This window comes from Trematomus bernacchii, unplaced genomic scaffold, assembly GCF_902827165.1.
Source record: "Trematomus bernacchii unplaced genomic scaffold, fTreBer1.1, whole genome shotgun sequence".
Taxonomy (NCBI): domain Eukaryota; kingdom Metazoa; phylum Chordata; class Actinopteri; order Perciformes; family Nototheniidae; genus Trematomus; species Trematomus bernacchii.
Genome location: NW_022987689.1, coordinates 13884300 through 14019460, shown reverse-complemented (window position 1 = coordinate 14019460; position 135161 = coordinate 13884300). Strand labels below are relative to the sequence as shown.

Below are 135161 nucleotides of genomic sequence, written 5' to 3'. Positions count from 1 at the left end.
TCTCTCCGACCAATCAGCAGCCGAGAGTGTTGACGTCACAACTCAGCCCGGTTGTCTCTGGCCCTAGACCCACGATTTTATGAGGCCAGAAAAACTGTGAATTAGGACCCGCCGGCCGGTACTAGGCCAAGTGGAAACGCAACCAAAAACGGGCCGCTGACGTCACAGCCCTCTTAAACCGTGCTCCGCGCTGTAGTGGAAACGCGCCATTACTGTACCTTTAGCTAGTGCATCAGGCTGCAGACAATAAAAAACCATTGAAAGAAAAAATCCTGAAACTGAAAAAGACATGCGTATTCCATATTTAATGACGACTTGTTTTCAAGGTTTATCTGTATTTTCATTGGTGCTCGCTGCGCTTTGGTTCATTACAAAGGCCCCTTTGACAGATTTGGCCTTTAAACAACAAGCGTTTCATACCACTCTGTTATCTTATCGTAAGACTATTAATCTCAGCACCCAGCTGGCTTCAGATCTCCCCTGACAAATCACTGCATTCTTTTCACCACCAAATAACAGAACAGCACTCTCTTTAATTTCACACTCCCCAATAACCCTCTTGTGTTCATTAAAAGGCAGAGCGGCTCCCTCAGGTAAAAGGATGAACAATTCCATCACTTTGACGCCTCGCAGATTTGTGCTTGGGAAGCTTGTCACTTTAATAACTGCTGTTGATCTTTGATGTTTTGCAGATACAAACTGTAACAGATTAATGACTGTCAAATGAAAAGATGATGCTTCAGTCGGGGCGTCGCTCCCGTGAGAATGGAACTGAAACATGTGTCGCCGCGTGCCAGAAGGCGCACACACACACACACACACACACACACACACACACACCACACACACCACACACACACACACACACACACACACCACACACACACACAAACAAACAGCAATCCCTGATGAGAAATTGAGAGCTGTGCAGCATTTTCATCGTTTCACTGGTTCCATAATGGTGCCATTTCATGTGATTGTCTCGTGAAATTGTGGTTCATGTAGTGCTGACTTAGCAGAGGCGTGCACCCCCTCCTGCTGCCAGGTTATTGACAGGGAGTAAAAGCATATCCTGTGATCATATTACTCCAGTTTTAACTCGGCTGTGTCAGCAGAGGGTTTATTTGAAAATTGACTGTAAACTGAAACATTTTCTTTTGTGGTCTTTTGCAGAGATTTCTATCTTAAAGGTGCCCCATTATGCTCTTTGGGGTACGCCAAACAAAACATCTTCCTCTTCTAATTTTGACTCTTTATTCCTTTCACTAATACTCCTTTCTCTAAGAAAGTGCTAACAGCATGAACAACAAATATTCTTTAAGAGTATGATTCTGAATATTATTCTTTAAAGAAAGAAAGGCCTTAAAGACATTCAGTCAACATGAATTGTCTTCCTGTAAAATCGCAAATTGTATGAGGACGATGCAAAACAATAATTTATTCTCAAACTCCTTCTTTATTTAAGTCAGTGAACAATTTCAATCTGACAGTTGGCGTAATAAATGATCACATAATATATATTATAAGATATAACCTTGTGTAAAATAACACACGTGACTAAAATGTGATAAGATGGGGGAATGGCTAATATGGTTATAGCTAGCTCTGGTGTTAGCAAGGTCAGCATGTAGATTTACTACTGCTGCAGAGAGAGATGCAGGACCCCCAGTGTGGAGTCATTGACACCATCAAGGCTGACACTGGACTTCTTATTTTACCCAGAGAGAATATCCACTCTTTCTAAAAAGTGTAAAGACCTTTACAAGTTGGACCGATGAGACTGCAAAGAATGCAACGATGCTCATTAAACACTGAATAGACAAACACAGAAATAATTCTGGACCCTTTTTTTATTTGCATACAGAAGCAAATGTTCTCTTACACTTTATCTCTCTTTTTCTTTCCCTTGGTTTTATTAATATATGTAAATAGGAGAATTCCACACAATAGCCTGTGTTTTAGCCAATAAACTATAAGGATTGTAAAGCGGGCATATGTAAATTCTGTGAGAAGAAGTTACACATTCTTCCTCTTACAAATGACAAGTTGAATTTGAATAAAATATTAAGGGCTTTTACTTTTATCCCCAAAACCGAGAGCATTGGCTGCTGTTATCCCTGGTAATCTATGTACAATGACGCAGCTGAAATTGAATTTAGACGACAAAATGAGATCCGACTCAGGGCTTTCCTGATTGATGATTTTAATCATCGAGGGAGCATCCTTACTTTGGAAACCCATAACAATTATGGATTTAGATGAAATGCTAAACTGTTATTTAGCATAAAACATTATACCATGACTGTCAATTGGAGCTGCAGTGAGCATTAATGCAAGGTCCCAGAGCTGAGCAACACGTGAGTGAATGTGTTGACCCAGAAGAATATTTGTTGCCTTCCATAAGCTAGCAGTTTAGTCCAGTTTTGGTTGACTTAAAGTCTGGGCATTTATATCTTATCTTAGTCAAATACAACTTCACAGTAACTATTTTAGTCCAGGTTTATTTTAGTATAGGATTACAACATTTTAGGTGGATATTTTGTCTTTCTTAAGATATCAGAATATATTGAACATTTCAGTAAAGGCAAAATATATGTTACTTTCTCCAGAGCCTGGTTGTTCTTATTATTACCTTTATCTTCAGTAAGTTAGTCACAGTCACCCTAAGACATTGTGTTCTGACAGTGTAGTATAACAAATGATGTATTCCTTCACCAACAAAAAACTGTTAATATTTCTTCCTTTTTTTTTTTGGTTCAAGAAAAAACAAAACATATATTTTCTTTTTATTCAATTGTAGTCTTCATTAATATTAAGTTAGGGTTAGGGTTCATTTACACTGGTGCCGTCTCGTTATCGTCTCGTCATGACCTCGAAATGGAAAAATAAATAAAAATATCAACATTTGTAATCATAGTTTTCGTTAAGGAAATGAACACAGCAATAATCTTTCTAAACTAAAACGTGTTATGAAAATGTGTCATTAAATGGATTTAAACAAGTCACCCATTTTTTGAAAGGATTAGAACTAAATTGTTGTAGATACTGAAAAGCTGTTTATTTGCTCACACTTAAACAACATAAAGTTAGGAACTCTGTCTTAAAGAGGACATATTGTGCTAATTTTCAGGTTCATATTTGTGTTTTTTGGCTGCTAATTATGGTATGAGAAGGGCAGAGTGTGTCCCTGCCTTTTCTCTGCAGTGTAAATGTAAATGTTCTATCATTGTTTTCTAATGGCTACAATCATTCCATAAACATCATAGTGTATGTTTAGTGTTCTAACGTTTGACGTTTGATGCCAACAGATTAAAAAGTGCTGTTGTAAAAAAGGTCCTGCAGAAGTTTAAATATGCCCTTGATAATTAAAGAACTTTTTGGTTTGACATGGTGCCATATTGTAACATGATGGCAGCTCTTGGAAACTGACTGAGAAAACGTGTTATGCTGTAGCATGAAAACCTACAATTACAACTCCATGAGGCAGATCTCAGTGCTTAGTGCTTTGAGCATCTCAGACTGTCAATCAAGAAGACTTATTTATTTGTTGTTGCTGACCTGAAAGAGCGGTTCAGCTGACAAAGATGTATCCGACGCTTATAAGGGTTATCTCTTAAAAGCTTTTAATAACAGAAAAGATAAAAGGTGTGGTAAATGGTGAGAGGACTATAACTACGACACCTGAAAGCACAGATATCTGGAAGTGAAAGAAGCAAAAAGGGTGCACTTTTACGTTTTGTATCATCAAACTTGCTTTGATTACTTAAAAGCATAATGTGTTCTGTTTGAAAGCTCAAGCCCACTTTCACATAATGCATGTGAGTGGATTGAAAGTGGTGTTTTCCTAGTGCTTCAGAGGTAGTTTAGAATAATAATGGATTTCCTTTCGCCAAAAACATTTCCTTAAAGTCATTTGAGCTTCACTTTTGACTTGTTTTTCACTCACATAGTCACTCGAGCCTGTCTAAACAGTGCCTGAGGTGCATGTCCCTGAAAGACCTCCAACCATAACATGACATATTACAGCAGTGATACTGAAATAAATCTCAGCGAGACAATCTCTCCAGACCACCTTTAAGGCTTCTACACACTCTGACCTCTATGATGGGACAGGCAAACACAATAGGTCAATCAATAGCCATGAATGTTATTTATAAACTGTAGAGCTCTTTATGGCCTATGACATGCCCCTCATCAGTATACCTTCAATCATCAGGTCCTTTTTTTATTTTTTATATCTTTAAAGAGGACCTATTATTTCCCTTTCCTGTAGTGTGTTATATAGGTTGTTTTGCATGTGAATGGTCTGCAAAGGATACAATCCCACAGTTCCTTCCTTGTGTTTGTGTCCTTACATTTGTAGAAATAATTATCAAAGTGACTGTTTTTGAATACTGAAGAGGTTTTTGTGAAGGTTTTAATAACCATTTGTTACATAAAGCACTGCCTGCCCTATAGTATGGTTTGCTTTGCTAAGAGCCTTTTACGCTTGCTACAGTCTTACAACCACGGCAAATAAGACATTTCATTTTTCTAAATGTAATAAAGTGTAATTGAATTATTGGGAAATTAACTTAGGAATGTAAGGATTAATGGTACACATTATTACATTGACATGAGGTAATCAGGATGGCTCTGTGGTCACATCACAACAATGTTATCATGAATATAAATGTGGGCATATTCAGGGTATTTTCTATACTAAGAATAAGAAGGTATAAACAAATAAAAAATGAATGGCATAATCAGATCAGGTTATTGAGTAAATAGGAACTTAACACCACTAACTCTGAAGTGTTTTTTCTTTTTGATACAGTGCTTGCTGATTTTCCAGAAATAACAACTTGCAGTCATCTTTCAAAGAGTCAATGCACAAAAGCTATCAGTTAGTCTGATTATGATAGGATGAAAAACTCTAAGAATGAAAGGAACCGATTCACAATGAGTAGAAAAGACAGTTCAAATAAATCAAATAGATACTTTGGTTTTGCCTGCCAGGATTTAAAAAAAGGAACAGCACCATGACAGCAAAACAAATTGACAAGAATAAGAAAATAGTCCCTAAAGCTAAGGGAGCAGCTGCACCGGGTCATTAAAACATGACACCATTCCTGTGATGAACTCGCCCAAAGGATTCATCTATCAAAGAGTCAAGGCAGACTCAGTCAAAGTTACCCTGTGCCGTACCATCAAAACAGTAAAAAAATGTATTCACAGTTAATTCGCCTGTTGGTTTGAACACTGAGGTTTGGAAGTCTTTCGTTTGGCATTTGGGCAGATGGCGTCTCTTTTTTGGAACCAGAAGTGAGAGGACAAATGTTTTCTTATAGGAGACCAATATGTTACAATACACTTTAATGAGCTTAAAACGAACTATGAAACCGTTAAGTGTAGTAAAATAAACACATATTTCCCCTTAATTAACACCATAGTAGCAAGCGATTCATGACTAAAATCATTAGAAATATTTGTATTGAGTTCATAAATTAAGTGTCAAGTAGGGTCATTTTGTCATAGACTTCTAAATCAGATCTGTTTGGCAACCTGAAGAGTCGTCCCCTGCTGGATATTAGAAATAATTTCGGTTTAAGAAGGATCACATTGTAAAAATGTTTATATTAAAAATATTAGGGCAGTAAACACTACTGTATCAGCAATGTAAAATCAGTTATATAATGGTATCTTCACTTGCCAATTGCTAATGTTCATGAATATTTAAAGCCATCTTCTATTCAGTTATATGCAGAGGTTGTTTTAGGTCTCCCTAGCAGAATTCTCCAGGCTGATCAGATTCTGTGAAAGCAGAGCACCCAATTGAACTGTGTAACCATTTGCAATAACTTTTCAATTCATTAACAACAGTGTCTGACTGCATTAGCTCAAGTTTAGACTGTGTTTATTTTCTCCCACTCACACAGCAAGGCTCTATCCGCATTTGAGGTCAATGTCTGACTGAAGCCCTGGCCATATTTCGAGGAATCATACCGGCTTTTGAAGTGAGTGTTGATATACAAAATTGGGATGTTTTTGCTCCTCTTGTGCCCGCAGGCTGCACCTCTGGGGTTTATCCCTCTGGCAGGTGTGACCGGCATGTCTAGACACTTCTCACTCCAGGGAGCGAGATGCACTTTAACGGTGAGAGGACAGGGTCAACATCATGTTTAACTTTTATTTCTTTTGTATTATATGTCACACACTCGGGATTATCTCTTTCAGCTCTCTGTGGAGTGGGTTGACTAACCCTGTTGAAAAATCAATGAACCAACAAAGAAATCCAATAGAGTGGAAACTGATACGCTTCATGTCCTTGTGTGTCCAAAGTGATACACTGCCGAGAGCCATGTGAGGTTGTCATGATAGGAAGGGTTTTAATAGCCTTTGAAATTAACAAAATAGGAGAGACGCAAAGAGTTTTCTTAAAAACAAATGAACTATAAATCACACTTGAAGCTGCACTAACTAACCTTTGCAAAATAGATCATGTTTACGTTTAGAGCTGCACTGATATGTGGATTTATTTCCAACACTTTGTGGTCCAAGAACATTGCATTAAATGCTGTTTACAGCATTTCAAATCTTCGGTTTAGGACTAACAAAGCACTACATTTAAGATGATATAACCTTGGACTTTAAGAAATTGTGATGGACATGTTTCACAATTGGGTACAACTTTACAATAAGACAACCCTTATAAAGGATTCATAAAGGGTTTATAATTAGGTTATTAATTTGGTTGTAATCACTTTATTAATCATTAAGAACCATTTATAAACCAGTTCTAACATAGTTTTCATACATCAACACAGGCTCACTATTTGGCAAGATGACTAAGCCTTATATTGGCTACCTAGATTACTTCGTCTTCTTCATCAGCCAGCATCCTTGGTATCTGTTGTTCACTGAGTTGATTCCCCCCCCCTTCCATCTTGATGTTTCTTGGCATCTCTTTATGACCATTTATTTATGAGTTACTAACATTTATAATTTGTTTAAGTTATATTAAGCTTTAAAGTTATGCATGAATTAGGGCGTGGTCACATTGAGTGACAGGTCTGTCCAGTGACTGCTGTTGTTAGCTTCCTGTCTCTCTGCTAGCAGCTCTGTGATGCTACAGGGGCTCTGCCTGCTCAGCTCATCCGGGGAACATAACTTGAACTCGGCCATGTTTGTTGTGCTGGTGCCTTGTGGACTATTCTTCATGCTTATATTGGAACTATTGTGACTCGCTCTGCGTTTAAAACAGACGGTGCATGAATGCGGTTTTACGGTAAGTGAATCTTGAGTACTTTATTTATGTGTTGCTTATGTTTTTAGTCAGCTAACGTTAATGAATGTTAAAGGTCCCCTATTATACTGTTTTTCATCAATATATTATAGGTCTCAGATACAAAACATGTCTCTGAAGTGTTTGGCTCGAAATACCAAACAGATTGTGCATTGTAGCATCCCAGAATCCCCTCTGTTTCAGCCCTGTTTCAAAAGTGCTGATTCTCTGTCTGTTACTTTAGATGAAAATAAGGAGCCCCTCCCCACGCCCCTCTGAGAGATATTTGGTTAAAAAGAACACAATGGTGCTCTAGGAGGAGATTCAGGTGATAAGGTGGGGGGGGGGGGTTACCTTGGTTGGTTATTGGCTAATGGTTACACAAGCCAAAAAATCGTTATGACATCATAAAATGGCCAAAATCTGATCAGCTCATTTTCAGACAAGTTTTTATTTAACACTAGAACCGCCAACGGGTCAATTTTACCCGCAGCTGTTTTTTGATTGTATGTCAATTTTTTTCAATAAAATATTAAAGTCTCCCAGTCCGAGACTTTTCCTGAAAGTGTGTTATAGCACCCTCTGTTGTTAAAAATGGTCAATATGAGAAAATGGAGGAAAACAAAAACCACTATCTGCTGTGATATCTACAAAGATGCTTTAACTGCCTATAACAGAACCATCCGACTAGCAAGGAAAGATTATTTTTCCAATATTATCACAGAAAATGCCGTAAATTCCAGAGTCCTATTCTCCACTATCGATCAGCTGCTAAACACTGTCTCTGCCCCCCCACCCTCCTCAACAGCTAAATGTGAGGAATTTGCTCTTTTTCTGAGAACAAGATAACTTCAATCAGAGCTAGTATCATTACTAGTGGAGGTGGAGATGAAACCGATCTCAGTAGAGTATGTAATGTAACCATGAGTAACTTTACATGCATCACACTAAGCGAACTGTGTAAAACTGTCTCAGAAGCAAACTCCACAACCTCAGACATTGATCCTATCCCCACAAAATTCTTTAAGCGAGTGTTTGATAGCGTCTCCAGTCCGGTCCTGGACATTATAAACACATTCCTTAAAACTGGCGTCTTCCCTGATGCCTTTAAAACAGCTGTTGTAAAGCCTCTATTAAAGAAACCTAAATTGGATAACAACACAGTAGCAAACCACAGACCAATATCAAATCTACCATTTATCAGTAAAATATTGGAAAGAATTGTCTCAGTCCAAATACATTCCTATCTTAAAGAAAACAACATCTTAGAAGTATTTCAGTCAGGTTTCAGAAGATACCACAGTACGGAAACTGCACTCACAAAGGTAATTAGTAATCTCAGACTCAACTCTGATGCAAATACAATCTCCATCCTTATCCTATTAGATCTCAGTGCAGCTTTTGATACTATTGATCACAACATCCTAATAAATCGACTTGAAAAACGTATTGGTTTCTCTGGATGCGTGTTGAACAGGATCAAAACATATATCAGAGGAAGGATGTTCTATATTAGTCTAGGAGGCCATACATCAGAGAAACATGAAAGCCGCTACGGGGTTGCACAAGGGAGCTGTTTAGGTCCATTACTCTTTTCTCTCTATATGTTACCGCTCGGCAACATCATCAGAGAGTATGGTATAGATTTCCACAGCTATGCGGATGATACACAATTGTACATATCCGCTGAACCAAATGATGCAACAGCCATAAACTCCATTACCAACTGCCTGACAGCAATAAACAAATGGATGAACGATAACTTTCTTAAATTGAATGAGGACAAAACTGAAGTCCTACTTGTTGGCCCCAAATCAAAAGAGAGATGCTAACAAATAATCTAAGCTTAACCACTTGGATTAAACCGGAAGTGACAAGTCTCGGTGTCATCCTGGACTCAGATTTGAACTTCAACACCCATTTAAAAAAGTGACCAAAATAGCTTTCTTTCATCTCAGAAACATAGCGAAGGTATGACCATTCATAAATCAAAATGATGCAGAGAAGCTAATTCATGCTTTTATATCTAGCCGACTAGACTACTGCAATGCACTATTCACTGGTCTCCCCAAGAAAACTATTGAAAGACTCCAGCTCATTCAAAACTCTGCAGCTAATCTACTAACTAAAACCAAAAGGAGGGAACACATTAGTCCTGTCTTAGCTACTCTACACTGGCTTCCTGTAACTTTTAGAATTTATTTTAAGGTGCTTCTCCTCACATACAAAGCTCTAAATGGACAAGGACCCAGCTACATTGCTGACTCTCTAATAAACTACACACCCGCCAGAACACTGCGATCATCAGATGCAGGTCTATTAGAGGTCACCAGAAAGAGTCATAAGAAGATCGGTGATGCAGCCTTTGTAAACTACGCCCCAAAACTGTGGAACACATTACCCAACAATATTAGGGAAGCCAATACGTTAGGTTTTAAAGGAGAGGTGTCATGCTTTTCCGGTTATTACCCGTCCCCTTGTGTGTTATGAAGGTTTTTATGCATGTAAACGGTGTGCAGAGTCAAAACCCTCAAAATACACCCTGTAGCGAGTAAAACTCTAACACAGAAAATACCTCCCCAAAACGCCTCGTTGGAGATACGTCACTGTCCATTTGATTCTTCCGGGTACCGCATGATGTCATGCGGTACCCGGAACAAAATGGACCAATCCGAAAGAGCTATGGCCACACCCAGCGGCGCTGGCCGCACCCTCTGCCAGCCTAACATTTACTGTTGGAAGCTCTGGTTCAGTTCACAATCGATCCAGTCATGCCAATGCCAAGGACCTGTTTCCTGAAATGTGAGGAGAAATCTGAGCTGTTTGTCCTACCGACGGAAGAACCACGACGAAGTCAGTGGTTGAAATGTCTGTTTAACACTGTTCCGTCAGAGGTTCGAAGAATGTTACTGTGTGCGCGGCATTTCACAGACGAAAGCTTCCAAAACATTGCCCAGTTTGAGGCCGGATATGCACAGCATTTGAAACTGAAGGACGATGCTATTCCTAGTTTGTTTGGACCGTTTGGAGCAGGGGAAGATTCGGGTACACAACCTGTAAGTTTGCATTGTTATTTGTGTATTTATCAAACAAGGTATCTACCACGACTGTTTAAATGTGTAAACGTGTGTCGGACTGCTAGCGTTTCCATATATCAACTCTAATATCAGCAGATGGCCTTACATACATGTATCTCATAGCAGGAGAATGTCTGCATTCACACACGAAATACTCATAGACAGTATACTCCGGGTGATTTACCGTACGGTCAGTCGCGAAACGTAATTACATTATAGCTGGCGTTCCGAGCGTGTATGCTACCGAGCTAAACAACGGAGCTAGACATGAGTTTGCTCGGGAAAACATTGTTGTTATGCCAGCTACAATGAATGTAGCAGACTACCCGTATAAGATTGCAATTATAAACATGTTCTTGATAGCCTAATATGAACCACTATCTGTTGTTCATAGTATAGTAGCCTATAGCATATTACACTGAACAACTAGCAAATGTAGGTTAGCATTGTAATCCAGCTGGCAAGCTGACGAACATAAAACGACTAAGTTTCAATAATATTTTGTGATTGGCACTTCATTTCGTTAGGAATGTCTCCCAAACAAGGTATCTACCACGACTGTTTAAATGTGTAAACGTGTGTCGGACTGCTAAGCCATTGACACAGTGCTAACTAAGTTGCTAGCATTTCCATATATCAACTCTAATATCAGCAGATGGCCTTACATACATGTGTCTCATAGCAGGAGAATGTCTGCATTCACACACAAAATACTCATAGACAGTATACTCCGGGTGATTTACCGTACGGTCAGTACATTATAGTTGGCGTTCCTGGCGTGTATGCTACCAAGCTACCGTTCATAGCGTGTATGCTACATAGCTAAACAACTGGGCTACCTAGAGCTAGACATGCTAGGAAAACATTGTTTTCATGCCAGCTACAATGAATGACCGAATGTAGCAGACTACCCGTATAAGATTGCAATTGTAAACATGTTCTTGCTAGCCTAGACCAGCGCCATATAGAGAGATCTATCTATATGGCGCTGGCCTAGACTAGCTGTTGTTCATAGTAGATTGGCATATTACACTGAACAACTAGCAAACGTAGGTTAGCATATTAGCTGGCAAGCTAACTGTGTTGATTAGTATAGATTAGATAGATACACACTCCTACTACAACTACTACTAACGAATCTAAACAACTAAGTTTCTCTAATATTTTGTGATTTGCATTTGATTTCGTCCAGCCAGATCAGGAAACTCCTGGCGTATCTGGCGGACAACACACACGGGATGACCCACTCTGATGCCTCGTCCTAAAAAGCCCCGGCAGCCGCTTACAAAGCTGCGATAGGCAAGATGCCGAAAACGCCTATAAGGGGAGGAATGGATGATATACAGTGTTATATGTATATTTACGCATGTTCATTTTGTACATTTCTAAAAATAAAGTTTGATGGAAATACTTAGTAGGCCTATCCTTTCTTCCCTGAATTATTTGCTCCTATAACATATCATTCATATATAGCAAACCATGATTTGATTTCTCATCAAACAGTAGTAGTTTATTACAGGTAAAAATAACTTACTCTTCTATAACAACAGTTGCAGGTACAGTTCGGTTAGTTAGCGTATAAAATATACGGCTGGACCGAGGCCATTATAAGACTGTTGTTCTGCTGAGAGCGAGACGAAAAAAGCACTGTTAGACATGGGCGGAGCCTCTCTGGTGGTTGACTAATCAGAACAGAGTGGCCGAGCTGACCATCGGAGCACACTAGGCTCACAGGGAGGGGGGGGCAAGAGCTCCAACGAGCCGTTTAGTGAGAGAGTGAATACTGCTGAATACATACTTTACAGAGATGCTGTATGCGAAACCAATGTGAGTTTGGAAAATTGCACAGTATAAATCTATTTTAGTTTACCTCAACAATGGAATTATGATCAGTGGAAATGGCCATGACACCTCTCCTTTAAGCTGCCTCTTAAAATTGTCTATCTCTTTACCAAAGCATTTTACTGACTTTACACTATTATACTGCACTATTTCTCTGTGATTGACATCGCACTATTTCTCTATGTTTTATTCCCCATGTTTTTATGTTTCATTATTTATCCCACTTTATGCTTTGCTCTTGCTGCTTGTTTTACACTGATTTTATGTCTTATTTCTTACTGATGTAAAGCACTTAGAACTGCAATCCCCTGTATGAAAGGTGCTATACAATAAAGTTATTATTATTATTATTATCATTAATAATATGAAGTCAGATTGATAAAATTGCCATTTAGACCTATCGACGAGAGTAACACCTACGTCACTTCCGGGCGAAAATTACGGCCCGCCACTTTGGGGGGAAAACAACGCTGTCATTTGAATGGCGGTCATACAAATTCAGAAGTTTATGCCAATCCGATTAGACATTTTTGAAAACCGTGGATTTTTGGATCTTCAAGAGCTCGATTACGATGGCCAGTCAGGCAAACAATTACATTCAATCATTTGAAATCGACAATCGGGCTCGATATATGGTTAAATTAAAATCATAGGCGAGGCTGTAATTTCTCCAGCTGTTACTCTCATGAGCGAGGCGGAAAATAAAGTTTTTTATGCCAATCCGATTAGACATTTTTGTGTCATTTATTGCACCTCAAACATTAAACAAATCCAGAGTTCAGTGTTTCTGTACTTCCTCTAAGAACAAAGGACAGTAAAAGAAGAGCTCTCTGGCTTCAGGCTCGATCACCATTCAAATGACAGCGTTGTTTCCCCCAAAAGTGGGCGGGGCCATAAAGTGACGTAGATGTTACTCTCATCTATGAAAAATCGATAGCCGTACTGCTATATTTAACCAGATATCGAGCCCGATCGTCGATTTCCAATGGCTTATGTAATTGTTTGCCTGTCTGGCCATCGTAATCGGGCTCTTAGAAGATCCAAAAATCCACGGTTTTTCTTAAATTTCTGATCGGATTGGCAAAAACTTCAGAATTTGAATTGACCGCCATTCAAATGACAGCGTTGTTTTCCCCCCAAAGTGGGCGGAGCCGTATTCATGTATATCCGCCAGCGGGTAATATTTACCTCATAGAAAATGCAAGCGTAAACATACGTTTGCTATAAGCAACGCCTTTTGTCTACTTGCGGTTCCTTATAGATTGAGAGAGAGAGAGAAGAAGAGAGAGAGAGAGAGAGAGAGAGAGAGAGAGAGAGGAGAGAGAGAGAGAGAAGAGCGAGATCTAGATGAGCTATCTAGTCGTACAGCTATACTCGCTATACTAGCGCTCCGCTCCTCTCGCTATCGCTCTCGTCCTCGATCGCTCTCTCTCTCTCAGGCTCGCTCCGTACTCTCGCTAGCTCGCTAGATATAGCTAGTAGATCCTTATCCTCTCATATCTTTGATTCAGTAATTAAAAAGAAACACAAAAAACTTTAACAGACAAGGAAACGTTTTTTTTTAAAACAGAATATTTACTGTAACGTTCAGAAATTGCATGTTTTTCCTAGTGCTACTGAACTTGGAGCAGGAGGCTCGACCAGAGAAGGCTCCCCGTCAGACAACATTTCTAACACAGCATTTTCTGTATTTGCAGTTGCATCAGTATTACCTGGAGTTTCTTTCGGCTCCTTGTCCGGCGACAACCGCTTTCTTTTCGCACTATTAAGCTACGCTAACATTTTTGAAATGGTAGCTAACGTACGTTATGTCTTTTCTGCTTTCCTTTCTCTCCCGTGCCTGCTCTAGTCTATCGCAGTCTACAGAGCCACCTACTGGGTGGGAGTTGCAACTAAGCATTAACACAACAAATATGCGCAGCGTACCTAGATCAAGCCCCCAGGAAGTGCGCTGGACTCTGAGGAAAATATTCGTTGTGGCCAAACGGTGGGTACTATACACTTCCGTATGGGTTGCTGGGCCCGGAAACACGTTTTCCCATTGACTTACATTGGGAAAGAGTGGTCTGTAAATCGTTGGATAATTTTTTTTAAACCTCTTAAGCCCTGACCTGTTTTTCAGGTCTCAGGCTCGAAAATGACATTCCCAGAACAAATGACCATATCTTCCCTTCTAAAAGGGTTAAATTAATAATCTTTATTCTCAAAGTAATGATAAACCTGTGAGTTGGATGTAGAAAAGTCAGAATCAATATAGATGTTTTTTATTTTAAGAAAATTCAGATTTTACATAGTAAAAAACTGTAAATTATAGTGTCCGTCCAAAAATTATTTTTACTTATAGTGAAAACTACCCTTGGATGATGGGTTAGTAGACTAAAAGCTTTAGGAATCCAAAGTACAACATATAATAAGTACCCTGTATCAAGATTGATGCAAAAACAAGTGAAATTTGACCTTTTTAGAGAGATTTAGCCAAAACACCCCCACTTCTGGGGTCATTTGGGTGGATTGACCTATCTCTGCTGGCCCCCCTTGGTCGATTTTGATGAATGAAATCTCTTTATAACCGCTAGAAGCCAATGGAATCGAGAGAAAGTTATATACACACAACCAAAACGTTAACAAATAAGGAGTGAGAGTGACGCGTTACCAAAACCGGAAGCTGCATACACTCTGGTGGCTACCATTAGCAGCTAACTTTCCGCTCCGATTTTTACATAAAAAATGGAATTATGGATTATAAATAATTTTTTAAAAGGTACAGGTACATTATCACCTATGGATCAACAGTGTGTAGATATTTTTTTTTTCGTTTTAATGCCATTGAACACGTCTTTTGACCTAATTGACAGCTACGGTGAGACGATCTGCCGTAAAAGCTCCGTAAAGGTACGTGTTGTGATGTCTGTGTTTGCTTCCCCTGTCGCAAGTTCGGATCGCTCAGTGATGATACTATACCTAAATAATCAGTGGAGTCTCAGCTTTAATAGGCTATATTGTATGTGCAGCTAACGATAAGTAATAAGGGTATCTTTATCTTCAATTGTGTGCCGCAGTGCGTTAGAATTTTTTCGCTCAGGGTCATTTAGACCCTTCTTATGAGACTTGTGTTTGTTTTGGTAAAAATGGTTCATATCTTCAGTTACCTGAGATTCTTTCCCGTTAATCGGTGCTACAACATTAATAGTTTCATAAATGTTAAGAAGCCCTGAGACATTATCTCGAAAACAAAAAGGTGGGAGGGGTCCAATGGGGGGGACCCGCCGTGCTTAAGAGGTTAAACTAAATAAACTACCCAGTATAAACATTTGTGTAGCCCTTAAAAACATTCGGTCCTCAAGTTGTAAAATGGGCTAATAACGTCATTCTGAGAGTTATTTTCCTTGCATTATGGACGCGCATCTGAGAGTGGGAGCTCGGGGGGCGGGGCTTAAGGGGCGCAATGCTCTGTGAGCGCACATACGGGTACTTCTGCTCTGAAAGCCAGGCATGATGGGTAATCTGTGACGTTCCGCTCTCTCAAAAGTTAGGAGGCCATTTTGTCCTCATGCCCAATGAGCAGCTCTCATAGGAAAGAACGAGACCCTTCTGTCTTCCCACGCTGTATCCAGTTCTTATTATACATACATGGACCTAGATGCATCATGAGGTGCCGGTACAACAGTAAGAAGTAACGGTACACAGATGGGTAAAAATCAGAAGTCCCGGTACTGCGTACCAGTGAGTACCCGGCCCAATTCAAGCACTGGGGGATAATACTGTAGAACAAACGGCTTCTGTTTGAGGTTGGTATAATAAGGTCATCCTTGTAAGTTAGAGAGATATGTTATTAGGTAGGTAACTTTATGCATTGATAAGGTTAATAGAAATGTGCTATGATCGATTATGTAGCCCAAGCTAACGTCAAAGTAGTGTGTGAAGAGCGGCCTAGTGTATGTGAATTAACCTCACAATAAGATGTGTGTATATTACAAATATTAATGTCATATATCAAGATGATTACTTAGATATTACAATGTGGTTGTGTTGAGCTGGAGTTCATTATTGAGCTTACACGTTAACGTCACAGTCATGTCTGAAGAACAAACCCAAACCTTGTTCTTTTTATTAATTGTATTACCAAATTGGGTATCAAATAAATAGTAAGCATTGGTACTGTAACACCAATGCTGATAAAGTAAACTATTTTATTTGAGTATTTGTGTCTGGGAGAAGGTACTGTACCCACTATGTTCAGCAGTTATAGACTGGGCTTTCTTTACAAGAGAATACAAAATAAATTTAAAAAATCAATGGACCATTACTGTATAATTATCCTTAAATGTATGTTATACAATGCACATAATAAACAAGTATGGCATTTGGAAACATGATGTGCAACAATTTTTACTGTAATTTGTGTGCATTTTGTTGTTAACTAAGATGATGTTATGATTTATTTTTCGTTAGTATGCACGTGGACGCTTTGGACATAGCTGGAGAAGGAAGAAATGGGTCTTCGGAATGATGGGAGTTAAAGACAAAAGGCGGAGACTAGTGTTGAAACTAGTGGAGAAACGATCAAGATGCCACCTTGTCCCTCTGATTAGACGGCATGTTAAGTCAGGAAGTAGCATTATTAGTGATGAGTGGAGGGCATACAGGAGAGTGCTGAGTAAATGGGCTACAACCAATACACCATAAACCGCAGCAGGTGGTTTGTGAACCCCCAGACTGGCAGTCATATCCAACATAATGAAAGAGCTAGGTCGACCGTCAAAGGACATGTCCGTAGACTGAGAGGAAACCGTACAGAGAGTTTGTTGGAGGAAACACCTCAAGGTTCTTGAATGCTCATCTTGGCTTGGCTCTGCTCACCCTGATGGACTGCTTGGACGCTTGTTCAAGGATATAGACAAAGCCTTTCCAGTCTGAGTACCATTATGTCTTACCAAGTCTTTCATTTATGTCTGATAAAAGCTTTTATGTTTAAATATGTGTCATACTAAACAGTCATTATTTGAGTCCTGATTTTCTTCATGTGTGAATAAAATGTTTGCTTGGTTCTGTTGCATCTTTACTTTGCACTTCATGTGAAAAATGTGTATTACTGTAGGTCAGCGTGAATGTTATAACTCTTTCATAAATGGACATGTGTATTAAACGATTTACAAACTATTCGTAAACCCTTTATAAGGGTAGTCTTATTGTAAGGTGGTACCCACGAGGGTATGTGAAAAACTGATTATTAAGAAAATAATCTGCCAATTAATCAATAATGAGAATCATATTTTGTTGCTGCCTTAATATGTGAAGGGTGTGCCAGTGACAGTGTTTGTAGTAAGTAGTTCAAGGGTCATGAAAATATGTTTATTATTACATTGAGTAAAGAAAGACATTTTAACTAAAGAGTCCTATTACACTTCTTGATGTTTTCTCTTTCCTGTAGTGTGTTATATAGGTTTCTGTGCATGTCAATGGTCTGCAAAGACTCAAATCCAAAAGTTCCTCCAGAGGGTTTCTCTCACACTCTTTTGCTTCTATTGTGCTAGCGCGCCAACACATTATACGTGATAGGCTAAGGGGCGGGACATCTCTAAGCGGTTGACCAATCACAACAGAGCCTGCCAGCTAACCAATCAGAGCAGACTGGGCTCTGGTTTCAGACAGAGGGTGGAAAGAGGTGCTGCAGCACAGGCAGTATGAGAAAAATGAAGAGCTTTTTGAACATGAAGCATGGAAACATGTCACAGTAGAGACACTAAGTACAATTATGAAACCTTAATTAGCATAGGGCCCCTTTAAGGTCCACAAATGCACAGTCTCATCCCACAGTCTTCCTCTAGTGGACTTTAGTTGCTCAGTTGTGATAGAAGTTTAAAGATTGTTTTTAAAAAACTCCACTATAAAGTCCATATGATAGACACATTTCTCTTCCCTGGGACATTCACTGGAGTTGACACCTGTCAGTTTGCCAAAAGATGTCGAGCTGAATCATGAGTTGCCACTCACCGGCCTCTCAAAATGTATTCTCAGAAAAAATGTCTTCACCAACGCAAGATATATTCTCTCCTTCTGCTACATGTCATGACAGGCTGTGTGTGCGGACCATTTTAAGCTCAGGGTTCTAGTGACACGGGTGTCCGGATAAACTAGGGGCTGTGGCGGACCTGCATATCAGATCTGCGGACAATAAATCCATATGAAGCATGGCACCGCAATTCATTTGATCTCTTCTCAAAGCCTCGAGCATATTAAGTGGCCGAGCAGCAGTGGACACTATCCTAGGTCATTCTAAGAGGGAAGGGCACATTAAGGTAGAACAAAATGTCATGGGGAGTTTTTTTGTTGTTGTATATTCTCAATGTTGAGTACCATAAACATGCTGAAGCAAAGCCTTCAACACAGCAGGAAATGTGTGTTGACCTTCCTCTGCTACTTCGCCGCTACTTTTGTTCTCGATCCATTTCCTCTCCTTGACAGCATTGTCGTCATGTTTTCTGTTTCTGACAATATGGCAGTGGTTGCAGCACTTGCATACAAACATATTTTGTACATGGCGTCCTTGTGGGTGATTTGAATGCACGACGGCGGTACCTGGTGACACTTTATCCTTGAGTTGGGAACCTTCAGGGCCGGCATAATGTGGACACAAACAAAGCACCGAGGGCTCCGTAATCTTTCTGCAAGGCGGGATAAACAATTCAAAGTGCACTGATGTCCAGGCCTGATACTAAAAACAGTGAAGTCAGGATGAGGAAGTACACAATATTTATATAATTATATGGAGATATTAAACAAAATTAAGCCAGTCTCCACCGAACAATATCATTCAAGTGCTCCTATTATAATTCCATCTCAAGAGTTGGGAAGTCTTTCTTCTGGTGTAAGTATGTTCCTGAGATCTAAGCCGTAATATGTAAGCAACATAAACATTTTTTTAAATGTTATTGCTAAGAACGTTAATATCTTTTTCTGAGTTGACCAGCACCAGAATCTGGATTAATAGGATTTCACACACGAGGAATCTGCTTTGTTGTGTAATGATCATACAGAAATATGGTTAGAGAAACTAAGAAGTAATGAGAAAATATGGAATGGACACATTAATATACAACAAAAGAAAACCAATCATTTTTGACAAATAACTGTGAAGAAATATGTAATGTAATTCTGAATATTAAAAGTGGATGATTAAAACATTAAAGTATGTAAACATGTCACAGTAGAGCCACCAAATACAGATATGAACCTGAATATGAACATTATGTCCTCTTAAAGGTGGGGTGGGTAAGTTTGAGAAACCGGCTCGAGATACACTTTTTGTTATATTCCATGGAATGCTCTTAACATCCCGATAGCAATGAATATCTTAAGTGCTTTGACAAAAAATCCATAAAAAAATGTCATCTGTGGAAGCCGTAATACTGTAAAAAGCACGACCAATCATTTTAGCCGGCCCGGCTAAAATAACTGGATGGCCTACCTGCCTGTCAGCCTTCCATCTGTGCACAAACTTATCTCGTGCCCTCATTGGTCATGTGCGCGTTCGTGTGTGTTGGAGGAGGGGCTCTATAAGGAAGTGGCAGATTTTCTCCGGTTGTGTATTTTCAAATTCTAGCGATCTCGAGCCGGTTTCTCAAACGTACCTACCCTACCTTTAAAGTCCCTTTTCTGTGCAACACTAACCTTCCTGGTCTTCATTCTGGATGGAACTTTTCTCTGATTTACACAAAACATAGATTCTCTGTGTTGCCCTTCTAACCCCATGTGTTCCTCAACATCTCCCCAGAGCGTCACTACGAGTTGAGCCAGAAATCCAACTTAATACCAAGTGCCCGGTCACACTGAGAGGATTAGATGGGGTTGGTATTCACAATAGAACCCATGTGTCTTAATTCAGCCCAATTATAGGTAGGACTGTATACGGGGAAGATGTCAGAGTAAATGTCATCGTACGGTTTTCACGGGTAATTACATTGTTTCAGTGTGACAATGGGGCTATGTAGTGGGGAGGGATTAGAACGGACCATGATGTGAAAGAGTAAGTCTCCCATCTGATAGTGTAACTTTCAGACCATGAGTTGTATTTAATTGCCGTCTTATTGCTGACATTTTGAACCCGTACTTGACTTTTTCAACGGATCCTATTGTGGACTGCCTGTGCTGTATTGTACGAGGATGGAGAAACAAACGCAGAAGCCAACAGAGACCTCTGTGTAACCTGCTGCCAGATGCAAACTGTTCTTAATACTAGAGTGGCCAATTAAAACTAGGACTTGCTGTTCTTCTCCATAGTATAACAAGTATGTAAATTTGGTAGCAGTTTATCTGTAAGATATGTAAAGTAGGGTTGTGGACTTGGAATCTTGTGTTTTCGGAACCAAAAGTCAGAAGGTGAAGATTAAAACAATCAAACTTTGAACAAGGCATTTTTAAGAGACTAAAATGTAACCGTTAGCTTTCTTTAAACTGTTAAAGTTTTAGGACAAAAAACCCATGAACAACAAGTTAATCAAACGACACTGCAGTTTGTCACTAACCGGTAACACCGCCCTCAAGCATACCTGTAATGGTAAATTGGTTCCAACATTTTCAGAATGAACAATACATCACATTTCATTTAGGTGATGCTTTTATCCAAAGTCACTTACAATAAGTGCATGCAACCATAACATAACGGAAACTCAAATCACAACAAAATGCAGATATACCCGCTTCAAAAAAGTGATTAGGGATCGCTTCACTGAGGTAAAGATTCTATTTAGAAGTGGGGTTCATTTCTATAGACTTCTATACAATCAGATCTCTTTTGCAACCGGAGGAGTCGCCCCCTGCGGGATATGAGAAATAATGTACATAAATAAGTTAAATAAGCACTTGTGCACATAAAAATAATATTTTAATTGTATTTGTCTACATGTGAATTAGACAACATTAAGTCCATGCAATACATTACGGGTGTAACTGTTGTAAGGGCTGGTGAATTAGTTTCAAATGAGGCTAAACCATTTAAGGCAAGGCAAGGCAAGTTTATTTATATAGCACCTTTCAGCACACGGCAACCCAAAGTGCTTTACAAAATGAAATAAAAGACATTTAAGAACAAATACAGTGGAAGCACATTATAAAAAGGCATTTAAAAAGCAAAGATAATAAAATCAACACAACAGGTATAAAATACATGGATAAAAAGCCATACTGCAGTTTGAATTTGAACAACTCAGCCAATGCAGCGTCAAAAAGATACGTTTTTAATCTCGATTTAAAAGTATCAACAGTTGCAGCTGACCTGCAGGATTCAGGGAGTTTGTTCCAGATGGTCGGGGCATAAAAACGAAATGCTGCTTCTCCATGTTTAGTTCTGACTCTTGTAGCAGAGAGCAGACCCGTCCCAGAAGACCTGAGACTCCTGGATGGTTCATACTTTTGCAGGAGATCGTTAATATAATTTGGTCCTTTTATATTATATGATTATATAGAGTCGTTATTCATTTGTTTTAAAGCTCAATAATACGGTGGCCCGGAAGTGCAAGACACCACAGCATTTCAGAAAACACAACAGCATTCAGAAAACACAACAGCATTTCAGAAAACACAACAGCATTTCAGAAAACGCCGCAGCATTTCACAAAACACCACAGCATTTCACAAACACAACAGCATTTCACAAACACTACAGCATTTCAGAAAACACCACAGCATTTCACAAAACACAACAGCATTTCAGAAAACGCTGTGGTGTTTTCTGAAATGCTGTAGTGTTTTCTGAAATGCTGTGGTGTTTTCTGAAATGCTGTAGTGTTTTGTGAAATGCTGTTGTGTTTTGTGAAATGCTGTGGTGTTTTGTGAAATGCTGTGGTGTCTTGCACTTCCGGGCCACCGTACAATAAATAACAAAGAAGACCTTTGAGCGGCACTTTTCTAATTTTGTCCGGAAGATTTAAACTTTAACGGACATGTTGACCGGTGAAATCTAACTGAAACTCTGCCGCACGGTCCCCTCGTTCCTTGGAAGAGGCCGGAGAGGTGGGTGTTTGTCATCTGCTGGTGGACTAACCGGAGAGAATTACAGCGCTTGCCTCGGGGAGGATTGCATTGAATTACAGCAGCAGGAGCAAACGCTTGCCTCGGGCAGGGAGAAAAAGAGCCAGAGCGTCCACAGCGGAGAATAAACAGAAGGGCAACCATGGCAACCATGCGCGGGAAGTCTTCTTCGCTGCTTTTGTGGCAGACTACAGCGCCACTTACAGGCTGGCATATGTACTACAGCGTCTCCAGTGCTTTCGAGCGGCAATGGCCGTGGCCCAACCCCCTATTCCCCTGATAGGTGGAGAGTTGCCCATATAGGCGGAGCACCCCTTTTCTGACGTCACAGAATTCAAATCTGTATCAGATCCGTTGCATTCCCGTTTTTAGAGATTTGGGTATGGAGGAAAGAGAGAGGGTTGTGTTTTCTGACACTTGGTGAGTTCACTGGAACACCGGGGACACATATTCATGTATAAAAGACGTACAAAAGTGCATTTTGCATGATAGGTCCCCTTTAAGTAGGAACCAAACCAATTTAGAACTGTTGCCGAAGCTCCCACCGAGTTTTCTAGTCGGTCTAGCAATATGTTGTGATCAACAGTATCAAATGCAGCACTAAGATCTGTAGCGATTAAAACTCTAACACAGAAAATACGTGTCTATGCTGCCCCAGAACGCCTCGTTGGAGATTTTTTTTCTTCCGGGGCCTATTGACGTCACTAAGTCTGGACCAATTGGCACACAGCTATAGAAACAATAAGCACACACCCTCTGCCAGGGTGGACTCCCCGAGCAGCTCAGGAGTCCGCCCCGCGAGGCTCCCGGAGCGGACAGTGTGAGGTGGATTTCCCGCTGTGTTTCCCTGGATGCTGGATATAGACCAAGTGCCGTGCCAGAGGGACACCGCAGCAACCAGGAAACGACACCAGTAATCCAGCTCACACTGTCCGCTCCTCGAGCCTCAAAGGGCGGAGCAGTGAGCCCTGCAACATCCCACCAACACGGCACCCAGACCCCCACGCAGCATTCTCATCTGTTTGTCATTACTGGTGTCATTTCCTGGTTGCTAACAAATGCCATTGTAACACATAAACACTGATGTTCAGCTGGTGGTTGGCTAATCAGAACAGAGTGGGCGAGCTGACCAATCAGAGCACAGTAGGCTCATAGGGAGGGGGGGGGGCAGGAGCTCCAACAAGGCGTGTAGGACAGAGAGTGAATACACATACTATACAGAGATGCTGTATGAGAAACCAATGTGATTTTGGAACATTGAACAATATACATCTATTCTAGTAGAACTCAACAATGGAATTATGATCAGTAGAAATGGCCATGTCATGGGACCTTTAAGTGATCACATTTATTTTTCAGAAATACTTCAAACTATCAATTTAGAACAAACAATCAATAGGAACATGTTTACAGAGTTTACAATCCAATTCACAATGGTAAATGGCTCATAGACTTCTATGCAATCAGATCTCTTTTGCAATAGAGGAGTCATCCCTTGCTGGATATTATAAATAATGTAAGTTTAAGCACTTGGTAAACTTGCTTATTTTTTTATCTTTTTAATATGATCTACATGTTACCAAGACAATATAAAGTCCATGCGGGTAAACACTATTGTAAAGAATGTAATGAAGAGAAAAGAGGTCAGTTAAAATCTGCAGATGACCATGGTTTGTCCCAAAAATGCTTGTTGGACTTGGAAGAGAGCAAAAGTTCAGTAACAAAACAAGTGCAGCTTCTCTCAGCCTGTGCTACACTACAGTATATAGACAGCATGAGGGTAAAGCCTGACACTCGTCATATTTTAGCATTTCCCTGCTCCTCATTATTCCCGTCAGAAAACTGCCATACCTGTGGTATATTTTTTCACTTCTGGCAGATGGCAGGAATTATAAATCTATTTCACAGATAGCATCAACCAAAACAGAAAATAGGAAAAGTCATTGGACAGCAGAAATCTACTATAATGGATTTCTGTGGAGGAAAGAATCAGCTTAAATGTCAAATTTTCCAACTTCCAGATTTGTGTGAAAACTAAGAGGCATGCTGAATGTATTCCACCGTGCTCCTTAGTGACCCCCTCACCACCTCACGGTCTGAAACAACACCCATTCAGTTTTCCTGGAAATGTCATCTTTGACAAGGAGGGTGATTCAGCTTGAGTGTGGGGCTAAATCTGTACAATGAGTCAGTGCATCATTTCCTTGTGTCTAATTTAGGAGAACAGCAATAAGACCCTCTGTGCCAAATAATAAATAATATATTTCATCTAAAATAACAGGTGTGGAGGCTATGACTCAAACATTTCTCATTCTAGTCGTCCTGTGAAAATCATTAACAAAATTATTAACATTCATGTAACTATTCATTTATGACATCCCATAATCAATCGCAAACTCAAATTATAATGCTACAATTACGACCAGTTACATTAATTAAACGGTTAATGACTTTGTTATTTTATTTTATTTTAGTAATTAGGTGTTTACAAGACATGACAGTAAAGACTTACAAATGTTCACCGAAACAATATACACACAAATGACAAAATAGTTATACAGGTGTTGAGTAGGTGTGTGTGTGTGTGTGTGTGTGTGTGTGTGTGTGTGTGTGTGTGTGTGTGTGTGTGGTGTGGTGTGTGTGTGTGTGTGTGTGTGGTAGTAGTAGTAGTAGTAGTAGTAGTAGTAGTAGTAGTAGTAGTAGTAGTAATAGTAGTAGTAGTAGTAGTAGTAGTAGTAGTAGTAGTAGTAGTAGTACAGTAGTAGTGGTCCCTGTGTGTAGGCAGTCTTGTTATATGTACTGTAAGGAAAGGAAATCCATATATTCGATCCCTCTCACACTTTTCTCATCCCATGTTTCCTCCTCTCCTCCTCCTTCTAATTTTCTTCTTTGTCCTGGGTTTCGGTGGCAACTGGTAAAAGGGCCTTTTGGCACATCACATCATGACCCAGTGGACCATACTGTAAGTTCACTCCCAACACAAGTCAGACGGAGTGAAACGAGGCTTGAAGCATTTCCAATCTACTCTACGAGTCCTTATAGCTCTATTGAATATGGATTCAATAGAGCTATGTGTGTGTGTGTGTGTGTGTGTGTGTATGTGTGTGTGTGTGTGTGTGTGTGTGTGTGTGTGTGTGTGTGTGTGTGTGTGTGTGTGTGTGTGGCTACGGGGTTTTGTTTCTCTATTTATGGGTAGAAGAAAGAGTGAGCAAGATAAAAAATAATCACGTCAATAATAAAACAAATAATAATATAAACATATTCCAAATAAATACATTGGTAAAAAAAAAGCAAGAATACTAATGATAATCTTAATATTTAAGATAACCAAACGGCTGTTTTTTTTGTTTTTAATCATTATGAGTTATTTCAGAACTTGATTTAAAATGCAGACGGACTGTAGTAAGCTGTTTGTCGGTGCAGCAGGCGTTCAGCACCATGGACAGCGCCGCGCATCATTTCGCGCTCATTGGACCGGCACCGGGAGAGAGAGAGAACAGCTCCTGGAAGTTTTAAGTTGGACTTTCTCTCTCTCCCTCGAGAGACAGAGCTGAAACACAGATCTGTCTGAGAGCCTCATGATGATCGTCTGGTTGGTCTGCTGCTCTCTTCCCCACTCCGCCCCCATTTAGCCGCTGGAGAGCGGCCAACCGTGATTTAAATCGGACAGAGAGAGGAGACAGGAGCGTCTTTGCACACAGTGGGTAACCAAAAGGTGTTTTTTCCGAACAATCCCCTGATCTGCACAAAGTTTGACACCTCCAGCGAACTCACTTTTTCTCAATTCTCCCATATTTCTGTTTGGATTTTCTTTCTCTATTTGCCATGTCTTAAAGCAACAAGTGTTGCTCGCGACAGCTTGTCTAGACAATTATTTTTCCCAAACACAGACAAATAAAAAATAAATGCCAACGACACATTAGCTTTCGTTCGGTGGCAGTGTGGCCACCCAGTGTGCCGCCGCCGGGACACCGGACCGCGATGATCGTGTCCAACGTGAGCCTGAGTGGCTGCGCGGGGGCAAACAGCGCGCTGTGTGCCGCGGTCGGGGACGGGCACCAGGGGGGAGGCTCCTACCGGTCCACCCTGAGTCCGACAGGGAACCTGGTGGTGGCTGTGTGCCTGGGCTTCATCGGCACTTTCGGACTGCTCAACAATCTGCTGGTGCTCATTCTCTTCTGCCGCTACAAGATGCTGCGGTCTCCCATCAACCTGCTCCTGATTAACATTTCCATCAGCGACCTGCTGGTTTGCGTGCTGGGGACTCCGTTCAGCTTCGCCGCCAGCACGCAGGGAAGGTGGCTCATAGGGGAAGGAGGATGCATGTGGTACGGCTTCGCAAACTCCCTGTTTGGTGAGTAGAAATGCGTAACGTTGATCGTTTGGGTTGTATTTGTACTGTACGTTGTTATAGGAGACTGATAGTACGCCGTATTTGTGGAACGCTGCGAGAGTAAAATACTTAATTTCTGGGGTCGAAATTAAAGATACAAAAATGATGCCATAGTATATCTTTCCTCGTAACTCTTTGTATTTTTGGTTGTATCAAACTTTCAAGTAAAAGCATGAAATCGGTGTAGCCAATATGAATTGAACTGAGACAATGAGTTGCTTTATACCACGCCAAATTCGAACAAATCGAACCCATTGTTTGGTCGATTTATTTGTTTTTCATTCCTCCGCATACTTGTGAAAATGGTCTCCCTTTTAAGCTTCCTTTTCTTTATTGTGGTTGTAATTATCCTGCAGATTTTAAAGGTCTTCTTTGCAGAAGCTGCAGTTTGTCTCATTGGCTGTTGTGTTTGCGGAAAAGCCGTACGAGGTAACCCAGTAGAGCGGGGTCTCGGATCTCACGCATGGACGCACCTCGCGGTCCCTGGTGATGCCTTGGTTTCTGTCCGGGTGAGGAGATCTTGTGTAATACTGGACATTATCTCCGTTTGGGGCTGCATGAGTGACTGTTGAATCTCTTCCAGCCCTCTTCCAAAGCTGCACATTTCATGGCTTCAGGGCCATTTTGGGAAGCATATGGTGTGCTGAGCTCTCAGTCACTTGTTCAAATGTCCTTAGGAACTCTGGAAACGTGTCACACAGAGCTGTCAGTGCATTTAGGCTGATGTGCTGTATAACGTTATGTACAGAGAGGTATCAAATGGCCGCTAAATGCTTGTTACTGCCTGAGGCAAGGGAAGATCGTTGCTCATCAAGGTCTCTGGGATGTAGGGAAATGCATTTGTTGCAGAAACAAATCACCATTAGGAAATGTGCAATGAGAAAAGGGGCTCTGGTTTAGTGGTGAAATGTTATCAAGTAAATGTACTCAAATATTGTACTCAAGTACAATTTGAAGGTACTTAAAGTTAAAAAAAAAATAGTATTTTCATGTTATGCTAATTAATACTTATACTCCACTACATTTTGGTAGTTACTTAACGGATTCTGATTATTAGCTCATAGAAAATATATAAACTAAAGTAATTTACATTGACATCTAATTATAGGCAGAGGTGGAAGAAGTACTTTATTGAAGTACATTTAGCAATACAGGGGGGATGGTAAACGTACTTGGTTACAAATACAAGTCCTGCATTCAAAATTGTACTTAAGTAAAAGTTCAAAAGTATTGGCATCAAAATATGCTTTAAGTACGAAAAGGAACTGAAGTCATTTAGCAGATTTGAACACCATGTATTCATAATTGTGTTATAATAATCATTCACTGTTGAACTTGGTAAAGGTGGGATTTATTTGGATTACTTTTGATAAAACTGGGTAGTTTAACCTTTAATATACTAATGTATACGTTGATTTATATTGTTTGTAATAATCTAAATCCTCAAAGAGGTTACCTCAATCTGTAAAATAAATGAAGTGGAGTGAAAAGTACAACATTTGCCTACAACATGTAGAGGAGTAAGTATAAAGTTGCATAGTGTGAAAATACATGTATTAAATTCCACCTCTGATTATAGGCTAACATTTCCAACAGCATTACACTTAAAGTAAATACATATACAGTATATAAATATAAATCAACTAAAACTAGAAAAACCTAGAAAACAAAAGCAAAAAGAGACAGTGAAAAAAAACGTCACGCCAACTTAAAGGGGACCTATCATGCAAAATGCACTTTTGTACGTCTTTTATACATGAATATGTGTCCCCGGTGTTCCAGGGAACTCACCAAGTGTCAGAAAACACAACCCTCTCTCTTTTCCTCCATACCAAAATCTCTAAAAAAGGGGCTGCAACGGATCTGATAAAAACTGATCCAGATTTGAACACTGTCCTGACGTCAGGACAGTGGCGCTACGGCTATTGGGCCAACTACACCAATCAGGAGGAGACAGCCACGGCCATTGCCTCGAAAGCGCTGGAGACGCTGTAGTACATATGCCAGGCCTGTAGATGGTGCTGTTCTCACTGAATCTGCCCCTGCACAAACAGAGCTAGAAAATTGTCAAATTGAGCAAAATGAGGCATGGCTAAAATGCATGATCTGTTTGGTATTTAAAAAAAAAAAAAGTATAAATATGCCTTATATAGGTATGGTCCTACACTATATTATTCAAATATAGCATGATAGGTCCACTTTAAGATCAATATTCAAACATACAGATTCAAAATGGTACAAGTTGAAGCGTTTGTTTGAACAGTTAGCAGGAGGCAGGTACTTGCTTTGAAGCAGAACAGGGCAAACAAACTTAGCGGGAGTGTTTACGTGTTCGGTGTAATGACGTAAAACGGCCTGGACAACTTCTGTAGTCCTATTCAGCCACTTGTTAACAACCATCATTTTTCAGACACGTAAACTCTTCAAAAATCACCATCGGGGTCACTGCTGATGTATTTAATGTCGTAGAACAAAACGTGATCTGTCTCTTCAATTTGTGTCAAACACAGACCTTATTTCCAGCTATTTTCCAAAATCCTATGGAGAAATTGCATTGCATTTTGTCGAAGGAACCGGACGTGGTAAAAATGCTGACTTACTTCCGGGTTTTAGGACGCGTCACTGCGGTTCTCTATAAAGAGCACATAGGATCATAATACATCAACTCACAATTTACATATGTGAATAATCTTGTTTTGGGTCTCATGGGATCTGTTAGAAAAATGCATGAAAGATAATGAATATTTCTACTTTTACTAGAGTATATAATCTGAGTACTTCTTCCACCACTGGGTCTACTTTTGCTCAAGAGTGCTGATAGCGATGCAAATTGGGTGCAGTGATGCACTGAGAATAAAACACTTGCTTTCTCACCTGGAACAAGACACAGGGTGGCGGGGAAAAGCTATTTCTAGAGGACATGGGGTGCTATGTAAAGGTTGCAAAAAGGGAGTTTTGTATTCAAGAAACATAAAAACAAAAATCATATTGATTTCCCTTGAGCCCAGAATCCATCAAAGCTTCAGATGCATGATTAGGAATGACATTTGTTTGATGCTACAAATCATTTGCAGGATGCTTTAAAACATAAAAGTGCTCTCCTATCACCGGGTGTCATTGGCCTGATGCTTGATTTGAGGTTATTTAATGAACAGCGCTTTCTTGTCATCAGTCCCTCTAATTGCTTTAAAAGCTTTTTCCAAGGCATCCAAAACAAGCTTTGAAGACCATGGCAGCCTGTCGGATTTTTGAAAAACACTCATTTATCCTCTCTGTGACATTCACACAATGTCAGGACATGTGCACTCATGTGTATTATAAAATATCAGAGTGCATATTTCAAAGAATGTTTGGCAGACCAACATTTGAGACGCACCACTTGTCAGTAATTGCAGAATCGTGTAAGAAAAGAAAAACATATGAGTAGAGAGTTGGTATACACAGGACAAGTTTTGGTTGGCCTTGTTCATTAGCATGCTTGAGTTTAAGTCCTTAGGAGTGGCATGTTTTAATAATCTGTCATGTTTTTCACTTTGTTTCAAGCAATACACACCATGTTAAGTGAATCAATGCCAATGGTATTCATGGTAAGCTTCTTTCTAAGATGAATTCCGAAATGGCTTTGGGAGACAAACATGTTTACTTTGTGAATGGCTTCTAACAGGATGATGAAATATCAAGAGCTTTTTGAAAGGTGTAGACCTCCGCTGCTCTTTAGTACCGTCAATGCAGGATGCCTTGCTTAAAGTAAAGCAGCGCCATGCACACTTCTAAACCACCAAACATGTTGATAAATGTGAAGCAGAAGATGGAGGCTGAATTTGGAGAAATGTGTTGCTTCTGTAACCCTGTGACACATAGGACTGTTTCTGAGCATGGACGGATTGTGAGACAAAACTGTCCAGAACACCCGGACTGAGAGAGACACAACTGTTTTGGTAGTTTTATGTCTCTTTGAGATAATACTGAGTTAGTGGTAGTTTTTCATTTAGAGATGATTGTAAAGCGATTGTTCTGAATATGTTTTTGGTAACTTGTGTGTCTTTGGCTGGTTATTTGGTGTCTATTTGTGTAAGTTCTGCAACTTTTCTCCTAGCTTTTCGCTCTTTGTATGTTTTTCATAATCATATCCTTGTGGTACTATTGTGACTTTTAATGGTAGTTTGGCCTATTTGTGGTAGTACTCTGATAGTTTTGTGTTCCTTTTGGGTAGTTTTGTGTCTCTTTGTGTATGTTCAGCACCTCTTTTGAGTAGTTTTGCATTTCACTGTGGTATATTTTTCTCCTCTTTATAATTGTTTTGCCTTTCTTAGTGCTCGCGTTGCGTCTTTGTGATCGTTTGCATCTCTTTGTGGGAGTTTTTATGTTCTTTGTGTTAGATTTGCATTTGTTTGTGGTAATTGTTTGTCTCTTTGTTGTTGTTTTGCTTATCCTTGTGGTGGTTTTTAGTTTCTTTATATGTAAGTATTGTCAATTTTAGTGGTAGTTTGGAATATTTGTGGTGATTTTGAAGTTTACTATGGTAGTTTTGCACCTTTGTGGGAGATTGGCCTTTGTTTGTATTAGTGTGGCATCTCCCTAGAGGGGGTTTTCATTACTTATTGGTATTTTACTATTTCTATGTGGAAGTTTTGCGTCTTTTTGTGATAATGTTGAATTTTTATGGTAATTTTGCAATTCTTTTTTTCTTTCTTTTTATAAATGCATTGTTTGCGGTAGTTTTGCAACTTTTCATAGTTGTTCTGCATAACCTTGTGGTCATTTTGCATCTCTGAAATAATTGTGTGTCTCTTTGTAGTAGTTTGGCATCTCCTTATAAGGGGTTTTCATTACTTATTTGTAGTTATACATTTCTTTGTGGAATCTTTTTGTTAAAATGTTTCATCTTTTTGGTAATTTTGCACTTATCTTTTCAGTTTTTTATTTATTTTTATGTATGCATTGTTTTTGGTAGTTTTGCATCTTTCCATAGTTGTTCTGAATATTCTTATGGTCATTTTGCATCTCTAAAATAATTGCGTGTCTCCTACAGTGGCATTTTGCAAGCAAAGTGCATGGAGTCACATGACCTGGTGTTAGGACAGTTAGCTCCTCCCTGCAGCAGAGGAAAGAGCTGCAGCCTTCCAGCCCTCACACTCAGTGAGAGACATTTATGCAGCACAAACGTCCCTCCATGGCTTCTTCTCAGCAGGCCACCGTGTTGCTTCCTTTTATCTAGTGCTACTATTTCCACCCAGTACATTCAACATAACTAAATTGAATTTTCTTTTGCTTAAAAGCCTCTTAGATCTGTCAAACTTTTTTAATTGAAAACGGATTCACAAGCGCTACTTCCACTTCCTCTGGGATAAGTTGGCAAGCCAATTTCCTCCACAGGATCACTTCATTTCAGTCGTATCGCAGAGAAATAAAGCGAGTCCTTGATGTTTCTCAGTATCAGGATGTACTCTGATTGTAGCTGCTGTCTCGCTAACCCCTCGTGTTATGTCGAGATTTAGAGAGATGTGTGACGCTGACATCCACAAGGAGCCAATTTATACAAATCCTTCTGACAGGACCTTGGCTTGTTTGAGCTAAAACAGAAAAGAAAGAGAGATGGCTCAAAGACATCATTAGAGCCGTTATTGTTTTAGATAAGTCATTCCTCAATAGGCTCATAAAAACAAAGTAAAAGAAAGAGTATAAGGGAGGGTCTGAAAAGGAGAAGTCAAATGGATTGTTTAGATGAATAACGCCAGGTGCAGCTTTGACAAAGTGACTGTCTGTCTTCACTAAATCTCTATGAAGCTTTTGCCGAGTGATCGATGTTGCTTCAAATAAGGGGGCATCACTGTCAATGACAAAGACATTGTTAGCGTTCTGTTGGAACATTGTATTCCTTCTCCCTCCCGACATCTACTTTTTGCCACTGCTTTGAGCCCATAACGTCTAGGATTGTTCAAAGACTGAACAACTGAAGATACAGCGCTTTGACTTTATGCCAAGAGCAACAAAACTGAAGACAATTTGTGCAGACGTGTGTGTGTGTGTGTGTGTGTGTGTGGTGTGTGTGTGTGTTGTGGTGTGTGTGTGTGTGTGTGTGTGTGTGTGTGTGTGTGTGTGTGTGTGTGTGTGTGTGTGTGTGTGTGTGTGTTGTGTGTGTGTGTGTGTGTGTGTGTGTGCTAAGACAACTCACACCCTGCTCTTTCTTCTCTTTGGCAGTCAGCCTCCTGGCAAGCATTTAGCCGCTTCACCTCTTCTACCTGCCTCTTTGCATTTTCCTCTCCATGTCGCTGAACTTTAATACAGTTGGGGGGCAGGAGAGGGTCTGTATTTGTCACCAGGTCTGCGTGAGCCTGCATACTGTTAGCCGCCTCATCCGGCCTCCAGTGGACTCTGCACACAGCCACTGCACTAACCTTGCCAGGGCTGCAAGATGCATTCTGACGTTAGATTCCCCTCCTGCATGCACGCTCATCCAGGAAGACGCCGGCACAGGAATGGATGTGCATGTAGGGGAGCAAATGAATGTGGGACAAAATTCCTGCTGGGGTCAGTGCGAGGTTCCAGTTGATTTCCAACAGGTCTTGGCTTTTTTAATATGAAACTCTTATCGCAGTGTTCAGTCGTTAAATACAGCTTTTAGACTTGCCAGAAGGAGAAGAAGTACGGTGGCTGAAAGGTGCAAACGCGCTACAACGGCCAAAACAATTCCATAAGGAGAAACGTGCTGCGGTTTAAAATAAAATGCATATATAAAAAAGACAAACACATGCAAATAATAATAATAATAATCTTTATTTGTATGGCACTTTTCATACAATAAGTGCAGTTCAAGGTGATTCATAATAAAGAAACATCTTCACGGACTTGACAAAACAACACATTCAGAAAACACATACCAACTTGACGAAATATGTCGCTTACTTGAAGCGCTACAAATAAAGAAACGCTGCAAAGGTTGACGTTTGGGGATTATAAAGTTGGCCAAAGGTCACTCTTGCTGAAAACTAACCTAAAATGTAAGTTTTAATGGCTTATTTAACCTCTTAAGCACGGCGGTCCCCCCATTGGACCCCTCCCACCGTTTTGTTTTCGAGATAATGTCTCAGGGCTTCTTAACATTTATGAAACTATTAATGTGTAGCACCAGATTAACGGGAAGAATCTCAGCTAACTGAAGATATGAACCATTTTTACCAAAACAAAACACAAGTCTCATAAGAAGGGTCTAAATGACCCCTGAGCGAAAAATTTCTAACGCACTGCGGCACACAATTCAAGATAAAGATACCCTTATTACTTATCGTAGCTGCACATACAATATAGCCTATTAAAGCTGAGACTCCACTGATTATTTAGGTATAGTATCATCACTGAGCGATCCGAACTTGCGACAGGGGAAGCAAACACAGACATCACAACACGTACATTTACGGAGCTTTTACGGCAGATCGTCTCACCGTAGCTGTCAATTAGGTCAAAAGACGTGTTCAATGGCATTAAAACGAAAAGAAAAATGTCTACAACTGTTGATCCATAGGTTGATAATGTACCTGTGCCTTTTAAAAAATTATTTATAATCCATAATTCAATTTTTTATGTAAAAATCGGAGCGGAAATGTTAGCTGCTAATGGTAGCCACCAGAGTGTATGCAGCTTCCGGTTTTGGTAACGCGTCACTCTCACTGCTCATTTGTTAACGTGTTGGTGTGTATATAACTTTCCCTCGATTCCATTGGCTCTAGCGGTTATAAAGAGATTTCATTCATCAAAATCGAGCAAGGGGGGCCAGAGATAGGTCAAATCCACCCAAATGACCCCAGAAGTGGTTTTTTTTGGCTAAATCTCTCTAAAAAGGTCAAATTTCACTTGTTTTGCATCAATCTTGATACAGGGTACTTATTATATGTTGTACTTTGGATTCCTAAAGCTTTTAGTCTACTAACCCATCATCCAAGGGTAGTTTTCACTATAAGTAAAAAATATTTTTTGGACGGACACTATAATTTACAGTTTTTTACTATGTAAAATCTGAATTTTCTTTAAAATAAAAAACATCTATATTGATTCTGACTTTTCTACATCCAACTCACAGGTTTATCATTACTTTGAGAAAAAAGATTATTAATTTAACCCTTTTAGAAGGGAAGATATGGTCATTTGTTCTGGGAATGTCATTTTCGAGCCTGAGATCTGAAAAACAGGCTCAGGGCTTAAGAGGTTAAACATTTTTTCCTGATTCCTTTCAACATTATTGCAGATCTACTGTAAGCTAGCTAACTAGCTAGTCTTGCCTGGTTTCCTTTGTTTTGAGCTTCTTGCAGCCTTTGCCTTTGAAGCGTTTAGTTTATGCAGTGCTTTTAATTAAACACTGCATGTTTCGTGAAGTTGGTGAAGATGCATGTGTTTTGGAACATCTGTGTTTTTATATTTGCATGGTTTTTGACACTGCAGCGCGTTTCTCCTTATGGAAATGTTTTTGTCGGCCACTATAAAGAAGTACTCAGATCTTACACATAAGTTAAGGTAATAATACAGTGTAGAAATACGTCCTAAGTAAACGTCCTGCATTCAAAATATGACTTAAGTAAAGGTGGAAATGCAGCAAAATATACTCAAGTTCCAAATCTAAAGGTATTTGTGATGGAAAGTTCTGAAGCAATGCAGAGAGGACTCAGAGAGACACGGGGAGAGCAGGAACTTTGATAGCAAACACTGACGGTTTTTTGGAGCTTAGGCCGGAGAATTCACAAGAAATGTGCTGTGCCTCGAGTTGACCACAGGTAGAGATGCCAAACCAATTCTGAAGATCTCTACCCCAGACCCATGTATTTAGCTGGTTCTGAGAGAATAATCAACATGCTGCATAACAAGATAAAACAGGCGAAGCACAATACCATCTCTATCAGCTGACGCCAACAGGCAGGAACAGGGAGACAAAACACTGAGAGCACAGCAGCCAATGCTACAGGTGCCTACGCTCACTGAGGGCAGTACAAACTGATAAACTGGGTCAAAGTTATGGGCCTTGGAAAATATTTCCCCAACAGTAATGATTATCCAAAATGGCAATTTTCAGAATAATAGATATTATATCCAGTGTTGGGTGTAACACGTTACAGTAATGTATTACTTTTTGCTGTAACGAAGTAATGTAACGCATTACTAATGAAATGTGGGTAATATACTACCCGTTACAATTCTCAGTAACGCAATTACAACACATTTTAACCCAAAATTAAATGGTGTTTTGTTTTTGGAGAATTTACCAACATCGCGAGACATTCCGACACCAGAGAAATATTGTGCGGGTAGATTAGTAAGCCTGGTGTTTACCCTTCAGGCTCATGAAGATCCCTCCGCTTCGCGTCGGGTTCCCTGATCAGCGTGTCGGGTGTTCTTTTCCCCATAATGACCGGCTCGCTGCACATTATCCCGCTTATTACACGGCCATATACTAAACAAACTACAGAGCTCATTCCGTGTTCCTGTTATTGTTTACTTCCTCTCTGCCTTATTCTGGTGATTTATCTGATGTCCAGTGCTCCCTCTTTTAACCTCTTTTCCTTTCTCTTTCTTGATCCTCCTTAGCAACCTTCATTATAGTCCTTGACAGTGGTCTGTAGCCTAATACTGTATTAACAACGTGTCACATGTTAAGAATTTACAATCATAATCGAGTATTCAACTAAGCCGTGTAATACAAGTTGTTAGTAGCCTTAGGCCTATAGCTGTGCCCTTCACTGGAAGTATAATGAGCTGCACTAAACTACATTTTAGCATTTAAAATACCTAGCCATTCTTTTGCGGTTATTTTGGTAAAGTAACTCAAAAATAATATAAAAGTAGTGTAACTCATTACATTTCAGAGACAGTAATATTGTAATGTAACGTATTACTTAAGAAAGACAGTAATAAGTCATATGTACTGTATTACATTTTGGAAGTAACTTGCCCAACACTGATTATATCACAAATGTTTGATTAGTGATGCTTTAGTGTGTCTATCATTTAAATCGTGTAGCTGGTAAAGGGAGAGCTAACATTAACATATTTTACACTGCCAGGTCTCTAGGTTTTAGTTGATTTAATTAAAACAAATTAAATCAAAAGAGGAGCCAGTAAAGATGTCAAATGTAGTGGAGTAACAAGTAAAATATTTGCTGCAATAATGTGCAGCAAATGTGAAGTACCTACAAAATGTACCTCAGTACAATACTTTTCACTTTTACTTTCCACCACTGCAACAACCCACAGAGCAACTTCATGGCTGGCATTAGGCGGTGTGTGTTTTGTGTGCGTTTCCTTGGAACTACACACAGCATGTGACTGGTTTTGATTAAGTAGGTCAGATATACATGTGCATCACGCAGGCACAAGCAACACCTGGCTCGTGATGTTAATTTGTTGCGACGTAAGAAAATATCTCAGCGAGGGAGCGAGAAAGCCGAACAATGCTGCTCCGCGGTAAAGGTCAGAGAGAGGGAGCCAGATAATGAGCCCATGTAATTAATAGTGTAGAAGCTCCTGCAGCAGGGACAACGATATGTAGTGGGTTGGAGTCAGGCATTAATGTGAATGATGGTCTTTGCACGAGTTGTGCATTACTTACATCCGTCAACTATAATAAGCCAACATTTCTATTCTGACCTGTTAGTGTGAGTGACAGTAGTTCTGTTTCACATAGTACGATCTGGGAAGATGTAGGTCCTATGTAAAAAAAGTTGCACACTCTAATATTTAATTGGACCGCCTTTAGCTTTGTGTACGGCACCCATTCGTCATGGCATCATGTCGATAAGCTGCTGCAATTTCACAACATGTATTTCTGTCCAGTTTCATTAATTGCGCCAAGATATTGTATTGATGATGATGGGAGAGTCGCACCGCTGTGCAAAGTCTTCACCAGCACATCCCACAGATTCTCATGGGGCCGAGGTCTGGAATCTGGGGGGCCAATCCATGTGTGAAAAAGATATCTCATGCTCCCTGAACCCCTCATTAACAAAGTGAGACCGATGAATCCTGGCATTGTCATCTTGGAATATGTCCGTGGCATCAGGGAAGAAAAACTCCATTGATGGAAAGACCTGGTCATTCAGTATATTCAGGTAGTCAGCTGACCTCATTCTCTGGGAACATAATGTTGCTGAACCTAGACATGACCAACTGCAGCAACCCCAGATCATAACACTGCCCCCACAGGCGTGTACGGTAGGCCCTAGGCAAGATGGACTGGATGGATGGATCACTCTAGAACAGGGTAAATCTGGAGTCATTGATTTGGTTTTCATAATGCGTTGGACAGTTCTAAACCCAATTTTAGTAGTTTCAGCAATCTCCTTAGTTGTTTTCTTTGCTTGATGCAGGCCAATCATTTGACCCTTCTGAAACTGATTAACATCCTCTCCATGACCACAGGATATTTCTTCCGTTTAGGAAATGGGAATTTAAACACCACATCAGCTAGGGTTAAATAACTTGTTGCCAGCTGAAACATATTCATCACTGCAGTAATTATCCAATGGAAGGCTCTTACAGATTGGCTTGGTTTAATCCAGTTGGTGACCTCTTTTTTGGAGTGGCGTGTAGCACCTTTTGTTCTGGCAGAAAGGCGGTGGTGGGGCAGAGCATCCCACCAGCATTTCATAAAAAAAAAACGTATCATTGTTTCCATGAGGTTACTATTTACTATTTTAAAACGATATCTTGACAACTTGTCAGCTGTTGACTCGAACTCAAGACGCTATGTGGACACAAACCCTTATAGAGCAAACAAATCTTTATTTAATCCTTTGTATTTGATTAAAACTGCCTACTCCTGGATTTGTAGTAAAAGACAAACTAGATGCTTTCATAAAGACAAATCAAACAGAAAGAATGAGGGAACATCAGATCTGGAATAAGCTCATTTGATTCCCTGTCTTATCAGATCATAAGATGTCTGATTGGTAAATATTAGATCCAGCTGTTCCCCTTAGTACCGGCCAGAAGACGGATGAAGGGTTGTTTTGGATGCGATGAAGTTAAATCCACATTTGTACGCTTGTCTTCACACGACATTGCCCTCGACGAAGCTGCCCTTGTCGCCCACGCTGTACACCGTGTAATGAGAAAAAGAGCCATTCGCATCAAGGGACATGTGATGTAGTATAGTAGTATTCGTTTATTTGTCCCCGAGGGGAAAATGGGTTGCAGCACATCACAAAGGCATTTCAAAAGATAAGACAATACGTCACTGACAACAACATAGACACAGATTAAAACGAACAGACATAAGGAAAACAGATTTCGGCAGACATGACAAGGGGCCTAGGCCCTCATTTGCGAAATAGGGGGGACAGGGCCAGAGCAGCTGGGTAAACAGTGCGTCCTAGCCATCATGGATTTAGGAGTTTGATGGCTTGTGGGACGTAAGACAGCCTAGATCTGTTCTTTTTTAACAGAAGGGCATGATATCTCCGCCCGGATGGCAACAGTTCAAAGTAAGAGGCAAGTGGGTGCCTCAGGTCACTCACAATATTGTGTGCCAATTTTAAAACTCTGTCCTTGTATAAGCATTCTATATTAGCAAATGAGATTCCTGTCAATTTACTGGACAATGTTATGGCCCTCCTGACTGACTTTTTCTGTGCCTCAGTGGCGTTGCCGAACCAGCATATAATGCCGAAGGTGAGCACACTTTCAATAAAAGCATGATAAAACATCTTAACCATTCTGTTGCCGACATTAAAAGACTATCATTTACGTAAAAAAAACATTCTTTGTTGAGGCTTGGTATTTATTTTCTCAGATTAAACTTCCCATCTGAGCTTGTGGTCAAGCACGACACCAAGATACTTGTACTCAGTGACACATTGTATAGGCTCGCTATTTAAAAGAGTAGGGTTGGGCGATTGTGCTATTCTAAAATCAATTTCCATCTCCTTTGTTTTTGAGGTGTTTAGAAGCAGGTTTGACTTCTCACACCAATTAATAAAGAAGTCAAGGACAGGCCCATGCTCCTCTTCCTCATCAAATAGGAGGCTGACCAGGGCCGTATCATCTGCATACTTAATAAAGTGCCTGTTGGGAAAAGTGCAAATGCAGGAGTTGGTGTATAAAATAAATAAAAGAGAGGATAAGACACATCCCTGGTGGGAGCCTATCCAGGTAGTTATTGTGTCAGAAAGTGCCATGCCTATTTTGACCTGCTGAGTTCTACAGCTGAGCAGTGGCGTTTTTATATGTACAAAAGTGGTGGGGCACAAAAAACTTAGATGTCTATATATAAGCTTCTGCAGTGATGTGCAGTGAGGTTCATGGCTGGTGAGGCACTGGCACTGACTCTTCAGGTTTACAAATATTATAATTTGACCTAAACCAAAATATAATATTATTTTCAAAAGCTTTTTTTGTCTGATGCTTCGATTAATTTTAAACAGACAGTTCAACAAAAGGATACCCAAAAAATGTAATTTTATCATTTAAATATTGAATTGTTCTCTCTTGGTAAGATCCCATTTTCAATAAAATGGCGGTCTTACCTTGACTTGAAGATGAAGTCCATTTGCCTATCCTTCTGGACAAACATTTCTATTACTTTTTTGTAAAAGTCCTCCTTATCTTCTTGTAGTTTCAAAAGTCTATCATAAATCTAATCCATAGATTTATGATAAAAAAATTATAAAAGTAGGGTAGACATGTGGATGTTATCCGGCTGATCAAAACGTGCATTTATCTAACAGGTAAGTTTCCCACAGATCTTATTTCGAGCTATTTTCTAAAATCCTCTGGAGAAATCTCATTGCTTTTTTGTGCTTACTTCCTGGTTTTAGGACGCGCCACTGCAGCTCTCTCGTCTCCTCTTCACACAGCACACTTTTCGCGGCACACGTACTTACAGCCAATCAGCTCTGAATGATTTGAGATGACGTATGGTGGGGATGGTAGCTCCGTGCCCCTCTGGTCATTATTTTTTTGCCACACACATTACATTACAAAATACTCTGAGCATGCGCAGTGTAGTTTTTACAGTCATCGTTCACTTCACAGCGAGAGGAAGGGGCATGATCAGGTTTTGTCCCACATGGCTCTAAACAGCTCAATAGGCACACACTGTGACTGTAGACACACTAATTAGAAGAACACAGACTAAAACAGCAATGTACAGACAAATCAGATGATTAAACATGATCTTAAAATATATTTTATATATTTTTTTTTTTTTTTTTTTGCATTTTTGTAATCATTATTTGTAATACTTTCTGCTGACACTAGGTGGGGCTGTGCCCCACCTGCCCCTAATGACCAGTCGCCACTGCAGCTGAGGAAGTCAACAATCCAGGAGATCAGACCAGGTTCAAGTGAGAATTCTTCAGTTAAAATATTTGCTAAAATACTTGGCTTGATGGTGTTAAAAGCCGATGAGAAGTCGGCAAATAGAATCTTTACATGGGCTTTTGGCTTCTCGAGGTGGGTGTGCAGAAGATGCAAGAGGGTTGCGATAGCATCTTCCACCCCTCTAGAGGCCTGATAAGCAAATTACACGGGATCTAAGAGGTGCTGCGTTTGTGAGATTAAATACCTATACCTACCTAACTAAACGCTCAAAACATTTCATTACCAGTGAAGTGAGTGCTATAGGCCGAAAGTCATTGGGCTCACTGGGCCTGGGGATTTTAGGCACTGGAATAATTGTGAATGTTTTCCAAAGAGAAGGGACTTTTTGCAGATGAAGGGAGGACCTAAACATTTCTGTAAATACAGGTGCAAGTTGTTCTGCACAGTGTTTTAAAACAGCTCCTTCAATATTATCGGGGCCAGGGCTTTTTCGTGTATTACACTTCCTGAAGAGATGGATGACTTCTGACTCCTCAATAGTCATATTAGAGGGGGGGGGGAGGATGGAGGGGAATGACAGTGTCAGCCTCTATGCTGTTGCTACTCTCAAACCGGCAGAAGAAGGTGTTCAAATGATTTGCCGTCTCCCTTCCCTCACCACTGATCAAGACAGTTTCCCCTGCCCTTATGTGGAGCATTCAACAAGTTACGTTTGTTATCAACGTCTCTTAAATACGGTTATTTTCTACATATCTTTGCCATTTATTGTCTTGCTTATAATAATGATAATAGTAATTTAACAAATATCATTTTAGAGCACACATTTGAAATCGACAATCGGGCTCGATATATGGTTAAATTAAAATCAGTAGACGAGGCTGTTACTCTCATGAGCGAGGCAGAAAATAATAGTTTTATCATGCCAAAAAGCTGCTGTGTCGTTTATTGCTCCTCAAACATTAAAACAAATCCAGAGTTACGTGTTTCTGTACTTCCTGAAGAAAGGACAGTAAAAGAAGAGCTCTGTGGCTTCAGGCTTGATCGCCGTTCAAATGACAGCGTTGGTTTCCCCAAAAGTGGGCGGGGCTGTAAAACCATTCTATTTATTCTAACGTAAATTACATGCCAGTGTTTTATCTTTTTATTTAGCGATTTGTTTGTGCATGTTTAACTGGGAATGTTTTCACAGGAACAATACCGGAAACAGACGTAGGAAAGATCCTCAGCTCGGTGATTGGATTGTTTAGCCGCAATGCACATTGGGATATGGTGTTTATGCAATGTGAAATCCGAAAACATTTAAAAAAATAATAATAATACTTTATTCCGAGTGTGCTTGCTTTTCTCTTTGAAAGTCATCACATAACGGCATTGTAATACACGGTTCGGCTGCATTCAATATTACATATCTGCCGTAGATATTTATTTATAGAGCCCTGATCAGAAGACCTTTTGACAAACTGTAAGAAATGACGCCAAAACTGAATACGTGACGTGGATCATAAATATATCAACAATTAAAAACATCTTCCATTTCTTTTCACACAATACACACAAGTCTCCTTGCAGTATCAACACTAATTTGGCTGAGTTTTATATTTGATCCAATTGGTAGATAGGTTATATTTACACCATAACGGTGCACAGCTGATAGAAAGGGATTTCTTTGTAGTTTTTAAAGATATTATTTACTGAACTACCTTTCCAACTCCTCATGCAGTTGACTGTTACAGGTCTATACAGGTTCATGGTACAATGCATAAGCTTCAAATCGAGAGACTGAAACTGTATTTTCCTTTACCGTTCTGTTTTAATTTCACAATAAAGTTAATAGTCATATTATGTTTGATATTATTATGTTTTATTAACTAGACCACTGTTTTTTTAACCCGCACCGCCTAGTGGTTAAAGCACGTTATTGAATTTTGTTGTTGAATACGTTTTATTTGATGAAAACATTTCAATATTAAGAGTAGCCTACACACAAAATTGGGGGAAAGTAGAAGGTCAATAATAGAAATATAGAATAGAAAATATCAAGAAGATACTGTAGTGATCTCTACAATAAAACAGCTAGTGGAGGACGTCCAAAGATATTAACAGGAGGATGTGCAAAACAGACAAACTAATAAGGCTTTATTTAAACATTAAAGAATACTTTAAGTTAAGGTCTTCTTTTGAATAAGAAAAAAACGTTGGGGTTATCTACAGATAAATATGAAGTCTGACAAAGTACTTAACGTCTAATATATTGCATAGTTTATTTTGGCACTTGACAATCACCTTCCCTGAATTTGACTCAGGTGTAACTAAAGTCTGCTTTAAGGGTTGTTTATATTTCACATCATTAATCAGAATCTGCAAAGTAACTAAAATAAATGTAGTGGAGTAAAAATACCAGGTTAACCTCTGAATTGTAGTGGAGTAGAACAAAGTAGTACATGCTGCTGTAACAAAAACATTTCCCAACTTGGGATCAATAAAGTATATCTTATCTTATCTTATCTTAAGATGATCGATGGCTACTGCCATATTTGCAAAATGTGCCTCTGAACCTTGACAAGTGCATGTTTCAGGCTTATCAATGAACAACAGGAGGGGTCACAGACATAAGACCAGCTGAAGCTCTTCTGACCTTAGGTGTCATGTGGGTATATTAATTCATCCATTTATTAATTATATGTTTTAAATTTGATAACACCACTGTGTTTCGTATCCTCTAAACCTCCAGGGTGTACACAGTTTAATACTGGCAACTTCTAATTGTGGGAAATGCGAAAACGTCTTATAAAGAGACGTGGGGGGGGGGGGGCTGGTGCCGTCCAATTCCAGTTTTGGATAGTCTGCCGTGGTTCCATTCCATTTCATAGAGCTGTTTGACGCTCAGCGTAACCTTGTCGCACTGACACTCCAACATCCAATCACTGGGCTTGATGACTAATCATGGGGTTTGTAAAGCAAGGCGGATGTTGTAGTCCCAAACGATAGCTGGGGATTCTGGGTAGTGTAGTGTCTTCGGAAACTGTAGTGTCTTCGGAAACTGTAGTGTCTAAACTCCGAAAAAACTATTTGTTTCTCTGAATCGAAGGTTAAAAACACAAAAGCATTGTACACAATTTAAACCAATCAATATTGTGTAATTAACAAGGATAAACTGATGTTTTTTAGTGGATGAGTAATACAGATATCACTGTGTAATCATTTGACAGTGAGGGGAATATATCCGGTTTTATTATGAAAACTTCGAGAACGGAAAAACTGTTTTCACCCACGCTAACTTTACATGGAAGCTGCCTCATATACACGTTATCCTGGCGAGACCTCAAATCATCTTCGTAATATCTATCAAACTATAGATCCTACACATCGACTGGACGTGGATTCTAAGAGTAATTGTAATGGCCAAACTATTCCACAATTTAGGATTTTCCAGAGAGGGTTATTTGTGAATAAACGTCCCTCCGGGAGCGTTTGCAATGAACGGGCCGGGAGCATGTTGTTTCTTACACGACCACTAGAGGTGCTCTAGTGGTCGTGTAAGAAACAACATACACTTTAAAACGTGTCTCTGGCTCGTAATAAGGGCATGAACAATCGGCCTATATGGTCGTTTTTGTAGGAGGACAGGCTGGGAGCATTCGTCATGTTTTGAATTCCCTGCCATGCTTCTCTGGGATTACCAGAGGCCAGAGCTGCCTCCAACTTCTCCTTATAGCTATACTTGTCTAACTGTATTTGTCTTTTAATATCTCTCTGTATGTCTCTCCCAGCAGACTCATCCTGGTTTTTATAAGCTTTTTTCTTCAGAATAATCAGCTTCTTTAAACTGTGAGACACCCAGGGCTTGTCATTAGAATATATTTTGAAAGACTTAGTGGGTATCACAGAATCTACACAAAAATCAATATAACTAGACTAACCCGTTCATTAATATCGGGGGTATTGAATGTTTCCCACTGTGTGCAGTCAAAGCATCCCTGCAGAGCCATAATGCTGTCCTTATTCCACATTTTGACAGTCTTAACTTGAGGTTTCTCCCTCTCAAGTAGCCTCCGATAGACAGGGCGTAGGTGGACTACACTGTGGTCAGATGTCCCAAGTGGTGGAAGCAGGGATGCAGTGTAAGCGCCCTTAACAGTTCCAAAGCACATATCCAGAGTCTTCTCCTTCCTAGTGTGGCAGTCAACGTACTGGTAGTACTGTAGGTACGCAGGGATTTTTTAACGGGACAGTTATTAAAATCTCCTAGAAAGAATTTCGGCGCATCAGGAGAAAGTGATTCAAGTCTCTGAGAGAGATTAAAAATGATTTTGGTGGCTTTGTTAAAATGTGCTTTGGGGTGTATGTACACCACAGTGAAGAATAATTGAGGAAACTCCCTGGGAAGATAGAATGGTCGTAGAGAGACACACAGCAGTTCTATGTCCGGAGTGCACAATTGCTCTCTTATCACCACTGCCCGACGCCACTCGTCCCTGATGAGAAGACAGACTCCGCCCCCGAGTACCTTCTCGGTGATGATCGGGTCTCGGTCGGTTCTAAACGCCGAGAACCCGGAAGGCTCCACTACACTGGACTCGATGTTGTTATCCAGCCATGTCTCAGTGATCGCTAAGACACATGCATCCCGATGTTCATGCAGGTAGCGGGTGTTGGCTGACAGCTCGTCCGTCTTTGCTCTCAGGGGCTGCGCATTAATGAGTAGAGCGGTAGGCAGAGGGAGTTTATTTCCTAACCTTGTCAGCCGGTGACGGGTGGCGCCTTTGCATCCGCGTTTTCGCTTTGTGCGATAGGTAGAAGGGACCTTTTTAAAACAGTTCGGTAGCGATCCAACACTGGTTAAGAACTCCTGTGACAGATCCGGGGATGTGTTGCGCAGCAGCAGCAACGTTTCTCTGCTGTAATGTATTTCTCGGGCTGTGCCACCAGCAGCATAGTCGTGGTTATATCCATGGGAGAAATAGCTGTTTAAAATCACTATAAACAGGCTGATCATGCTCCACAGAGCGAGATCCATGATTTCTTCGATTCGGGGAGGTGCTGAGATACAAGACAGTCACAAGCACTCAAACAGAACAAACTAAAACAAGCAAAATGCCAGCGTGAAACACCACAGGGCAGCCACTGAGCAGTGCCCCGGAAGTATGTTACAGAAGAGTGTGGGAGAAGAAAAGTGACGTGTTAATCAAATTTCCATATCAAAAGTTATACATCATATTGCTGTCAATTGTTGAAGTGACATGATGATTGCTATGGTATTACATTTGGATGCCTCTCCTTGGAGCAGAGCTGCTAATTAACTTTAGCAGTTTTGAGACAGTGTGATTTGATTTGCCTCTGATTATGTTATCAGTCTGTCATCTCAAATATGTGCTACACCACATGCTCGCAGAACTTACTTGAATCAATTTAATTCGTCTTAGCCCTCTTTAGGGTTGCAAAATTCCGGGAATTTTCAAAGATGGAAACTTTACATGGGAATTAACGGGAAGTAACGGGAATAAACATGAATTTAAGGGAATAAACTGGGAATTTTCAAAATTGAAGGTTGGCTCTTCATAGGGAACATATAAATATAAATATAGTTGGGGAAAGTATATTTTAGCATAATCTTGACTAAAACAAACAGATGCCATTCAAGTACACTTGAATATCCATGCCATAGCACACTGCTTACTGCATGGCTATTGAGACCACACAAAGGTTTGCTACAGGCTCACACATGTGAGAGTGGAAAAACTGGTTGGCATTCGGGCAAACCTGAGGCTCTTTGAGCCGGACACAGAGCCATCCTCAACAAGGCTGGACAGTGACACTGAAGAGGAAGACTCAGAGTTGGATGTTGATGAGGCCCAGGAAGAGCCCATTGACTGAAAGGGTTTAGCAATAATGCAGAGGATTGCTTGAAGGAAGATTTGCATGTTTAATGGGACTTTTTGGAGGGAGAAGGGCTCTTTTCATTTAACATTTTGAATGGGACTTTGTGGGGATTTTTGGATGGGGGGTGCATTTTTGTTCATTTTTTAATGAGTGGGGTTGGGGGGGATGAGTAATATTTAACTCAACATTCCTGTTTTCGTTCTTCAATGAAACAAATAATTGTTCAATAAAATAATTAAAACTTGTTCTGTTCTACAATTTTTTTTTTAAAGAAATCTGTTGAAATGTCATGTTTTTTGTTTAATTTTGCATCGAATATTTCCAAAATTCCCCAGCTTAACTTCCCATGAAAACTTTCCGGAAATTTACCGGATATATTTGTCATATTCAAATTGAAGTTTTCAATGTAAAAACATGTACATGTATACATTATGTTTATACCAACGTATTGAGGTATTTAGATTTGAAAATGTAGGTAATTAAAGGGATCAAATTGATTCTCATGACATGTATCAGTGGATTAGGTTGGCCACCAAAGATTCAAGTTTTCTAAACTGACATTTGCCATTGCCCCCAAAAATAACAGATATGTTCGAAATGTCATCTGAGACTTCATGTCAGCAGAAAGACATCCTTTGTATATATTATATATATATATATATATATATATATATATATATATATATATATAACTTCGAGAAAACTTTAACCCTAAACTTCATGTGACTATGACAAGAAAATAAGTTTCATATAACTATGCCTACGTTTGGGAGAAAAAAATGCAGGAAAACTGTTGATGTTGAAACATAAGATTATTCCGAGCACATGTTGGCTTTTGCCAGCATTGAGTTTTCCCATAACCAACTTCTTGCAGAGGAAGATTATGTGATATGGTCAAAGCTTCAGAGCGAGAGATAAAGTACCTTGAGTGCAGACTATTCTGTCGACTTACAAAGTTGTTTTTCCATTGTGAGGAAAGTCTTATATATCTTAATATGCAACGTTTGCTTGAATGTTTGCATGAAGCAGCTGTAGAACTGTGGACTCCTGCACCTTAATATACTTTACAACTATAACGCATTGTTGACTGGTTCTATATTGGAGGTGTCTGTTTGTACTGAGGATTCTAGCTAATCAGAATAAAGATGTATGTGGCCCCATATCTGATTATATTCATTAACTAAGAAGAACTAGTAAAAGATCAGAATGAAATTCTGTCTTCCACACACTGGAGTAAACAAACAGATTGTGGTTCAAGGTAACACGTGTTGTTATGAACACTAGAACAAAGATTTAGGCCTGAAACAAGATCAAACAGCCCACCTGTTGTGAGAGGCCAGTTCGTCTGTACTGATTTGAAAGCTAAAGTCAATCAATCAATCAATCAATCAATCAATCAATCAATCAATCAATCAATCAATCAATGTTTATTTATATAGCCCAATATCACAAATGTTACATTTGTCTCAGTGGACTTCACAGTTTGTACAGAATATCAGTATGACAATACGACACCCTCTGTCCTTAGACCCTCACATCGTACAAGGAAAAACTTCCGGAGAAAACCCACAGTTTAAAGGGGAAAAATGGGAGAAACCTCAGGGAGAGCAACAGAGGAGGGATCCCTCTCCCAGGACGGACAGACGTGCAATAGATGCCGTGTGTAAATCGAAGAGATAATACATTTTACAGCGTAGGTAGACCAAATGTTTGGAAATGCATGTGTCTATAATAAGAAGATGAATCCACGAGGATGTCAACAATCCTGTGGGAGCCATCAAGGAAGTAATATGATGAGAGTCAGGCAGGACCACAGTGACAGGTTCAGCCACGACTCGAAGTCCAGGACTCAAATCCAGAACTCAGGATAGAGGATCCAGGACACAGGACCGCAGCAACAGGATCAGCCACGACTCAGGATCCCGGCGTAGATAGACACCAAAAATAAATGTGGGGGAAGCTGGGTTATTCGGAACATGAGAGTACACAGGTACAGACCAAGCGGCAAACTCTGGGGAAGAGCCGGGACGCCAATGCGGAAGTGCCACAAACTGCAGTTCATATATTGGCCGATAGGCGCTGACTGCAGAAAGGAGCAATTTCCATAGACCCCCATGTTAAAATGCCCAATTTCACAGCCTAAAAAAACATGTTTCTACCTATGGATCCAATAAATATTATTATGAATATAGTTAGATTCCACCTTCATGATTATGGATCTGTGAGTGAATTGTTTTCTAACACGACCCTTTTATTTATATTAGGTCTTAAAGTTTTTGCATAAATTAGGGCGTGGTCACATTGAGTGACAGCTCTGTCAGGTGACTGCTGCTGTTAGCTTTTTGTCTCTCTGCTAGCTGCTCCGTCCGTGAAGCTACAGGGACTCTGCCTGCTCAGTTCATCCAGGGAACACAACTTGATCCCGGCCGTGTTTGTTTGTTCTTCATGCTTATATATCGGACTATTGTGACTCGCTCTGCGGTTAAAACAGACGGTGCATGAATGCCGTTTTGCGGTAAGTGAAATTCGAGTACTTTATTTATGTGTTTATGATTTTAATCAGCTACGTAATGAATGTTAAGGCTTGGGTTAGCATGTAAGCGAGTGGTAGCTACATCGGTGCTAACGATGCTAATCGTATCCTCCAAGTTAACTTAAAACCATAGACTGTATATATAAAGGTTAAAATGAAATAGACAAGTGTTAAGCGTTAAGTGAGATAGTACTGTAGAACAAAAGGCTTCTGTTTGAGGTTGATAAAATAAGGTCATCCTTGTAACTTAGAGAGATATTTTATTATGTAGGTAGGAACTGTATGCATCGCTAAGGTTAATTTAAATTGGCTATGCTCAAGTATGTAGACAAGCTAACGTCGAAGTAGTGTATGTGAAATCAACCTCACAATAAGATGTGTGTATATTACAATTATTAATGTCATATTTCAAGATGATTACTTACAATATGGTTGGTTGAGCTGGAGTTCATTATTGAGCTTACACGTTAACGTCACAGTCATCTGAAGAACAAACCCAAACCTTGTTGTTTTTATTAATTACCAAATTGGTATCAAATAAACAGTAACACAACAGCATTGGTAACACAACTTCCAAAGTTACAGTAAAATAAAAAGAACCCTGACTCGGACAATACACAATCCAACATGTTCAACAGAAGAGAATAAGTTATATTGTTTGTACACATGGTTCTTTACATATATATCTGTTTGTTTAAAGTTTCCAGGTGATGCAGACAGGATGGACCAGAGAGTGAGAGACAGAACTGGACAGGTGACAGCAGTGAACTTCAGCACAGGTACAAATACTCTTTTTTCATACTGTACAAAGAATCAAGAAAGATATTGGTTTAAATAAATGAAGTATTGACTTTAATACACTGATATACATTCCATTAAACAATACTAAATACTAGATCACCTATACATCAGTGAAGTTGAGGGTTTTTTCCATGCAAAGGGTTACATTTAGATGTTAACAAGCAATATGACTGTCAGCTTTCTAATTGAAGGTATTGAAGACAAAGCTATTAGTGACAACTGCTATTTATCTCTCAATATTGTCTGTAAAAAACGTGGTAAAAGTTATGATTTCAGTGAGAGAACAGAGCAAGCTTCTACAGTTGCACTAAGTTTTGATAACAGTTAAATATTATTTTGATAATAAAATATATTTCAATGTTGATGAATGTCATACTGTTCATTCATAATCTGATTGTCTTTGTAGCTCACTGTTGAAATAAAATAAAACATTACAATTACAAAATAATTATATCTACAGCCCCTAAACACACAAACACACCTCTTTCATAAATAACACACTTGTTCTGCAATAATATGTTTTATGTTTCCTGTAATTTTTGTTAGGAAAGGACATGCCTGAAAGACACGATTCAGCATCTCCTCTTTCTCTGAGGGTCAAGAAGAACATCCAAGAGGAAAATTAAAAGCTGATGTTATGAGATTTTAAGACCAGTACAGGACATTCACTAAGAAACTACTTTTATTGTGAAGTCAGCTGATCGAATGCACCTATTTCCACATCTACACTCCATCAGCTGATTAATTCTATTTGCCTCACTTTATGAGCTTCACAACATGTACCTTGTACCGCAGAGTTTGCAACGCAAATAAATGGGGCCAATCTTCAGTCGGATGTGAATGTGTAATCTAACATTTTCAGTAAGAATAATGGACAAAAAGGAGTGCAAATACAAATTCAATTTATTGAAATCTGTACCAAAAGTTAATCAAACATGTTTTAAATAAAAAAGCACATATGGACAGAAGGTGTAAACCTATTAAATGTATAAGTAAACACATTTAGTCAAATAAAGTGACAGACTAGGCCTGTGCAGGTGGTATTAGCTATGTCCAGCATGGGCTCCTCCATCAGGCCTGGTCCTTCTCGCAGAGGAACGACCCTCAGTCCTCTCCAAACCAACAGACTGGACGTCCATCACACGGAGGTTTCTCCCTGAAGTCTCTGCAGCTCTCTGGACACCACGCTGTCTCAATCCGTCCACACTGAATATGAGAGGGGAAAATGAAAATAATAAATGCTTTAGATCAGGGGTCTCCAACCTTTCTTCATCTGAGAGCTACTTTCAAAAAATGAAAGTGGCCAAGAGCTACTTGCATCACATCGCTTACATTTATTCACATAGCCCTCATCAGTTGAATTAAGCTATACTTTTGTACACGTGTGAAATTGCAATACCTAAAGCTTATCAAAAATAAGGTCCAAGAAAACGAAGATTTCTCACATATTATTATGGCCCACATAATAAGTACATCACTGAACATTCACATAAGTGTCCTTAATCACCACCTTACAAGCATTTCACTCTTTTGTTAGTGAGATGAATGGCACTGCATGCAGTCCACCATAGAGGTGTATGCTGGACCCACTTAGGTTCACTTAATAGAGTCATTTAAATGTTCATCAGTCGGTCTTGTTCTGTATTTAGATTTCATTCATGTCAGAAAAAGCTGCTTCACAAAGGTATGTAGAACAGAACCAAATAAAGCAGACATTTTCAGTGCTGCTTGGTGAATGTTCTATAGTTTTCTGGGTCTACAAGGCTCCAGAAATGTTGTGAGTTTTGCTGAGACTAAGCTGAACATTATTTTGGAGATCTCCACAGGATTGACACTGAACAGTTGTTCAGCCATATTTTTCTTCTTCTTCTTCGTCTTGACATTAAATTATAAACCATAATAAATTAATTGTATAGGTCTAGCCTCCCTATATCTGTGTGTGAAAATGGTTCCATCCTCAAAAACAAAAAACTAATACTTCTGCAGTCTAGCTGCAGCTTCTAGCTACGGTCTTCTGTTAAAAAAAAGATACTGAATGTCTTGAATGTGGCATCACACACATGACTTGAGTCTGAAAACAGCAGGAGTATTTACAATAGCATTATAAAAACAAAAATAGTGTATGTGGGTGCACACTTACATTCTCTGTCTTACTGTTACATAAATCCCATGAATGTATGAGATTAAGTTAGCTTCATCATATCTCAATCAGTGATTAAGTGAATAATAAAGTTTCTATCGGGTCACTATCAGCCTGTCACTCATTATTTTCAGGGAGGGGGCGGGGTTTGGAGGAACGGAGAGGAGACTGTGATCGCGGAAGCTTTCCTCCTGCCTTCACAAACTTTACACAAGTATTTATCAACTGAAAATAGCAAGAGGACATTCTTACTCTGCAATCCAAGACTTGATTAAATCCACCAAAAACCTGACATGACAATAACGAGTGTTTTTCAAAAAACACAAATCCCTCCCTGTGTGTCTCTGAGCCGCAGCGACAGGGCCTGATTCAGAGCGGGTCATGACATTCTGCTGTTGGTTCTGGACTGGTGTTGGTGGAGAAAGCAGACTGCTCCGTGTGTGTTGTCGCTGTGCTGCTGTCACGTCAGTTCCTTGATCTCTGCGTCACCGACCATTTGATATTCGTGTGACAGAAACAATTCTAAAATAAAAAAACGTTATTGTCCAGCCGCGGCCGAAAAATCAATAAGCAACCTTACTACGCTATAATCGATAATCGAGCAGCGAGCTACTGAAAAGCTGCCCGCGAGCTACCGGTAGCTCGCGATCGACGTGTTGGAGAGCCCTGCTTTAGACAATAAGAAATATAAAGTTGACTGTTGAGTTGCTCAGTTTTTTTAGATTGTCAATACTATTACTGTATAACTAATATCTCAGGTTAAGAGGCACCTTCAAATAAAGATTGGTCTTTAAATACATTTTGTCTTTTGAATTGTTTGTCTAAAGTCAAGGATCTAGAACTGGTACTTATAGTTTTAATGATACAGTCTGGTTATAATGCTGTTTGGAGGAGGCCTCACAGGTAAGAGCACTAACTAGCTACCATCACATGCACCTTAGCTTAACTTAAATGTATTAAACGTATAATTAAGTGATAGCAAAATATAAATAACTAATGTCATGCAAACATATTAATATTTGCTTGATTCCAGTGTTGCATTTAGCACATTGCATACAAATGTTAAGGGATTTTAAGATTCTGAAGTATTATGCTAAAAACTCAATAACTTAGATTATTATTTATAGTTTTGCTGAATGTCCGCTTACCTTAGAAACGTAAAATGTGATGGCAGTGTGCAGATGGGGAAGCATGTTAGCTTAGCTTCTTAGCTTGAGCTAGCTCTGTTACTTCCCAGCTGGAGGCAGAAGGTCCCGCCTCGGCTCCGCCTCTTTGCCCTTATTTGGAGCAGGCTGGAGCAGGCGGGAGTTAGACTCAGACGTCACTGTCGAGCCGTTAGTGGCCGACTCCGCCTACTAAGGGCTTCTCGGCAACTCTGCAGAATCCTATGGGTGACGTCACGGACCCTACGTCCATTTATATATACAGTCTATGGCAGTGGTTCTCAACTGGTCAGGCCTCGGGACCCACTTTTTACTTGGTCAATACATCGCGACCCAACATTTTGAAGCACTCAAATCTATTCAACAAAAAATCGTGCTGTAATATATATATATACGCTTTTGAGCATACAATATTAATAAAAGTGAAGTACAGTGCATATATCCCTTCACAGAACTAAAGTATGCTTTTAAAAAAGGTTTAATGAGATGATGGAATCAAAGCTGAACTATATAAAAAGGCACACATGCTGAAACCCAACCCCAGCAGGGGGGTCTGGGGGGATTGTCCCCCAGGAGATTTTTAGAAATACTAACATAAACTACGCATTCTGGTACACTCTGAGAAGAAAATCGGGCCTTCAAAATAAAAGTTTGACTTTTCCCCCCCCCAAAAAAAAAAAAAAAAATCTAATTTCTTTTCCAACTTTTTTTTCTTCACTCACACATCCGCGACCCATTCGAAACGGGTCCGCGACCCACTTTTGGGTCGCGACCCACCAGTTGAGAACCACTGGTCTATGGTACAGACAGACAGAAGGAAGAAGTAAGGTGTCCCCCGACAGTCTAAGCCTATAGCAGCAAAACTAACGCAGGGTTTCCCACACATATGCTTTACTTGGGCGGGCCGCCCAGGTATATTAACGGGCGCCCAAGTATATTTCACGACCCATTTAGGGTTTATTTATTTATTTTAATTTTTTAATAATTTTTAAAAAAACTTTTTTTTTTATTTGTCCACGACCACGACGCCATCTGCGATCAATTAACTTGTGGACAATGATCCCTCGCTCTACGCCTCCTGTACCCAGTCCCGGACTGGCCATCGGGAGGACTGGGGGGTTTCCCGATGGCCTGGCCTGTTAAGTGGTCTGCCTCACACAGGTTGACTTGCTGTCTACACAATGTGGCCTGCCGACATGACCACTGTCATACAGATCATAAATCAAAGCCCTTGATTGGTCTCTGTGTGTCATTCAAGCTCGGGATAACCTCAGTTCAGGTGAGGTAAAGGACTCTCTGAGTGTTTAGATAGTTAACTTAGTCTAAGTTTTCAGTGGGTCTCAAACGGTTTGGTCACCATTTATGTAAACACATATTTCCATTTGAGGGTGTCAGTGTTTTTTCATATTGGAAATGGTATGTTATTGGTTATGGCCATGATTTTATGATTATTGAAATGTATACAGTTCTGTTTCATATAGGTGTTCCCATAGATCTAGTCTCTTTATTTTCCCCCTCAAAATGCACCAGATTGATGCATTTAACTCCAAAAAAAAAATCACAAGCATGTCACCTCAACTGAAGAACAGTCACCGTAAATCACAGATTTTCGTCTTGTTTTACTGGCTATAACTCCCCTCCTACCTTCCCTTCTTACTTTTCCCTTCATTCATTTATTTATCACTCAGAAAAGCCGTTGCGTTGGCAATTCACTCAAAGGTCTGGGCCGCCTTCTTAAAAAAACGTCCAATTTAGTTTTGCTCCATTGCAGCTGAAAATCAATGGGCATGAAGGACAGCCCCATGGATCATAAGGGCTTTGAAACAAATAGTCAACAGGATAAGAGGGCTGAGGGGTCAGCGGGAACACTGAGCTGCAGGCTCCTGCTGCTGTGCCACTGCAATGAAATAAAGAAAGGGCACAGAGAGAAAGAGAGAGATAAGAGCTTTCTCATAATGTTGTGTTACCCCGCATTGCTTCTGTCCAGCAGAGACACTGCAGGTAATGCCGCTGGTTCTGATTCACAGCACTGTGTATCTGCTGCAGGAGTACGAACTGAGACATTTGATGATTGCACAACCACGTTTGCTATTGTGGTGATACACGATCTGCCATGTGTTGAAAACAGTTTGGGTTCTATGGTTACATCCCCTGCTAGCTTGCGTCGCTACATACAGCTGTCATCTGATTGGTTGCACGTCAAAAGGTCAGTGCTTACTAGGTAAAAGTTGAAATAATTCAACTTTGACTTTTAGTGCAGCGCTCGGCCACAATTTCGAGCGGTGTGCTACGTCGAGGGTAGCTCGTCCACGTAGGCGGGCCAATTTAGCGCGTATTATGTGAATGCAGCTTAACTCTGAGGTAGCAAATAGAATTGGGAAGGATGAAACCCTCTTTTAATGATCACACATGCAGAGCAAGGTTCAAGGTTCTTTATTGTCAATCTGACATAGTTACAGAGTAATTATGTAGTTGAAAATCTTATGTCACAGGCTTCTCCAACAATGCAACATAACAACATAATAACAATAAGAGCAAGAGCAATACAAAAAGAATAATAGTTATAAAATAAAATAAAGTTATGATGTGGAATAGTGCAATAGAGTATATACAAGTTATTGGAATGATATATATATATTAGGTATTAGATACATACTACTGAGTAGCAGATGAATGTTTGAAGTTGTTTCAACAGTTCAATTTTTAACAGTCTCACTGCCCGCGGGAAGAAACTGTCTCCGAATCTTCTTGTCCTTGCCAGGATGCTGCGGTAACGTCTGCCAGACGGCAACAGAAAGAACAGTTTGTGGCTGGGGTGATGGGGGTCTTTGATAATCCGTAGTGATTTCTTCCTGAGCCGCTGGGAGTAAAGGTCCTCCATGGATGGCAGCTCCTGTCCTGGTGATGTGCTGTGCAGTTTTCACCACCCTCTGTAAAGCCTTACGATCGAGGTCGGTGCAGCTGCCGTACCAGGCCGTCATGCTGCCAGTGAGGATACTCTCTATCGTGCACCTGTAGAAGTTGCAGAGTATCCTGGAGTCCATGTTGAACCTCCTCAACCTGCGGAGGAAGAAGAGCCGCTGTCGAGCTTTCTTGGTGATGGTGGTGGTGTGAAGAGACCATGTCAGGTCCTCAGTGATGTGGACCCCAAGGAACCTGAAGCTTTTGACTATCTCCACCGTAGTCCCATTGATGGCGATGGGGGCGTGTCCCTCTCCCTGCTGCTCCCTGTAATCCACAATCAGCTCCTTTGTTTAGCTGATGTTGAGAGGGAGGTTGTTATCCTGGCACCAAGATGTCAGGTTTTCGACCTCCTCTCTGTACGCCGTCTCGTCATCGTCTGTGATCTGGCCGATGACGGTCGTGTCATCAGCAAACTTCACGATGGTGTTGGAGCTGTGTGTGGCCACGCAGTCGTGGGTGAACAGGGAGTAGAGGAGAGGGCTGAGCACGCAGCCTTGAGGGGCACCGGTGTTGAGGATCAGGGTGGAGGATGTGATGTTTCCCACCCGCGCTGCCTGGGGTCTGCCCGTCAGGAAGTTCAGGATCCAGTCACAGAGGGCGCTGTTGAGCCCGAGGTCTCTGAGCTTGATGGCCAGCTTGGAGGGCACAATGGTATTGAATGCTGAACTGTAGTCAACAGCATTCTCACATATGTGTTCCTGTTCTTCGGGTCCAGGTGTGAGAGGGCAGTGTGGAGGGTGAGGGCTATGGCGTCGTCTGTGGACCTGTTTGCTCTGTAGGCAAACTGCAGGGGGTCCAGAGATTCAGGGAGGGAGGAGGTGATGAATGATTTGACTAACCGCTCAAAGCACTTCATTACGGTGGAGGTGAGTGCTACTGGGCGGTAGTCGTTGGGGTCGGTGATGATTGTCTTTTTCGGGACAGGAACGATAGTGGAATGTTTGAAGCATGTGGGGACTACAGACTGCAGCAGGGACCTGTTGAAGATGTCTGTGAACACCTCTGCCAGCTGAACTGCACACACCCTGAGAACACGGCCAGGGATGCCATCAGGTCCAGGAGCCTTGTGTGGGTTAACCCTTTTAAAAGATTTACACACATCTGTCCTATTTAAAACAAAAGGGCAGTGTAGCTCCTGGTCCATCTGTACCTCCACAGCCTGGCTGCTCTCAAAGCGTGCAAAAAAACTGTTCAGCTCATCTGGGAGAGATGCGCACGCAGACACTCCCGCAGCCCCCCCCCCGCTGCTCCTTTGTAGTCAGTCATTGTCCTTAGTCCCGCCCACATATTCCTAGTGTTACAGCCTTTGAAGTCAGATTCCACCTTCTCTTTGTACTGTCTCTTTGCATTTTTAATTGCTCTTCGGAGATCATACCTAGACTTCCTGTACTCCTCCAAATCCCCCGCTCTGTGCGCGATAGTGCGCGCTTTCAGCTTGCCGCGCACATCGGAGTTTATCCAGGGCTTTTGATTTGGGAATGTCCGTACAGAAACCTTCGGTACCACGTCATCGATGCATTTCCCAATCTAGCAGATGACAGTGTCCGTGTGTGTGTTGATGTTATTGTCCTCAAACACACTCCAATCCGTAGATGCAAAGCAATCCTGCAGTGCTGAATCTGACTCCTCGCTCCATCGATGTACTGTCTTTGTAATCGGTCTGTCCCTTTTAAGTTTCTGCTTGTACGCAGGCAACAACAGTAGTGAGATATGGTCTGATTTGCCGAAGGGAGGGCGAGGGAGAGCCTTATATCCATTCCGGAAAGGGGAATAAACATGGTCCAATATGTTTCCCCCGCGCGTCGGGCAGTTGATGTGTTGGTAATATTTTGGCAAAACCTTCTTCATGTTGGCGGTGTTGAAATCTCCGGCCACAACGAACGCCGCATCTGGCCGTGAAGTCTCGGTCTTATCAATAATCCCAAACAGCTGATCGAGTGCCGTGTTGTTGTCGGCGAGTGGCTGCGGGGGGACATACACTGCTGTTATCACAACAGATGTGAATTCCCTCGGCAGATGGAAGGCCCGACATGAGATCATGAGGTGCTCTAGATGTGCGGAACAGTCCGATGAAATAATCTTCACATCTGAGCACCAGTTGTTGTTAGTCATTACACACACACCGCCTCCCTTACTTTTCCCCGAGTTTGCAGTCCGGTCCTGACGAAAAATAGAGAATCCATCAGGGACAATAGCGGAGTCCGGGATAGCGGGGTTGAGCCAAGTCTCAGTGAGAATTAACACGTTACAGTTCTTAATGTCCCGTTGAAAAGCAATCCGGCTTCTGAGTTCATCTAGCTTATTTTCAATGGATTGAACATTTGCCAGAAGAATACTCGGAAGAGGGGGTCGATTCTCTCGTTTCCTCAGTCTGACCAGCAGCCCGGCCCGGCAGCCGCGTTTTGTTTTCTTCTTGCGTCTCTCAGGTAGAACAGCAACAGGTAGCCATGGTGAATCTCCATTGTCTGTCGGAGGGTTATTTTTGTCCACGAAGTTTCGCAATTGAAGAAGTTCCTCTCTGCTATATTGTATGGCAGAGTAGGTGCGGTCGGCTAGCATGTTGCGAACCATGTTAAAAATAAAACGGCAAAAGTAAAATAAATATGTACAAAATACGAAAATGGGCAAAGTTGGAGAGGAGCACAAAGACGATGCGGCCATCTTCACCGGCGCATCACAGGTGAACACACAGTGAAATTTGGCCTCTGCATTTAACCCATCCTAGTACCAGGAGTCTAGTACTAGGAGAAGTGGGCAGCTATTGCACAGCGCCCGGGGAGCAATGGGAGTGAGGGGGGAAGGGGGGTGTCCGGTGCCTTGCTCAAGGGCACCACGGCAGGGCCCAGGAGGTGAACTGGCACCTCTCCAAGTAGCAGTCCACACTCCACATTTTAGGTCTGGTTGGGGACTTGACCCTACAGCTCCCAGTCCAAGCCCCTACTGACTGAGCCACTGCCGGACAATCATAGAGCTTCTGCTTGTAGGTGCTCTTTTGATCTTAGAAATACATTTATATCGCAGTGTTTCCCTCATTACAGTAGATACACATTTGTACAGGCAGTGCATATTCTTCTGGCCCCATTCAATGTGAAGTACAGTAATCAGGGTATATAAAAGAAGAACATGATCCAATCCAATCCAATCAATTTTATTTCTATAGCACATTTAAAAACAACAGAGTTAAACAAAGTGCTGTACATCAACAACTATATAAAAAACATAGCATAAATACATGACAAACAGACAGGACATGAAACAAATGTAAAACACGAGACAATGAAACCAGATCAGAAGCCACAGACTGAAAAACTCTCCTACATGACGTAAAAACAATACAAAACACTAATAAGATAAAAACCCAAATTTAAAAGCACAAGTGTCATACCTGGCCTGTAAATGCCAGGGAAAAGAAGTGGGTTTTTAAACGAGATTTAAAAACAGGCAGAGTTGGAGCAAGTCTAACCTGCAGGGGCGATTCGTTCCATAACTTTGGAGCTGCAACAGCAAAGGCTCTGTCTCCTCGCTGCTTTAGCCTTGATTTTGGGACGACCAGAAGGAGTCTGTCAGCAGACCTCAGTGACCGTGTGGGTGTGTATGGTTTTAAAAGATCTGCCAGGTACGGTGGTGGGGCTAAACCGTTTAGGGCCTTGTATGCGAACAGTAAAAATTTTAATTGGATTCTAAAACTGACTGGTAGCCAATGTAAAGAGGCGAGTACAGGCGTAATATGTTCACGCCTGCCTGTCCTTGTAAGGAGGCGCGCAGCAGCATTCTGGACCAGCTGTAGGCGTGACAGGGAAGCCTTGGTTACTCCAATGTACAGATGATGTCTACAGTGTTATGTTAGCTTGAAGAGATGAGACTGATTCCTTCCAATATCGGTATCGGATATAATTGTAACCCATACACAGGCTTGGAGAGTACAGATTAGATGTAACGGGATGAAGTAATCGGGATGCAAAAATAAGTAACTGTATTCACTCATAGTTACATTAAGAAAATATTTAATCAGATTCCCCTTATGGGGGGATTACTTGCAGGATTACAATGTATCAATAAAGACCAATATATTATAGGTAGACCTTCTGCCTGCATTTTCTTTTGGGTTTTCATTGAGGCTATTTTCATTATTTTCTTTTTAATGCAGTAGGTGGACACCTGATTTATTAAAACAATAATACTGTTTGCTTTGAATTCGTATATTAACCTTAAACACTTTTTGTAAACTCTACTATTCTGTAGGCCTAGCCTAAATTTGAAAGGACACATTTTTTATCCTAAATATCTTGGTTTCTTCTTTTCTAAGTTTACATTGTTCTTTTGTATTAAGACATTTAAGTAAAAAACATCTTATTGATATTTATATTCGCTTGTATTTATTTGGATTGCTTCTTTTATTGTGATACTCATATTACAGTAGGTTACTGATTACATCTGTTTACAGGAATCAGTAACTGTAATGGATTACATTTTTAAAGTAACCATCCCCACCCTGCCTATACATATAAATATGTATTAATGGAGTTGCGGATCGAAAACTGTGTTTTCTCTCTAGGTCTACTGAACAACACATTGCACGCAACAGTCCTGCAGCCTTCTACCAGGTAAACATGGCAGGCCTGTTGTTGAATCACATTTACGGTCTTCTGGCTCTTAAAATGGGGGCTTACTCCCAGTGCTTCAAATAAATATTTTACACAGCAATTTATGAAAAAGCAGATTCATTTTAAACTTTTTGACAGGGTTTTGGATAGCGTAGATACTTCTGAACAAGTTTCTCATGCACATTTGACACAAAAAGAGCTCTGGTCACAACTCAGGTAAAGGAATGGAACAGAACAAAGTGGATTGGGGCAGCTCTATTAGCTTGTATTCTTGTATCGAACTCCTTCTGTTGAGGCAATATTCTACACGCTATGCGACTGAATCTATACCCAATGTGGTTTACCTATGTTTGTGCCCTGTCCCCCCCCCCCCCCAGGCATTGTGTCCCTGATCTCCCTGGCGGTCCTCTCCTATGAGCGCTACAGCACCATGGTGGCGCCCACTGAGGCGGACGCCTCCAACTACCGGAAGATCTCCCAGGGCATCCTCCTGTCCTGGCTCTACTCCCTCGCCTGGACTCTGCCGCCACTCTTTGGCTGGAGCAAATATGGCCCCGAGGGTCCCGGGACCACCTGCTCTGTGGACTGGACAGCCAAGACGGCCAATAGCATATCTTACATCATCTGCCTGTTTCTGTTCTGCCTCATCGCACCCTTCCTGGTGATCGTCTTCTGCTACGGGAAGCTGCTGTGCGCCATCAGACAGGTATGGATACTAAAACTGCAGTATATGCATAAATTAGCCTGGGGGCTTTTTCAACCCCTTCTGGTGTGTTTAAAGTAATCTATGGCTGTATTTTCAACACTGAAACCACATATTCCAAATCCCATATGCTTTAGTAGACAAAATGATGAGTACATGCTGGAGAATAGCTCACATTAATTCTGGCATTGTAAGCTGAAAATGTTAATTTTTTTTTTTAATGTTAATTTTTTATTCTCCCCTTTTGCTAGAAACTCAGCTGAGGTCAAACAAATAGAGTCCAAAGTGCTTTGCAATTTGCCACAAAATTGAACTACTCCCACCCACAGAGTGCGACCGAGTTCAACATAATTATTGTTCATGGTAATAACACCACCACATTAGTTTTTTTTTAGATTAAAATTACATTGTAGTACACTTTTACCCACAGAGAGTCATTACCAAACTCTATAGTTCCTTCAATTCTATGAAGCGTTTTGGCGTATTGTTCTGGTTTTACATCCAGCGTCTGTCATTTTAGATTTTTTGCTGTCATGAACCTTGTACCAACAGCAGCAGACATCTATTTTAAAAGAAAAAGCCCTCTCTCTATATCACCTATAGAGCACCGTCAGAAAGAGTTGGCAACTAGCTCAAGAAGATAAAGAAGCAGGTTTTTCTATAATGCGTCGGAACCGTCCAAAATAGACTTAAAACCCCATCCCTGTTTTTCAGGTCTCAGGCTCGAAAATGACATTTCCAGAACAAATTACCATAACTACACTTCTAAAAGGGGAAAATTAATAATCTTTTTTCTCAAAGTAATGATAAACCTGTGAGTTGGATCTAAAAAAGTCAAAATCAATATAGATGTTTTTTATTTTAAAGAAAATTCAGATTGAACATAGTAAAAAACTGTAAATGATAGTGTCCGTCCAAAAATTCTTTTTTACTTATAGTGAAAACCACCCTTGAATGATGGGATGGTAGACTAAAAGCTTTAGGAATCCAAAGTACAACATATAATAAGTACCCTGTATCAAGATCGATGCAAAACAAGTGACATTTGACCTTTTTAGAGAGGTTTAGCAAAATAAACTCCACCTCTGAGGTGATTTGGGTGGAAATGGGCGTTTTTGCCGTTTCTCTGGAACCCATTGGTCGATTTTGGTGATTGACATCTCTTATTAACCGTTAGAGCCAATAGAATTGAAGGGGAATCTCCACATACACACCAACGCTACCAAAAAAAAGTGGGGGCTTTGCGCATGCAGTTGGCCGTAAACCGAAACCTATCTCTCGCTCTGAAATCTGAAAATGGAAAAGTAGGTTTATTGCTTATGGATTATCAAAAATCATTTCAAAGTGACACACAGACACATTGGATTAACCTATGGATTAACCTTCAGCAGCGTTTTTATCGTTTTGATGCCATTGAAGACCACTTTTGATCAGACAACGACAAAGGTAAGCCGTATTGCCGTGTTTGCTACCGAGCGCCACATGTTGTGATGTCTGTTTTTGTTAATAAGTTTGCGAGTTCTTATCATGGAATGATGATATATATACCTATCGATTCTGTGTATTCTCACGATGCTATTCGATATGTTGGATGTGCAGTTACGATAAGTAATAAGGGTGTTATGAGTGAGTTTCTGTGCAAACGCCGTTTGACAAAAAAATGTGATCAAAAAAATTATCAGTTAGCTGAGTTTCTTCCCGTTACATGGATATGAAACATTCATAGTTTATTAAATATTAAGAAGCCCTCAGACGCTGTTTCCTGCAGATTATGCGTTTTTCCGCCCGGGGGCGGGTCGATGGGGTTTAACAGATGAAGAGTAGATACCCGATTTTCATCAGGGCCCAGGAGTTCAAAACTTTTAATCCCTATCTGATCGGATCAGATTTGGATTTTGGGTAGTTCAAAACCAAAAAACAGGATTAGGATCACTTTGATATCCGATCAGATCAGGAAATCCAATCCAAGCTTTAATCTGGATCAAATCTTCAAAATGGGTAGTTCAAACCGACAACACAGGATTGGGATCAGTTTGATCCCAAAAAACTGGATTATCCTGATCCCACCAGAAGGGTGGATTACCAGAGCAAAATGTACTGTACAATTTATTTTAAAATATGTTTTAATTTAAATAAGATGGCACAGTTTGTTAACTGAAATAATACACAATTTTTAGCCTTCATGGGAAATACATTTTATTTTTCCATTTTTGCTCACGTTTGTGGTGGCCTATTTTGTTTTCAACCAAATGTTGATGACATAAATGTTTATGCTCATAAAAGTATCACAACAAAGATTGTCAATCACAAATGTAATTTAGATTAAAGAAAAAATATCTTCAACAAAAAAAAAGTCCATCATCTGTCATCACCTTTCAAAAGTTATTGCGGACAGTAGATGTCTCTGCAACGTGGTCTCTTGTCTTCCTTGTATTATTTTTCATATCCACTAGATGGAGATCGGTAGGATTAAAGCACTGATATTCAGGATCTAGTAATCTTGAAAAGTCGCAATCTGGATCAGGGTGATCCTATCCTGAATTGCTTTGAACTACAGGGACAAAATCTGGCCGATTTGTCTGATCCTGGATCACAAAAAATGGGATTTCAAAATCTGATCTGATCTGATTGAGATTAAAAGTTTTGAACTCCTGGCCCCAGGTGATTAGAGATGTAATCCAAATGAATGCTAATGTTTCTGCACGTCTAGTGGAGGTGTAAATCGGCCACGGTAATCTCACTGCTTCACCATATAAACATTAAAATGTTGGGTTGTCTGTTTCTGCTGCCTTACAAAAAGGTTTAAGAAGTTCCATCACCAGAGAAAAAGTTCTTTATAACAATAATGCTTAAATAAAATGAAAAATCTCCTGAGATGCTATCATTACTTGCCAGCTGATTTCAGAAGATTCAGTGTATCTGACTCTCTGCAACGATATTAAATGCAGCCCAAGACCTATCAATTTAAGATCAGAGGCAGCAATAGTGAAAGTATAACTAAATTCAAACTTCTAGAAATGGCGTTAAATTAAATAACTGAAATAAATAGAAACTAAAACAATAGACTCTTGCAATCTAAATGTCATTGAAGACAGCGTTCTTGTTTTTAATAGGAGAGGAGTTTCATACACCTAAACTAATTTGTCTGCATGGAGTGCAAAATGTGTTCCATGGGTTGTGAAATGTTTTTATTGAATCCAAAGATAATTGTATAAAATACAGACATCAAGTTCAACAGTTGTGCTCAAGTACGCATCGAGATTACATTCTAACACTTCAATATCATGTGATAATGGTAAGTTGATTATTATCCTCAGCGATCTATAGAGATCCACCAATGCCTGTTTGGTGACTCACAGCTCCCAGATGTAACTTCTTTTGCAGAGCTAAATATAAAAATGAATAGTGCCCACTCTGAACTGAAAAACTTCAGAGTTTACCGGAATAACAAACTACTTTTCTCCTAAAATTGAAAACCTGCAGCTGCATGTCAAACGGCGATTGCAAAGCTTATGATGGTTATGAATCATAAACAGTTGGTTTTATGGCATTAAAATGATCATCAGTGTGAAGTCCATAATACCAGTCTGGTTCTTTCTCAGTGGAGTTATATTTTGATGAGTCAAACTGCACATGCTATTTGGTTCAGACATTAATCTAAATGACTGGATTGATGGGTTGTATACACTGGTTCTGAATTCAAAATGAGAAGAGCCAGAGCCAGGGCTCTCAGGATATCAGATTTTACTTTTATTGTGACCAAATTAGGGTTAGGGTTAGGGTTACACTTAGGAAGTTACACCTATTTAGTAAAGCTCCGGAAAGGAACCAGTTAGGGTTAGGGTCACCTAACTGGTCACCAAATGTTCAGGCAGAGAAATGTGCATACACAGGAGTGATGTAGTTGAAAATGTAATGGAAAGTGTAAGAGAAAATAATGTCTTCATGAGGATGTTGCCCCTGTCCGTTTGCAACAAAATTCATGATCACCATTTACAATATTTATCAATTTATTACATCAGTTTCTTTCTCTTCCTAGTCCTTCTTTTGTCCCCTCTCACATCCAATTGTTCCTCATAGGAAAAAAGCACATCTTTAGAATTGAATGAGAGGCAAGGGAACATATTTAATTATGTTTCTCTCTTTGTGTTTGTCGGCCTTTGCACATCTTTATTTTTGCTTTCCTTCCAAACTCTTATTCATCGCTTAGATGTATGGGCTCAGAACAGTCTCATAATACACACATGCACACAGAAGGATTTACACTTGTATTTCCGGATCCACACTTGTGTTTGTCAATGCACACACAAATGTGTTCCGTTTCATATACATGTAAATAAAATCCAAATACAGAAAAAAGTTTTAAATATGTATTTTTGATCCTCACATATTTGTTTTCCGTTTAAAACCTCTGAACCTGCAAACACAAACCGCTTTCTGTGCATGGATCGCTGTGCATTCGTGTGTGGGTTTTTTGAGACTCCCCTGACGGTCACCCGATTCATACTTGTAATTTGTTCTATCTATAGCCAATCAGATGTCTCCTTCATTCTAAGCCAATCACATGAGCGCTCCCCCACGAGGGTATGATTTCTTGCGTTCATGACGTAGCGCTTCATGTACGCATTTTGCGCTGTCCATGGAGCCTGCCTACAGGTGCTAATCTCAGGACACCTCCACTCTCAGTACTTTGCCACCAGGTATGTCCCGATCACCTTTTTTTGCTCCCGATCCGATTCTGATCATTTGATTTTGACAATCTGCCGATACCGATTTTTCCCGATCCGATCTTTATGCAATGCATTAAGAAAAAAAAAAGGAAAAAAGCATTTAAGTTGTCCCTTAAGGTTATTTTTTTATTTAAATGACAGTATCCAACTACCCATTCTATCCAACATGGATATAGCTTCTTTTTTTCACAGCAGCATTGGGTCAGTTCAGTTGTGCAGCATTGGATCAAAACAAAATAAAGCTTATCAGTGGTCTACCACAAAATAACCATGTAAACAAATTGAGTGCAGATAGTGCAGTAACAAAACAAAAATAACTCTACTGGAAAGAGGTAGCTTGACTAGCTTCACAAGTTCACAGATTTGAGAGAAATAAGCAACCAGGTCTATGAAAACAAGCCCAAAAGAAGCAACACACACATGATGTTGTGTAATTTTAAACCAAAACTAAGGCCTCAGGATGACTTTAAGATGTGAACATGGTCGTTTTTGTTTTGTAACATTAAATTAAAAAAATATATTTTATAAAAAAAAAAATTCCCAATCCCCGATCTTTTTCTCCCGATTCCGATCTTTTGAAAATCACGTGATCGGCTCCGATCCCCGATCACGTGATCGGATAGGGACATCTCTAATTGCTACTTTCAGAACAAGAAATGCACGCAAATACAAGCTTTTATATATATTATTAAGGTACAGCGCCACTTCCCGTGGGTGCTAGACAGTGAACTGTCAACGGGGGGAGCCTCGCTGCGGGGAAACGGTGGACCTCTGTCGCCTGTCAAAGCAACTTCAGATGGTCAGTCCGCCCCTGCCGGTACCGAGGTGGGCAGATCAGAGTGGCCCGACCGGCCCACTTCGGTACGTCCCGATGGCCAGTCCGCCACTGCTTCGGCATACAGTATATGTGTTGCACGGCCAGATACGGCTCGAGAAGCTGACTCAGATGAATGAGGCGAGTAAACAGCTGACAGACGGCAAGAAACTCGAGCGATTATTCGCATCGCGTCCGGTGTGAACGCACCATTATTACAAGTATTATATAATTACAAAATAAAATCGCCACTCTCAGTACAGCGCCACTTTCCGAACAGGTAATGCACGCAAATAAAATATTTTATATTATTATTATTATTATTATTATTATTAATAATAATATATATATATATATAAATAAAAACATCTTGTATTTTAGTTACACCCGCTATTGATTAATTTAGTCAACATTGGACCTTGACACCGTCCACATAGCTATAGTGAAATAATATAATAGAAAACATTAAGCCTCTTTGATTTAATAATCGGAGCTGAAACCTCTCTGCCATCTCATATAACACACACTTCCTTATTTATCTTTGAATAATAATACCGTAAAAATAAAGACGACTATGCTACGGTCCTTCGGTCCTGAGATTAGCGCCTGCAGGCTCCATGGACCTGTCATCTCCGGACAGCGCAAAATGCGTATATGAAGTGCTACGTCATGAATGCAAGAAATCATACCCCCGTGTGATTGGCTTAGAATGAAGGAGACATCCGATTGGCTATAGATAGAACAAATTACAATGCATGCATATGAAACGGAACACATTTGTGTGTGCATTGAAAAACTAAGTGTGGATCCGGAAATACAAGTGTGAATCCTTTTGCGGATCATGAAATACAAGTGTGAATCCTTCTGTGTGCATGTGTGAGACTGTTCTGAGCCCATATAGATGTGGCCTTCAGCCTCATTGTCCCTTTTCTCTCGTCCTTTATCCGTCCTCAGTGCAGGACTACATGTGCGTTTCTTTGTCTTTGCTAGTTTTAATAACCCGCTCTGCTCTTCAGGGTTGTTCCTATCCCACTGACAATGCAATGTAAAGTAAAGGCTATAGTTCTCCTGTCACATTGTGTTACGCATCAACAGCTGGGACACAGTAGTAGCAGAACAACTTGACCGCAGAAGAGTTGAACTCCCATATCGAACACTGAGCGGCTCGATGGAAGCAGTCCACAAGGGAAACACTGAGAGTAGGGATTGGTTCGAGTCGATTTGAGTTCACTGTACAATTCACTAACTCTCTGTACCAATTTTCAGAGGTGAGTGAGTACACAGAGAGCGGGTAGGATGTTTATTATATAGGGCTGCAGAATATATCGTTTTTTATGGGGGTGGTTTGTCTCAATGTCATTTGTTTGAACAGATCATTAAGCCGCGTGTAAATGTGTAATCTGTAAATGTAAAACACCTTCCTCAAATGCAGCAAAAGGATTTGCAAACTCACAAAACTATTTTGCAAATATGAAAAGGATCTGCAAATACACAATGAACATATCTCGAAAGATGTGATTCCGATAATGCATACAGAGATTTTGTCACGGAGGTACTAGGTGTGGACCCAAAAGCACGGAGGCAGACACAGGATTCAAGTAGAAAAGAGTCTTTACTTGAAATGTAGATCCAGTACAAAAATATGATGAATACCAGAATCACAGGATCAGCAGATCCAGAAAAATACATACAATAAATAATCTACACTAATCAATAAACTAGAAAAATACAACTACCTGATCTTACCTTACTATAACTATATATGTGGACAAAGACTATAACGGTAACTTTGATACGATCTGTAAATGCTGGAGCACTCGGCATAAGACACAAGACAATCTGGCAAAAGACAAGGGGAGACAGGACAATTTATACAAGAGGTAAGTGGGCACAGGTGGAAACAATCAGGGGCGGGGCAGACACTGACGATGGCGGGAAAACAACCAAGGCAGGAAGTAAAGGGACCTGGAACGAGAAAAGGTGAATACAAAATAAAACAGGAAGTGGAACATAAATAACTAAACTAACATAAAACATTTAACACAGTTGCGGACGCACAACAGATTTTTCTCCCAAACTGAGAGTATAGTAAGTATAAATGTCAGTGGTTCAATTCCCAGTCAAAATGGATTATCAAAAGGTATTTGTTTTGTGATGGCAAACCACAGCTGATGTTAAATTGAAAAAACTTTTATCTACGGATTGATATGACTGCACATATTCTCTGTGAGTGAACATTATCAACCGAAATGACGGAATTGACCAAAGAGAATCAAGTATTCAGCTAAGCTGTGTATTAAGTTTAATTATCTCATGTAATGTTGCTTTTATTAAATGTTATTGTCTATTTTCCTCATATCCTAAAGCTCTGTTAGTTTGGTGGGAAGTGATACCTTAGATCATGGGTCGGCAACAGGCGGCCCGCTGGCCATTGTTGGCCCGCCAGCAATAATATTTGGCCCGTCATTTTGAGAATAAAAAAATAAAAAAATATTTTGAGATCTTTTTTTTTTTTTTTTTTTTTTTACAATATCGGACTGACAGTCGCACATATAGGCTATAATGTCCGAATAGAGAATCTACCTACACCTGAAGAATGCTTATTGTACTTTTATCTATGTTGAGAATGAATGACATACAGCACAGGCACGATCAGGCAGTGGGGTGCACTGACGTCAATTAAAGTACTTATTTAAAGGACACCTATCATGCTATATTTAAATGATATATTGTAGGGCCATACCTATATAAGGTGTATTTATACGTTTCTGTTTTCAAAATACCAAACAGATCATGCATTTTAGCCATGCCTCATTTCACTCTATTTGCTGTTCTCCAGCCCTGTTTTTGCAGGGGGCTGATTCTGTGAGCTGCAGCTGACCACGCCCCCCTGCAGGAGAGGGGAGCGTGCTCTGATCAAGTCAGAAGAGGGGGAGAAAAAGAGATCTCCGTCCTCCGTGTTTTATTCTTATATTATTATATAGAGTCGTTCAATAAAGCTCAATAAATAACAAAGAAGACCTTTGACCGGCACTTTTCTAATTTTGTCCGGAAGATTTCAACTTTAATGGACATCTTGACCGGCGAAAGAAAACCTAACTGAAACTCTGCCGCACGGTCCCCTCGTTCCTTGGAAGAGGCGGAGAGGTGGGTGTTTGTCATCTGCTAACCGGAGAGAATTACAGTGCTTGCCTCGACGGGGAGGGATTGCATTGAATTAAAGCAGCGGGAGCAAACGCTTGCCTCGGGGAGGGAGAACAAAAGCCACAGCGGAGAATAAACAGAAGGGTAACCATGGCAACCATGCGCGGGAAGTCTTCTTCGCTGCTTTTGTGGCAGACTACAGCGCCACTTACAGGCCTGGCATATGTACTACAGCGTCTCCAGCGCTTTCGAGCGGCAATGGCCGGCCGTGGCCCAACCCCACATTCCCCTGATAGGTGGAGAGTTGGCCCAATAGCCGTAGCGCCACCGTCCTGACGCCAGGACAGTGTTCAGATCTGGATCAGTTTTTATCAGATCCGTTGCAGCCCCTTTTTTAGAGATTTGGGTATGGAGGAAAATAGAGAGGGTTGTGTTTTCTGACACTTGGTGAGTTCCCTGGAACACCGGGGACACATATTCATGTAGAAAAGACGTACTAAAGTGCATTTTGCATGATAGGTCCCCTTTAACTATTAAATACATTGAGTTGAGTAAAATACTTGGTTACTGATTAATTTAGGTTATAATATATTAAATAAATTGCAAAGCAAAACATGCTGTAATTTATTTATTTTGTATTTTTTAAAGGTTTTCAACCTGAAAGAATCCTAATGTGTCCTTGAAAAGTTGAAATAAAGAAAAGGAAAAAGGATTCCAGTTGTCCATGCGTCCTCTGTTGCCCCTCAAGCCTCTCAAATGTGGGCAAACACTCAAATAAATGCCAAAAACCCAGAGAACTTGACAATACTTATCAGAATAAAAGTATGTTAAATAACACTGCTACCTAGTTAATAACTCACTCAGTGAAGAAAGGGAGGACCATCCTCCCTAAAATTTCAGAATTTTTTTTACTTTGAAGAGAACAATAAATGCACCTCAATTTAAAAGATAAGTCTGTTAAAATACAGATAATAGCCCTGACTTTTAACATGGGACTGAAATGGGGCTAGAGACGACGATCCTCCCTTTGGGCGGGTCTATCCAGAGGCTCTGGATTGGGCGCCTATATCATCAGTGAACCAATCAGCGGATCTGACTGGGCATCAGAGTGTTGATGGGGAGGGTTATCAGCGATATCAGAGTTTTTTCTGAACCGGGGAACAGGGGTGCTGCGCCCTCTTACCAAAATCAATTCCTTGAATTAGGCTTTGATTATGTTCTGGCCCGCCATCTTGTGGCTCAGCAAAAAATTGGCCCACGGCCAAACTTACTTGCCTACCCCTGCCTTAGATTATACATGTTATGATTGGCAAGCGGACAGATTATTGGTTGTCTATGTTTTAAGGTTCAAGGTTCAAGGTTCTTTATTTGTTGTACGAACATAGCTACAGAGTAGTTATGTCGATGAAAATCGTAGGTCACAGGCTTCTCCAACAGAGCAACACAATAATACAGATAAACAGAAAAATATAGTGCAAGTAAATATTAAAAAGTAAATACAAAAAGAAAAATAGTTTAAAAAAAGTTAAATAGTGAAATAAGAGTCTATACTGTATGCAAGCTATTGGAATGATATATTAGATAAATAGATAAATAATTACTAAGTAGCAGATGAATGTTATGAAATTGTTTCAGCAGTTCAGGTGTTTAACAGTCTTATTGCCTGCGGGATGAAACTGTCTCTGAATCTGGTGGTTTTAGTCCGGATGCTGCGGTACCGCCTGCCAGACGGCAGCAGACAGAACAGTTTGTGGCTGGGGTGATGGGGGTCTTTTATAATCCGGAGGGATTTCTTCCTGAGCCGCTGGGAGTAAAGGTTCTGTGCAGTTTTCACCACCCTCTGTCGGTGCAGCTGCCGTACCAGGCCGTGATGCAGCCAGTCAGGATCCTCTCTATGGTGCACCTGTAGAAGTTGCAGAGTATCCTGGAGTCCATGTTGAACCTCCTCAGCCTACAGAGGTAGAAGAGCCGCTGTCGAGCTTTTTTGGTGATGGTGGTGGTGTGCTCCTTTGTAGTCTGTCGTTGTTCTTAGAAGGTAATACTTTGGCAGTAATGCTCTACCTTGACATGATGTGGAAATTGCTTGCCAGTGGGTTTTCAGTAAAATAAATAGACAGGCAGGCTTTCTGCTTGGTTGTAAGTGTGTCAGTGTTGTCATTTCTTTTTATTTCCCTGTGATGGAAATGGAGGTTTTTATCAGTGCGGCAGACAGGAGTTGTGAAAAAGGCGGGTTTGTCATTTCACAGGCTCTTCAGTCAGGGAACATCTTAAATCAGATGCAGCACTCTTCTTTCAATTACAGTGACACTTTGACGATCCCTGTCTAAAAAATGGTGATGGTTTAATGTGATGATAAAATGTTCACACAAGTGTTGACTCTGCGACTGAAAATAAGTTACTTATTATTTTGTATACAATCATATGAAATGTATTAATACTATTATAATGTTCTATCGTTATGCTATTGTTCTGATAAGTTCCATGCACTGTTGTCAGCAGGATATCGTAAATACAATACTAACGAATTAAGGAAAATGTGGCCAAAAACTGGGGCAGTGTGTGGGAGAGAAACTCCTTCTGGAGGGTATTTGTGTATTTTAGCCTTTGCAAACCATTTACATACATAAACCTATATAACACACTTCCGGGATGGGAAACCAAAAAAAGCAGAATAGGGCATCTTTAAACCAAAGCATAAAACTTGATTATTTTTTCCAATTCATAGTAGAGTAGTTCCATGGTCTATAACGTTTTAGGAAATTATGAAGAATGTCAATCGATGTTACAGAAAGCCAATATGACGTCCTTTCATTGCATGTTTTGTCCATAACACATAGATATTCAGTTTAATGTCATAAACTGGTAAAAATACAAATATATTGACTTTACATTTCCAAGGCTGTAATCCAAAATGTACTTTTTTTCTAAAAGAATGACACAGTACAAACCGGAGAGACGATAATCAAAGTAGCTGGCCATTAATTTAAAGGTGGACAAATAAACACATCTTTGCAACTCGACAATGATGCAGTGCAAGAATATCATAGGAACTGGGAAAATTACAGTTTTTCACCGAAAGGAACATCATACAAAGAGAAAGTATTGCAGAGTGATTACCTTTTACTTTCACATAATATGATGTGTCTCTTGATATTTCAGATGAAATAATAATGATAACCATCAAACTAGATTATTTGAAACCACTCATTCATTGCTTTGTTTCCAGGGGACAGAAGGCACAACTAAGTGGTTGAAGTGACGATGACCCCTGGCTTTAATAAACTGGGTTGGCATCATGAATCATCAGAGCCATTAGATTTCAAAGACCCCAAATCTTTCCTTCAATTAGCATCAAAGTAATAGCAGAAAGCAGCATCCTTTGGATTACTGCTGTAACAGAGTGACATCGATAAACTATATCCACGAAATGTTTTGCATAATACAAAATTGGGCCAGAATACAAACTTGAGCACCAACACACACACAGCGGTTATTGGTTAGATAACCAGCGGCTCCCTCTCTTGTCTCAACATCTTTACCCTTGGTCTGAATTCATTACATGACTCATGTCCCCCTGTGGATATCCAGCGATACTTTCAAGTGCTGCCATATGTCTCCGACGTGCTTAAGGCTATGTGACACAGAGGTAAGCGCTGGATGGAGGGAGGGAGATTGAGATATCAAGAGGAAGTGAAGGAGGCGGGGGGATAAAAGGAGGGGAGGAGGGGGAGAGCTGGGTTCCTGATGTGGTGCTGGCCCACATCAGATGCTCCGACCTTGCACTGGTCATGAGCTAATTTTATCGGCCACCAGCAGACTCGTTTCACGCCTTGCCAATTTGGTAACTTTGTGACCTGGTGTCATATTTTAGACCAGGAAAAATGTTTCTTATTCTCAATCCCTTATTACCTTAGAGAAACGGTATCTGTATTGCAGTTTATTAACAACAGTGGGACAGGTATTGGTATTGGTGGGAAGCCAGTGAGGGAGGTCTTGTACAAATAGTGGTTATTTGAATGCTTATCTTCTTTACAATTCATCTTGTGGACTAATGACTGTTCGTATACTTGCCTTCTTTTAATACAACAGCATGGAAAGATTACAAAGTGTATCCATGAGGGGGGACCTCTAGGTATCAATCCAAGCCAACACCACAATAGAGTGGTGTAGTGATGTCGTATATTGTGTAGGCCAATACGGAAGTTAATTTTGGAATTCCCCATTGGATTTTGGTATATTGCAAAGTATAAGCTCTGTGGCCAACACAAGGTTATGCTTCTTAATGTGTTTTGTTCAGCAGGCAATCTCCACATATTAACACCACTTACACCACAAACGTCGGCTTGATGACGTTTAGTCGTTTATTTAGACACTTGTTTTTGTGCCACAAAGAAGCTTCGGACATTCACAATTAGGGTATTTACTGATGTATAACATGTCGTAGAACCAAACGAGAAAATATCTTCAGCTTGTGTTAACCAAAGACCTTATTTCAGGCACATAACCCCAAACAAGTCAAACAAAACCATTGACTTTAAGCCAAGGGAACCGGAAGTAGTAAGATGCTAAGCTTCTGAGTTTTACGATTATTCCTGCACCACTTTATATCTCGAGATCTTATAAATATCAACCTTGCAACACATGAGGATTTTGGTAGGCCTATATTGTCTAAGATCTGAAACAACTAGTCCATACTGTATATCAACAGACAATTCTTTAGCAATGATTATAAACATTTAATAATTTTAGTCACATTTTGAGCAAAAATGAAAGCCATTCCTTGGTACCAGTTTATCAAATATTCAGGTTTTTTTTAGTGCAGGGATGGACATTGCCTGAAGAACGACTAACTGAGATCACCCTTTTGATAAATTCTCTGGAAAGTCTTGGGTAAAACATCTGAAGTTTTTAGCATCTGATGCCCAAGCCAAATTATGCTGTGCTCCTTTTTGGTCTCCTCCACCAGTGGCAATTCTGCTCTAGCTGTACTTGTTGTTGTCATGCCTAATGTTATGACAACTTTACATCAACAAGTTGGACTATTGTGCAGGATATTCATTTTGTTTCTTTTATTAACAATTTTACTGGGATTATTGTAGCCAATTTCTCAAGGCACACTCTTGGGAGACATTTCCAAATCCCTAGAATGAAAGGGTTGTTAAAACTATAGGACCAGAAGTTCTCTTTAGAAGCAGCTCTGCATCTTTGGTCGTGTATTAGGGACAACAAAAGGTGTTGTTCATGTCCAAATATACTGCTGCTACAAATTACTGTTTGTGTTTATTTCTTTGTTCAGGAACCCTGAAGTCCCTCACCACAAAATCTGCATTACTTAAAAACTCCCCCGCCACACAAACAAACATAACAAACAAATATGTATAAAGAGGGAGACACAGCTGTGAACACACTACTTAGAAACCCTTGGAAGGAAAATTGCCATCACTTCTTCTTGATACAGGCTTGATGAGGGGGGTGAGATGCTGGAGGGCATGCTGCTGTGCTGCAGAGGAGGCTGCGCGCTTAAAGCACAAATGAGTTCTCCGTCAGAATGGCTCCACGATGAAGCACTGTATGACAAGTGCCTTGTATTTGCTTATTGTGCTACTGGGTTTTTAAGATTTGAGTCGTTTTTCTTCTTCTCTGAGCATCCATCTCCAACTATGTTTCGCTATTTTGACAAGACTATTTTCCTTATCTTACTTTTGCGTATTTATTCTTTCTTACTCACATCAATATTTTGAATCTGTGTGCACACAGTGAAATGGCCCATTTAATTTTCTACAGTGACTGCTTTAATCCCAACTTTCTCATTCACCTTTTCTAAGCTCTATTCCTCCCAGCTCTCTTTCTGCACTCTTTGGATATTCTTTCCATTTCACTGTGTCATCATCATCCATCTGTTTCACATTGTTGTCTCTATTGCCATTGTCACTTACGTCCAACCTCTACGTTGCATGTCACTCTGTCTGGGGTCCGCAAGTGTGTTATAAGCCTGGCAACTGAAGTGAGGAGCATTTTCACAGTTTATTTGTCTGTGACTGAATGCTGAAATCTTTAAGACCTGAGCTCTGTGTCTTGCTGCCACCTGCTGTGAAATAGTTAGCCCTGAAGTTAGCTAAAACTGCGGCTCACTTGAGGTGGGCTGGCCTTTAAGGCAGAACTGCTTTTCTCCAGTTTAGCTCAGCTTTTCTTCTCTCTTACAATAGGGGAGTGGTAGATTCATGTAAATAAGATTGTTCTCCCTGCCCAATGGTCTATTGGGCAGGCTGCTGTGAAGTCTTAACATCTTACATAGAGGTTCATCTAGAACATTATTTCCCAGGAATAGGAGCCATGAAGGCAGCTTAACAATGTTAAAGAGGCCATATGCTCTCTGGGGTTATCCTGCAGTGTGTTCAATAGGTTTTTGTGAATGTAAATGGTCTGCAAAGTCTAAGTTCCCTCCATAGGGAGTTTCTCTCCCACACACTCCCCCCTGCCTGAAATGCCTCCATTGGACTCCTTAGTTTACTTCTGTAACATAGTGACATCGCTACGTAACACTCGCGCTTCTATTTGCTAGGGCTCAAACTGATTGTACGTGAAAGGCTAAGAGGCGGGAAATCTCCAACCAATCACAACAGAGCCGGCCGACTAACCAATCAGAGCAGACTTGGCTCTGGTTTCAGACAGAGGGTGAAAAGAGGTGCTGCAGCACAGGCAGTATGAGAAGAATAAAGAGCTTTTTGAACATTAAAGCATGGAGACATGTCACAGTAGAGACACTACATACAGATATGAACCTGAAAATGTACATTATATGTCCTCCTTAACCATCTTAGCCCTTTAGCATGCTTACGCCTGCAGTAAACATAAAAAATAGCTGTTGCTGATGTGAATGTCATACTGTAGACATGTCTACGGAATTAAAAAGTATGTATCTGTCTTGCTCAAGGAAACTTTGATCTAATGTTCACTCCCTGATTGCACTGCTGAACCTGAGATTGGTCGACATCTTTTTATCCCCTGCGCCACAGTCACCATATATCTAGTATTCAGATACTTTCAATTACTGTGGGTACAGAGCATCACATTTCAAGTAAAGACATCTGCCATATTACCTTATCATCTGCAGACATATTGAGAACACACGCTGCCTTTAAACCCAAGCTGTGAAACGCCATTAACCAGAGACCACTACTTTAATTGATAACCTCACTGAGGAGCACTTCCTCTAACTGTTGTTCAAAGTGCAACCAACGTTAAAAATCCATTAGGAAACCTTAGATAGAAAGATTGAATGAAGTTGGGAGGGAGCCGGGTTTCTTCGTCACAATCTGTGTTTTCAGCGAACGACCAAATGTCGTGTCACGTTAAATGTTGCAGCTGCAAGGTATTGTTGGACAACATTTTCTCCCAACAGGATGTGTTCTGAGCTTAAGGTGATTATAAATGAAGTTTTGAAGCTCCTTTCCAGATCTGAAGAATCCGAACAGTTCTTATCATGGCTGCCACTTAGGTACTTACTGGTAATTCCACTCCGTTAGGAACCTTCCAAAGCAAAATTGACAAACCAGATTTGAATCAGTACAAAGTTACTCCAGCTCTTACACTGAGGTCAGGTCACTCGAAAGAAAAAAACCCTGACCCTTTTAACCAGCGCCAGCCTAGAAGTGTATAATTATGTCGTTAACTCCTTTTTTCTCGACAGCTATGTTTATTTCAAATCTGAATTAAGGATATGTCTCATGCACATGAATAATTCATAGTAAACCTAGGAAATACTTTGATCTAATTACACATCATGTTTGCCATGTATTTATTCAAATGCACAAAAAAGTGTGTTTCATTTGAGTAATTTACACTAAAAGCATGTGCTGCCTTTTTGAAAATGAGCACTCAGAGCAGGGAATTCAATGAGTTGCAAGACCATTTTTGAAGCCTTGAGGAGGTATTATTAGTTGAATTCATAATTAAGATGGACCCTAAACCATTTATTTTATCTCCCTTGTTAAAACGGATTATATTAAAAAGGGATAATGTTTCTTATGACTGCCAGAATAATATCTGTAGAGCTAGTGTAAAGACAGAGTGGGTGGTATTAAAGTCATTTCTGTATCTCCCGTCCCATGTGCATGTCATCGACCTTCAACTAAGACGGCAGCAAGATTCTCAATCAGTGATAATATTTGAGAATACTATATTTATGAGAAACTGTTCCCAAGGTATACAAAGGTTATGTTTAATTCAACATGGTTTTCTACCTGCATTTTATATTGACTCTACTTAAAATATCACTGATTTAGCTTTAGTAGTTTAGAGATCTCAAATGTCAATATTATTTTAACTGAAACCATTTTTTTTTTTAACCCAGTTACCACATCCACAAGGGCAATAATTCTTAAATAATTTATTAAAACTGTGTAAATTATTGATATTTGAGTTTCGATTGGCTGTCATCCAAATGACATGTAGTGTACAGTAAATGTGCTTTCAGAGCAAACTGGGACAGATAGATCTGAAAATATCAACCCTAGTTTTTCACTTATAACTTATAGATGATGGAGGAAATCATCAAAGTTAATGACAAACCTGTTAACCATAGGGCAGGAAGTACTCACAACATAGATGGATGTCAGAGAACCAATGCAAAGTGTGGCTTGATCATACATCTGAATAACTTGTTGGAAGTCTATTAGTTTCCACAAAAAATGTTGGTTGTGTTCTGCAGCACTGTGGTGTCTGCCATCAGCTTTTCCTTTTCATGTGATGGATTTTTTATATATCAGTAATATTATAGTCATGCACACCCTGGTAAATATGTGTTGATGCTCTTACAGGTCCAGATCAAAACAGTAAACAAGTTTGTCGAAACTACTGAAGCCATGTGAAGCAATTCCAGCAAGAAAAAAGTTCTCAGAGCAATCCAATTACAGATTCTACAGAGTCCGGTGACAGGAAGGTTATTTAGCAGTTGTGTTGGCAAACTACAAATGTGACAGCCTTGCCAACCCATTAAAATGTATCAAATCGTAGCATGTGTACTTCAAAAGGAGGAAGCCCTACATTTGGGACACAGCTTAAGGCTGTCCTATTAAAGCTATGCCCCGAAATGACATGATGTGATCTGATTAAATGAAAACATGATTTAATTTCCTTGTGTGGCTCCAAATCCGAACCGGGACAGTCACACAGCTGTTTTGTATGTCTTTAAGGACCCGTCTTTGGTTGAACCCAAATAGTACAGACACTGGCATGCCGAGCACGTTTACAGACAAACTAAACTTGAATTTGTCCAACTTGAGTAATTAAGTCAATATGAGCTGATGATCAAAACCCTGAGGCGATGGTTATCATCAGAGAAAATTATTAGACGCCAATAGCATTGTGATTTAGTGGTAATTGTGAAAAATAGCAGCAGCTGCATACAGCTGTATGGACAGCAGTGTTTCTCTATTAGCTAACATCCTGGGCTCTATAAACAGTTTATTTATTGGGTCAGGACAGTGTATAAATCTATTGGAGGAATTTGAATGTGTGACAGCCTCTCATCTGGCAGCCTCTGCAGCCATCTGTCTGTAGCAGCAGCAACATTGAACTGATTCAACCAGTAACGCAGTGTTGAACAATGAGGCATTCAGGGAAATTATAGCAGTCATTCTCTGCCGCGGTTTAAAGGACACAGGTTTATTGAGGATGGCCGCCCGCTGTTAAGTGTGCTCCTTCCTGGGTTTCTCCTAAATACATAAATCTAACGCACCTCTTGAGGATTCTTAATCGGAAATGGGGCAGCAGCCTCAGATATGTTATCACTTTCATTGGGTTGCTCCTGACCTATTTTCATGGTTTCACTTGTTCCCAGTCCTCATTATAACATTTTGAATGCTTTTGGCAAAGTTCACTCCTGTTGGATATTCCTATCTGTCAAGTTAAAGTTAGATTTGTAGTTTGGAGCTGAGTAGTTTGCTTTCTGCTTTCGTTGCTTCTTGTAACTTGATTTTCTTGCGGTGCTTGACGTTTTAGTCCTTTAGGGCAACTGGTTACCTTTTAAGTTTCACATCTGAATTCTGGAGACCCAACTCCACATATGGTTTAAGAGTAACTCTAAAAACATTTCCTCCAGCCTCAGGGTTGGATTTCAGCGCAGTGACCTGCATCGGCAGGGCTCTCATTTGATTTCAGTTTGCTCCTCAAAACTTCATCCTCATTGTTAAACTGTATGTATTGTTTTAGGGACTACAATGTAATCTGTTAGCAATCAGTTCATATTGTATTTTTCGATAATGAGTCTTCCAATTTTTTTTATTGAATCTGCTTTAGTTACATTTGAGAAGAAGATTTTAACCCTAACCCTAAGAGGATATATATTTGGCTTGTATTGGGAAGTAGGTTGTAACATAGGATTTATAAAGATGCTGACTCTCTTAGTGCTGCTACTTTTCCTCCATTTATATTTGCATATGGAGAGTTATATGCAAATGTGAGCTAGATTGAACTTGGCAGCTAGCTTAGCCAATTTTGTTTCTCAGATATCGGGGGTCACAAAACATCCTAAGGCTCTGACAGAGCATGTTTTGGTAGCCTGGGGCTTTTTGTAATTGTTTCCAATAACATTAAAGCGTTTTCTCCCAGCATTTGCTTGCTGAGTGCCTTGTGCTTTTCCACTCCAAATGCCTAGTGTATAGCGCCCTAAACGTCTCAAGTGGAAAAAGTTTAACTGAGAACGGAAAAAGTGTCTCATGTCATTGCAGTTTGACAGGCAAGTCAGATGTAAATAACTCAGAGAGCTTCTAAGTCTGAAAGAAGTTCAACGTTTCTTCAGAGGACAGGTCAGTACTTTGTGTAGCTCCTGCCTTGAGTCAGCATTTTGTAAAAACCCAAAGATAAAAGCACTTCTGTGTACTGATGAATATTTCATTACACATTCACTGTCCCTGCCAGGTCACCTTTCCACCAATCATTCAAGAAAAGTAATGTTATTAAAAGCAGCAGGGTCTGCCCGGACTCCTCTCTAAGCTGTCCGGTTCTTTCAGTTCAATAAGTAAAAGTTTCTTTCAGAAGGTTTTTGAGGACGCCTTAAGACTAACTCTCAGTAACTCTTAACACTAAAGGGGGACATTCCTAAAGATTGTAAGACAAGATACTCTGTGAAGATGGCACCTTGTTGTGATTATATATATTAAAAAGGCCCTATTATGCTTATGTGTGTTTTCCCTTTCCTGTAGTGTTTTATATAGGTTTTTGTGCATGTAAATGGTCTGCAAAGGCTAATATCCAAAGGTTACCTCAAACCCTTGATCGGACTCCTTTTTCACTATAACACTCGCTCTCCAAAACATTGAACGTGATAGGCTAAGGAGCGGGACATCTTTAAGCGGTTGACCAATCACAACAGAACCAATCAGAGCGGACTGGGCTCTGGTTTCAGACAGAGGGTGAAAAGAGGTGCTGCAGCACAGGCAGTATGAGAAAAATAAAGAGCTTTTTGAACATTAAAGCATGTAAACATGTCACTGTAGAGGCACACAATACACATATAAAACCTGAAATTGAGCAAAATATGGCCCCTTTAAAAATGATTTAACTTTGAAAAATAATCTACATTTTTTTCCAATCTTTGCAAGTTGTACCACATGGTTGATCCTAACAAAGAGGTACAGAAGCAAGAGCAGAACACAACAATGGAATCCATATAGGTTTGTGTTTGCAGTAGGGAGAGGAATACATTAAAATACACCATTGGAACACTGAAAAATCTTTAGTTACCCTACAGCTGGACAAAATGTAAATCTTCACATCTGTAGGATTGCAGCTTGGCTAATTGCTTTTCCCTCCACTAAATCACATTAAATATGCATAAGGATAATTAATTTGCTGTCGGAATGCTAAACTGTGTGTGTGTGTGTGTGTGTGTGTGTGTGTGTGTGTGTGTGTGTGTGTGTGTGTGTGTGTGTGTGTGTGTGTGTGTGTGTGTGTGCGTGTGTGTGTGTGTGTGTGTGTGGGTGTGTGTGTGGGTGTGTGTGTGTGTGTGTGGGTGTGTGTGTGTGTGTGTGTGTGTGTGTGTGTGTGTGTGTGTGTGTGTGTGTGTGTGTGTGTGTGTGTGTGTGTGTGTGTGTGTGTGTGTGTGTGTGCTCTTGTTTTAGACAGATCCAGGACACACTGAGTGATGATCTGTTGGCCCCCTGCTGCTAATTAATGAAACTCAAGAGCATAACAAACAGTCTTTCTTTGCATCTTTTTCTGTATGTCCACTAGTTTATGAATGGGGGATAGAGTATAATTTTACTGCGTGCACAAGGAAGTCTAATTATGGGATATCTGCACTTTGAATGATATATTCTCTTGCTCAGAAGTATGGGCTCAGAACAGTCTCATAATACACACATGCACACAGAAGGATTCACACTTGTATTTCCGGATCCACACTTGTGTTTGTCAATGCACACACAAATGTGTTCCGTTTCATATACATGTAAATAAAATCCAAATACAGATAAAAGTTTTACATATGTATTTTTGATCCTCACATATTTGTTTTCCGTTTAAAACCTCTGAACCTGCAAACACAAACCGCTTTCTGTGCATGGATCGCTGTGCATTCGTGTGTGGGCTTTTTGAGACTCCCCTGACGGTCACCCGATTCGTACTTTTTCTATCTAAAGCCAATCAGATGTCTCCTCCATTCTAAGCCAATCACATGAGCGCGCCCCCACGAGAGTATGATTTATTGCGTTCGTGACGTAGCACTTCATATACGCATTTTGCGCTGTCCGGAGCTGACAGGTCCATGGAGCCTGCCTGCAGGCGCTAATCTCAGGACCGAAGGACAGTAGTATAGTCGTCTTTATTTTTACGTTATTATTATTCAAAGATAAATAAGGAAGTGTGTGTTATATGAGATGGCAGAGAGGTTTCAGCTCCGATTATTAAATCAAAGAGGCTTAATGTTTTCTATTATATTATTTCACTATAGCTATGTGGACGGTGTCAAGGTCCAATGTTAACTAAATTAATCAATAGCGGGTGTAACTAAAATACAAGATGTCTTTATTTATATAATAATAATAATAATAATAATAATAATAATAATAATAATAATAATAATAATATAAAAGATTGTATTTGCGTGCATTACCTGTTCGGAAAGTGGCGCTGTACTGAGAGTGGCGATTTTATTTTGTATATAATTATATAATACTTGTAATAATGGTGCGTTCACACCGGACGCGATGCGAATAATCGCTCGAGTTTACCGGCGGCTGTCAGCTGTGTTTAGCAACACGTACATTGTCACATACTGTATGCCGAAGTGTTATTTTAAACAACACATTAAGTTGACGAAACACTTGAGACTTCAAATGTCTAAAGTCAAAGATGAATCTTGATTGGGCCAAATTTGACCCCGAGTCACCCCCAACAATGCTGCTGGGTCTTCCCAGACCTGAACACCAAAGTATACACTTTTTTTTTTAGAGACCTTCAGACTTGGCTAAAATTGTCAAAATCTGTTTTGTAGTGTTTATATAGCTGTTGTGGAGGATATCATGAAGCCTTGTTCCGATAAAAAAAACTAGAGCGTAGTTATTATATAATTTTAACTTGAAACGGGTCACGGGAGACCCGAACACAACATAAGGGTTAAGTCATGGATGTTTAAAGTTCTTCATATTTGTCTAATATTATAGTTTACTTTTCATTCATGAAGTATGACGCTGTGCTGTCAGTACGCTTGTCCCTGTTTGTGATTGGTCAAATATTGCTAACCCTGTCCCTTTCGCGTGAACGCGCTCTCAGCCTGACAGAGAAACCCTGGGTTGATTTACTGAGTTGATAACCAGCGTCGTAGGACCGCTTAGCGAGATCTCGCTTGTTAGGGTTAGTTAAGCCAGATAACTCAGAGATATCCAGGGTCTGTAGAACTGGCTTCGTAGTACAGGCCACTGATCGATCAGGCTAAGCTAACCTGTAGCTGCTCCGTCCACACTCACCACAACTTCATACAGACATAAATAAAGCAGCTGTATTCACCATACAGGAAACCAGGGACGTGCACAGGTACGGGCTAATGTTGCCCAGGCAATGGCCCTTTTGCCCTTTTTGGCTGACCTTCCCCTCTGGAGAGAGCAAGAGGTTTTTTTTTTTTCTGTTGTGGCCGAATCAACATGATAAGCCCACAACTAGTGTAGCGTCTCGCTGCGATAAAACACACCTTGTCAGCGCTGTCATCTGCCCCCAGTCACGTGACTTTGTTTACAATCTGACAGCTGAAAGCAATAGACAGCCTTCCGGCCTCTTATGGCTATGCTATGGTGATTTTACCAAATGCCCGCCTGGCTTTGGTGGCAAATCCCCGGGTCAATCTGTCCCCGGAAATGTCCCCGTTTTTAAATATGCTTATATTGATTTTGAGTTTTCTCATGGCAGTTAGAGTATAGGGGACAAACCAGGGGACTTTACTTCCTCTTGACACCGTCGGTTATTTACACACAAAAAAAAAACTAAATATACTTGTTATTGTGCTTCTGTCTTTCTGTGTATTTTCATCTGTAAACTCCCTCAACGGGGCCGCTCGCTCTCTTTTCTTGATCGCCCTCTCTCAGGAGAACACTTCACTGTCCCGCTTCATTGTAGGATTTCTGCCATGTCTCTACTTCAGTTTGACCATCTCTGTTATTAAGTTATGGAATACTAAATAAATAAGTAATTAGATACCTTACCGTTACTGCGCTCATAAAGAATGATAAGAATAAGAATAATGCGTATTGAACTGGTTTAATTCATTAGTGAGTTTATTTAAGAAAATTACTTAGAAGCCCTATTTTATCAGTATGTCTGCACAGCAGTTACAATGGTCAAACTAGCCTACATTAAAACAGAATTGTCCCCATTTTTTCTTTAATAGTTAGTAACATTAGATATTTTAATGAGATATGGACCGCAAAACTAAAAATGTCCCTGGTTTTCATTTAGAAAAAAATTAAAAAGGTCTTGTGTTTTTTTTCGGGGGGGGGGGGGGGGGGGAGGCCCTTTTTCTAGTTTAGAAAATGTCCCTCCAAATGTCTGTGCACGTCCCTGCCGTTTTTGTGTACACAAGCATTCATTAATGGTTCGGAAAGTGGCGCTGTACCTTAATAATATAAAAGATTGTATTTGCGTGCATTTCCTGTTCGGAAAGTGGCAATGTACTGAGAGTGGAGGTGTCCTGAGATGGACCTGTCAGCTCCGGACAACGCAAAATGCGTATATGAAGCGCTACGTCATGAACGCAAGAAATCATACCCTCGTGGGGGCGCGCTCATGTGATTGGCTTAGAATTGAGGAGAAATCTGATTGGCTATAGATAGTGAGATACTTTTGGTATCTCATCATGATTACATTTTGATTTCTTGGGGTCACAATTCAAAAATTATTAAATGTTCAAGTCAGTGCATAGATACTAGATAGATATTCAATATACTCAGTTTGCTAAAAAGAAGAATTGGTGTGGGAAACCATTTCATGAAAGCAGAGTAAAATGCTTTAAAGACAGTGGATTTTTTGTTTGAAAGAGTCATACCAACTCATTGAGTGTAAAACACAAAATGCAAACCTAAGACAAATTGTGAGAATGATTCATGTTAAACTAAACAATTCAACAAGTTTTTTCCCCAACTGCAATTTTGACAATTGTTTGCTGTCTTTGCACATAAAGTAATACATGAGCCATTCTTAATCCAGAAAGTCCCTATATTTTGCACATTTCGGTGAAATCCTAGTATAAGTGCCCTTTTGCTAGTTCAGTTTTGCTTTCATTACACTAGAAACACAGTTAATTGGAGCTAAGAGGCATGACCATTGAAATAGACTCACTGCATCTCACTAAGTTAATTACCTCTTATTGCAAGATGCTGCCAAACTTCTCTGTATTGTGTTTCTTTGGCAGTTTGTGTCTGAATGCAGAGGGAACATATTATAAAGTGCGCCTCTGCAGTGTCAGAAAAAGTTTGAACTTTACCGGCAGCCTACCTCATTTACTCTTCACAGATGTGCATTTCAAACAGCTGTTGTTTCACAGATGCAGACATTTACTGTTGAGCAATGTCTTGTTTATCCAGGGAAGAGTGAGTGAGTGTCGCAGGATTTAAAGCCTGTCTTTGTGTCCGTGTCTATGTCAGTGAATATGATTGAGTCAGTCTAACTCTAATCAAATCAGGAATGGAGTTGAAATGAAGTACTCTTTCAACAAAGGCTTTTTTAAGAACGCCAAAAAGTCTTCAATTTAGGGAAATTTTCCAACTTGTCAGATTTCCAACTGGTATTAAATTAACATTCTTCTCGGGTTCTTTTCATGAATCTAGTGATCCATATTGAATATGTTAGGAGCTACAAGTGAGGCACTTTTATGTCAGTAAATGTCACTTAGTGTTTGCCAAAAGCAGGCATGCTTAGAAGCCGAGATGGACTGGTCTTCTTGAGACCTTGCTGACAGCCAGTGGATACAATTGATTTTATTCACTGTATCTGGTGAACTCTATAGACTTCTGGCATTGGATGAGAACATTGGTCTCTTTTTTTTTGTCCCCTTGCTTAAAATCTCCAGTCCCTTTAGAGCTCCAGCAGGCAGGACAAGAGCCAGAATCTTCCGACATTAGAAAAAGCAATCTTAACTGAGAAAAAAAAAGCTCTTTAGGTCTTAAGTTCAACAAGTGTGTTCCATATCACCTCTACAGTGCTCCGTTCTCCCTCAGGACCTCCGAGTGTTGTTATTCCTGATGAAAATGAATGTCTCGACACGACACTCTATCTCAGCTTACACAAACACATGCACCCACGCTGTACTCACAATCACTACATCCGCTCCTGAATTCCCCCAGCAGCCCGACATAGCCTCACCCTCAATTTCATTTCTGATTCCCTCCCTTACAAGTTGTTTGTCTGCAGAAAGCAGCCGCTGATGCTTATTCCCCTGGCGCCCGACAGTGTTGACTCTACCTCGTTTATCAAAATTAAAAAAAGCAGTTACAATCGAGCTCCTTTCCGCGAGGCCCTGCAGTCACCTCCGAGGGGGGTTGAGATGGAGCAGGTGGAGGGGAGGAATCCAGGGGATAGAGAGAGGTTGGGAGGTGGAGGAGGATGGGGGGGGTGTTTGTGAAGCGACTCAGCGGAGCGTTGAGGATTCTTGCTGAGAGAGAGCCTTTGATGGGCGTCAGTGTTTGGCAGGCCACGGGAGGCCCGTAGTGAACGAGACTAATGCGGCAGACACAAATCCTGTGATCAATCACGTTTAGCCGCCAACGACTGCGTTGGCAGAACACCCGGCCCGACTCAGGGGCTGGAATGCTGAGACGAAACTAAAATGCTGCGCCTGGGCTTTTTACCTTTTGGCCGACGTGATTTTGTGTGTGTACTGTCTGAGGATTTTGTCCCAGGTGTGAGTTTAAAATGCAAATGACAGAGTTATTTGTATCTGGGATTATTTTGATTTAAAAAAGTTCTACATTTGCATGCCAAGTATATTTTTGTATGAGTGTGTATGCCCCAAATTCTTGTCAGCATAAGATCGGAGTTGTTTAGCTGATTGGCTCCAAGAATCATTCCTAGCAACCCCTTCAAGGCGAGATGCTACTCGTACAATCGTTGACATGTTTAATGTGACTCTGATCATTAGCTGAACGCCTCGTCTCAGTGACTGCGCTTTCCCTCCCCCTGGCAGAGTAAGGGAGGCGAGAGATAATAGAAGGATGAGAAGTGCGATCAGATTAGCTTTGATGTTGTGGTGCAGTTTCAGCCATCACAGCTCCGGAGACTTTCTAAACGAATGCAAAACAAGTTTAATCTTTTAAACTTGTGATATTTTCCGCAATTAGTGAGATGCATAGAACAAAATGAGCCACTGTTATTACAATTCCTGTACTGTAGGTCTTTTAAAGCTCTGGCTTTCAGTTGGAAACGAGAAGAAGAAGTTGTTTTGATACCGGCTCACAATATGCTCGTCTATAATAAATGAACAGATAAATAAAACTGAGTCATTCAGAACCACAGTTTTTATGAAACTCAACAGCTGCAGAGTTTCCTAGAAAGTAAATAGACTTTAAATCAGAGACAGATCTCCTATTCTGTTCCTTTCCACATACATTTGGTCACATTCAACCGTCACAAGTGTTGCTCTAATCTTTTTAAAGTTAGATTAAGTTTTGGAAATTGGATAAAGGCTTAGATACTCTAGTCTAGAACAGGGGTGCCCAATACGTTGAAAGCTAGTGTGGGTAGATCACATGTAATTGAAAAAAAAATAGTTAGCCTATCATCCATCCTTACTATGGCATTTGCCACTTGATTGACGTACAGGTAAGCCAGTCTGAGTTGTATTGTGCCAATACGGGTTCATGCAGTTATGAGGGGGCAATTATTGTTAGGGTTAGGGTTAGGGTTAGCGTTAGGGTTAGGGTTATTAACCCTAGGGTTAATTATTGTAAGCGCGCCACAGTTTATCCGCCGTTTAGTCAACTAGCACCCCCCCCCCCCCTGCGCTCGCGACACAGATTGGGCAGGGGCGGCCCTGTAGGTAGATCATTTTGGCTTGGTCATTTTAAAAGTAGCTCCCAAGCTGAAAAAGTGTGGGCACCCCTGCTCTAGAAGGACCCTTTTTTATCTTTGCTTCCTGGTTGAGTATATGTTATATTTCACCTTTCCTAGAGTGTTTACTTATTACGCCTTCTGTAAAACTCTTGAAACATATGGCCAGAACTAGGATAAAAAGACAAAAGCAGGAGGGGGTGAACTTGAGTCTTAAGTATAAAATCAGTTATTCACTCTATGCCTTATTTTCTTTTGTTGGAGACTTTCAATCTCATACCTCTCCTCCATCCAATTTCTCTCTCAGCGCTTTCACTTTTCAAACTATAATTTCCACTATATCTGACTCTCTCCACTCCCCTTCCATCTGCCGATGTCTGTTCTCACCCCCATGTCTGGCACCCACCGACTGCTTTCTGTCACATCGCAGCCACCAACATCCTTACAGTCCAATAGACGGTGTCTGGACTGCTGTGGGGGGGGGGGGGGGATTTAGGTCAGGCAGCAGCTGGGGAGAGCGCAGGAGGCACCGACTGCCTCCAAACTCTCTCAGGGCGGAGGTGACTTACAGCAGCCGGTCCGGCAACCGCCCGCTAAATCCTTGTAATCCAGTTAGCCCACCTAAAGTGTCCAAATCAACTGACCATGTGGCTTAATTAAGAACACTTTGAGTATGCTAATGTGGTTGTGTGTGTGTGTGTGTATCTTTGTGTAACTACTCACCAACTAAGAAGCAGTTTTGTGTTGAATTTCATCATTGTCTTTGCTTCCATCTGCCTCACCATGATACAATTATAGATATCAGTTAATGAACAGAAAGAAGAGACAACATTGGGATTAGCCAGATGATCTTTTGGTAAAGTGAGATATACAGAGAGGAAAGACATCTGGACGTTGATACTTGAAATTGAATAAGACCCTAACACCTTCCCAGACTGACAAGCCGCCATGCTTTTTATTACCCAATTGTGCGTTTTATAATGGACACACACAAAAGGTGCTGGGTGGAGCTCTTTTACTCAAGGCGGATAAAAGATAGATAAAAGATGCTTACTTTTAGAAATGATGTTATGCCGACAGAAGCCCTAACTAATGCATGTGGTATTGAAACCAGGTTCAGGACATGATGACTCTAGAGTTCTTTTCTGAGCAGTTTTTGAAAGGGTAACAGTCAAGAGTTATGTGCTGATTTATTTCCACCCTGCTTGAGCGCTGCTGTCAGCATGTCTCCACCTGCACACCATGCTTTGTGTTGGGAACATGCTGGAGGTGACTTATCCTCCACAGTAGGGACTTCACACATGCCTGCTTCCTCCAAAATAAACCAAAGCTCTCAACTTTAGCTAAGAAAGTTCGAACCATGCCCCTCTCAACCAAGGTTATTAGATTATAACGAGGTAAAGTATAACATAATATTAATGCAATTAAGATTCCTCTGGAAAGACTATCTCACTGAAAGAACACTAAATCTATTTAGCCGCTTGCAGCTCCATCACTGATATTAAACGGATGAGATCTGATTACACTGATAGAACAAGCAGCTGATCCCACTGGTGTGTCATAAAGCTTATTACAGTAAAAACAATGTGTACTGAGCCTGAGGATCCACAATGCTTATTAAAGTGGACCTATCATGCTATATTTAAATGATATATTGTAGGGCCATACCTATATAAGGTATATTTATACGTTTCTGTTTTCAAAATACCAAACAGATCATGCATTTTAGCCATGCCTCATTTCGCTCTATGTGCTGTTTGCTGTCTACGGGGCTGATTCTGTGAGCTGCAGCTGACCACGCCCCCCTGCAGGAGAGGGGAGCCGTGCTCTGATCAAGTCAAGAGGGGGAGAAAAAAAGATCTCCGTCCTCCGTGTTTTATTATATTGTTATAGGCCTATAGAGTCGTTATTCATTTGTTTTAAAGCTCAATAAATAACAAAGAAGACCTTTGACCGGCACTTTTCTAATTTTGTCCGGAAGATTTAAACTTCAACGGACATCTTGACCGGCGAAAGAAACTGAAACTCTGCCGCACGGTCCCCTCGATCCTTGGAAGAGGCGGAGAGGTGGGTGTTTGTCATCTGCTGGTGGACTAACCGGAGAGAATTACAGTGCTTGCCTCGACGGAGAGGGATTGCATTGAATTAAAGCAGCGGGAGCAAACGCTTGCCTCGGGGAGGGGGAAAAAAAGCCACAGCGGAGAATAAACAGAAGGGTAACCATGGTAACTATGGGCGGGAAGTCTTCTTCGCTGCTTTTGTGGCAGACTACAGCGCCACTTACAGGCCTGGCATATGTACTACAGCATCTCCAGCGCTTTCGAGCGGCAATGGCCGGCCATGGCCCAACCCCACATTCCCCTGATAGGTGGAGAGTTAGCCCAATAGCCGTAGCGCCACTGTCCTGACGTCAGGACAGTGTTCAAATCTGGATCAGTTTTTATCAGATCCGTTGCAGCCCCTTTTTTTAGAGATTTGGGTATGGAAGACAATAGAGAGGGTTGTGTTTTCTGACACTTGGTGAGTTCCCTGGAACACCGGGGACACATATTCATGTATAAAAGACGTACAAAAGTGCATTTTGCATGATAGGTCGCCTTTAACTTAAAGCTCACGATTGAATTGTTCATGCATGCTTCAATAAAAACAGCAGTTTTTCCTTTAATACGTTTCCTTCAAATAAGGAAGTATTTCCTATTTTCATTGATTTTAGTCTGAAAATGAATGTTTGCATATGAGTGGAGCTGAAATTGTTAAAATACTAAAAGGAGTTGTTGAAGTGATAGACGAGGCACAAAGCTAAAAGTTGAAATGGCAGTTATTTTAGAAACCTATTAGAGTTTAAGTGTCCAAATAAGTGTAGTTAAGAGTTGAATATGTGTAATTAAGGGTTTCGTGTCATCAAAGTGTAGTTGATCAATTGTTTTGAAGGTGAAATCTTCAAAAGAAACAAATGCAGGTTTGTGGATTGCAAAAAAGATATCAGTTGAATGTCAGCTGAAGTATAAGCACTTAAATAATTTTTGAAAGTTTTGTGGCACAAAGGATACGAGTACGTTTTTGATCAATATGTGACTTGGCAGTAGAGGAACTCACAGTTAAAGGATAGGACATCTAAGCAGTAAAACGGGTTAAATCAGTGGAAGCCAGTAAAGCTGAACCAACGTTTTTAATGATCCCTTTTCACCCAAAATTACATGTGTGAAACCAACCTCCCACCATAGTTCAGACTAAATTGATAACTATTTCTTCAGAGTCAGCTTGTCCTCATTAACCAAATGTACATGGTTTACCCCAACCAGTTGAGCCCCGAGCCTGTTTTTCAGGCCTCAGGCTCGAAAATGACATTCCCAGAACAAATGACCATATCTTCCCTTCTAAAAGGGATAAATTAATAATCTTTATTCTCAAAGTAATGATAAACCTGTGAGTTGGATGTAGAAAAGTCAGAATCAATATAGAATGTTTTTAATTTTAAAGAAAATTCAGATTGAACATAGTAAAAAAATGTAAATTATAGTGTCCGTCCTAAAAAACCTGATTACTTACATGTATAGTGAAAACCACCCTTGAATGATGGGATAGTAGACTAAAAGCTTTAGGAATCCAAACTATAACATAATAAGTACCCTGTATCAAGATTGATGCAAAACAAGTTAAATGTGACCTTTTTAGAGAGATTTAAAAAAAGAAACCCACTTCTGGGGTCATTTGGGTGCATTTTCCATATCTCTGGCCCCCCTTGGTCGATTTTGATGATTGACACCTCTTTGTAACCGTTAGAGCCAATATAATCGAGGGGAAGTTCCTAAAATCCATCTAAACATTACCCAATGGTGAATAGAGTGATGCGTAGCCAGAAGGCCCAAAACCGGAAGCTGTCATACTCTCGTAGCACCTGATATGAAATCTCCGTTATTGACATAAATATGAAGATGGATTATCAGTAATCATTTCAGACACAATGGATATGGTTTAACCTATGGATTAACCTTCAGCAGCGTTTTTATCGTTTTAATGCCATTGAACACAACTTTTGATCAGAACAACAGCATAGGTAAGAATTTCTCCCGTGTTTGCTCGGCGGGGGTTTGAATGCCTGCCACATTTTCATATCTGGCAGGCATTCAAAGCAGTTTGTTTGCCTTTTTCAACTTTCAGGAGTGCGTGATTCAACACATTTTCCGGAATAAACCAAACAATGGGGTTTCTATTGATGTATTCTCTTTGAAAACGACTAACAATACTAAAATATTGATAAGCTGGATGTTAGGACTCTGCTTCACCTGTCCATCACTGTGGACACATCATACAAGACTGTACCAGCTCCTGTCTGAAGCCTGCTAGGGCCCTGACATGATTCTAGATGAGGACATCATATATAACCCACGATGCAGCCATAACCCGAGAATGGAAGTAACTTTGTGCTTTCCTTACCCAGGATTCTTTGCTCAAACTTTAATAATCTCCTGCCTTAAACACTGCAACTCCAACAGCAGTCAGTTGTCAGCCGAAGTCAGCCGAAACTCAAATTATTCCCTGATTCTTTCATGTCCTTTCACTATTCCCCTCTTGAACAAGGATATTAATAATAGAGCTGCTGCCATTCAACTAACAGTATAGTGCTCTAAATTCGACCACTACCAGTTTCATTCCCCTCAATAAATTGTCATAACTTATTTTGGCTTAGCTGCTGTCTCCCTTCATCCGTTCCGTTGGAATTCTCTCTCCATTCGGCAAAAAAGTAAAAAATGTTTAACAGAATATGTGATTTCTGTACCATTCCCTCATTGTAAGACAGGTGAATTGCCTTCAATAAAGCCTACAATAGAGCAAAGTGTAATTGTTCATGTTTCTCCAGAGGTGCGACACACAGATTACCCGTCTCCTGCACTTCACACACCATTATTCATCCTGTTATATATGACATGCTGTGATTAAAATAGATGGCTTTGACTAAAGATAGGACATTTCTACAGCAGATGTCAGTGTGACAACAGCTTGTCTTCTCCCACAGACAGTCACATATTGAAAGCATGCTCTTAATGTCAACTTCATTGTCATCTGGAAGAGCAAAAGTCTGTGTAGCAGAAAACATGACCACAGAACACATATCTTTCCCTTTCAGACAGGCACACTTACACAGCGTTATAATGGCAGCAGTGTACATTACAGAGAAGGATTCAGAAGGCTATGCAAGGTTTCTTTGCAGGATTATTTGTCCTCTTGACATGATATTTAAAGATGCCCTATTATGCTTTTTGGAGTTTTCCCTTTCCTGTAGTGTGTTATATACGTTTCTGTGCATGTAAATGGCTAAAATCCCAAAGTTGAACTCCCACACACAGAGGGTGAACAGAGGTGCTGCATTGAAGCATGTACACATGTCAAAGAAGAGGCACAAAATACAATTATGAAACCTGAAAGGATGTTTTTTGTGCTTTGCAGTAGAAATGTTATACAACCAAAGCATAATACGATTTTCAGGTATTTTGATTCTATTATCCAAATGGTACTACATGTCAGTCTTCTTTGCATTGCAGACAGCATGGTGATGTTTTTAAAATTGCATTTTTTTAATAAATTGCAGTTTGAATGGGCCTTTCAATTTCCTGTTCTGTTGGCTGAGTGGCCTTTCTATACGCCAACACTTTCTTTGGGTTTAGATTGATTAGCTTCTGTGTGTTTATAATAAAAAAGTGCCCAAGAACAGCCACAATGCATCAGCAATAATCCCACAAGAATAGGCCTGATTCTGAGTGTGTCAAGTGGTCAAAGTCCAAATTGCTGTTCACATAAGACTGCTGGGCATAAGTGCAAGAGAAACAGCTTTAAGTGCTGCAATGCACACATTCAAAGGTCATTTAGCGATCAATCATTCCATCATCACAATTTGTTCCATCAGGTCCAATACAAATTATTACTTTTTCTGTCAATCATGTGGGCCAGTGGGGAACACAAGCTGAAATTGGCTTACATACTGTCTGCCTTTTTTCAGAAGACAGGTTTGACACAGTGAGCAAAGCAACGTTTTTCATTATTACTGTCAATGGTTGAATTCCATTTAGCTTTTTTTCTTTTCATGGGAGGAACACTTCTTTTTCATTCCTTTTTCATTATTTAGCACTTTCAATGTGAATCATTTAGCCAAATCCTCTATAGTTTTTCTGCCAAAACAACAGTGCTGAATATAGCAAAAGCACTACGCTCGAACAAATAACCAATTTCAGCATTTCCTGACAGTTATTATGAAAAAGTTGTTGGTAACCAGGTAACGCAGCACACTTTTTATGGTAAACATCCGCTGTTTCTAACACCTTATTGCCCACTTTGTTCTTCAGGTAGTCGGTAAGTTTGTCTGTTATTTAGTACAGGATAGGAAGGTAAACAGGACTATAACAGGGGATTCTAATTCATGAGTTTTGAAAAATAACATTGACCATAATACTGCATTCACATGATACGCGATTTGCTCTTTGGGTTTGGTGTCAAAAGGTCAATAAATTGAAATCATTTCAACTTTTAGCACAGTGCTAGGTGACAATTCTGAGTCCGCCTAGTCGCAAACTATTGGGCAATACATTAAAAATAACCAAACAGTCACCCAGCAACCACCAATTTATATTTTTTAAGATTAGTTAATTGCCTACAATAAAGCAAAGTGTAATTTTCTCGTGTTTCTCAAGAGGCACAACACACAGTTTAGCCGTCTCTTCACACACCATTATTCATCCTCAGAACACTAAATCACTGCTGTATCTTTCCCTTTCAGACAGGCACACTTACACAGCGCAGTGTACACTACAATATCGATCTTAAACTATGTTTCTCAGACAAGTGAACTATTGTGGCTGCGTGAAGAATGACCTTACTTGTTCAGTAGAAGTGGTTGAAGTACAGTGAGTAACCTTGTTGTTGCACCACAATGTACTTTAGGGATTGTGTAGGACTGGATGGTTAAAAATATATTGGTGATTTCTGGGTTTCTGACAGTTGTTAGTTGGACATTTACAAGGGTTAAGTGTTGGAACATACCTTTTTTTTTGCTGGGCACAAATAAAAAATGTATAGTATGTGAGACAGATACAAGACAAGCAAAGTGCAAATATGGACAAAGGGTAGATGCAAATAAAATATGTGTATGCAACCACAATCTGAAAAGCTTTTCTATTTCTAGGCAGTTCATTTTAGTTTCAAGACTCATTTTAACAACAGCACACTTGCCAGATGATCTGTTTGAATAACTGAAAGCCTGCCAGATGTCTCAAGAGCAAACAATGATTCTTCTGTCATCACAGAAGGGAATAAGACATTGAACATTTTATGAAGTCAGTGAAATTCTGTGAAGTTATTCTCTCTTGACCAACATTTCTCATCAAACAGTTCTTGACTAATTATTTCCATCTCGCCTATCCACATTTTGTTAGCATCAGGGCTTCTTTGGACTACTGCCCATCATTTACAACTCCATTTCAAGCTGTTACAGCGTGCAGCTAAAGAAAAAAGGAAGGGACTGCTGCTCTCAGTTCACTGCCTGCTCAGAGTCACTTGTTGTCAATCATCAAAATGTACTTCCTGTCACATATTCATGCTCATCACCGAGCTTGTAGTCCTGTCGTTTTGACAAAATGCTGCCGCAGATTTGTGCTGTCACATGGACTCGACACAGCTTTTAGTGACTGATGTTTAGCATAATTATGATACATTTTCTGTGGAAGGGCAGTCAATTAGTAAGCTAGTTCCCTTTCAACAGCTACCCAGCCTTTAATTGCAATCATTCATCTGTTACTTCACATTTTATCAATTTGTCTGTGATCTCTGCCACCATTTATTTCATCAGAGCAAAGATTGAAGCTATTAGCAACCTATTTTTTAGAGTTGACAAAGGGAGAAAGTGTACAGAGTGAAAAAAGAGCAAGAACTTTGCTAAGCCGAATTGCAGGCGACCTTCGCCAAAAAGGAAAAATTCTTAAAACTTCACCAAATATAATATGACACCAAAAAAGAGAGAAAAAGACTACAAGTTTGTCAAATGGCAAGTGGCAAGCCGTCTTTCATGACTTGTGTAATGTTGTTGGTAAATGGATGTGCTAGGGAACTGATTTCCATGAACAGGTGGTTTTAGCCGACATTCTACAGCGTCCGGGTAGCGAGATAATGGGCTGACATAATGTATTCAGAACCATGCATGAAAAAGTAGAGCTATGCACAACATGGCACTAAATTAAGCTTTTGGCAAGAAACATAACTGTTTTTAGACATATTGGCTGCTACTAGAATCTAAAGTTTGTTTTTCAATTTGTTTGTTGAGTTTATAATTGACATCTCAAGCAAACAAGCCAAAAATCTAATCGTTTTCTCAGAAGCTTTTGTGTGCTGCCAAGTTAGAAATTGAATGACAGAAGGAGTCAAAACAGATTCAGTTTGTCCTTCTGGCGTCTGTGTGATGGTCAGTTTAAATTGTATTTAACTAATTTGTTTACCGTTTTAGATTATTTTTGCTATTGTTTTGTCCGCATATACCAAGTAGCTATGTAGTGCTGTGATGTTGGATGTTACAAGGGACTATGATAAAAGCAAAATCATTTGATGGTGTGTTTTTTATTATATTAGCTTTCCTAAAATGAAATGTTTTTCTTTGCTAATAGTTTTTCAATATTACTACTAATAGGATATCATTAGATTCTTGCCTATACACAGCCCTGACAAAGAGTTTATTTAAAAAACCGAAATCACAAGAGTGTAAGGAACCACAAAGCAAATGTTAGCATGTCCAGCTAGCTAGCGTTCTACCCAAAGTATTAATGCAAATGTTATTTCATTTTTAAAGTCAAAAAGCATTTTATACTACATTCTTTTGTAGGGTAACGGGTTAAATTGCCTTTTCTAAGATAGCACATCCATCATATAGTAATTCCTCAATACTGTAGGCCTATGTGGAAACTGGTCCTAGATGCTAGCTTTAACAGAGTTTAGGCTAACGTTAGCAGCTCTGTCTTGCACTTGGTTTGGTTCTTACTAGAAACACATCCTCATCATAAACACTAGAAGTGAAGATTTAACATTAACATACATCTATTTTATGTCCAAGAAAGAGAAGCAGCAAACCTGAGCCATGCTTGAAGGAATTAACAGTCTGATGTTATTCATCTGTATCAAGATAACATCTCTCAGTGGTCATTTCAGCAGCAACGTGGATTTCTGTTGGCTACAAATTAAAGGCGTGCTTCTATATACCTCCGTCTCTAATCAAGGAGCCATTGTTAAAGACATTCAATAATTGTGGAAGCCTCCTGCGGGTGAATAAGCTAATTATAAAGTGTCTGTCAATCACTGGTATTGCTTGATTATCCACAATGGAAAAGCATTTATTTGCCGCCGTCATATTGTGGCAGTAAGGCAAACACTGTGCCCGTGTGTTGATAGCTGACTGCTTTATTAATGTGTATATTCCTGCAAATGCTGCAATGTGAGTGACAGCACAGGAGTGTGTTCAATGTGAACAGAACGTTGCAGGAGAGCCTTTCTTTTCTTCTTTGTTACCCACTATAGCATGCATGTAGCATGTGCTGAAATGGAATAGGCTTTTAGAGGAGCTTTTGCAAATCTGTGTCAAATCTGAATCTGTCATTAAAGTGTCACCTCAGGGGGAGATAGAGTATTCCAAACATGTTTTCATGATTAGCTGGAGTGATGATAGTAACTGGTCCTCTGGCAGTTTGTTGTTTCATTGCATGTTGCTACATGCAAAACATGTGTTTTTCATTTAAATGTATAAAATTTAAAAAAAATTTGAATACTCTCCAAAAGACAAAATGTGAATGAATGCTGTTTTTGATCCATGACGTAATTAAATGTTTGCCAGTTTGTCTTAAATTGGTGAAAAACTATAAAAAACGGGATGGTAATTTGATGGTACATTGTTGTTGGTTTCAAGTACTTTTGTGAGAAAGTTTACATTGGATCTGCGTGGGGCAATGCAGAAACCTTTTTAATATGCTGCTTTTATTTTTAATTGCAACATTTAATTGCATTTTGCTTAAAATAGTTGTACCAACTTTTCTGCCTTTGCCAACTTTCTGCAATATTTCAAGATATTTCCAATTTTCTGCATGTCAATATGGCTTTCTATGCGTGATTTGAAAATATGTTTCTAAACTAATATATACACTTTCTTAAAATACCATCACTTCACTTCTCCCCCTACCAAAAAAAGAAAAAGGAACACCTGCCTCAGCAGGAAAAGGTGGCTCCCTGTTGATGTGTGTGCCTCCACGGCAATGAAGTTGAGTGACAGCTGCTGACATATAGCCATCACACAGAGAGACGGGTGGAGGGGATGTTTAACTTTGTTGAGGGTGAAGGTGACTAGCTGTACTCACATTTCAGAAAACGTAGAGAGAAAAGTATTAATCCTGACATGTATTTTTTAAAATCGATTGCTTTTACTTGTTGAGTATTATATTACTGAAGGGAATTATGGCTATGCTTGCTATTACCCCTTAATATCTCAATGTGGATATTTCCCATAGTACACTGTCATGCACTGTGAACACTTTTGCAGTGCGTACATTTTGACCGCATTCAGCCAAAATGTTGATCATCGTTCCTGGACAAAGTATTTTAATCTTTGACCATTATAAGTGCACCATCCGCGTTCTCATAGTGCATTTTGCCATACTTTGCATTGTGACCAACGTATGCAAAAGACAATTCGGAAAACAATGTGTATCTTTTGTGCAGTACCTAATATATATTTTTTAAATCCAATGAGCAGGGATGTACGAGTTGGTGTTTTTTTTTCTTCTGCTGCATTCCCGCAATGCTTAGAGTCATTTTGTTGATGTACAGTATGAGTTTCCCTGTTTGCTCTCTGTGCGTCTTTATACAACTTTCAATGCCTCCCTTCAACTCGTCTGACCTCCACTCATGCATTTTATTTCCTGGACTCCTCGTGGCGAAAAACCTGTATGTCAGAACACATTGTGTCATCGCTAGCTCAATGAAGTCTAATTTCTCATCCTCTCTCTCCCTCACGTTCTCCAGGTGAGCGGGATCAACGCATCGGTAAGAAGGAAGCGTGAGCAGCGCGTGCTGTTCATGGTGGTCGTCATGGTGGTCTGCTACCTTTTGTGCTGGCTGCCGTACGGCATCATGGCCCTGCTGGCCACCTTCGGGTCGCCGGGCATGGTCACTCCCGTAGCGAGTATCATCCCATCCATCTTGGCCAAGACGAGCACCGTCATCAACCCGGTCATCTATGTCTTCATGAATAAACAGGTGAGAGGGTGGGCGTAGGGGGGCTGATGTCAGTGCTTTTTATCTTTCACTGTCACGCAGCAGCAGGCGGAGGTCTACCTACTGAGGCCAGACATCTTGTTTTCACGTTGGTTTGATAAAACGGTAATGAGTCATTGTTTTATATTCCAATCTGTTATGCCAGTGCCTTTTTTTCTACTGAATAATCTAAATGCTGAACCTATGTTTATGAATGAGGAATAAGAAGTTGGTTTCCCACATTTGAATCTGGCTATTTGAGGAAAAAGGCTGTCAATCAGCATCACAAGGCAGCTAATGACATCAACTATTCAAGAAGAAAGGGATGGGTCCTCCTGTTTGTTTTTTGTTGCATCTCAGGCCATGTTGGACAAATCTAATATAGTCTTTAATTACCTTATCCAAGACTTTCATGTGATTTTAACCAATTCCCGTTACTTTTATTCAACCAGAGGGGGCATTTGCAATGTCATGAAGCAATATATCCTCTGAAGTGGTGATTATTGTCTCAAAGTTAGTTTCAATTAGCCTTTTCCCATGCCCACAGACAATATGATAAGTCACTTGGAGATTAAGTGTTTATAAATAAGAGCTCCTATTTTGAGCTTTCATAAGAAGCCCAGGACTTCTGTTATGTTTACTTGCGCTACAATTTAGTTGGAGGTAAATCTTCCCGGAAGAAATAAGTGTCACCTGACTCTTTTAATAAATGTCACATTGGGTTTATCACTAACATTGGCAAATAACTACTCAACATGTTTTTTTTCCTCTGAAGTTTTGCGTTCCCTTGTTATGTGATGTTCAAATAATAACTCTGCTTCCAATCAAGCATTTCAAGGATGTATTCTTAACATCAAGACAAATTGCTTATTTCATTTCTGGTATAGTTAGAGGACAAGATCAATACCACTCTCATATCTCTTGAAGAAAGCTAAAGTTAGCGGCCTGTTAGCTTAGCTTAGCAACAAGCGGAGTTTCCAGGAAGCCACTTCACAAAATAGTTCGGCACAAAAAAACATGCAAAACAGAATCATTTGTAAATGTCTGCTTTTGTGCCTATTAAACAAATAAAATGTTACGCGTAGATAAGCTCAACGGAGCCAACTAACCCGCATATGCTAAGCTAAGATGCTAACTAACTCGTCTTTTCATAAGACTGTAACACTATCATGAGTTAAATCATAGAGACAAATTGTAAGGTTGTTAGCTTCTAAACTACATAGCTTTTGTGTCCGGAGGGCCACTGAAGACTGGATGAAAGCCAAAATGCCGTCGGGAGTTGGGAATGGAACCCAAACACCAGACTTGTTTCATCAATCATTCCTTGTGTTATGCCACTGGTTGAGAACCACATTGATTATAAACTAGATGTACGTAGATACTAAATAATAGATTAAGGTCTGGGGGACACAACGCCTCTGTATACAAATAATTAATAACAGCAGACCTTTAAAGTGGTATCACATTTATTGTGCAACTGGCATGTTCGTGTTATTTAATTTGATCCGTAGACTGATGGAGACAAGCATCTTTCTGTTGAGTTACTCCGTCTGAGCCTTTTTATTTAGCAATTTGACTTTGTTCAGTCAAGACACTACTTAAGAGTCCAGAACAGTGGTTGAGATTCTTGTAGCTCAAAATCAGATAAGGCTTTTTCTGCGTGCTAATATAACCATCCTCAGGGCAGCAGAGTAGAAACGGTGGAAATCCAAACACCATGACGACCTCCTAACCTATCAGGCTCTCCTCTCCTCTTTCTCTGCTTCGATCTCTCAGGCAAAAAGCACTTTCTTTCAAGATAAGATCCATTCTTCCTATTCCAATCCCAAAAAACTATTTTCCATCTTCTCCACCCTCCTCGAACCCCCCAAAGCCCCTTCCCCCTCCTCCTTTCTGTCAAGCGACTTTGTTAACTACTTTGAAAAAAAGGTTGATGATATTCGCTCTTCTTTTTCTGACTCACCATTACTCACCACTGGGTCTCCAGACCCACCGTTCACCCACACACTAACCTCCTTTTCCCCTCTCTCTCCAAGTGAGGTTCTTACCCTCATTACCTCAGCCCGTCCTACCACCTGTCCTCTGGACCCTATCCCCTCAAACCTCCTTCAGACTATCGCTCCTGATATTCTACCGTTTCTCACCCATCTCATCAACACTTCTCTAACTTCTGGTCACTTTCCAAATAGTCTCAAGGAGGCAAGAGTAAACCCTCTCCTAAAGAAACCCACTCTCAACCTGTCCGATGTTATAAACTACAGGCCTGTCTCTCTCCTCCCGTTGCTGTCTAAAACACTTGAACGCGCTGTCTTTAAACAACTCTCCTGTTATCTCCATCAGAACAACCTTCTGGATCCGCACCAGTCTGGTTTCAAGGCAGGTCACTCCACATAAACTGCCCTCCTTGCTGTCTCTGAGGAACTGCACACTGCCAAAGCAGCCTCCCTCTCCTCTGTCATCATCCTTTTGGACCTGTCTGCTGCATTTGACACGGTGAACCATCAGATCCTCCTTCGCACTCTCCAAGAACTTGGAGTTTCAGGCTCTGCACTTTCCCTCCTCACCTTATACCTCAAAGACCGCACCTACAGGGTAACTTGGAGAGGGTCCGAGTCCGACCCTTGTCAATTAACTACAGGGGTCCCTCAGGGCTCTGTTCTTGGTCCCCTCCTCTTCTCTCTGTACACAAACTCGCTCGGATCTGTCATTAGCCCGCATGGTTTTTCATACCACTGCTACGCTGACGACACCCAATTAATTCTGTCCTTTCCCCGCTCAGAGACCCAGGTCGTCGCACGCATCTCTGCTTGTCTAGCAGACATCTCTCAGTGGATGTCTGCTCACCACCTCAAGCTCAACCTTGACATGACTGAACTGCTTTTTCTTCCAGGAAAAGAGTGTCCCACCCTTGACCTAACAATCAACATCGGCCCCTCTGTTGTTTCCCCGACTCAGACTGCAAGGAATCTGGGTGTGACCCTAGATAACAAACTGTCCTTCACTGCAAACATCGCTGCTACAACCCGCTGCTGCAGATACACTCTTTACAACATCAGGAGGATACTTCCCCTCCTGACCCAGAAAGCGACGCAACTTCTGGTCCAGGCTCTCGTCATCTCACGCCTAGACTACTGCAACTCCCTCCTGGCTGGTCTACCTGCATGTGCCATCCAACCTCTGCAGCTCATCCAGAATGCAGCGGCTCGTCTGGTCTTCAACCTTCCTACATTTTCCCACATCACGCCGCTCCTCCGCTCACTTCACTGGCTTCCAGTAACTGCTAGAATCCACTTCAAGACACTGGTACTTGCGTACCATGCTGTGAATGGATCTGGCCCTTCCTACATCAAGGACATGGTTAAACTGTACACCCCAGCATGTGCACTCCGCTCTGCATCGGCCAAACGGCTCGCTGCACCCGCACTGCGAGGGGGACCCAAGTTCCCATCAGCAAAAACACGTCGGTTTGCTATCCTGGCTCCAAAATGGTGGAATGAGCTCCCCATTGACATCAGGACAGCAGATAGCCTACACATCTTCCGGCGCAGACTGAAAACTCATCTCTTTCGACTCCACTTCGAGCGATAGAATTACTAACAAAGAATTACTAACAAAGCACTTATATACTAATAATGGTCTGGCTTATCTAAAGCCAGTTGAGTAGCACTTGAAATGTTTTGGCTCTATGAAACCTGATGTACTTATATGATTCTGTTTTCTTCAAGTTTGTATCTTCTTGGTCGAATGCACTTATTGTAACTTGCTTTGGATAAAAAACGTCAGCTAAATGCAATGTAATGTAATGTTCTAGCAAAGGTCTTTGGTTAATTCAAATCAGATTTAATGAGACACATCGCCAGGAGGAGTACCGATGCAGTTTGGCCCCAAAAGGATACGCTTTGAGGGCAGTTACTTTTAACTAGGCCTTGAGTTCCTGGAGTTTTCTATCATTATGATTACTTGTGTTTAAAACACTTGCTTTACTGTAGAGCTTTATACACAAGCGGTTTGTATTTCAAAACACATTTTCTACATAAATTGATTGTTTGTATTGTTTACCAAGGCTGAAATACCAACAGTAGATCTGAAGGACATAGCTCGATGAAAAATATATTTTTGTTACATAAGTGTGAGTGCATGCAGTATTAGGGACAGTGAAGTGGCGGTATGACCGAACATTTTTCATTGTATATAATAGAGCTTCCAACACCTAAAAGCTCTATTACCTTCAGTTTGGAGCAGAAAATGGCACAAACGTATAAAATAGAGAATCATAATTTACCGTTTTTCACAGTCGTCCTCATATCCTTATGGGGGTTGGAAGAAAATATTGTTTATTTAAAGTTAAATGCATCTGATACACTCTGAGGGCCAAATGAAGAGGATAGAACTTAGGGCTCTAGTAAACAATGTAATCATATTATTAACTTTTTGTATAATTACAAGTTTGATGACACTGTAATATAGTCATACCGACAAACCGTGTTTTGAAACTAATCTGATGGGTGGCCATCATTGCCGTAAACCTCACTGACGACAGTCCCAACAAAAGCTTCTCCCTACCCAGATTAAGAGTTCTAGCTCTTCACAGTCTAGGTAATAAGACTGTAAACATATTTATTTTTCTGCGGATGTAAAAGACCTGATTCTCTGAAAATGTTACATATTTTGCATGACAAAAAGCATTCAAGGAAGGGACATTTTATTTTATATTGAAAACACTTCATATTGAAACAGCCCAGTTTAACTAATTGTAAACCAAGCGAGCCAACATAAAAAAAGAAGAAGAAAAAAAGTGAAATGTTGCAAGCAGTTGCCCACTGGATACTTTTACCTCTTCAGGCCATTAAAAGTCACCAAGAACAAACATGCTGTGGAAAAAAGCTCAGTTTTTGGTTTAATGGTTACTAGCAACGTTTAAGGTCAATACAAATCATCTGGGGAGCTGAAAGCTTCAGGTTCACTGTTAATGAGTTTCTGATAATCTGATGACCTCTAAATTGTTTGGGGAATACAGCATGCACCACATGACCCTTACTCTACTACCCTTTCTGGTTGCGTTCAAGGTGCATTTATAGACAATAAAACAGACAACAATTCCCATTACAAATCATTATATACTAACTCATGCGGAAAATGTGAGTAATGGAGAGGCCCCTGGGTCCCGCTAAGGGGTTAATCCGACCCTTTTGTTTATACACTTCCTCATTATCTTTCCATTGTGTTTTGTCCAAGTTGGTTTTGCTTTATTGTTAAGCATGCATTAATTAGTAGAACAGCAATATCCACAATCATTTATGAATATTAAAGCAAACAAATTCACTGCAGCAATTATTTCTATAATCAGGGGTGCACATAACTGGTACGCAGTAAATAAATGTAGTGGAAGAAAAGTACATGATTTACCTCTGAACTGTAGTGGAGTAGAAGTACAAAGTAGCATAAAATAGAAATACTCAAGTAAACTACAAGTATCTTAAATTGTACCTAAGTACAGTACTTGAATAAGTGTACTTTGTTACTTCCCACCTCTGAAATCAGATATGACTTCAAGTCATGTGATAATTTCTTAGTATTTGATCCTTCAACTTGGCCTCAGGAAATGCAAGGACTTCACAGTTTTGGCAACAAGTTTTGGAGAAAGCAAATTGGAGGCTTACAAAGAGACAGGGAGGTGCATCTTCATCATCTTCATCATCTAGCATGCAAGAAGTGTAAATAGAGGACAGTGAAGGAGACACTGAGGAGGACAGTGAGGAAGACTGCACTTATTAACACCACGCTTCATGTGGGGTGAGTACCAAACGCTGTCTCCTGGTACTCATCTGAGTAACTCACTCAAAAAGTTATGTGCACACCTGTCTATAATGACTTGCTGGCCTCAGAGAATAATGGGGCTCCTGTTTGTGTTTATACAGCCCAGGTGTGATAACAACAGCTGCAAACATGTCCACAGGTTCTACTTGTTATTCCCAACGGGGAGTTTACACCAAGAATGAGAATGTGATCAACTATTCATTCATTAGGACGTTCACCATTTTTTGTTTGTACCTAGTGTATTAAAGGGGCCATATTATGCTCATTCTCAGGTTGATATTTGTATTTTCTGCCTCTATTGTGACATGTTTCCATGCTTTAATGTTCAAAAAGCTCTTTATTTTTCTCATACTGCCTGTGCTGCAGCACCTCTTTTCATCCTCTGTCTGAAACCAGAGCCCAGTCTGCTCTGATTGGTTTGCTGGCCGGCTCTGTTTTGATTGGTCAACCGCTTAGAGACGTCCACTAGAAGCGAGAGTGTTACATAATGATATGATTATGTTACAGAAGTAAACAAAGGAGTCCAATGGAGGTGTTTCGGGCAGGGTTGGGGGGTTTGCGATGAAAATCTCTCTGTGAAACTTTTGGGATTTTTATAATAATATTTTATCTTATTTGATGCATGATTTCTAACATACTGTACAACCACAAGAACATAAGCTTATGCATTCATTAGATGTCAACGATTTGTTTTGGTTTGTCTTGTACTTTTTATCTGGTGCTCAACTTCGAACTCCTGGAAAAGGTATAGACAAAAGGTCATTAGATTAATATGAGCTTCAACATTTGAAGTCGAGATCAATTATGAAATGATTAATACCAGTCAAAAACACAAGGTAACTGCAGGTGACTGTAACTAGACTTTGTTGAGTTCCTCTCTGAAGTAAAACTCGTTGTACCGAGCAAAACAAAGTTTAAGATGCTTTGTTCCTTTCTGAAGCACTTTTCATCATGGTGAGAAAAATAACAGTAGAAATCCCACTGCGGTGCACTGATACAACTTGTCTCCTCAATGTAATCTTCATCATCTCGTTCTGTTCTTTTGAAGTGCTGTGTAAGCTTTTATAAAGTATTATCTCCAGAGTCAGTCGGAGGGATTTTATGTACTGTACAGAAAATTACATTTGGTACTGTATATTGGAGAGTTAATCTGATCACAGACTCCAACGTGTTTGCTTTGACTTTTAAACTTTTCTCACTGATTCACTGCAGGGAGTTATTTTATTCTAAAGTTGGAAAACAATCGCATAACTACAACCAATTCCAGATTTTGCTCCGTCATGTTGAGGTCCAAGAGTCAATTGCACACCTGTCTGTTCCGTCTCACACTCCTTCCTACTCACGCCACCTGCCCCTTCGCACACTGACCTCACAGGGACGGTTTGTAGCCCACACATCATCGACCTCATGACAGCGTGAGAAAAACGGGACACTGAATGTCCTGTATGTCATTTTCAGTCTTCAATTCCTCCCAGCCCGTTACTATGGAAACTGTGAGTTGAGGCGAGTTGAAGACTAAAAATGCTGTACAGATACAAGGAACAGCTGCTGTGGAAGGGTCCCATCCACAATGAACAGTGGAGAACATGAAGTGTGAGGTGAATGCACTGTATTATGGGTACATTTACACTGAATCACCTTTTGTTAATCTTGTGTGAATACATGGTGGTTTATACTGTATGTCAACGGAGAGCAAATGGCAGCTTCTCTGACAAAAACTGTTGCAAATGTGGAAACTAAAGTCATATATAATGGTTTTACATTCAAAGTGTGTCTTTGAGAAATGTTTTAATGGTTACAGCCACAGTTCACTGCACAAATGTATTATTTGTAGTCTTATTTTAGTAAGTACTATGAGTTTAGTTGTATAACTTTTTAGAGCAGCTTTAAAGCCAGATTTAGCCAGAGTTGATCCAGAAAAAAAAAACCATGTCGCACCTGTATTTGAGAATCATTTTAAGATGACACTGCTTATGGTCTTGAGGATCAGTCTCATAAATGATACGTCCAACACACTGACATGTTGTATTAATTCACATTCCATTTTATTGCTGTGAATTGCCTTATCATGACTGACAGTTTAACAGGCTGTGTGATTTAACGAGTGATCTACTCCATCAATGCACAAATAATTGATTTGGTTAAAGTCTACTACTGTTTGCATTCACTTCGCTCAAGTTCAAACCACAATTTGGGCTCAATTGTACATCGGGCCTGCAGCTATTGATTCATTTAGTAACAAATGATTCTACCTATTATTACTTTGAATAAATCGGATTGGATACTTTCACTTTAATGAAGTCAAATAGTAAATATACACAAGACCTATGTGGAGGTATTCACACCAAAATTAAAATAGAAAATTGGCTTTTGAAAAAAAAGGATAATTGCATTAAGGATTTTACTTGGTTTTGCTTTGCCCCCCACCCCCAATAAAAACTTATTATCCAGTTGTGTATTTCACTTTTGAATTTCCTGCCTGTATATTAATACATTAATATAAGTATTCAGTTTATTAAGTTGGAATTACTGTGCTATTTTCTACAAGAACTTCAAAAGAAAAAGAAAAAGCTTGGTGCACAGACATGTCGAAGCAGAGAAGCTTGTTGTGTGTTCTGTCTAATATATTCAGTAATTGGGAAACAAACAGTAATTTGCTTGTATTTAAATAATTGTGTTGCAGTTATGCTCATTAACTGGTTGAGGAAGATCCATTTATTGCTAAGCATTATTGCCCTTCTGACTGGGAGATCACATTTTTCCGCTTCATTGTGACAAAGACTATATTAGGTTAGTTGCTTAGGGCATGACGGAGCGGTTGGGGCATATTTGACTGCAGTTTATAAACTAGTTTTCAGAAGAACTTTAATCATCATTTGACCTAAATGGGAAACCATTTTTGGGAAATAGTTTTGAGAGCCTTTAGGATGACTTACCTCAAAGTTGAAATGCCTGACATTGTCATTAGATGACACATTTTTTAATTGGAAAATGTAAAATGGGGCCATATTTGTATTGACCCTATTGGCATTACACTTAATATTACTCTGCACTTTTGTCTATTGGAGTTGCAATAAGTTTGAAAAGTCTATTGACGAAAAGAAAGAAATCACTATTTTGAGGATTAAAACATCTTTAAAGTTAATTGTGTAAAAAGCCTGGCCATTCTGTTCTTAGGCTCTCAAATATGTTGATATATTTGGGATTTGGCAGGGTTAGGGTTAGTTCAAAGTCTCAATGATTCAAAGGGGTTATTGTCATATGCAGAAAAGCTACACAGAAATTGGCAATGCACATTTTAAGTCCCGGGCCCCGCCAACAGTGCAAAATACACTATAGTCAAGACAAAAATGTATTTAAAGTAAAACAGTTCAATAACATATAGTGTGAGACATACAATTTGTTTAAGTAAAATGCAGGAATAAGAAAGCTGAGTAAGGGTTAGGTTAGGTTAGGCTTAGGGTTGGGATTTTGGGTTCAGGGCTGGGATTTCTTTAGGACCTGTGGATGGGCGTGTGTGTAGATACGTGTTGCATTTAAGAGGTGTAGTAGCGAATTTGTCCCGAACATTAGGGTTAGGGTTAGGCCCCATAGTCTGTTTTATAACACTATGTTCCTCTCTTACCTTTATTGACAAGACGCATTCTACAGTGATCTTGACAAAAACAGTGGGCTGAATGAGTGGACTATAGTTGAACCCATTGGCTGAACTGGTTTTTTTTGTGGCTTTGATGAGACCAATTTAATTCCATCAGTGTCTCAAGAAGTCAGTCCAGCATCATCTGTTCAAACCCATTACACAGATGATAACGCATCATAAAGTTATAAACAGGGGTGCACATAACTGGTACGCAGGTACGCATGCGCGGCAACAATCTGAAATGCGTAACGTCACTTGTGTCACAACGCGCCTTTGCGTACCTGATAGGTCATCAAAACAAAACACATATTTCGCCTACACATGTTTCTTGTCAATACTCAGTGGAGTAAATTATTAGACATGTCCAAAAAAAACAAAGACATTAAGCAGCCACTTTGCCGTTTCGCTCCCTGCTAAAATCTTCAGACTTTCTATGACTGATTGAACTGGGTGCTGGCCGTGCCGCGCAGGACATAACCGACGGACCTGTGAAGCTTCACAGGAGGCAGAGGCTTAGATCACTGGACGACAGAGTTGGTCGCCGTGTGCACAGACGGAGCTGCTGTTAACGTCGGTGTGTACAACAGCATTGTACCAAAACTACGTCAACTGGCTGCGGTGGGAGACTCCCCTGTGCACATTCTGTGCCCCGCGCACACACTGGAGAACTGCGCAAAATCAGCTGATCACAACGTTCACGCTCTGTGGTCAAGCTGCTGCAGTTTTATTTACAACAAAGTGGAGTAAAACACACAGCTGCAAACTTACTCAGGCTGTTAATGGAAGAGTTTGAAATCAGACAGAGGTGGAAGAAGTGTTACTCAAGTAAAATTAGAAAAGTATTATCATCAAAATCTAGTTAAAGTAGCGACAGTGAAAGTAGTCATTTTGCAGATTGGTCCATTTCATAATAATGTATATGATATGTTTTATAATTATTGATCATTAAAGTGTTTAAAAATTAGTTTGAATGACTTTGTATACTGCAGGGTAGCTTGTGGATTTACTCCAGGTGGAACTAAAGTCTGATTTAACACTTGATTATATTTTCACATCATTCATCCACATCTGTAAAGTAACTAAAGGTATTAAATAAATGTAGTGGAAGAAAAGTACATGATTTACCTCTGAACTGTAGTGGAGTAGAAGTACAAAGTAGCATAAAATAGAAATACTCAAGTAAACTACAAGTATCTTAAATTGTACCTAAGTACAGTACTTGAATAAGTGTACTTTGTTACTTCCCACCTCTGAAATCAGATATGACTTCAAGTCATGTGATAATTTCTTAGTATTTGATCCTTCAACTTGGCCTCAGGAAATGCAAGGACTTCACAGTTTTGGCAACAAGTTTTGGAGAAAGCAAATTGGAGGCTTACAAAGAGACAGGGAGGTGCATCTTCATCATCTTCATCATCTAGCATGCAAGAAGTGTAAATAGAGGACAGTGAAGGAGACACTGAGGAGGACAGTGAGGAAGACTGCACTTATTAACACCACGCTTCATGTGGGGTGAGTACCAAACGCTGTCTCCTGGTACTCATCTGAGTAACTCACTCAAAAAGTTATGTGCACACCTGGTTATAAAGCCAGTCGCTTCAGATACAGGGCAAAGCAGCAATAACATGATAAATCTAACGACCTTATAATTCCTGCCAACTTAAAACTCACAACATTGTTAAACACGCCCTATAAAATGTCCTTTCACTAGATAAGAAATGGAACAATATTTCAGTCCCTAAATTGGCTCTCCTTCAGGTTCTCGACTATTAAAACCAAAGGGCCAATGTCGACTCAATGCATACTTTTAACAATGTGATTATAAATAAATTCCAAAGAGAGTGCTGTAAATGATTGGCAGGCACAAACCACAGTTAGTTATATTGGACTCCGAGACTGGACAATGAGAGCTTAGTTAAATGCTGTGTGATTTGAAAAATTCATGTGACAGGCAACAGTTACCATCACCGTCAAACAGAACAAGATTGGATTTATTTCTGGTTGCCAGGGAGCTGCTTATTTTATCATTTCAGAAAGAAGATTTCAGTGTGGAAATGATTGATAGACATAAAAATACACTGCCGCCCTTAACAGAATTGGAATGTGCCAGAACATCTTTAGAGGAAATGTTGATTATCATTCTGTTCACAAGTTCCTTTGTGATGCTCATTATTTTTCCGGCTATAGCTCCCAGATAATTTCTACTCTCTGTGGTGTGCAGTACACTTCAAAAGAACGGGAGTTTATTAGATCAAATTAAGTCAGGCAATCGTGGAATTAAGTAGTGGGTTTTGTGCCGACGTCTATAAAAAGAAGCTAAATGCTTCCTGCCATTTATTCACTTCATTTAGATCCCTTAAACTCAATTAAGTGTAAGTGATTGTCTGCAACTGAACTCATATCAGACTGTGGTGAGAGCACTGCAAAGTTTTGGATATTAGTTTTACAAAGAACTCTGTCAATAGTCTATTTGCCTGTATATGGAGTCCTATTGTAAACCCACATGTATTGAGTTCACAAAAGTTTTATGTTGAAATGTATAGTATGAGTCTCTAGCATATAGGAACTGCTGGGTGCTAAGTTGCATATGTTGGGCAATTTAGTGAATTAGCAAGAGTTGAGTTAAGTAGCATAAATTAGCATAATCACCTATATCCCCAATATTTCAAAAAAAGATTAGCCAATTTGGATGTTATTGGAGTGGTTTTGGAGGGTTAATGAGGATGCTGAATCCATTTCTCAGAAGTTGTAGAGGACTGTAGATCAAAAGTAGTTTGTTCTAATCATTTAAAATGATTGATTTGATCATTGATTGAAAATGAAAAAGGTTGCCAAATGCATTCATATTTTGAGATTATGTTGGACTTTTATGAAACAAACAATACTTATCTCACAGAGCGAATGTGAGTGAACTGCTGATGATTGTATCTTTGTGCACGGTCACCTAGGAACATAAAAATCCAGGCACATGTAATCCGTCCAACGAAATGCATCACCCAAACAGGATGTGACCGGTGTTTGGTGAACTATTCACTCTCTTTGAAACACTCCGTCAGTGCATCTGTCTGTCATGCTTCATCTATTAATATGTCATAGCCTTCACCTTTCTCTTGACCTTAGCCTTGATGCCCCTGTGTCTCATCTCAATTCCCCTTTTTTTCTGTTGTCTCCATCTCCCTGTGTACCATATGTCTAACGCTCGTGAGTGTGTTGTTTGGACAGCTGAGGGAGCGGGGAGTTTGCATCAGCACCGCTGAGAGGCGTTGATTGTCTTGTTTCCTTACATCTCTGTGTAGCCTTCACTGATAGATTACCAATAGGTTATGGACGCACTGACAAAAGGGACGCAGTTGAACTCGAAGTTCAATGTCGAGTCAAGTCAATACAAAAGTATCACAAAGTGAGTTTGTGGTGAGGTTAAAAATTCATGTTTGGGAGATGTTTTCAATCGAAAAGCACCTGGTTTTTGTCATTTAAGGGATAAGGCTACAGGTATTCGAATTGAGGGGGGGGGGGGTGCTAGTGGAGCCTCGCCAGGTGCACCGCATTTGCGGCTCAGTTGAGGCTCCCTCCGCAAGATGAGGCCCCCTCAGCAAGATGAGGCCCCCTCCGCGAGGTGAGGCCCCACGCAGTCTGCGTGATCTTCCTGCTTCACCCCATCCCATAGTTTTTACTGGTTACCAGGTTGTAATAATATACTTTTAGTTTTCATGTCTGCTCCTTTCACAAAATACCGGAGGGAGGAGCTGTAGCGTAAAGGATTATGGACATTGTCCCGCCTACAATTGTGGTACTTCTTTTCAAAAGAAGGGGCACATTGTCTTTTACTTACAACTAAAATGCAGTAACCTGTTTCCTCAGACATTCACCATCAGATGAATCCCAGGAACTATCAGGAGGCACTTGAATCAAAAATGGACATTCCACCAAGTTATGAGCAGCAACAACATAAATTTAAATAAAACATATATTGAGCAGTGGCGAACCGTCATGGCCTTCAAGGTATTCAGAGAATACCCTGGAACACTCAGATAAAACAAACAAAAAATCGATTTAATTATATAAATAAAATGTAATAAAATGTAATAAAATGTATAGAAAATGAATAAATGAGAATCGTATCTGTGTTGTTGATCTGTAATATTACAGTGTTACGTTGATTTGTTTGTCCTTCTCGAACCATGCTCTACGCATTTCAGTGGTTTTGTGTTAGAAAAGAAAGCAACCAATCAGATCTTGTTCTGGGTCTCTGGGTAGAATATCCTTCAACCAAGGTATTCTATATCCTTGATAGAATGCCCTGGCCGTTGCACTGAATGAGAGCGTACGTTTGGACTGACAGTTTGATCAACCAATCATATATTGATTTGTAGCCAATGGGCGTATTCTTTCAGAGTTCCCCTCGGTTCCAGGGTACTCTAGAAGGCCCGGTAGTTCACTGGCTCGAGACAGAGGATCTAGATTAATGCGACGAAGCAATTCATGCCATTTTATTGTTTTTAACGTTGAAATGACAAGTGCAACAGGTGAAGATTAAGTTGTTGCGGAATTGTGAGTACCCTTTTCAAGACGACAATTCAGTGAAAAGACGGACATTATAATGCCGCGAAGGGGGGGGGGGTGTGTGTGTCTACAGAAGGTCCAGTTGTGATAGACACGGTTCGCCACTGATATTGAGTAATACACTTGAGGTCAAGATTATATCATTTCACCCATAATGACAATGATAACAATTTGGGCTAATGGTAGAATGACGATATGCCTTCAACCCCTGATACAGTACTGCTTTTCAGCAAAAGCCCAAATTAACATCACATCTCTTGACTGTTAACAATGATTCCTGTTTCTTTATACATTTGTTTTGATTACTCTATGTATCCAGCAACCCTTTATTGTCTTGATGTCTCTATTTCAATGTCTTTCTCTACAAATTAAACTTTTCATAAATGTTGTTTATGTTTTTTTTTTTACTTTTCTTATGTGACCAGTAGTTGTGAAACAGATTAGGCATGTTTTGCGCTCATGAGAAAATGTAGTAGACTATAAGTATACCTGAACATGTACGTATACTAAGTATACTACGTTTACTCAAGAGTGGCATCTTCACATTACCAAGAGCTGAGGAAAGGGACTTAAAATGTTGTTCCAGTGCTTGTCTGAGTTGTGAATATGTCTAGGCTGGAAATGCCTGGAATTTAAAGTATAGCCAAATACCCTGAATGCATTGTTATGCCTTCAACCTACTGCTGGCATCCTCAATAATTCAGAAACCCCCCACCTGTCCATCAGCAGATACTTGCACTTTGAGCCGGGTACATGGGGTACCATGTTATGTGCAGGTTGGAGAAACACAGGAGGATCTGCATGAAATCATAATCCTGACACTTCCAGATCTGTTTTCTTGGGTTGAAAAATCTATCCAGGGGTCCATTCACTATTTATCATTCCCTGACAGGTGGTGTATACATTTCAATGCCTTTCCTCTGTGCTTTGGAGACAGCCCGTCTGTTCTTTCCTCAAAACATTTTCATATGTTCTACCCTGGTTGGAAAACAGCATTGTTGGAGGTGTAAAGGTTGAAGTGAAATCACTGTGACAATGCCATAACTTTGAAGAAATATGGTTATAGTAATGTGTTTTAAATCTTGCAATGAAATGTCAATCTAAATTCATCCTATTGTGGTTTTATCAGCTGTAAATGAAGGATGTAAAATCTTGCATAATGAACTGCCACTTGATATGTAAATCTTGCTGCTAATTGAGGGATCACAATCAACTTAAATATAAGAGTTTACAATTCAGCTTATACTTTGGTGACACTTATTTTATTGTTTTGGTTGTGTTAAGCAGGTATTAAAAATGGCAAACGGGATACATGGTGACGCTTGTTATGCTAATCAAACAAGTGATGCTTGTTTGATTGAGCCCACAAACTAACCTTGATGTTTTCAGACTAAAACTGTAATACACAGTGGCTATCATTGTAATTATTGAAGATTACTCAGCTGCCAAGTTGTAAGAGCACAGCTGCAGAGTTGAAACCAAGCAATATGCCCAACAAAAAAAGGTTGACATATTCTTCAATACCCAGGTTCAATGACACACTTTTTATGTCCGTGACAACATTTTAAATATTATTATTTAGTTGGAACAAAATCCAGACCATAGATAATAAAATGGTAATTTCAGTTCTGCTTTGTGAGAAAATGTCAGATGTTCTGCATGCCGACCAACCCCCCAGTCTTTTCTGACACACTACATCAGGAACACTGACATCAATTGTGAGGGGCAGGATGAATGCTGGGGTTATTTGGCTGCTGTAAAAAGCACAATGGGCTTCATTACTTTAATATAAAAGTGCTTAAGTTGGCTTCCAGCTACAGAGCAGGTACCTGTGCCATTTTGTTAAAGTTGTACGGTTAAAAGTCATTTTAAAACTAGACAAGGTGGACCAGATGCCAACCTGCCACATGTAGGACAATAACATTTATATTGATCCATAAGCGTATAAATAAAGTATTGTATGTAGTCTGTTGCTTAAAATCATATTCACCTCCATGCGCGATTGAAATAAAAACTCTAGTAAATGGCACAAAAAGCTCTGTAGGAATTGCCCTTCACCAGCTGCACATATGAGTAAATATTCATTTTCTTTGTCGTAGTTTTCACTATATTCCACCAAAAAAGTGCATCCCGGTGGCTTGTGCTGTTTTGTGCCAGTAGGGCGTTATGTAGGCGACGAGAATGGTGACAGGTGGGCAAGCCCTTGACCCCACCCACGCGTGTGTTTATTGATTGACATCCAATCAACTTCTGGACATTTATTATGTTATTAAAATGCTGAGCAGTCCGGCACAAAGCGGGTCACCGTGTCACCATAAGACTTGGCTGTAAAGTGAATTTAAAGGAAACATTTCTAACTGTTGGTGGCAGTTTAAGATACAGTGTAGAATTCTGTATGAATGTAGGTCAACTTTGTAGAGTAGGCCAATTGGTGTGTAGACACTAATCCGTCCAGCTGACAACAACCACTAGAGTACTGTGGGATCTTACAGAGGAGATCAGGTGGAGAGAAAAAAGGGTCTAAACCAGTGGTTCTCAACTGGTCCGGCCTCGGGACCCACTTTTTACTTGGTCAATACATCGCGACCCAACATTTTGAAGCACTCAAATCTATTCAACAAAAACTCGTGCTGTAATATATACGCTTTTGAGCATACAATATTAATAAAAGTGAAGTACAGTGCATATATCCCTTATATCCCTTCACAGAACTAAAGTATTCTTTTAAAAAAGGTTTAATGAGACGATGGAATCAAAGCTGAACTATATAAAAAGGCACACATGCTGAAACCCAACCCCAGCAGGGGGGTCTGGGGGGATTCTCCCCCAGGAGATTTTTTGAAATACTAACATAAACTACGCATTCTGGTACACTCTGAGAAGAAAATCGGGCCTTCAAAATAAAAGTTTGAGTTTCCCCCCCCCAAAAAAAAAAAAAAAATTCCAATCTTTTTTTTCAACTTTTTTTTCTTCACTCACACATCCGCGACCCACTCGAAACGGGTCCGCGACCCACTTTTGGGTCGCGACCCACCAGTTGAGAACCACTGGTCTAAACAGCCCTATTTTTAAAGGTCACCTATTATGCAAAATCCAGTTCTCCATGTCTTTTATACATAAACACGTGTCCCCTCTGTGTAAAGAGATTCTGAAAGTTTCAGGAAAAAATATTTTCTCTCTTTTCGTCCTGATCCATTTATATAAACCTGTCTGAAAATGAGCTGATCAGTGTTTGGCCACTTTATGATGTCATAACGATTTTTTGGCTTGTGTAACCATTAGTCAATAACCAACCAAGGTAACCCCCCCCCCACCTTATCACCTGAATCTCCTCCTAGAGCACCATTGTGTTCTTTTTAACCACATATCTCTCAGAGGGGCGTGGGGAGGGGCTCCTTATTTTCATCTAAAGTAACAGACAGAGAATCAGCACTTTTGAAACAGGGCTGAAACAGAGGGGTTTATGGGATGCATGATCTGTTTGGTATTTCGAGCCAAACACTTCAGAGACATGTTTTGGGGGGATTCTCCCCCAGGAGATTTTTTGAAATACTAACATAAACTACGCATTCTGGTACACTCTGAGAAGAAAATCGGGCCTTCAAAATAAAAGTTTGAGTTTCCCCCCCCAAAAAAAAAAAAAAAATTCCAATCTTTTTTTTCAACTTTTTTTTCTTCACTCACACATCCGCGACCCACTCGAAACGGGTCCGCGACCCACTTTTGGGTCGCGACCCACCAGTTGAGAACCACTGGTCTAAACAGCCCTATTTTTAAAGGTCACCTATTATGCAAAATCCAGTTCTCCATGTCTTTTATACATAAACACGTGTCCCCTCTGTGTAAAGAGATTCTGAAAGTTTCAGGAAAAAATATTTTCTCTCTTTTCGTCCTGATCCATTTATATAAACCTGTCTGAAAATGAGCTGATCAGTGTTTGGCCACTTTATGATGTCATAACGATTTTTTGGCTTGTGTAACCATTAGTCAATAACCAACCAAGGTAACCCCCCCCCCACCTTATCACCTGAATCTCCTCCTAGAGCACCATTGTGTTCTTTTTAACCACATATCTCTCAGAGGGGCGTGGGGAGGGGCTCCTTATTTTCATCTAAAGTAACAGACAGAGAATCAGCACTTTTGAAACAGGGCTGAAACAGAGGGGTTTATGGGATGCATGATCTGTTTGGTATTTCGAGCCAAACACTTCAGAGACATGTTTTGTATATTTCTGAGACCTATAATATGTTGTTGAAAAACAGTATACTAGGGGATTAAGTAACTTGGTTCACTTGATTTCGGGAGAGAACAATCTATTTCTGATCAAGTCTTTGTCCTTTGCTTGACCCAGTTCTACAGATGTTTCCAAGCCCTGCTGCGATGTAAGGTTCCTCGACGAGGCTCCAGCGTAAAGAGCTCCTCCAAGGTCGCCACCAAGGCCATGAGGGGGATCGCAATCACTGGTACCCGCCGCACCAATGACTTCTTGTTTATGGTGGCTTCCCTGGGCCATCCGGCGGGCTCCGGGCCCCAACTGGGACCGCTTGTGGAGCCAACCGTTGACATCACCAAAGCCTCTTCTTCAGACATCAACAGACATGTCGAAGTGTCGATTGCCAGTGATTGGCTATAACCACGAATTCCCAAAGTTTCCAGGCTGGAAGAGAAATCATGAGAGAGATGATGTTACTGATGCATGGAGAGGCGTATCCGACCAAATCAGGTGGATTTATTGCAGCTGTTGTATCAGCTTTATGACAGCTTAGAGATGGAATGGACCGGTAACAGAGGCAAATCTTGTTCAAATCTTGGTCGATATATAAAACCAGCCGGAGCTTAGAGATCTCTGCAGATAAAAAGGAAACATGGTCTTTTCTAGGCATTTTAAGGATTTCTTATCACATGTTTGCATAAAGCACTGTCAGACTGTTATGGTAGGAGAAAAGGATTTATAGGGATCATTTTGTGTGCAATATCTATGTTCGGTAAAGAATTTACTATGACATGAGAGAAATGTACTCAGAAGAAGTTCAGAAGGGATAAGATGTATTTTTGTATTGATTGGTTATTGATGGTAGCAGTGGTTACAAAGTGAGGTAGAAAGAACACATGTTGTTTGTCATCTTAAGCATTTCAAAGTCTTTCCTAAGGTAGACAACATTATGAAATATTTGAGCAATGAGAATGTACTTGAATTGTTTTTTTAAGTATAAGTGTTTTAGCTTTTTATTCATTGCCCGTCATTTTCCTTTTAATTCATCACTTGTCACTTTAAATTGCATAAATAATCTTTTGATGAACTGGTTAAATGTGTGGTTCATTGGAAGTAGCATTGCTAGCATGCTAAGGGCATTAACTTTCACCAGGAATATTGACCTAGGGTTAGTGAAATAGGTGCATGTTGGAGAGTTACTGTATAGTTCCTTCAATAATGACGTGCATGTGCACTGTTGCAGGATGCAATTGAGGTTGGAAATATACAGTGTCACGTAATGTTCAGTGGTTAGCACTAATACAGATACTAAACATGCTTTTCTGGACTGATACACACATTTTGAGGGCTGTTATATCTTTTATGTTACTTTTGTGACCAAACCCCAAAGCGCAGGGTGTACTATGTGTTGAAGAACTGGTTCACAGACTATTTAACAATGATTAGCAGATCAGTGCCTTGCTCATTGGCACACAGTCAGGCTTTGAAAAAATAAAGTATAAAAGACAATCCTGACCAATATAAATTATTTTCTAGTGTTGCAAAATAAAACACTTTACTCGAGTCAACAAAATGCTTTGGATGGAATCATTTTGTTCTGTATGTGCTTCTGTCTGTCTGCAAAACTCATTTGACACTTTTCCCTTTTGCAATACAAAGATATTTGAAGTTTTTTAAAGCTGTGTTGTCAGTGAATGTCTAAGCTATCAGTGGTGTGGTACTTTTTCGCTACTGCCTAATTAGTGTGTGCGATTTACTGGTAATCCACTTTTAGCAAACTGTTTTCTCTGTGCTGTCAAGACCTTGTATACATTGTTGTACATGAGTTGATACCAAAGCTATAAAACTTGTGATATGTTTTGGAGGAGAGCTGTTCAATAAAGGTTTTTGTATCTAAATCAATGGTGTGCTTTATTTTGATGAAAATCTATTTAAAAAAAAATAAAGGTTGTTATTAAAGAAGTATTTAAGTTTGGTTTGCTGTACAGAGTGTACCAAGTAATAAGGGTAAATAATGTCTGGATGTTAGAATGATATACTAGTCAGGTTTTAGAATGTATATATTCATACTTATATACAAGAAAAATGCTCTCTTTATTCCCTCAACTTCTTCCTTTATCATCAACTGTTGACGAAGTGGAACTTTTCTGCATGATAGCATTTAGCATGATAAATGTAGCATATGATGCAATTTAGGGAATATTTAAATTAAATGAAAATGGTTATTGTTTTAAAACAGGTCATCTTTAACCTTAGAGAATTAGGTTGAAACAGTGTTTTCAGCCAAAGAGCAAGCATTAGCTTAAAGGTGGGGTATGTAATTTATTTCAGAAACACTTTTTGTTATCTCTTAACATCCCGATAGCAATGAATATATTAAGTGCTTTGACAATAAATACATAAAAAAATCTGTGGAAGCCGTGGCGCTGTAAAAAGTACGACCAATCATCTGAGCCGGCCCGGCTAAAATAACTGGATGGCCTACCTGCCTGTCAGCCTTCCATCTGTGCACAAACTTATCTCGTGCCCTCATTGGTCATGTGTGCGTCCGTGTGTGTTGGAGGAGGGGCTCTATATATATAATAAGGAAGTGGCAGATTTCTTCCGGTTGTGTACTTTCAAATTCTAGCGCACTCGAGCTGGTTTCTCCAAAATTACATACCCCACCTTTAATTTGCCGGCTAATGTAGTTGCAGCTTGTCTGTCTCTATTTAAATCAGGCATGCATTATTGAAAAAAATCAAATAATTTGTAAAGTGTATAATGTGAGAGGTAAATAAACATTATTTAAGTGGACATAAGAGCGTTATCATTCAAAATGCACTTGAAAGTTTAAGAAATAATACAATTACTGAACAATTCCAAGGACCAATATGGATATATAAACAGGCTTTATAAAAAGGTTACCTGAGGTAGTCAGCGTCTTATGAAGTTACCCTCTTTAATACACAGTGGTTTTCCAGAGGGAATGTTAAATGTCAGGCTACCTCTAACCTGGTCACAAGATGTTTTTTTTTCCTTCACTGGAGATCCTCTTTTAAATTGGAACTACTACAAAGACATCCCAAGTTGTAATTTCACTCACTGGTAAAAAAAAGGGGAGTCTCATGACCACCTAACTGCCCTAATTGTCCGATATAACAGTGCCAACTTTCCAAGGTCAATGAGACCTGTTTTCATCTTCAATCTCTTTGTCTCAAATCTGGTTAAAAAACAAGAGAAAGTTGTGGTGAAAGAAAAATTACACATCAACACAGAGATGAGAGCAAAAATAACTTGTGTGATGGATATTGTAATTAATCCATGTGTTTGAGAATAACTGGGAATAGTGAATCAGTTAAATTCATTATATAATTACCATCACACTTGGGGTAAATACGTTTTACTACAACAGTTGACATGAAGTGAATTATCATAACACTGACTGGACCGTAGTCTTGGCAACCAGTTGTGGATATGACAAATGAACTTGATTGACCCAGGTATATAAATGAAAGGATTTATTTATTAGATACGCCACATATTGATTTTAATACTGGGCTTAGTTGAATATTGTATATTGATTGGCCGATTTGGAAATTCAGCATTTTGCTCTGACGCTCTGATCAAGGGACCAGGTGCAGTCAGATCTATCCGCAGAAAGAACTTGGTAAATGTTACGTGAGTTTTAGCCAAATATCAAATTATTATTCCCCATCATTTGTAGTCATGATGATGAACTGTCGAAAAGAAAAAAAAGTAAAGAGGGCAAAGAAGATAGAGAGCTGGACGTCAGAGAAAGCAGCAGAAAAGAGTTTATGGAGAAGACAATGTGGACAACCTTGGACAGTTACAGAAAATCAGTGCTGCCGTCATTCTAAGTTTGTTGCTGTTGATGCAGTTCCAGCTTGCGAAAGGGATTCTTTTTTCTTAGAGGAAGCAATGCATTTGTTTAAATTAAGAAAATCACATTTAAATCAATATTTGTTATAAACCAGATAATGTCCTCATGTAACATTTGGGTCATCTGTGGATGGCAACCAAAAGTTTTACAAAAACTGCAGGAACCTAAGCCTATCCACTGGAGAATGAAACTAAATTGGTAAAGGGGCTTCAGGTCGAACAAATGTGTTCTCAGCACCGACTTTAAATCTCTTTCAGGCTTCAGTGCATTTTCAGGGATGTTCTCTTAATCGCTTCCGTGTAAAACTTTGACCTCAGCTGTTTACTGTAAAGCCCCTGGTGAGCGGAGATGAGACTTCATTGTGGTGTTTGATAAAAGACACTCCTGTTGAAAAGCCAGAAAACTGGACTAAATATCAGTTATGTCAATTATTTGTATGGCTAATACACCAATGCATACTCAACCTGAAAATATGATATCATACTCTGTGCTTAAGGTCATAATCATAAGTCATAATCAGTGCTTTCATGTGTCTTTAAATGCAAAGGTTTGTTCAAACACTCAAAGGGATAAGCTTCTTCCTACAGGGTAGAAGACAACTTTGAAACACATGCATAGTATCATGTTTCATAGCACATGTAATATGTAAGGTTGCTGTGGTTGTTGCCATATTATATATCAAAGTAAACACTAAGCGATCTATTAGCAGGGTAGCATAAATCTTCTCCTCTCATATTAAACAGTAATGGTCCCCGCAGCACAGGTGGTCCAGTGTTTGTGTTTGACCCCAGCCAAACCTGCCAGACTAAAGCAATTATAATATCTGGCAGGCAGCGTTGTGACCGGGGGTCTAGCCAGCTCTCTGATCAAATGATGAATGATGCAACACATTGTTAATGAGTGCAGACGGTCCAGAGGATTCCGCAGGTAATTGATTAATAGAGTCTTCAATCATCTGAAGCAGCCTACCATGACTTTTATCAAAGGCTTTACAGTTTTCACTTGGGCCTCTTTGAGTCAGGTGCCAGGGGGACAAGGTGACAAAATGTTGGAGGGGGGGGGATTCTGGGGAGAAGTTCCATGAAAAGATCCTATCATTCCCTTATGATATGATGTGACAGGTTTTTTTTTATATTTCTTTATAATTTTTCTTTGGTTTTATTTTTTACATTCTTCTTCACTCAATGGCCTTGGCTCATTTTCTGTGAAGAACATATTAGAACACATTCCCCCCCCCCCCCCCTCCTTACATTTACATTACATACAGGGTGTTCGGGTCCCGGGGGGCTAACAAAAGTGTGGAAATTGTAGGTCCTGTGCACCTGTCTGGGCCGTGTGTGTGTGTGTGGTGTGTGTGGTGTGTGTGTGTGTGTGTGTGTGTGTGTGTGTGTGTGTGTGTGTGTGTGTGTGTGTGTGTGTGTGTGTGTGTGTGTGTGTGTGTGTGTGTGTGTGTGTGTGTGTGTGTGTGTGTGTGTGTGTGTGTGTGTGTGTGTGTGTGTGTGTGTGTGTGTGTGTGTGTGTGAGAGATTTTGTGTTTCTGCCCCTGCCATTCCCGCACAGGGTTGCAACATTGTTGATGAATTCTAGCACGGACTCCTGTCTGCTCTCACATTCCCGCATTATGTCTTGCGGGAACCAATCTTTATTTTTTTCACACTCTATCCAAGCTGTACATTTGGGGCAAGACACAATAAATAAAGCCTCGCCAGTTTGGGTCCTTATCACAACTGATCAAGATGGCCAAAAGATGATCTGCTCAGAGGGCCTTGCAAATTATTCTGGAAGAGAGAGAACCATTTGATGATGTAGGAAGAGGAAGAGGTTTCAGAATGTGAGGATCACATTTCTGAGAATTCTGTGTCTGACAGTGACTTTGAAGAAGAGGATGAGATTGAGCATCAGCTAGTTGCAAAAAAAGGACGAGCCACAGGACATGCCGGTCCGTGGGCAAAAAACGAGTAGCACTTTTATTCATTAATGTGGCAAATATTGCGGCCGCAAGGCATTGTGGGGCAGCATATTCTCCTTTCCTTTCATAAAGGAAGGTCCAGTGTTTCCTAAGCTACTGTAAAGGAGGTTATAAAGGAAGTTTCAAACCTCCTTACCTATCATCTTCTAGAGAATTCGAACGGCTCTTATCATGGCTGCCACTGAGGTACTTCCGGGTCATTTCACTCCGTTAGGAAGGTTCCTAAGAGAAACTGACTATTCCACTGCAGCCAAAGGCAATGTGAGCGTCCATTCCCATTGGATGACGGAGAATTTTAAACCCGGAAGTAAGTATTCTCCTTACTGTCGATTGATTTTACATTGATATCTGCACTACTCATCAACTCAAAAACACCAGATTATCCTTGTTAATTACACAACAGTAATTGGTTTAAATTGTGTACAATACTTTGGTTTTTTCCCCCTTCGATTCTGAGATACAAATAGTTTTATCGTCCTTTCATTTTTGTAAAGCACTTTGAATGGCCTTGTGTTGAAAGGTGCTATATATATAAACTTGCCTTGCCTTGCCTATGGTCTGCTGCATGTTTTGTTGAATGTGTTATATTTGATGAAAACATTTAAATATTAAGAGTACATACAATATAGGGGGAAAGTAGAAGGTCAATGATAGAAATAGAAAATAGAAAATATCAAGAAGATACTGTAAATGATATCTAGAATAAAACAGTTTAGTGTGCATGTGCAAAACAGACAAACTAATTAGGCTTTATTAGTAAATAATACTTTAGGTTAAGGTCTTCTTTTAAATAAGCAAAAAGCTTTGGACAGTTTCATCCCACAGGCCAGAAGACTGTTAAAGACCTGAACTTTGAAACAACATCCATCTGGCTGCAACTTAGAAATTATGTATCTAATATATCATATTGCAATCACTTGTATATAGACTCTTATTGCACTATTTCACCATTTTTATTTTTGTATTTACTTGCACTATTTTTTCTGTTTATCTGTTTTATTGTGTTGCACTGTTGGAGGAGCCTGCGACCTAAGATTTTCATCGTCATAACTACACTGTAGCTATGTACGGATGACCAATAAAAGCCTTGAACCTTGAGTATAATTACAAAGTAACAATAAATTGCATGTTTTACATGCTTCCGTAACAAAAACATTTCCCAACTTGGGATCAATAAAGTATATCTTATCTTATCTTAAGATGATCGATGGCTACTCAATTTTGCCTCTGAACCTTAAGTGCATGTTTCAAGGCTTATCAATTAACAACAGGAGGGGTCACAGACATAAGACCAGCTATTAAATAAAACACTTCTGACCTGAGCTGTCATGTGGATATATGAATGCTGTCCATTATGGACACATGCAATTTTCACCCATTTATAGATATTTTTAAAATGTGATAACACCAATGTGTTTCCCATCCCCTAAACCTCCAGGGGTGTGCACAGTTTAATACTGGCAACTTCTAATTATGGGAAATACGTCTTTTAAAACTACAATTCCCAGTAGAGAAGCGCCATATAACATGTTGCGAAACACACAAATACCCAGCATGTGTAGTTCTGGGGGAGGGGTGGACTCGTTCGAATCCTGTTTTGGATAGTGTGCCGTGGGTGGGCTTCATTCCGTTTCAAAGTGCTGTTTAACCTTGGCGCACTGCCACTCCAACATCCATTGACAGAGCCTGAGGACTAATCACGAGGTTTGTCAAACAAAGCGGCTGGTGTAGTCCTAAACGATAGCTGAGGATTATGGGTAGTGTAGTGTCTTTGGCCATCCTAAACCCCGAAAAAACTATTTGTTTCTCCGAATCGAAGGGGAAAAACACAAAAGCATTGTACACAATTTAAACCAATCAATTTTGTCAATAATAATAATAATAATAATCTGCTGTTTTGAGTCGATGAGTAGTGCAGATATCACTGTAAAATCAATCGACAGTAAGGAGAATACTTACTTCCGGGTGTAAAATTCTCCGTTATCCAATGGGAATGGGCGCTCACATTGCCTTTAACTGCCGCCGACATGGACGGATGCGGTGCTTCCCTGAGCGGCAAATACCCCCGCCGATGGGAATACATTGCAATCAGTTGAAAGCTCTTTGCGTCCGTTTATGAAGCTGAAGGAGACTCGGGGCGTCACAACTGCACGCCAAAGGGACCCTGACCAAGCGTCGCTGTTGGACGATCAGGGAGTGAGACTGTGTTGAACTTGGTCTATCGGGTCTTTTAATGGTACAATGAGTACTACAAAGTACTGCCATCATCTTAGATTTGAAATCCTAAAGTTCCACTATTAAATGTTTGACTTTGACAACAGAACTCTCCCCCTTAAAGAAACTCAAGCAAAGTTTCCAGCGTTCCTTGCTTCCTTCCTGCTGATAAAAGTTAAAGGGTTTAGCCCCTGAAGCTAGCTACAGCTTAAGCTAAGGATCTCTTAAGGTGGGCTGACATTTAATGTCTACAAGTCCCCCCCTCCCGGTGTAAACGCTGAAAGTATACTGTACATTAATTCAGCTGCTGCGGCTACCTTTGACTTATCCTACTGAGTGAATGGTCCTTGGTATACTAACTTCGTATATATGCTCAAGCCGTGCTGTTTTTCGATCAAGTACAGGCCAAGTGTTCAAGAAACAAGGTGAGCTTAAAGGTGACGGCAGATAAAGTAAATACCCTTTTTTTCTATTAATAATCACCTCACACTTCCTGTTCCAAAGTTGCTGTACAGTTAAGTTCCACTCTTGTCCTCTGCAGTTCTTTCTAAAAGCTCCCCAATCAGTGTTTGTCATTAGCCCTTGGCCAGTTCATTTTTAAGTCTACTGATCTTTTACTTTTAGTTCCTGTCTTCTATGCCCTTCAGATAGGGCACAGTCTTAATTGCTAATGTATTTTCATTTAATCATGGCTTCTCTGTCAACTCATTTTGTATGTAGAGATAATCAATGAAAGTTCTTTGCACTAAATCTATCAAGCACCTGATCTTTTGTTTATTTAAGCTATTTAATGTTCTTAGTAAAATATTTTATATTACTTATATTACTGGATCATTTATTTCAGTGAGGACACAAGAACATAATCTATTGTATATTTCAGCCTATAACATTGTTTTAGTTTTTCAATTATAAACTGTTTAAATGACTGCTGAGCATGTCTCAAACACCAATATGAAAATCCTTTTAAATAGATGAGGGATGGACTGTGTTTCTCCGATGTTCTGATGGTCCCTGAATGCTCCGCTGAACTTGGTGACACTTCCTGACCTGGCGTTGTCAGAGGTAATTACTGTCTCCAACTTTGAAACTCAGGTATGGTCTAAATGAGATTCATTAATACAATTAAATATTAACCAAGTGGGAATTTCTCTGCCAAGGTGGCCCACAACTGGAGCCCCGTAACCCTCTCGAGACATTTCTGCAGGAAGTGCTAGATTTTAATAGAGGGGCCGATGCTGGCTCAGGGGATTTGGAGCTGCAGTCAACTCAACGATTGTTAAATCACTGCTGCAGTGAGCATTGCAAAAACAACTCTCTAAAAATGCACTTAAGGTGTCAACAATATGAAAAAATGAGCATCCCAAAACTCTCTAGGGTGTCCCCTGTCTTCTTAAGTGCTTGTATTATGATGCCAAAAGATGTTGCTTTGTTCCTTTAAAAACACCCCATCTCTAAAATCGTGTATCTCTTTTCATAGCTTGTCAGTGTAACCTGAGTCAGTTAGTTTTACTGCTACCATTGAGAGGACTTATTCTCGCTTCTTTTCAAACTGTCAATTGAACTTGTTCTTGTTCCCAAAGCCTTGTTTAAACGTTTTATTGCTACCTGTCTTACAACCGATCAACCATTGCATTTGTTGAATACTGCTTTGTCAATGCAATGGGTGGTGTTCTTTTAAAAGAGACACCATTTAGACAAACGTTTTTTTTAGGTGCACTGTCATTACCTGTCTATCCACAGAGAGGGTGAAATTCAAAGTGTCTTCTGAACAGGAGCAAGTTGGCACATAACAAAGAAGAAGCTAAACAACATTTGATGCTAAGTCTTTCATATCCTCGATAACCTTTGGTATAAATAATCACAGAACATAATGGTTAGTCATTCCTTTTTAAACGGCGTTTTAATGGGTAATCCGACCCGAGTCGTAATCCTTAGAAATGTTATGAAATCAAACCCCCTATTTTTCCAAGAATAGAGTAGATATTATTCATATTCACTATCAAACATTTACATTAATTCAAATGGCACTGCGGGGTAAACTTTGGAGTGGAAATAGACTAGCCTCTCTTGACCCTGCAGAAGCATTTTCTTTTCATGCAAACATTTTTTTTCACATTAGAAGGATCTCAGAAAAGGTGAGTTTAGATTTGGGATTTAAATGTTGACAGGTTGGTGTAGTCTCGGATGTGTTTACCGAGAGAGCACGATGGGATGGAGGAGCTATGGCGCAGGTTCTGTAGCCACAGGTCCTGTTCATGGTTTTCAGTATTAGAAACAAGACTGACATCACAGCAGGAAAGAGTGAAGAATAATTTGAAATGGACCTGTTGGAGATATGGAGCTTCTGAAGGCAGGGGTGATTGGAGAGCAGCAGAGTTGTTGTTAGTTTATTTGAACTTTGGATGATGTCCCATACAAAATAATGTTGCAGTAGTTCTAAAAAAAATGTGGTTAGAGACAGGCTGTAGACTGTGGGTGTGGAAAATGACGGGTAAAGGAGTGGAAACATCAGCCACTGTCTATTCCATCCCCACCTACATAGTCAACTTTATGAGCGAGCGTTTAGGAGATGCAAGCACGTACAGATGGATTTTGACTGCATTTGTAAATGTGGTGAAGAAATGCATTCCACAAGGATGCTTTTCAACTTTTTCATACTGTTCTTTGCGCAGGATTGTAGACTAATTACATACCAAACATCTGTCATTTAAGTGCCATTGTGTGCTGTAGTTAGTTTGACAAACTTGCGGCACAATAGAGCCCAATCACAAGGCTTTAATTGGAGCCATGGGAGTTATCAGGTCATCCTTGTGTTCAGTCTAAGAGGACTATCTGCTCAAATATCCCACACTGAGGTCTCTGCACTGACAGGAAGCCAATCATTCCCTTTTATCCTTTGCAAATCGTTCTATTCATAGTTTTTTTTATTACAAAAAGGCCTTTACCTCAAAAGATTTAAAGAGGCAAGAGGCCTTTTCTATCGATTCAAATCAATATTATGTAAGAAAGAGTAAGCAGAAGCACCGCAATTCACAAAAACATGATTCTATACTCTATGTCTTCTTCATTAGTGCTATTCTTTCGAACACAGTCAGCTTGCGTAGCAAAAGAGAAAGCTCTAGCATTGGAAGACAAAGAAACAATCTTAGAAACTAAATCCATTTAGAGTGTAAAGAGGAAAAATAAGTGAGTCAGCTCTCTTTGTGTGCGTGTCACAGTGATTTAGGTGAGGTTGCGTCGTCTCTGTAATCATCCACAAGCACGGGCCAAGCTTGGTTATAGAATGTAATTATTCAGGCGTCGGCTGATGAGGATTAACTGAGGAAATGTGACAAAAATGGAGGATTATTAAACTTTGCTGTGGTATTTCTTTTTAGAAATCCTCAAATAGATTCAAAACTAAGAAAAGGAAACAAAACTCCAAATAAAGTTCAGGGGAAATATGACTTCTCCCTCAAAAAGTCTCTTCCTTGCCCGAATAAATTAAGGGATGATTCAATAGAAAATAGGTCACCGGGTAAATGGAGGTAAATCTATGGGGTGTATGGGGACGTCTACCATATCAGCAGCAGGATAGAAAAAACGTATCTGAAACAGAGGGGAATTGGAAAAAGACAACCACAAAGAAAACATTTGCAAATTCCTTTAAAGATCAACATTTTATGTTCATGGATTGTTATGGCTCTTGCAATGCATTATATAAACCTGTATCGCACAGAAACTTTTGCCTAGTGATTGTTCAATAACTTTTAGTCGCTTAAAACATCTTACATTCGAACATTCAACATAACTGTATCGTAGTGTGAAATACTATTAAGATCAAAGGTAAGATACGAGTCTCAAGTCAATTCTGTTTCACTATTTTATTGAATTATTTTGGAAGCACAAAGTACACACTCACACACACACAGCCACGTTATAACTTCAGGGTTCATGACTTTCAATTTCAAACTCCACCGTCTTGCCATCTGACAACACATAAAACTTTAATATATACCAAAGATTGTTCATGGGATTTTTCAGCATTGGGAAAGTATCGAACTTTGGTGGCATTTCCATATTTGACATAATTACATTTGAGTACCAAAAAACGAAAAGGTCGATGTACTGTTAACGAATGAGTTATTTGTTATCCAAACAGCAAAAAGGTCAGATTAAAGTTATAAATCACATAACTCTAATGCAGCAGACAGGTTAGTTGTTAAAAATGACTTGAAAACGAATTGAGATGCTACGAGTCAACTCCAGATTAGGATTGTAAATTGCCTTTTCGTCGTCATACTGGACCCATGCTTAAATAAAACCATGTGATGTGAAAGGGTCACTTTAAACACTGAAAATAATAAGGGGCAAGTTAACAAATAATTAATTGCAGCTCTTGACCACATAATCCGCACCGTATAAAGGTCTAATTCATTGATTCATTCTTCCAGGCTGTAAAAGTGTTTGTGTTTTGAAGTTGGGCGTTTTATTATGGGGGTTAGTGGACTAAGTTACTTTGGGAGCCAGCCTCAAGTGGCCATCCGATGAAATGCAGTTTTATTGCAGTTCTTGCTCTTAAATAAGCTACAAAACATGATTTTTACTCCGACACATCCAACAAAGAGAGAAAAAAATGGCTCTACAATATACCAGTTTGACCGACCACCAAGTCATCAATAGCACCTAAAACAATAAAGCAAATTAGCTCAGACGGGCGGCTTGGCTATCTGACCAACACCAAACAAAGAGCAAAGTAAAATAATGGGCCGGTCAAGGCAGACACGCTTATTGTAAACTGAGGTGACACAAAAGGTAGAATTGGACATGATAGCCCAGTGTTGTAGTATGAGCCCGGCATTAAACTCCATTACACAGATCATTTTCTCTAACAACCACCTTCAATGAATTTAACACGGCCATTAAACAGAGAGGATTGACCAGACCTTGGGAGCCTCCCTCCCTGAAGCTTTAATACTCACTGCTGACAGTCTCATTTACCAGCCATACAGCTCAGGGTTATGAAGTCAGATGTTTACAGTAACGCATCTCTGCATTCATGTTTAGCTATGTTGCAGTAATAAAATAATAAACCCATGATGCATAAGAACAAGTCTGGCGTTTTGTGTATTTCAACCATCAAGCCACTCTGAGCTGCCAAATTTGAGGCACAGACATTTCACAAAATAAGATATCCTACCTGAGCACAAGAGATTGAAAAGTATGCATGCATCTAATCCATCACAATTGTATTTGATTTATAGCAATCTCACTTTTTACTGTTCACCTAAATGGAACATCTTATTGACATTAAAAGCATTCGACTGGCGAAACAGAGGCTTTTGTTGTGAGGAAGCCACATGAAGCGCTATGCGTTTATCAATTCTTATCGCAGTGGCCACGATTGTCCGCGAAAAAGCTACAAGAAAACCACAGGAGTCACCAGATCATAAGAATAAAAAACTAGTGCAAACGTAGCTGTGTTACTACATCAGATTTGTAAGCCAGGCCACTACAGAGTAAATGCAAGAGTATAGGTGTAAGTTGAACACTGCCAGAGGAATATTTGGTTTAGCACTTAAAACATTATGCTGGGGCTTTATCTGCTGATTGGGAAAGTTTACTGACATCAAACTAGAGGCAGCAGAGTTTCCCCTGGTGCATGAAATGGACTATAAAGTAAAGGCTTTTTCCTAATTGCCTTGCCTGTTGTGCAGTCACACCTCCAGAGGGAATAACTTGCACACCAGATTGTGGTCCCTGACCTTCTGCACAAACAGCAGGTCACTTTACCAGCAGGGCTTCTGTCTTTTCTCTACTTGTAAATGTTCTGACTGAACACTGAGCCTTTGCAAACAAAGTAAGTACGATGTAAGGCAGAGGTATCACATTTCTGACAGCTATCATCCGTGGAAACTTAAGGGTGCAATAAAAAAGGGGTACCACTTTTTGCAATGTTTATTCTAACAGATGAACAGCAAGTGCATTTAGTTTAGTTCCTTTGCTCATCCAATGCGACAGCAAGCAGTAGAGTGGCAATTTAATCTGTATTTCCTTTAGTGAGCCATCATAAAGTGCCTCCAGCAGTGTCTTGTCCCAGGGTTGAACTTAGTGAAATTGTCCGGCAGAGATATGCAGTATAATCAGCCCAAACTCATGATAGCCTATAAGGTAAACTGAAAGAGCAAAAACATGCACCCTATGGGTCGAATAACCCTTGGGCTGGTCAAGAAATGAATTACTGAAGGAATCTAAGAATATCTGCAGGTCTTTCACTCAATACATAGCATCTAATGCATTTTACCCAAGGGCATAAAGTGAACTAGTAACATTTGACGTTCTCATTCCTGGTCCAAATTGCATGAAGTGTTCCATTTATAAGAGCCGGGTCTACAAATGTAATCTGTGTCCCTGCTGTGGGAGTTTCATTATATCTGAGAGCTATCACTGCAGCAACCTGGGGGCTCTCCAAATCAAGAAAAGCCTCTCTCTATTGATTCTCTCTGACATCATGTAATGTAATGTTGTAAAGCAGAAACACACAGGGAGGAACATTTGGTTAATGGCAAGTATTGTATTTGATTTGGACAACACTCATGTCTCAAAACAAGGCTGAATTGTTCTTGTGAAAAAGTCCTTCCCCACAGAAAACACCTACTGTATGACCTGGTGGAGTGGAGGAAGGTTGATTTTAAGTGAAAAATGCCTGGCATCAAAATCAGTGATGCAAGCCCCCCTACCCGTTTGTGACGCCTCTTAAGGTCCTTACACACCAAACTGACACCAAAGAACACCAAAGAACACCAAAGAACACGTCCCGACGGAACGTCGCCTCACGTCGCCTCACGTCGTCTCACGTCTCCTGCGTCTTGGCCATGTTTCGCACTGGAACACACCGCAAAGACTTCAGCCGACGGCCAAGTTGCACATACGAACTGCGCATGCGTGAGTGGCAATAACTCTCCTTACCAGCAGGCGGCGGTAGTGTGTATTCGTCATTCAAAAGAGGCAACAACCGGAAGAGAGACTGCGTGATAACCGAGAGAAGAAGAACAGACTGCGTGATATAAACAAACAACAAATAGCGTGTGCGTTCCATTTTCACTCTACAACGAGAAGCTCATGGTGCTTTCTAGAACCTGTGTCGAGAGCTGGAGTTAAATTAAATCTCAGATTTGCCTTCTTAATAGTTTGTTTGGGTCCCTCACTTCCGTTTCGCTTCTCATGCACTGATTCGCTAAGCTGAACAGCCAATCAGAGTGATTTATTTGGCCGACAGCCTCCCGATTCAACATGTCGAATCGGCGGCGGAAGGTGTCGGCACGGCCGAAAAGACACGACGGGGCGGGACACACCAAGACACACCAATCTGAGTAGGGCGACACGACACTCACCGACGGCCCGACATCTATCGACATCTATCGACGGCCTAAATCGGCTTGGTGTGTAAGGGACTTTACACATTGTCAATGCAAATCAATACATAGCGGCTCTGCATAAGGTGAAAGAAGAGTCAAGACTAGAAAACAAGGCTATCTTGTCTGTTTACTTATATTCCAGTTTGGCTGCTGGCACACATTCATTTTAAATTATATTTTTTCTCCTTTCATTTTTCATAATTATTTAAGTTGCATACTGTCAGCGCTAATGCAAATGTGTGGTTCTTACTCGGCAAGTAAAGATTCATACACATGCCGAATTATTTTGCATGCTGAAGTCAGCTGTTGCCAATGCACACGCCTATTGTTGAGATCGCATCTAGGGAACTACAGCTGTGCCCAGTAAAAGGTCATTAAACTTTTTCCAAGTCGGAAATAGGCTATCGAGTTAGAACAGAGCATCTGATTTGTGTCGAGTTCAGAATGGTTATAATGTAGCAGCCTTCTGTCCTTTTTAACAGACCTAATGAGGTTAAACAGTGGCTTGCCGTCATTAACGGTACTGCACTCTGCGCACTGGTGCGGCACATGTCAGGGGCTGCAGGTTTATCTGCCTTTACATGCTGCAGGGATTTTATTAAGTGACTTTTTTTCCATAAAGCAGCTATGGGGATCAGAAACTGAAGAATCACCAACATTCAGTCATGGATCAGTGCAGACTGATCTACTGACTCTCCTGCTTTGCTGATCTTGACTAGTGTGTTAATTTATTTGTAATGTATTAGATTATTTAACAGGGACTGTGCACATTAATATGCATTTCTGTAAATGCGGCTGAGGCTATTTCTCATCTGTAGCCCAAGGACAGATGATTTAAAGTCACGCTAAAAGCACATTATGATTTTTAAAGAATTATGAGTTAATAAAACCATCAAAAAAGCATCATGGACAGTGGTTACATAACCTTCAACCCAGCCACAATGTCATAGGTGCTTCAACACATAGCACTACACCCCTGCATGGCACCAATCGTGGTGGGCTGGGATGGGTCAGAGTACAGGCCTGTTTTTCAGTCCCAGTCCGTCCCTGTATACAAGGGCAAATTGTTTACATGAGACTGACTCTGCATGGCTGCCCACACACTCTTACCTCTGATGGAACAACTGACAGGATTGTAAAGCCCAGGTGAATGGGATATTTGGGCCACTACCAACTACATGGGCTTCTGCCCGTAGGTCACTTTCTTACCCAGTGAGTTAGCTTGAGATAATATGGTTTGCCTTACACAAACTTTTTAAATGGAATCCC

General features: G+C 40.1%; 1 protein-coding gene across 1 annotated transcript; it reads left to right on the top strand.

The window, feature by feature from the left end:
• Positions 1 to 26193: 26193 nt before the first annotated feature.
• Positions 26194 to 118857, top strand: LOC117488864 (vertebrate ancient opsin-like). The gene is made up of 4 exons (XM_034138012.1): positions 26194 to 26566; positions 61372 to 61700; positions 99966 to 100199; positions 118568 to 118857. The coding sequence occupies exons 1-4, from the start codon at positions 26194 to 26196 to the stop codon at positions 118847 to 118849; spliced, it is 1218 nt and encodes a 405-aa protein (XP_033993903.1). The 3' UTR covers positions 118850 to 118857.
• Positions 118858 to 135161: the final 16304 nt, after the last annotated feature.

Excerpts from the sequence above, each read along its gene's own strand:
- LOC117488864 (XM_034138012.1), top strand. The coding sequence starts at position 26,194 with ATGATCGTGTCCAACGTGAGCCTGAGTGGCTGCGCGGGGGCAAACAGC. Across the intron at positions 26,567-61,371 it reads CTTCGCAAACTCCCTGTTTG|GCATTGTGTCCCTGATCTCC; the intron begins GTGAGTAGAAAT and ends CCCCCCCCCCAG. Across the intron at positions 100,200-118,567 it reads ATGTCTTCATGAATAAACAG|TTCTACAGATGTTTCCAAGC; the intron begins GTGAGAGGGTGG and ends TGCTTGACCCAG.